General features: G+C 40.2%; 7 protein-coding genes and 1 long non-coding RNA gene across 11 annotated transcripts; 4 read left to right on the top strand and 4 right to left on the bottom strand.

Moving 5' to 3' along the window:
- Positions 1-23,920: 23,920 nt before the first annotated feature.
- Positions 23,921-54,200, bottom strand: itga7 (integrin, alpha 7). 4 transcript variants are annotated; one of them, XM_089010548.1, is made up of 26 exons: positions 53,872-54,200; positions 40,107-40,228; positions 39,822-39,901; positions 39,486-39,741; positions 38,365-38,496; positions 37,759-37,866; positions 35,600-35,807; positions 35,119-35,315; positions 34,797-34,885; positions 34,439-34,566; positions 34,269-34,364; positions 34,119-34,180; positions 33,833-34,002; positions 33,394-33,540; positions 33,137-33,252; positions 32,785-32,971; positions 32,614-32,688; positions 32,149-32,225; positions 31,931-32,008; positions 31,581-31,683; positions 30,676-30,882; positions 29,688-29,804; positions 29,367-29,480; positions 29,177-29,275; positions 28,470-28,595; positions 23,921-25,969 (listed from the first exon to the last, which is right to left on the bottom strand). In XM_089010548.1, the coding sequence occupies exons 1-26, from the start codon at positions 54,063-54,065 to the stop codon at positions 25,811-25,813; spliced, it is 3,447 nt and encodes a 1,148-aa protein (XP_088866674.1). In that variant the 5' UTR covers positions 54,066-54,200; the 3' UTR covers positions 23,921-25,810. The 4 variants fall into 4 exon arrangements, 3 of the variants coding, with proteins under 3 accessions (XP_088866674.1, XP_088866675.1, XP_088866676.1); XR_016116666.1 differs by lacking the exon at positions 37,759-37,866 and adding an exon at positions 28,074-28,241 and having other exon boundaries at positions 25,830-25,969; positions 53,872-54,080; XM_089010549.1 differs by lacking the exon at positions 37,759-37,866.
- Positions 54,201-59,563: 5,363 nt separating this feature from the next.
- Positions 59,564-63,771, bottom strand: LOC148890334 (protein shisa-5-like). Its single transcript, XM_089010511.1, has 5 exons — positions 63,570-63,771; positions 63,311-63,461; positions 61,630-61,793; positions 60,452-60,622; positions 59,564-60,185 (listed from the first exon to the last, which is right to left on the bottom strand). The coding sequence occupies exons 1-5, from the start codon at positions 63,634-63,636 to the stop codon at positions 60,094-60,096; spliced, it is 645 nt and encodes a 214-aa protein (XP_088866637.1). The 5' UTR covers positions 63,637-63,771; the 3' UTR covers positions 59,564-60,093.
- Positions 63,772-64,340: 569 nt separating this feature from the next.
- On the top strand, positions 64,341-68,870 carry LOC148890333 (uncharacterized). Its single transcript, XR_016116661.1, has 2 exons — positions 64,341-65,169; positions 68,451-68,870. It is a non-coding gene; the product is annotated as an uncharacterized LOC148890333 (long non-coding RNA).
- Positions 68,871-69,132: 262 nt separating this feature from the next.
- On the bottom strand, positions 69,133-76,502 carry LOC148890332 (uncharacterized). Its single transcript, XM_089010510.1, has 5 exons — positions 76,343-76,502; positions 73,805-73,958; positions 72,739-72,884; positions 71,572-71,829; positions 69,133-70,447 (listed from the first exon to the last, which is right to left on the bottom strand). The coding sequence occupies exons 1-5, from the start codon at positions 76,410-76,412 to the stop codon at positions 70,260-70,262; spliced, it is 816 nt and encodes a 271-aa protein (XP_088866636.1). The 5' UTR covers positions 76,413-76,502; the 3' UTR covers positions 69,133-70,259.
- A 1,086-nt stretch (positions 76,503-77,588) lies between these two features.
- alas1 (5'-aminolevulinate synthase 1) lies at positions 77,589-82,549 on the top strand. Its single transcript, XM_089010844.1, has 11 exons — positions 77,589-77,746; positions 78,237-78,451; positions 78,535-78,720; positions 78,812-78,937; positions 79,051-79,270; positions 79,987-80,171; positions 80,255-80,434; positions 80,523-80,687; positions 81,628-81,896; positions 81,977-82,139; positions 82,234-82,549. Exons 2-11 carry the CDS (start codon positions 78,247-78,249, stop codon positions 82,392-82,394), a joined length of 1,860 nt encoding a protein of 619 aa, XP_088866970.1. The 5' UTR covers positions 77,589-77,746; positions 78,237-78,246; the 3' UTR covers positions 82,395-82,549.
- Positions 82,550-90,843: 8,294 nt separating this feature from the next.
- Positions 90,844-91,782, bottom strand: b9d2 (B9 domain containing 2). The gene has a single exon (XM_089010666.1). It carries the CDS (start codon positions 91,552-91,554, stop codon positions 91,027-91,029), a length of 528 nt encoding a protein of 175 aa, XP_088866792.1. The 5' UTR covers positions 91,555-91,782; the 3' UTR covers positions 90,844-91,026.
- A 3-nt stretch (positions 91,783-91,785) lies between these two features.
- On the top strand, positions 91,786-129,471 carry poc1a (POC1 centriolar protein A). The gene is made up of 11 exons (XM_089010667.1): positions 91,786-91,908; positions 96,101-96,185; positions 96,281-96,452; positions 97,058-97,237; positions 97,302-97,409; positions 97,485-97,600; positions 102,692-102,825; positions 109,466-109,534; positions 110,094-110,171; positions 120,676-120,903; positions 127,527-129,471. The coding sequence occupies exons 1-11, from the start codon at positions 91,786-91,788 to the stop codon at positions 127,701-127,703; spliced, it is 1,470 nt and encodes a 489-aa protein (XP_088866793.1). The 3' UTR covers positions 127,704-129,471.
- Positions 100,004-101,402, top strand: LOC148890329 (uncharacterized). The gene is made up of 4 exons (XM_089010664.1): positions 100,004-100,027; positions 100,118-100,202; positions 100,298-100,469; positions 101,075-101,402. Exons 1-4 carry the CDS (start codon positions 100,004-100,006, stop codon positions 101,280-101,282), a joined length of 489 nt encoding a protein of 162 aa, XP_088866790.1. The 3' UTR covers positions 101,283-101,402.
- Positions 129,472-133,402: the final 3,931 nt, after the last annotated feature.

Genomic DNA, 133,402 nt, shown 5'->3' with positions numbered 1-133,402 from the left:
GAACTGCAAACCGTCGAAAATAGGATAATTTCTCTTGTTTCTTGATCTTCCGATGTTTGCACGAATATAGAATATAGTGATACCTCGGCTTACGAACGCTTTTGCTAATGAACTTTTTGCCTTACGAACATTACATTCACGAGAATATAATCTTGGCATAAGAACTAGTTTCCGGCGGTCGAACCAAACCACACAGCGTCATGGTGGCTAGTGGACTAGTTTTCCACACCCCATCTGTTTGAGTGCAGATGTGGTTTGTTATTGTGTGGAGTACTTTTGCTGTTATGGGACCGAAAAAGACCCCACCACAGGCTAGTGTTAAGCCAAAGAAAACAAGAAAATTACGATCGAGCAGAAGAAGGAGATTATTGAAAAACACGAACGAGGTGTGCGTGTGTGTGGCTTAGCGTCCCAGTACCAGTATGCTAAGTCGACCTGAGCTACGTGTGGCTAAGGGTGTTTCTGTGTTGTCCAAGCAACGGTCTCAGGCAATAGAAGAGGTTGAAAAACTTCTGTTAATTTGGATTAATGAAAAGCAGCTGGCAGGGGACCGTGAGTGAGGGTATTATCAGCGAGAAAGCACGGCAACTTCACTCGGATATCATCAAGAGGCAACTACATCAACGACCATCACAAAGGTAATTAAAATGACTTTATTATACTGTACAACTACAATACAATAGCACATTTATTATACATAAAATAAGGTATATTTTGTGTCGTTTTAAGTCTTATTTAGTAGAAAATTACAGTATGTTTTATGGGGACCTAGGAAAGGATTATTCTCATTTTTCATGGTTTCTTATGGGAAATAAATGTTTGGTAGACGAACTTATCACCTTACACACACTTTCTGGGTTTGTAAGCCGAGGTATCACTGTATATAATATCGAAATATATAAACGTTTTTCTAATATAAGGCACACCACATTATAAGGCACTACAGTAAAGGCTGGGGTTACGCATGACTTCTATTTCTAGTGAAATGGAGTCGGTGGCTGCTGACAGTAGTTGCGAGACCTGTTGTGGCTCAATGTGACTTTACATATAAGGTCATCCTTTTAAGAAGATCAAGGTTTTTATGTCGGCCTTTTACACTGGAAAATACGGTACTCCAGCTCAAGCATTACCCACAAGTTAAAGTAAACGTCACCATGCAGACGCATGTAACATCACATGGCTTGAAGCAAGTCTGACTTGCTTCCATGCAGAAAGTGAAAACATGTCATAATATGACACTTGGATGTGCTATCCGTTTTACGCCTCCTTCCGCAGACGAGTTTGGTCCAATTATGTCTGCTCTGGCAGTCAAGCATTTCCATCAGGGGTGGGCAAACATTTGTGCTCAAGGATCAAATCTGATGTTGAGGAAAATAGATAGGCTAAGTTATCTGTAGATAAGGTCATAATTAAGAGATGTATGATAAATGCTATTATTACGCATATTTTAACCAGTTTAAAATGTTCATTAATCGATTGAGAACAAATCTATTGATGTGATTGAATGCTCATCTGTGTAAAAAATGCAGTCAAAACCCATCTCCTCTCTCACTGTGTTGGAGCGTTGTATTCCTTCAAGAGTAAAAGTTAGAAACTCGCAAATAGGTTTATATTGTGACTACGCAATTGCTGATGCAGAAAGAACAGATTTTATTTTTTTATTTAGCATATTAAGATAGTGCTTAACATGATTTTTGGGGTGATGTGCTAATGTTTGAGTCATGACATATTATATACGCCAAAGGTGTTTACGGTTTCCTCTCGAGGGCCGTTATGAATTTTGGGAAGCCTTTAGAATGTTTATTCCCCTTTACATATTCCATATAGAGTGCACAACAAATCAAAGAATAACTAGTTTTCAAATTTGAAGTAAAAAAATAATGACTGTTATTGTGGTTTACATGGGATAATTTGAAATGTTGGTACGGACTTTAGCAAGTATGATGGAATTTCACAAGTTTGATTTGATTTTGCGGGCCGAATAAAATGATGTGGTGGGCCAGATTTGGCTCCCGGGCCTTGATTTTTACATGGGTGTATTATATATGGTGTAAAATCAACTGAAACAATGTGGTGCTCGGTAACCTAAGCGGGATGTTTGTGTTTGTTTGTTTGTTTTTTTGTTTGTTTTTCCTTAAAAATGTAATTTTGGAAAATAGACCATAAACACCCTCGCCAACAGCAACAATACATACATATGTTTATTTTTACTATTTCTGGATGTCATTGGTGACAAGAAAATCAATGAATTATTTGGAAAACTTTAATACATTTATATATTATATTTGGAATACTTTTTCATTCATTGAGGTTGCGCCATGTACTCCGGTGCACCTAATACGATATATGTCTAATACGATATAGAAATACGTCATTTAATAAGGTTTAAAAATTCCAAATTGTAATTAATCATTATTTAGGAATAAAAGAACCAATTAGAAAATCACCAAAATAATGATTATCAAAATGTCCAATGACCAAATAGGGCGATTTGTTTTCTGGTTACATGTGAGTAAACAGTTTTGGTGGGATGAGGAAATCTTGTGGCTTTTTCCTTATTTATCTTGCAAATTTAAATTTCATTGTTGTTTCTGCCACTTTGTTTTGTGTTTGCACATTTTCCACCCAAACTGGATCTATTTTTGTTCCCTCCAACGCTCTATTTTTGTTCCGCTCGCTCATATCGGCCGTGCAACCTTTGGCAGGAACCTGAACCCAATCAATGCCACACTATCATCGCTCTGCACTAAGAGTAACGTCAGGTAGTCAATAGCAGAGCAGAACAAGCGAGAAGAAAAAAAATGAAAACCAACAACGACATTCAAACGAGAACGCCGGAGCCCGACGAGCTCCTGGAAACAATTACAAACGTTAGCCACAAGTTCGACTTTTCCCATGACACAGTAAGAACCAGAATATTTATCTTCAAGGAAAGATGAAAATGTGATTGTGAACACGTGACCTGTGTGAAAAAAAAATTCTCAGGATCTGCTCCACCTGAACCAACACTTAAAGAACTTTTTTTCTTTCATCAAAATTTTACTTTCTGATGTAATTTTTTAGTTTTAGATGGCTAAGGTAGAATCTGGGTTGGTTTTGTTGCACACCTTGACATGCTAGTTCACTATTCTGAAGTCTTCATTGAAAAGACTGTCAAAAAAATATTAGAAACCGCTTTGTGTGTAGTGCGGGTTTACACCACTTTTAACTCTAACCATGATAATAAGCACATTGCTCATACGTAATGGCAAACTGTGTGGTCCTCATCAAGGGAAGTCATAATACATGTCATCACATCATACAAACTGCTGCCTAAAAGGCCATCCGTTAAATTCCGTAAAATGGTGGAATGACCTAATCTCAAATCTAATCACAGCTGTAAAACAGCTTCTGTGCTTGGAATGTGCACGAGATTCAATTGGCTAAATGCATTAAGATGTAAATTTGACACAATGTAAAATTTGCAACATTTTGCACTGTAATGAGAATAAAATTAACTATGTCACAGCGTGGCTCGTAATTGAGTAAATTAGCAAAAAAGGAGGTTTAACATTTTGGTGTCAGTTGGATCTAAGTCTCTAAGGGTGACATCCATCGACTGTGCAATTTTGCGGCATATATATATTTTTAACTCTCATCTCTAATCCACACCTCTTCAATTGTGGCCTATCCCATGTGATTTTTTTGTCATTGTAATAAATTACAAAAAACGAATTTGTATAAATATCGCGGCTTGGAATTGAAGCGGATTTACATGGGACAGGAGATCTGAACCAATCTCTTTTTCATCAATGGATGCTACTGCTTCATGTTTGCATTCAAAACGTAGCTCGTAGCAGACATGCACATTTCACCATGACGTCCCTGATCTACTGGTGAAAGTGACGCTCTGATCCTCTCCTCTTTCTTCCAGAACTTCTTCATTCAACAAAAAGGGTGCATAAAGTGTTTATGATTGAATGACTGTCTATGTTTTTTGTGTTGTCATATTATTTGTTATTTTTGTTTTTGACTTCAAGATGGTGCCACAAGAGTGGCTGCCTTTACAGCAACTCCTGTGTTTTGTTTTTGCTGCTGTGGATTATATACATTATATTTTTCCACTGTGAGACAAACAAAGGCTAATCTAATCTAATCTAATCTAATCTAATCTAATCTAATTTTATCCAATCTTATTTTATCTAATCTAATTTGCACGACTCAGACTTCACCTCAGCTAGGAGATGAAAAACAATAAATTAGTTACATCTGCACAAAAGGCTGCTGACTGACGTCCAAAAAATAAAAAAAATAAAAAATCAAAAGAAGTTGAGCCGGCCAAGAGACAAAAATGTAAATGTAAATTATGCATGCACTCACTTGGACTGTGTGAGCTTTTAACCTTGTTCTTCAGGATGATGAAGGATTTTGGAGGCTGGAGGTTAGTCTGGCAAAGAGACTATCCACAAAAAAAGTGCTCTCCTGCCACAGCTTCATTATCTTGGCCAGAAGCCCAACAGTGGAAATATTTTTACAAGCCACGAGGCTGTTGGCCTACTTTTTCAAACGCAATCCTTCTGGTTTGAAGGCCATCAAAGGAACTTTAAAGGACAACCGACATCACTTTTTTGTTTCTTAACTTACACCACAAAAACGTTTTATAGCGTCTAAAATACCCAAACCACGCAGTATGATATTTTTATTCAAATGCAAAACACCAATAAAAATGACTTAAATTGAGCTGCGAATTGGGCATTTTCAGAAAGTCCCGCACCCAGTTTGTGACGTCACGCCAAGACGTCTTGCATTGCTGGAGAATCAAAATAATGGCTTCAGATTCTGAGAATATGCTTTCTTGTTACACATCCAATTATGAATATGATTCAAATAGTTCTGAAGAGGAAAGCATACATAAAGAATTTATTCCATGCCATTGGGGGGAAATGTCTCACCCAAAAATGGCCACCGAGCTGTTGTGAGGAATGAATCAGCCCATTTCCACAGGCTGATAAATTCCTTCGATGGAGCTTGGACGCCCTCTTCTGGTGGCTTTTGGGTGCAACAAGAGGTTTTCAGACCAAACAAGTACAGCAAAATACATTGACGTGATGGAAGGACTGCTACAATGTGTCTTTTTTTTTCGGTCAGGGGTGTTCCTTTAGTGACGTCACGTACGGACTCGTCACCAACTCAAAAACAAGACTTCCTGAATATTCAGCGCGAGTCTTAAAACGTATAATATAGCTGTACGCGGTGGAATCTTATTAAAATACGTTGAGTAGAAGTCATTTGAAGCCATTTTACAAATTATGGACACAACTTGCCCGGAGCATCAGTGTGATCTTTTTGATCATAGTTTCAGGTTTGTTTATTTTGTTTATTTATGTTGTGTGTGTGTGTGTGTGTGTGTGTGTGTGTGTGTGTGTGTGTGTGTGTGTGTGTGTGTGTGTGTGTGTGTGTGTGTGTGTGTGTGTGTGTGTGTGTGTGTTAATTGTCTAAGTTTAATTTATGTGTGCATGATCGGGCCTGTCTTTATTGACCCAAATTCTTGTAGGGAAATCCAAAATGAAAAGGCTTTGCTGTCAAGCATCATTTTCCAGCAAATAGTTGATAATAACTGAAGGCACTTTGGACAAAGCATTGATCAATATGCAGTCCACTACCATTCCAAGCGTTGGGGTCACAAGGTAAAAAAAGTCAAAAGAAATTGCCCAATATACTTTGGATCCAAATGAGTATGTAGTTCTGTTTTTAAAAAATGGTGGCAACTTTCCAACCAAGTTAAATAACAGTGATCATCAGGCAGAGTGAAAGCAGGAAGTGTTGGACGCAACAACAAATGGAAACATAAATGTCAAACAATCGATTTCCTCTTTGTTTTTTTTTCTCTCTTTGATTGACTTTGTGCATCAACACACCCCTGAACAAATATGATAACGTCACTCAACAGAAGCAGCAGCAAAGAGCCACTGACTACCATTGATGCTGCCTGCGACATTAGGACATGCAAGTTTAGGGATCACACTATACATTCCCGCAAAATAGAACATTTAAACGTTCCTTTATACACTCTGATTGTTCTACAAACTACAAATGATAATGCTGTGCCAAAAAGCAGAAACTTGAATTGACTTTTGAAGGAATACAGTAATTTCAAACACATGAGATATTACTGGATAACCTAGTAAAGTCCAGTACAGGAGCTGTAGCAAAAGGAAATTATTGTAAAGCTATTATATCTCTGTTTTATATTATTTTTCACAGTATTGATTGCAGTTCTTGTTCAAAAAAATGTGACGTGCATCTTTTATAAGGACTATTCACCAGCTTCACCATTGTTTCTCAGTCAATCAAATGGTGTTCAGTGGTGAACCAGTTTGCTAATATGCTAACGTGGCTAACAAGTCCGCAGTTGTCCTTTTGCATTATTTTGACTAGTTTTTTTATCAGTTGCTCATTAAAGAGTGCACACAAAATGTAAAACAACCCCTAAAAAGTTTCTGTGTGTGCGTGCGTGCGTGTGTGTGTGTGTGTGTGTGTGTGTGCGTGTGTGTGTGTGTGTGTGTGTGTGTGTGTGTGTGTGTGTGTGTGTGTGTGTGTGTGTGTGTGTGTGTGTGTGTGTGTGTGTGTGTGTGTGTGTGTGTGTGTGTGTGTGTGTGAGACTGTTCACCATGATGCTTTGGCTAGTTAGCACGGCGCACTTATGGCTAACACCCAAAAACGACAACAAAAAATATTTATGACTGTTAAATAGTAAATGGTGCTTGAAGAACTGTTACATAAAAGCTAAACAGATGCTATTCAGCACTAGGACTCAATCACGGCTCCGGTGAGGTACTGTAAAATAGTATAATGCCATCTGATATTACTTAAACATATACTCTTCGTGCTCTTTTTGTTTGACAGTGTGTCGTGAGATTTTACACATTTAAAAAATATGTGCCGTTGCTGTATACAGATTGAAAAACATTGTCTTAAACTGCCACAAAATCCACAAAAATCATCTTGGACAATAGCAGTGTTATGTAAAAGTATAATGTAATTTCTTTGATAGCAAGTGTCATCTGCTATCCGATCATTATTGATCGTTGTTGATGAATAAACAGATGGCCGGGACACCCAACTGTTCCCTGCGACCCACTGCAATTATCCAGCACACAACAGGGAGGCTAGTCAGCGCAGCCCCTTTTCAAAACACAACCAGACAAGTCAATTCGCAGGAGAGTGCGAGCTTTGACACGCTGACCCTCTGTCTTTTCAATGGCTGCCATTGAGGTGTAAAACAGCAAACACCAACTCAATACGATTGTCTTTCAAATGTCAAGATAACAGCGCTTCACCTGACTGAAAATGACCCAAGGACTGGTAGTCTAATGTCAATAAAACACGCCCCAAAAAATAAAGGAGAGTGCTGCGGACACGCCGGAGCCTGTAAGAATGGGAGTGCGGCAAATGGTCGAAGGATTCTAATGCTTAGGGACAACCGGGCCTTTTTTATCATGGCCAATTTTATAGTAGATACAGATTTTTCCAATGTTAGCACTTATTTCCAGCTTGAGCTGTTGTTCAAGCGCTATATAAACCAAAATGTATGTATTGCATTTTTGTATTTTGGACAGCAACCCTCATTTCAAGCTCATATTACTCCAGACCCATATAACTTAGAAATGAACTCTTTTTTTTCTAATGAAAGAAAGTCTAAGGTTTCTTACACTGCATTGAATGTTTATATCATCCTAAAACTCAATATTCTGTAGGTCCTGGAATTTGAGTGAAAATGACAAAAACCCTGGCACTGGAGTGGACACTTATTTGCACATGTCTGGCAGTGAATGAGTTCATCTTAAAAACGGCATATGTCCAAAACAAAAACTCAATCCGATTTGGATGAATCACATAGGGCAATTCAATCAAAATAAAAATATAATATTATATTTAGATTTATTTCCCAACATGCAATCTACAGAAATAAACAAGAATATGAGATATGTGTCGACGTGGGTGCACACATATTTTAGTCCAACAACCCCGCTCCCCTTTCTACCCAGACACATTACTACTGTCAATGTCGAACTGGACGCTCATGCGCTTTGCAGTGGTCCAAATCCAATATGGGGGCATCTCATGGAGCTAAAAATGGCAGATAATCAGTACCACTCCACTCTGAACCCTGAGCCGCTTCGACTGAGTGGTATGGTTCGATTCACCTTTGGTGTTGTATAGAGTACGTCAGGATGGTAGGATGACTGTTTCCCATGACTCCCATGAGTATTCGAGAATCATGTGTGACATTTAAATAACAACCCCCACAAAAAAAGACCAACTCATTAAGTGAAAGTCTTTGGACAAAATAAAATCTGTGGGACATGTAAAACATCTGGAACGGCCGTCATACTAAACTCACTAATGAGAAACCTTCTGCCCTTTTCTCCCGCCAGCATTGCTACGTTAATTAGAATATAATGAAACAGAAGGAGACACTTTTAATCACTTCCACATGGTGGTGGTGGTGGTGGGGGGGGCAGTGAGGGAGGGGGGTCAAAAGAAAAAGTTTACACATGATGGAAAGTTTTATTATGAACAGTCAAGAGAGTATATTCACACCACAATATACAGGGGGCCCTTGGTTTTATGACCTCAAAATATCATGTGCAACAGCACTGTTGTGAACCGAAACCCACAATTCCAATACAATGTGTGAATCTGACCCCACACCAACCCCCCTCATGCCTGCAGTAAGGAGACATCGAGCAATGTTGACGCCAATGCAATGACAGGTCATGATATATCAAAAGTTTAAAAAAACGTCTGTAAAATCCCCACTAATGAACCATCTTGACAAAACAACAGTGAGGCCGTAATTAACAAACAGGGGCTGGAAAACAGCAGGAGGCACAAGCCGTCGATGCCGACGGCTGATTGTTCACCAACCCACGAGCGCTATTCAGGAGTGATGTCTCCATCTTGAATTACAAAGCTAACAATGGAGGTGCACGCTGGATGTCCCCGGTGGAGCACTAAGGGCCTTGGATCAAATTCTAGCCGTCCCTCTGCTGGCACGGCTCAGGCAGACTGCAGATTGAACCAAATATGAGGCAAATCTGTCCCCTTTGTTGAATTCTTCTCTTTTTGCAAAGCCTGTTATTTGTGCGGCAGATGTGTGATCATGTGAACATGGTCTCGTATCACAAAGAAAGTGGGTTTACCTACTACACACATCAAGCCAACAGGTTCTGAAGTATTCCTGTTCGCAAGGGGTGTCGACCACCGTACAGAGAAATCAAATGTCTTCAACTCACTGCAGTCCGACAGAAATCAGGCCTTAGATCAGTGGTTCTTAACCGGGGTTCGATCGAACCCTCGTGGTTCGGTGAGTCGGTCTCAGGGGTTCGGTGGATCCTCCGCCACAGAGGTCCACCCCTCAGTCTAGACCAGGGGTCGGGAACCTATGGCTCGCGAGCCATATATGGCTCTTTTGATGATTGCATATGGCTCGCCGATAAAACTAAAATATGTATTTACTTTTTCGTTTCGTCGTTTTTTTTCGCCGTTCATTTCCCGTTGGGGCTGCAGTTGGCGGAAAGCGCAATTTTGATTGGATGACACTGACCTAGAATGGCCGAAAGCGTCATGTTCACTGGATGATAGTGGCCGTCATGTTGAAACAGGTAAACGCCCCTTTAACTGAGCCCAACGAGTGCACTTCAGCGTGAATACACCGGTGTGTGTGCGGGGAATCGCATCGGGTGGGAGTGAGCTGGGGGGTGACGCAGCCTCCCTGGAAGTGTGACAGCGGGCGTCTGCGGAGGTCTTCAAGCCGGCTTTCGATCACCGAATGCGGGCGTGCACGGGGGAATCTCGGCCTGTTCCTTTTGAAATATTTTCAAAGTGTTTGAGCTCCAGCAAGACGGCGAGGAGAGAAAATGTTCTGATTCTAATTTGCAATGAAACAATACCATCGATGAAACAGTCGAATGTCAGTGACATTTTAACAAGCCCCATGTTAACGTTAGCATCGACATACTTCTGCGAGAAGTATATTGCAGATAGCAAGTGTGGAAGCTTATGAGCCGTGTGCAGGCTAGCTAGCAGTAACTTCGCCTCTGGACCGGCAAATTGAATTTCATTCCGATCGTTTTCCTGGAATTTTACCAAACACGAGGAACGGAAAACCATTCATGTTAACGGTGAGTACTGTCACAGTTATTTTAAATAATGAATTCTGATATTTTGTTGAAAAGTGTCCGCGCGTGCGCGCGCACACGAGCGTTTGTATGTGCGCGTGCGTGTGGCTCTCGCTGAAAAACATTTCTAAATATTTTACTTTTATGGCTCTCTTAGTCAAAAAGGTTCCCGACCCCTGGTCTAGACTGCAGTTAATAGGCACAGTCATTGGAAGAAGGGTTCGGTGAATGTGCATATGAAACTGGTGGGGTTTGGTGCCTCCAACGCGATTAAGAACCACTGCCTTTGATGAATAAGGGAGAGAGTCAAGCCAAACTAAGCACGACTTGACGTTTTATTTTGACCAAATTTGGGCCGTTGTGTCAAGATTCAAAGGGAGTCCTATTTTCTGACATTCTTAATAGAGGAAAACAAAATCCCGACGGGTGCTGTAGAGACTCCAATCGCTGACCTACGACGCACGTCATCCCAGCAAGGCAGGAAATAGCCAGCATTTCTGCAAGTCTTGAACAAAGAAACCAGTGTGAGAGTTGACCTTGGTCCCTCCCTCCAACACGGCTATTTCAAGAAGAGAGTGAAAGGACTAGCTTGGAAAGAGAAACATCAGGATTGCGTGAAATGGCACCCACAAAGTGTTTCAGGTCAGGTTGTAGAGGATGTGTTAAGATGGTTGGTTGTTGTACAATATCGCACACGTTTGAGAACGGTAGAAAATGACTCTGGAGGATGTTATACATGTATGGCGCTATATGTTTATCAACTAGCTAGCAAGCCAAGGCGCACAAATACATACTATTATAGCATCAAATTATATAATTATATCTTCATCTTCATAATAATAATAATAATAATAATAATAATAATAATAATAATAATAATAATAATAATAATCTTTTGTAACATTATCGTCATTGTAATAATACAATAATAATCATAATAATAATTTATTATATTATATTATATTATATTATATTATATTATATTATATTATATTATATTATAATTAAAATACTATATAACAATACTACTACTACTACTACTACTACTACTAATAATAATAATAATAATAATAATAATATAATAATATAATAATAATTATTATTATTATAAGCAGACGTATACTATAATACGACACGATAATATAATCTCTCTCTCTCTCTCTCATTTTCCGTAACGCTTATTCCTCATTAGGGTCGCGGGGGTTGCTGGAGCCTATCTCAGCTGTCTTTGGGCACGAGGCGGGGGACACCCTGAATTGGTTGCCAGCCAATCGCAGGGCACACAAAGACATACAACAGTCATTCTCACACTCACACCTAGGGACAATTTGGAGTGGTCAATCTGCCTGCCATGCATGTTTTTGGAGTGTGGGAGGAAACCGGAGGACCCGGAGAAAACCCACGCGGGTCCGGGGAGAACATGCAAACTCCACACAGGGAGGCCGGACCGGGACGCGAACCGGCGACCTCTGCACTGTGAAGCTAGCTGGTTGGTTACTCTCCACTACCGGGCCGCACGATAATATAATATAAAATATAATTTTGTAGTAGTAGTAGTACTACCATCTACTACTACTAATTATTATTATTATTATTATTATTATTATTATTATTATTATTATTATTATTATTATTAGTAGTAGTAGTACTAGTAGTAGTAGTAGTAGTAGTAGTAGTGGTGGTGGTAGTAGTAGTAGTGGTAGTAGAAGTAGTAGTAGTAGTAGTAGTAGTAGTAGTAGTAGAAGTCATAGTAGTAGTAGTATAACTATTATTATTGTTATTACATTATTAATTAAATACAGTATAATAATATACTATTATACTATACGATAATATAATATAAAATATAATTTTGTATATGGCATCTGACCACTACTTTGATTTTACAGTACCCAAGTACAGACAATACTTTCCTACTGACATATAACCGAGAAATATTACCAATATATCAGCCTACAACTCTTTGTATTTATAATTGATTTTTTTTTATTTGTTTGTTTTTTTTGTTTGTTTTTTACAATTTGGTGTGCCCATAAAGGAATATTATTCCCAACGATTCATCTGGTGAGTCGATACAGCCATGCTCCCTCATTTGTTGACATATTTCTACCAGAATACAAAGATAGAAGCAAAGGAAGAAAGCCAAAGTTAGCAGTGAGGAGAAACAGAAGCCTTTAAGCAACACAAGTGAAAAAAGGTTAAAAAAAACGTTTTGCAAATTGTATCATGGGGGCAGGGCAAGTTTATGATGGTCCGCCATGGCTGACCGACATCTGGCCGCACTGCACCGGTTAACATTGCACCTCAGCTCTGAAGGCTGTTACTTGATAGCAATGAACCGAGACATGTGAGGACAGACGTCTGAGTGGCGGTAAAGTGATCTCTTGATACTGCATGTCCGATCACTGATATTTAACAGCTGCACGCCCGTCGCTGCTTCAAAAGGGTCGGTTGATATCTTCTATAAACGCTGGAGAAATGTAGCATTTTTTTGTTTCATTTGTAGAATAATATTAACGTACATACACATGTTTTGGGATAATAATAAAACTGTAGTTTGACACCCGGTCAGCTGAGGCTGCGTGTTGCCACTTTATCAGGTGAGATCATGTCTAGACCACACGTCAGACGCAAGACCACCAGACCTTGGGAGAAGATATGAACTCCGTGGCAAGTTCTCAAAGGGCGCCATCCATGAAAGTGCAGAGCACTTGTAGACAGACAACAAAAAGCCAAAGTGCACTACAGACATGTCAATAGACCAAGACAGAAAGAAAGAAAAAAAGTGAAATATCTCCGAACCGTTACATCGTTATGTTACTTGTTTTTTTATGTGTATAATTACAGTGATACCTCATCTTACGAACTTAATTAGTTCCCAGAACGTGTGTGTAAAGTGAAAAGTTCGTCTGCCAAACATTTATTTCCCATAAGAAACCATTAAAAATGAGATCCATTCCCATGTCCTCAAAAAATATAAATTTCTACTAAATAAGCCTTAAAACTACACAAAATATACCTTATTTTATGTATACTAAATGTGTTATTGTATTGTAATTAATGAAATAAACTATACTATATAATAAAGTCGTTTTATTTACCTTTGTGATGGTCGCTGATGTAGTCGCCTCTTGATGATATCCGAGTGAAGTTGCCGTGCTTTCTCGGCGATAATACCCTCACTCACACAGTCCCCTGCTAGATGGTTTTCGTTAATCCAAATCAACCAAAGTTTTTCAAACTCTTCTATTGCCTGAGACCGTTGCTTAGACAACACAGAAACACCCTTAGCCACACGTAGCATTGACTTAGCATAATGGTACTGGGACGCTAAGTCACAGAAACGCACACCTCGTTCGTGTTTCTCGATGATCTCCTTCTTCTACTCGACCGTAATTTTCTTTTGTGTCCTCTTCGGCTTAACACTAGCCGGTGGTGGGGTCTTTTTTGGTCCCATAATAGCAAAAGTACTCCACTCGATAGCAAACCACATCTGCACTCAAAGGGGGTGTGGAAAACTAGTCCGCCAGCCACCCTGGTGCTGTTCGACCGTGTTCATCCGCCGAAAACTAGTCCGCCCGCTGTGTGGTTTGGTTGGTCCGCCGAAAAGTATTTCGTATGCCAAGATTAGTTCATGAGCTATAGCGTTCGTAAGCCGAGGTATCACTGTACATGTATTAAAAAAGGTTGACATGGTATTTCTATGTTATGGATCTACACCTGTTTGCGGGTGCATCAGGCTATAAATAGGCATTTGTTGTCTTGCAGTGGCTAAATTCAGCTGACTGGGTGATTTAATGGTTAAATATAGACAGTAGCATCTGTCAGTGATGGATATTTATAATTCATACCCACATCCCATGGAGGCAAATGTTGATGACATAATCACATGATCAAAATAAATAAAATGACAAGCTATTTGTGCAGAGGTCACGCAGGGAGCTTGGACGTCTACAAATTATGCTGTTATCACTGCGGCGATTGTATGCAGCTGCAACATTTGTGCTCAGAACCAGAATTGAAACCAGAGCTCCACTGTCTCTGAGTTGCCTGTCACGGCTGCCTGACGCCCCTCCAGACAGACGACCCCCCCCCCCCATACCCCTCGCCCCTCTTGACCAAAGTCCCCCCCCCCATATTGACCCTTGTTCACCTCTGACTCTCAGCGAATCAATGCCCTGAGTGAAGAAATCAGCTCGAGGCAGCTCCAGTGTCTCATTCCCCGCTGAGGTGAACCGTGGCGGCACAAGCACCGCTTTCAAAAGACACTCTGAACCTATAAAATATTGCTTTGCTTTTCTAATCTCGTTATGTTTGTCTTCTGAATCCGAGGCTATGCGGCATAAGAAGCAAAGTATGGCCACAATCTGGAATGTCATCCATCTAAAGAATAAAGCACTTTCTGCCTTGAACGTTGCCCTTACGCTGACTTCATTTTTACAAACACACTCAAGCCTAAGTGTTTTTCTTAAGCGTTTTACAAAACGCCGGCAGTCTGATGCCGTGAGATGGGCTCGTTCATGCTCCCCAGCCATAGAGGAAGAACGTAAATCTCCAGATTTATCCCCAAAGTGGACAAGCTTAAATAATAAATACTGTCAGGCTAAATATTAAGTGCACCTCTCAGGAGCTGTCATATGCGGATAAAAGCTTTGTGAATCTCTTTTCTAACACCCCCCCCCCCCCCACTACCACCCCCAACAATCACTTAGTGTAACTGAAGATGGCTGCGAACTTAAGAAAAACTGTTACTCCCCCACACCTCCAAAATGAGGAGTGGTTGAAACAGACAGAAACACTGTCTGGACTGAACTGTACCTATAGATCAGGGGTGCTAAAGTCATTTTTGGCCACAGGCCTAATTGTAGTGATAGTTTTCTCTTGGAGGGCCGTTATGAATTTGGGGAAGCCATTTGAATGTTTCATCTCCACCACATATTTCATTCATGTTGAGCGCACAATGAATGAATGAATGAATAACTAGTTTTCCACTTTGAATTCAAAAATAATGACTGTTATTGTGGTTTACAATTTAAAATTTTGTTTGGGACATGCATCATGGAATTTCCCAAGTATGATTTACTTTCGCGGGCCGAGTAGAATGAGGTGGCGGGCCAGATTTGGCCCCCGGGCCTTGACTTTGACACCTGTGATATAGATTTTGTGCAGGTCAAGCTGCACAGAATAGCCACTGGTATTTTTTGGCCTTTTATTTGTTAATTATTTAACTCATTTACTGTGCAAAAATGGGTTTGTTCCATATATAAGGTGCATCGGAATATAAGGCGCACCTTCAATGAATGAAAAAAGTTACCCAAATATAATATATACATAGATAAAAGTTTTCCAAATATAGGGCACTCCACATAATAAGGCACTACAGTAGAGGTTACTTCACATATAAGGCGTACTTGCGTATAAGGCGCAGGGTCATCTTTTGAAGAAAATCAAGACTTTTGAGTGCATCTTATACATGGGAAAATACAGTAGTAAAACCTCCCACATTCATCAGTGATGCCGTGAAAAAGTCACCTCGTATGGTTGTTGTGTTGGTCTTCCCATTAGAAAGCAGTGACAAGTGTTGCGCCGTGATGGGCGTGGACAGTGAGGTCATCCTTCCGCCTGGGGGGCCCTTCAAAGGTGAATCATAGGAATGATGCTGGCCGACGGCCGCGGGCCTTGTTAGCAAACTCCGCGGTGGCAATCCGATTCCTCTGAAAGACTCTCATATGCATTCCAGGCATCCACAACACCACCAGGGAACAAATGAGAAGATGGAGTACGGCGGTTATGATTTAAGATGACATTTGATATGCGCCCAACGTACCTCATACACATTCATATTGCGATCTTGTGGCAGTCATTCAGGCTTGTCAAAAGTTGTGGCTCGGGATCTGTAGGGTGGCCAACTTCAGGCCCTCAAGGGGTCTCATGAATGTTCTTCTTATGAATGCTTTCACTGCAAAGAAGCCTGAAGGTTTTTGTCCTAACACTGGCTTCAACTTGTAATGTCTCTGTTTTCGTATATCATACAAAGTTTTCTCATATGTGATTGGGAGATTATGTTATGGTTCATCATTGTGAAAAGCCTAGAATTTGTTTTTTCTTGCAGGGGGTGCCGATCAAGGGCTGCTCACACCTCTGGCCATGTTTTTTCCCTTCCACGACGGGGCAGCATTTCCCTTTTTTCCATGTTAGCGTTTTGTTTCACCTTCAGCTCTTGTTAAAGCACTACATAAACCATTATGTATGTACGTATTGCATTGTATTTTGCACAGCTGCCCTCATTTCAAGCTCATATAACTCCAGACCTATATAATTTAGGAATTAACTATTTTCTTTCTGATGAAAGAAGAGCATTACGGGTTTTTTATGGTGCATTGAATGTTTATGTTGTCCTAAAGCTCAATATTCTGTGGCTCCTGGAATTAGAGTGACAATGACACAAAACCCTGGCACTGGAGTGGACACAATTTTACACATCTGGCAGTGAATAAGTTAAAAACGGGATTACTTTTGAAGGGTGTATCGGTATCCTCCAAGGAAGACACACCAGGCATATAGAAATGCTTCAATTTATAATTTTCCATGGTCTTCAAAATATCTATAGTCTGACTCAGTTTCTGGGATCCTCACACAACCTGACTGATTTCAACCCAAAGTCCATAACCTCCCGCTGGGAAAGGTTTGCAAACTGATGGAGTTTTAAGCTACAGTAAAGTCTCGTTATATCGATATCGGATATATCGATAGTCCCGGTCATATCGATACTATTTCTATGCACGCACGGAGAAAATTACATGCAAACAGGGTCGGATATATCGATAGTCCCGGTTATATCGATATTTTTTCGGACTCCCTTGAATATCGATATAACGAGACTTTACTGTATTACACTTTATTTTCCCCCTAAGGTTTCCTTGGGATCTCCAGCACACGATGGAGGGTCAATAAGTGTCGAGGGAATTCAAAGTCTCAAGCACCCTCCCAAAAACAGCAACAAAAAAATGTTGGCCATGATATAAAGTCAGCCCTCAAGTGTTACCAGCTAACCATCTCCACATAGGCCTATAAAGTGGGCCCCATGAGTCTCGTTACAATGCTTCAATAAAATTAAAACGGCCAGCATATAACAAGAAGGTAGCTAACTTTGGCACTGGAAGGTGTCGAGGCAAAGTTCGGGTTTGGGTCAGTTGAGGTTCTGAAAGCACTCACGGATTTGAGAGCAGTTCCCCTGCTATGACTCGGCCGCCATTCTGTCTGAGGCTTCTGTAAAGATGTCACCGTAGCTTTTTTATTCTTACGCTCAGCTTCCCAAAAAGCGCTGGGCCGCATCTGCACGGCTGGACTCTCCACAGAGTCCAAAACTGTAACCGAGATTTGTTCTGGATGGTGACATAGTGATGTGGGAGGTCAGGAAATGTAGTGGAAAGTCAACAATACTTGATCTGTGTATGTTTTTTTTATTTTAATTATAGATATGTTTCAGTTTGTGCTATTTTTTTTCTTGATGTAACGTTTTAATTTCCACTTGAATGTGTATCAATCCATTAACTTCCTCCAACTACAACTACTTTTTCTGGGTTTACCTCATTGTCTCATCAATGAGGTCCGTGATGCATTGGTGAAAAGGATGCTTTGGTCTTCTCCTCTTTCATCTAGAACTGCTTCATACAACAAAGAGGGTGCAGAAAGTGCTTAAGAATGAATGACTCTCTGTCTTTGTGTAGTCATATTATTTAGTTATTTTTTCGTTCTTTTGATTAAAAGATGGCGCCGCAAGGGTGGCTGCCTTTCCAGAAGTTCCTGTATTTTTTTCTCCTTCTTTCTTTCCTGTCATCTTCCTCTTATAACTTTGCTGCAGTGAAATGTAAATTTCTCCACTGCCAGACTAATAAAGGTAAATCCAATGTAATCCAATGAGTTTATATTTTATTTTATGCTGTCTTTTAGGGTGGTTTATAGTTTGCATATTCTCCCGGGCCTGCGTGGGTTTCATCGGAGTATTCCGGTTTCTTTCCACCTTTCCAAAATGTTGCATGGCAGGCTGATTGAACATTCTAAACCACAGGTGTCAAAGTCAAGGCCCGCCACATCATTTTTTTCGGCCCGCGAAAGCAAATCTAACTTGTTAAATTCCATGATGATTGCTAAAATCGGAGCCAAAATTTCATATTTTTGGATGTCAACCACAATAAAAGTCATTATTCTTGACTTCAGATTTGAAAACGAGTTATTCATTAATTTGCTGTGTGCTCTATATGTAATATTTGAAGGGATTTCAACATTCTAATGGGTTCCACAAATTCATAACGGCCCTCGAGAGGAAACCATAACTACAATGTGGCCCGCGGCAAAAAATGACTTTGACACCCCTGTTCTAAACTGTCCCAAGCTGTGAGTGGGGATGGTTGGCCCTGCAATGGTCTGGGAGGCGATTTAGGGTGTCCCCATGTCGACAGCTTGGATAGGCTCGAGCAACCCCAACGACCCTTGTGAGGAAAAGCGGAACAGAAAATGGATGGATGGAATGCATGGATGGTTTCTTTTAGTCTGCTGATCAATGTTGCTGTCAGCATGTTTTCCCAGTAGGCCTAAGTGTTGAGGGTTTAGTTTCTCCTTATGTCTTTTAATCATTGTGTGATTGTTATTATTTTTCTTTCTTCTTTTTATGTTTTAAAATTATGCTGGAGTCTTTTGTTTTGCCTTCTTTGACCTCACCATGTTTGGGTTTCCCACATCAAAACCACGAAAATCCAAATCCATGCCATGACTCAACTATTTCCTCCTGTGATAACAAAACTAATTGCAACTATTAAAACAGCAAACTCAGTCATTCCTCATGTAACAGCTCCAAACTCAAAATACAGTATTGGCATTCTAACATTCACTCCCAGATGGCTGCAATTTGCTGTGCAAGGTGATGAGCTGACTACGGGAGGGCCATTAAGGCTGAAAGTGTCTGGCCTTGGGGCACTTCTATAAATGGACATGAGGAATTGTTTATGTCAGTGTTTTATCAACAACGAAAACAAAAACAAGCCCCAGATTTTCCTTTTGAAGTAATTCCTTAAAATCGAACTCACTAGCTTAGCATTCAGCGTCTCATGTGAATGGGCCGGAGCGTGGGGCTCACATAATTCAATTGTGTTATGGTGAGGGGGTGTCCGCCTCGATGTTACTTACCCTAAAAAGTTATGTAAATAAAGTATATTTTATGTTATACCAAGGCCAAAATCAAAATACCAAAATACTGCCAGCACTGTTTTTGATTGGGAGGAATGTTGGTGCCATCTCTGGACAGCTCTGAGGCGATTGTGCTTTTTTTGCGCCTGTAATGGGCAGCATCTTCACAATCCCGAGAAGAAATGAGCATCATCGCAAAGCGGCAATGCATGTGTGGAACTGTCGCGGCTTGGAATTGAAGCGGATTTACGTGGGACAAGAGATGTGAGGTCTCTTTTCGTCAATGGATGCTGCAGCCACGTATTTGCTTTAAACATTTAGCTTGCAGCAGACGTGCACATTTCACAATAACGTCCCCGATCCACTGGTGAAAAGGATGCTTTGATCCTCTCCTATTTTATCTATAACTGCTTCATACAACAAAGAGGGTGCAGAAAGTGCTTTAGATCGAATGACTGTCTGTGTCGTTTTTATTGTGTCACATTATTTGTTATTTTGTTTTGGTCTTTTCACTTGGCGCCGTGAGAGTGTAGCCTTTACAGCAGCTCCTGTATTTTGTTTTTCTACTTCTTCCTTTCCTTTCCTCTTATTTTCATCACTTTGCTGCTGTGAAATGTAAATGTCTCCGCTGTGAGACAAATGAAGGCAAACCAAATTTTTGGAAGTTACATTTTGGTCGTGTTTTTGCAAAGGTGATAGCTGATGAAATAAACCAAAGCTTATAGATGGTGAACCCACACAAAAATGAATTTTAAAAAGTGGAAATTTCTTCTAACCTATACTACATCTGATCCGGTTAAATGGACAAAATTATATATAGAGTCCTAACGAAATAGTTTGAATAATTGTGTAATTGTCAACCAGCCCTCTCCTGAAAACCTCATTATGTGGCCAATAAGTATGGCATCTCTAAATTAGACTAAAGACACCTTACGGCTCCATCCGACAAAGACAGGCGGCAGCCTTCCTGTGACATGGCCTCAGTAATGCTGTTATCAGGTTTCTGTTGACTGCAAAATTTGTCCGCCAGATAAAAGGAACAAAGAACACCGGGAGCTTTGAAGTGGCCAAATGGTGCCAAGTATGGTGAGAAGACTGTCTCCTGGTGACCAGTTGTTGCTGCGAGGCCACCAAAAGGTACAAAAGTCCTCCCTTGTAGAATCACACTACGGTCCTCCTCTGTGATCTTTTGTACTCTATGTAACTTTCCAGGAGCTGCCATTGAGTGAGTTTTGAGGGGATTGTATTCCAGACCCCTAAAACACAAACATTAGCATGCATTTCTTGAAACAAATAGTCGGTTTTAGGTTATGTTGAGTTCCCCTTCAAGGCAGATGAAGGCAAGAAAAATCCAGAAGTTCAATTTGTTTTGTCGCCACATTCAAATCATTTGTATCTCAAGTCATCTTTTCCTATTGAAATGAATGAAAATGCCCTTAATGCGTTCTGAAAGTGATTTGACGCCTTGCTACACGGCAGCAATATATATATTTTTTTATCCCATTACTGGTCCCAACCGTGTGTTCTATGGACTGCTACTGCATAATATTAAAATATCATGTAGCGGTCAAACTTGGGGTATGCTGAAAATTACAATCAATTGATTTTACTCTGTCCATCGATACTTATTCTCTCCTGCATATCTCATTGTGGTAGAAGATAAAACGGAGCCTATACTGACTTAATTTGGGTACAGTAATGACTGTTCGCCGACATATCATAGGGCGCTATTGCACATTCACACCTATGGAGAATTTTGTAATGCTAACATTCATGACTTTGGTAATATGAGAAGTATTCATTGAAAACCCATACAAACCCACACAAGTGGTCAGATTCAAACACAGAGCCCGGCGATTGACAAGTTAGATTTGCTAATCCCTACACTATCCTGTCTGTGACTACCTCATATAAGAGGAGTCCAACGGTGTTTTTTTTTTGGGGTGTGTGTTTTTTTTTTTTTACTAAGTAATAAGACACTAACTTGAATACCAGATGGGCCAATGTGCACTGCATTGTGTGGCCAAATTTTTATTGATTTCATTGTGTTCCTGTTAAAATTTGTCGGCCTACACCAAGACAGGGGTAGCCGTTAAATCCACTTTGTCATAACATTTACCTATCAGCCAGGTTACCACCTCCCACTGACGCTCCACTGTCTGCCCTTATCGCAGTTCCCCAGAAATTATGTGGTCATGAGTGACGCGCTACAACCACAATGACATCAAAACAATGAAAAAAGTAGAGGAAGTGAAAAAAAAGTGAAGTGGAAATTACATCAAACTGCATGAGTTTCCCCATTTTTTTCTTCCGCTAGCCAATCAAGACGTAACTGTTATGACCTAGTCGCCACATTGCGGCTTTAGCAACACATCTGGTTTGAGTGTGAAAATCAGCCATTAATAAAGACTTTTTAGGGAGGTTATCGGGGGCATTTGGCTTGATAATGATCCATGCACCTCCAGGTGGGACTGCAGCATGTGACATCACTCCGTCTGCATGCTTGAGCAGATTACCAATCCTAAGAGGTGCAAAGAGATCTGTATCAGCGGTGGCTTTCAGGGATTCGGGTTTCAGACGTGCCAGAGCGCCGGGAGACACACCGCCACACTGCATTGGATGATATGTCACAAGTGGAAAATGGGTTGCCAGATTGTAAAATTGGGGGGATATATAGAGTAAATTGGGGAATAACTACTTTTCAAATCTGAAGTCAAGAATAATGACTGTTGTGGTTTACATACGAGAATTTGAAATGTTGATTCAGACTTTAGCAAGTATTATGACACTTGACATGCTTGATTTGCTTTTGCGGGCCGAATAAAATGATGTGATGTGCCAGATTTGGCCCCCGGGCCTTGACTTTGACACCTGTGGTTTACGATGATTGGCATCAATCATACATTTGGATGAGAGTTTAGTAAAAATGTTGTTTTTGTTCTTTTGAGTGACGCACTCCCTAGTATTGAGTTTTTGAAGGACTACATTGATCATGGATTGCTGCCCCCTTTGAGGCCTTTCCATTTGAAATGCTTAAATTGTGGATACGTTTTATGACCAACAGGCTGCTTCGCATCCTGAGGTAGATTTGGGGGAACTTCCAGTCTTTCATGAAACATGAATTTAGTTATCTGGTGATGTTTTTTGCAACCTACTATGTCATCTTTTAAGTCTGACTATGTGAGGACTCACAGAGAGAAGAATGAAATGTCATAATCACCCTCGGAAGTTCTCTCCATGCACACGGCACCGTACTGTACCAACTGGAAATCTCCCCACACACATACGAGCCTGGACAGGAACATAAGAGTCATTCATTGGGTAATATGTGAGCAAGAAAAATGAAAGAAAATGTAACCGGCGGCTGTTGGAAACTTGTGTTGTTTAACCTCATGCCAGTCTGGGCCAGAAGGAATAATCTCTCATAATACGTACTTGGACACTGAAGCACGATGTTGATCTCGTTCTAGTATGACAAAAAAAAGACATCTGCTCGCAAATACATACAGTAGATGAGAATGCAAAACATGATAGAAAGAAATTTGACTTAAAAAAAACTGAAAAGCTAACCCCCATCCAGACATTTGGCGCACCAAATTACAAGGCAGTTTATTCAGAAAATGAAAGGAATTTAAGTGTCACTTGTTGTCGGAAATATACAATTAAAAGTACAAGATACATGACCGCTGTATAACGATTGCATCATCCTGTATCCAAGACAATGTCAAGATATAAACCCCATCGAGTTTTCATTTTACCGGCAGTGTTGAAAACATTGAAAAGTACAAAACTCCAAAATGCCAGCATAAGGTAGCCTTTAAATTAATAATAAATGTCTCTTCTAGGGGCCAGATCCACAGGCAAACTCAACCTCAAATTATGTAACACATGTTTAGACGGAATTGTTTATTCAGATATGCACATGAAATTGCCTCAAACTCTCAGAGGGAGTTTGTTGAATGCCTGTCTGATAGCATATGAAAGATGATCAGAATCAGAATCATCTTTATTGCCAAGTATGTAGAACACACAAGGAATGCAACCTACTATGTCATCTTTTAAGTCTGACTATAAATGTTTATCAAGTGATTCATAACAGAGGAATATATTCAACATGGACATGTTGAATTTCCAAAATCATATTTCACAAACAAGCATACAAGAAAGGGAATATTGTTGAGCAAAGCAGGAAATGCCGCCTGAGTTATCACCATTTCCTGCACGTGGCATCAAGATCGACACCTCAAGGGACCCAAAGCAAAACTTTCAGTTTTCTTTGTGTAGCACGCCCTCTGCTGGACAAATGGTACAGTGAGATCCAAAACAAACAATTATGCTTTTGAAATTACTATGAGGATCCAGGTCTGTGGTGCAATGCAGCGAACCCTTTGTCAAATGCAAATATGCCTGCTTCCCCACCGTGCCAACAACTCCAATTTAGCATTCTGTGCATTTGAGAGTTAGTGCAGGTCTGCTTACCTTCTTGAATTGATCTCGTGTTTCTGTCTTCTTGCATCCACAATGAAAATGAATGGCGATTGCGCTAAACCAAAAGTGGAGATAACAGGTAGCAAAATTGACTTTTTTGTTTAATTTCACACTTTATGAATGGACAGAAACCCCCAACTATACATAGTTTGTAAATACAAACAATTAAAGAGCACTCTTTCCATAATATATCCTCGTTAGGTCATATCTGGAGTATTGAAACACATATCGAATAGCAAAATCATTTGTAGCTGTTCCAAAATTCACATGATGAGCCAGAAACAAAACAAATAAAAAAATAGTGTCACACATTACAACCAAAACCACATCTGACATGTTCATTCAAAAGGAGGGGAAACACACCAAAAAAAAAATCCTCACACGTCTCCATGGTAACAAATAACAATGAACTGATTGTCATCAGCGGCAAACAACAGTCTCAGTCAGGTAAAGGTCACAAAATAAAGACACTCAAGTGGCAAAAGGACTCATCAATGAATTTAAGATACAAATAAAATAAATTTGGGAGAATGTTGCTGCTCACCTGCTTGACCATAACTGAGAAGGTAATTTGATTACCTTTGTCAAGGGTGAAAGTGCAAGTTGCATTGCTTTGATGACTGTTCAGTTCTATTCGGGTGTTGGTGAAGGTTCGCGAATCCATGTAAACGTTCGGCAAAAAGTGTTTGTGTGTCTTTTCTTGTCACACGAAAATGTAGAACATGTCTGGCGATAGTTTGGCGAACTTTTGTGAGTTTTTATGAACCCTGAGAAGAACGCTACTATTTAAACACTCTCCAATGTTGGCCGCTCATTGGGACAAGACTTGAGAGCTTTGAAAGGCCCTTAAAATGTAATGTATTATTATTATTAAGGCCCGAGGGCCAAAACTGGCCCAGTGCCATTTGCGGCCAATAGCAAATGTGGCTTCATGTGTCTTACGAAAGAAATCTGTTTGTAAATTTTTGGCTAATCGAAATTACATATTTTTCTTTCACTTTTTACAGATGATTTTTTTTTAAAACAAGGAATCCCTTCTTTGTGAGAATTAAAAAATGGAATTTCTATTTGTTGTCACTATTTTCCATGGTGGTGGGGTAGATCTGTATATGTCATATGATGAGGTGTGTGTGCATGTGTGCGCGCGTGTGTGTGTGCGCGCGTTTGTGTTAATCATGGCCCATCATGAAAATGAGTTAGACACCAACCTAGTGTACATGTTTTGGGGAATATGGGATGCAATTGGAATTTTTCGGTGTATAAGGCACACCCAAAAGCCTTGATTTTCTTCAAGAGATGACCTTGCGCCTTATACGCAGGTGCGTCTTATATGTGAAGTAATATTGAGCAACAACAGGTCTCGCAACAACTGTCAGCAGCCACGACTCCATTTCCCCCGGTAGAAGAAGTACTTTAGCGCCTTATAATGTGGTGTGCCTTATATATGGAAAACTTTTATGTATTTATATATTATATTTGGAATTTTTTTTTCATTCATCGAAGGTGCACCTTATAGTCCGTTGCGCCTTATATAGTATATGGAAAATGTTTGAAAATACACCATTCATTGGGGGGTCCGCCTTATACGCCGGTGCGCCTTATACACCGGAAAATACGGTATGTTAGAGAAGATGAGGTCTTCCCATAAATCTCACTTTTTTTGTTTTTGCCTTACCCACTTTTAGGTCCAGGATTTCTGATAAACTTACAGGAGCACCAGGGTCTCCCCCACCCCTCCAAAAAAAATAAAAACAACAACAAAAATAGCACTTCTTGGGGGAACTGATTTTCGGCCATTTCAAGCAGTCTGCTTTGCAGATACTACAGCTATTATTATCCTATAAAATAGCCCACATGGGTGGGTCATCAATGCTACAGCAGTTTAGGCACAAAAAAAATCAACATAGAGTACTCGTCCTTGTCACAGGTTACCTCACCATTGTCCCATAGGATGTCTGTCTATGTGTGTGTGTTTAAGAAGACCCATCGCTCCAGTGTGTGGTCCATTCCTTTTTATGAACGCCAGATTTCTGGCTTGATGTCTGGAACTGTGGCCGCTCCTGGCGAGGGATCTTCACGGCATGGTACTGAGGCAGTTTTTCTTTGAGATGGGACCGTTGGAAGAAACCACACTGGGGACACATTCAGGTAACGGGAAGAAATACGCACAATTAACAGACTCAAAAAGTTTACCTGTTATTTCAAAGGGCGGCTGTTAGAGGAACTTGGTTTTCCCACGCCATTTAAAAATCTCCATTCCCAAGGAGCAATACTGACCAACAGTCGAGGTGGACTTTGGTTTTTTTTTTCGTTTTTTTTAGCAGACGTGAAGATTGTGGAGTATGATACTGTACGACATTATTATTATTATTATTATTATTATTATTATTATTATTATTATTATTATTAAGGCAACAGTGATAGATGTTTTGTCAATTCATTTTTGTCCTCTGTCTTGTGTTACCATGATGGCAAGAAATCTGACCGCTGCACCAAAGTGGAGAATGCGGACTAAAATAATGCAGTGACGAGAACTAACTGTGTACTGTCATTATTTTGAAAAATTATAAACTCCATATTTTACATATTTTTACTCCATAGAGTAATTTTGGAGGAGTTCATGTTTCACGCCACACTGTACACATCAGTACGAATGACACAACAAAAAAAAAAAAAAAAAAAAAAATGAGACTGTGGGCAGTGAACACAGTTCAAGCAACCATATTAAACACAAATGGCAATGGAAGAGAACATGAGAAGTCCTTTATCCAAGAAGAGACTGGACAGCATTAAAATGGAATACAGTAATTGTTATTCCACACACTAACGCATCAACATGCTCCGAGGGAACACTCCAGGCAACTGTTGATTGTGTTACACACCCACACAAAGACATGTGGAAGTAAGGTAATAATTTGTATGTTTGTTTGTGTGTGTGTGTGTGTGTGGCAAGCCAAGCAGGTGTGTGGGACGAGAGCTCACAGTCCAGTGCGACACACAACATGGCAAGCGTCTCAAAAGCTGAAGCTGGATGTGTGGTGTTCACAGGATGAAAAGGAAAAAAATTAAAATAAAATAAAAAAATACAAGTAAATACATTTAGTCTTTACATATTTTTCAATAGTATTCAAATATGAATTCAAATGCAGATCCATGTATTCAATATTGGATTAACTGATTTAAAATGTATGACCATGTTATTCATTTTATACTTATACTGTACAAAACGATGAATTGGCAAATGTGTAGGGTTGAAATAATAACAGTGATATTATGAAATTTTGGGGTGTCCTTTTTTGAATTTTCATTTTTCCACACCTGAAGAATGATACATATATTTTTCAATATTAAAAATGACTATTCAATTCACATGTGGAGCTTTATATATATACAGTAAAGTCTTGTTATATCGATATTCTCGGGAGTCGGAAAAAATATCGATATATCCGATCCTGCGGCATGTAAATTTTCTCCTTGCGTTCATAGAAATAGTATCGTATTAAGCATAGATATAACCGATATCGATATAACGAGACTTTACTATATATATATATATATATATATATATATATATATATATATATATATATATATATATATATATATATATATATATATATATACAAATTAATTAAATGTAGCAAAGCATTAGCTGAAAAAAAAATTATATAAACTTTGTGATTTTTTATTTTTATTGGAATTTGAGACTGCTCCAAAAGGAGAAAGTTAAACTTTCATTTAATTGCACCTGTGGAAGTGGTAAATTTGCTGTTTAAAAAAAATACCAATACCCTTTCACAGCGATTACTACAATTTACAAGTTTATTTTTATTTATATTATTATTATTTAGATTATTTATTTTATTTATTTACAGTTTATCAAGTTATCAGGTTACAGGGTGCATAAAAGGGTTCATATTTAATGAACAAATGTAATAATTATGAAGTAAATAGGACATTGAAGATCATTGTTTACCGATAGATGTTGCAAAAAATAGGATCATAATTTGAATTTGGCCCCATGTATTCAATTTCCATTCAATCATGATTAAAAAGGAGCATCGAGAGCTGTTTGGAATACTTATCTTACCACAAAGTAAAGAACATATGATTTTAGTGGTGAGAATGTTTGATACATCACTTCTGGTCTTTATTGACGTCATCCTTGTGAACACCACCCCGCCGTAAATGCCAGCCGACGTGAGCTAAAAGCAACTGTGTGGCGGCCATCTTTACCGCTTTAAGGGTGACGGCTGGAGGGGAGAAAACGGGCCCGACTGAAATGTATTCTCATTACAGTTCCGAGGCCTGCTTCTCCACCTCCGAGGGCTGGACGCCCAAATGGGCGCGGTAATACTCTGTGTCATAGTGTGGGCGCCTCTCGCTGCGCTTGAAGAAGCCACACTGAGGTTCGAAAGAAGGAAGGTGAAAGAGAACAAGGAAGAAGTTCAGCAGTGAAAAGAAGACAAACTATTATGTTTCCACCAACCTCTCAACCAAAATGTTTTGTAACTTAATAAAACCATCAAATGATCTTCAGCGCGCCCTTCACCGCTGCTAACTTCATAACGTGGAATAACCGATGGCTTTGAATAGCTACAGTATGTGGGACGTATGTGATGATGTCATTACCCGCCATAGTATGCAGACCAGCAGGGTTAGCAGAAGGATGCCTGCCAGGACGGCAATAAGGATGATCCACCAGGGGATTGAATATTGATCCACTAGACCGGGCTCAGGATAGATCATCACTGGAACCTACACAACATAAAGACCAACTCGGATTGGACATTTCATCAGAAGTGATATCCAGAAAAGGGCCAGCAACATTGAAATGGGACACCTTGTGGGGTGATTTATTCTTTTGTGTGCTTAAATTTACATCACATTATGTCACTGTAATGCAGGACCTGCAAGGCCTACAAATATGGAATCACAGACTAATGTGAATTATATTTTGTCCATGAATTCTTATTAAATAATTTTAAATTGTCTTTCAGCTTTCTTTCATTACTTCTCCCCTTGTTGCGCATCTTCCAGATGTGTGTTTTCGTATTTAAGCATTTAACCAAGGGTCAGAAATCTACCTGGAAGCCTTCACAATCAGTTCAACAGGCCCTGTCGCATCGAATGTGTCGATCAAACTGTTGCTTTAACCAATCAGATTTCGAAATGGCCACCCAAAAGGGGTACCAAGGCCTTCTTGAAGGCGCTGGTCAACGTTTTCATAAACTATGATTAGCTCGTGAAAACTGCTCTGAACACAAACCACTAGTGACAAGAGCAGACTGGCCAGTGCTAGCATGGCCAGTATGCTATGCATGTAGAGTAGACGTTACCTGTGCTGCAGCATCCCTGAGGAGCAGATGTTTACTGGTGGACTTGACCGTGATTTCTGCTCTGACCAGCAGCTCCAGAGCGCTAACGGATGAGAACTCCTGCAAACACATGGCAGAAGGAGGCACTCGTATTTTGAAAGTGCTGATTGATACGAGTTCTCGGCTGCCAAAACATTCCCGTCATTTGTACCTCGATAAAAGTGCTGTTCCACAGCCTGCCATGTATCTTGAATACTCCTTGTCCGGAGAAGCTATGGAGAGGGCACTGCAAGAGCAAGCAACGTGCTGACCCTAGGAGACAATCCTGTCACAGCCCCCCCAAAAAAACAATTAAAAAAAGAATCAATAATCGCATAGAACCCTACAAACACTTAAAAGCCACGCAACAAGGAGTAAAATAATTAAGGTAACCCAATCTGTTCTAAATCCAGCATCCAGTATTTTTGGAAAACAGTCCACCATTTTTGAAATTGTGTGTGCTGTGATGATTTCAAAGTATTGTTCATTTTACCAGTTTGAGTGACTTGCGCCTCTCGGAAGCAGCTACAGCTGGAGTGGTTCGTTTCACGCTGCCGCTGCTCGTTTCTTGGCCTTCGAGATCCAGGTGGGAGCGGCGAACTCGCACAACCTGGTGACGAGCCGAGCATACAGACAATACGAACACAAAAGCTTTCATGACACGACTATACCTTTAAACAGGAGTTTAAATGGCTCGGTGCAGAAGTCAATTTGAATGAAGTTTGCCAAATAATTATATATTAAAATTAAATAAATCAATAAATAAACATGCACCACATGATAATTTTAAGTCTCAAAGAAGCCAATCACACACGCGATGGGAAAAATAAAAATACAATAAAAAAATCACAGAAAAAAAAACAATTTTGTAGCAGTAGTGAATTTCCAATAAAGGTTATCTAATCTCATAATCTCATATCATATTATATCATATCATGTCATATCATATCATATCATATCATATCATATCATGTAGTCTAATCTATTCTACTGGATATCTAATATAATATAATATAATATAATATAATATAATATAATATAATATAATATAATATAATATATCAGTAATCTAATCTACTGTATCAGTAATCTATTCTAATATACCAGTAATCTAATCTAATCTAATATATCAGTAATCTAATCTACTGTATCGGTAATCTATTCTAATATACCGGTAATCTAATCTAATCTATCAGTAATATAATATAATCTACTGACAATTTTTTATCTAATGTTAATCGAATCGAATCTAAACTATTCTAATCTACCCTAATCTAATTTAATCTAATCTAGTCTAATCTAATCTAATATAATACAATATAATATACCGGTAATCTAATCTAATATAATCTAAACTATTCTAATCTACCGGTAATCTAATCTAATTGATCTAATCTAATCTAATCTAGCACGCTCACTTTTGGGGTGCTCCATTTTACATGAAACATGAATTAAAAGAGTTTCTCTCTTATCACACTCACCGTTTGATTGACAGGCTTCACAGGGGAGGGACTATGCAGATTTAAAGGGTTCATCGCTTCCGCCCGAGTGCAATGGGATGTCGAATGGCCACCGAAGTTCATGCTGGCTGGGTACAGGAGCCACTTGCCATTGGCTAGCTCATAAGGCCACATAATGTTGAGGAAAGCAGAACCAATATTTTTCAGAGGTTGTCCGGGATTGGCCACCTGGTGTGTATATGTGGGAGGGGTTTGGGGGTGGAATGGCGACATGTTATCTCAACACCAACACCATAGAACTATTCTGTAAATTTTAACTAACTTTTCAAAATTGATGTTTTTGAAATTGCAATTTTAACCTCCAATCAAACTGCCAATCAAAAATGTGCATGAGGTTTCACCCATAGAAAAAAAAATAAGGGTCGTATGCTGTATGCATGATACATAAACATTTGCTTCTTTTGTGCAACCATTTTCTTTCAATCACACCATGTGGTTCAATAGCAGGAATGCAGCTTTCACATCATATACAGATGATTGAAATTCATTTACAGTGATCTCTCGCTATTTCGCAGTTTCAGTGCATCACATATTTCTGTCAGGGGAAAAAATGTTCAGGATTAAATAAAAATGCGGAATGACTCAGAGGTTTTGTAAACTTGTAGCGTTCTCAGCGCTAACATCATCCAATGACAGCACAATATCCCATGGTTTACAGCCATGTGGATTGGCTGTGAAATTTATCAACCCCGCCCCCTCTGTGTTATTCTTATATAACTCCACTTCGCGGATTTTTGTCTATCGCGGGTGGTCCTCGTCCCCATTTACCGCGATAAACGAGGAATTACGTTACATCGGATTTCAGGCGGAAGTGATCTTAAAATATGAACTTGCTTAAAGTGTGAATAAATACCAATGTTGCTCACCACAAATTCAAAGTCCACCGGGCTGCCGACATCATCCAGAGTGCTCATGGCACTCTCACCCTTAACAGCACCGCTAAAGAACAGCTGGTGAGGACGAGCCAGACTGCAGTAACATAGCAGGAAAAACAGTTGGCACACACACAAACACGCATTAGCGGAACCGAAACATTTTATTGGGTTTACTTCAACAAATAAAAATGCTATATTATTTTTCCATAGTTACCTGTTGCCATTCTACCCACAATATTATCCTTATAAAAACAGTTGATTGTTTGCTCCATATCATCTCGTGAAACTGAAATGGTCTGCCAAAGCATTGTGACCGAAGTGGAAAGAAAAATGTCACCTACCCACTGACAGACAGGGGGAGGTCGATGACAACTTTTACCATTGCCGTGATGGGTGCCAGGTCGGGCTGCTCGCTGATGCTGTGGACGAATCATGAATACATATGAAAGGCGCTTATCAATTAAATGTATTATTATTTATTATTATGAAATAATTATCGGCGACAGCGTCACGTTTCGCCCTTTTGAAAATGTATCAAGAGTATAAAAAAGGTACTTACGTAGTCAACTGGAGTTCGGCAGTCAACTCGGTGGTTTCGATGGTGATATTGTTGCTCAAGTTAATGGTGAATTTTAACTGAAAAACAATTTGAAAGGATGGGTTCTTGTGAGGTAACACATGATTAATACATATTTATTCTATATTAGGAGTTTGTGTGGTTACAATAATATTGTCCTGTTTTAATCTCTATTATTATTATTATTATTATTATTATTATTATTATTATTATTATTAGTAGTAGTAGTAGTAGTAGTAGTAGTAGTAGTAGTAGTAGTAGTAGTACATAGTAGTAGTAGTAGTAGTAGTAGTAGTAACATAATTTTTATAATTGTAGTATAGTATTTGGCATGTTTTCACTTCAGTCATGTTGAGAAATAAAAAAAATGATTATAATGCATATAATAAGTAATAAAAATGTTTTTTTCTTTTCATCCAAGGGAACAGTCATGAAAGACAGGCTCACCTTGGTGTTTCTTTTCACAGGATTCCCCAGGTCACATTCTACCTCTGAGCCATTTTGGTTGGCTTGACACCTCATCTAAAAGCAAGTCAAAAAATCAGCAAAAGTTCGAAAAAAAATAGCTAAACATATCACATCATGTCAAACGTATATTTTTACGGCCGCCCAAAGCACCTGAGCAGGCACCCTGGAGCCAGCGTAGGACAGCGTTTTCGGAAGAGAGATCAGCAGCTGCGCAGCGTGGGCGTCATCGCCGTCCTCCTCGGGGCGTAGCGGGTCAGAAGGCATGTTGGTGACAGTGATCTCCAACACTGTCACACGCTTGTCCGGAAAGGAGAATACTTGCACGCCGTCCTCATCCCTGAGACACGTGATCAAGCTAAAGATTAACGGCAACTTGGACCAAGTAAAGAGGCTGAAGAATGCTGAGGCCCATTCATATTTGGTCTGCCAGTTGCTAGGTAACAGCCAACACCATCCATTTTATCCACTCTCATGCATGCATGTTTCGTAACAACAAACTAACCTTGGCAGGGGGGTGAACAGGTCAGAAGTGAGAGGCCGCGTTCCAAATCGGTAGCTTAGCTTCAGGTTGCTTTGGCATATTTTGTCCTGGCCGCATCCCTCACGCAGGAAATTGACCTTCAAGTAAGGAAGAAGGCATGGCGGTGAGAAGATAGTGAAAGTGCAAATTAAATAAATCACCCCAGACCTGGACTGTTCTAAGTGTGATTTTTAATTGTTAAATTGATTGCTAGGAGTAAATTAGTCAAACTGACAGACCTCCGAGTGCAGCGTGTTGGAAGGTAACACGTTGAGCACAGGTGCCAGTTTCTGCAGACTGTTGGCTGAGCGTCTGTGCAGGAGCACAGGTTTGATGGTGTGCGTGATGGACAATGAGATAGGCCGCAGTTTGTCTCTGATGTTCTCCTGCATTAAGAGAGGCGTTTGTATATGTTTCAAAATCACAATCACATCTCTCGTGGTCACTGCAAATGTCTGCGTCATCAGCTGTGACTGTTTAGCTTCAATCGGTGACTCAATGACTGATTGAATAAAGGTTGAAATGAAAACCATTCACAATCACATTCATACAGTCACTCAATGGGAACAGAACGTGGATAAGAAAACGGATGGATGATTGACTCTTGGGTGTCATACACATAATGCTACGAAATGTTTTGTTGCGCTAACCAGCTCCTCAAGGATAAGTCTTACTGACATGAAGTTGGAAGGTAGCGGTGGTGCACGACGGATGTTTTTGGCGATGGAGGTCCACCTCCTCCGTCTGTATGTACTCCGGCTCCAGGGAACTGCGGCCCAGGAAGTTGACACGATGAGGGAGGCCCAGATTCCTCCGCTCCGAGTCAGCTTCAAAGCGTACAACCAGGGCTTGAAAGTGCAAAGTGCGCAGCAAAGGGAAGGGATTGAAATGTGAAAATGTCAGGAAGCACACAATGATATGAGGAATTAACATTATAAACTGGATACTTAATTTTTTTACTCACTTATATGTGGTGAGTAATGAACTGGGTGGGCTGTGTATACAAAGCAGGCCTTGACTTCTATGCTAAAATGGAAGAGTGGCAGGGGAGACAAAACAAATCAGCAAACGCACAAGGCGGTTAAGTTACAGTATTGCTCAGAAATGCTCTTACCAAACTCCATCTCGGCCTTTACAGTTTTGCTGGGCCAAATCAATGTATTGAGGGTCAATAGATATTTCCCGAACAACATGAATGACTGGGCGAGCCCTTTACGGACAAAAAAAAAAAAGCAAAGATCAGAGAAATGTGAAAAGAAGACTCACCAAATATACAATTTCTACCTGAAAAGCACCACTGAATTATTGAGTGATCCCACGGCGAGGTCAGGATAGTTGTTCTCATCCACATCTAAGCCACCTGAGATGGAGTACCCGAAACGCTTCACTTCAAAGTCTCGGCCATCCAGCACCTAAACAGGGTACAGGGAAGAATGAATGGTGACCTGTTCATTTCCACCCTTTAAAATAATGTTGTACATATAAATAAATAAAACATGGGTGAGTGGGTGGGAAGGTGAGTAAGTAGGTAGGTAGGTAGGTAGGTAGGTAGGTAGGTGGGTCAGTGGGTTGGGTCAGTCGGTCGGTAGGTAGTAGGTAGGTAGGTGGGTAGATAAACAAGCAAACGAACAAACAAACTGACCTGAGCAGGTTTGGTTTCTATTCCTGCATCCGAGCCTCGATAGATAAACACCTTGCCATCCCCATCAAATGGAGCTCCAACAGCGATGTCTGGACCAGGGTTATAACAGTTTTCAGTGTTTCATTCAAGTTAATTTGACTTTTCTTTAATTTAATCATTTGCTTCTTAAATCCAGTTGATTATCTTTAGTTTTGACAACAATTGTTATTTTTGGAAAACAACCCCCAAGATAAATGAGTGCCTGTCTGAAAATACAATCATGTTAATTCAACATAAGACTATGACTGCATTTCTCTGTACCCCGATTATGTTTGACTCCTACCTCCATATCCGTCCTGGTCCAGATCGCCTATGTTGTTGACCGTCATGCCAAACATGGAGTCATACGTCCCATTGAGACGGATGGGCCGGGCTTGATCATCCCAGTGACCAAAGGGGTTCAGATATACGTACACAGCACCACCGATCTCTGCCTTTCGGTCGAAGAAATTGGGCGCTCCCACAATCAGGTCGGTCCAGCTAAGGGGAGGAACAATTATTCAATAACCCTTCAAGACAGAATTATGGAGTAGCATTGATCACCCGACTTGAATGTCACTCTGGGTTTATTTTTCAAGGCTTTTGTGTAGAACCTCATATTGTCATATTGTCATATTGTCATGCTCTCACACAGTGCTTTTTTTATTCTCACAGACAGTCATCGCTGTTTTTTTATCAATCTCAGTCTTTCCTCCCTAATCTGAATCATCGCATTAGATAGATAGATTAGATAGAAAAGACACCTGCGTCCCCTCTCTCCTCACCCGTCATTGTTGAGATCAGTGGTCGCCACAGAGTAGCCGAAGGAAGATGCCAGCTCCTCTCCCCAGAAAATATGCTCGGGCACCAGCCGGTAAACGTTGTCCTTGCGTAGTAGGAGGACGGCCCCAGTGTGATTTGCCCGCGGTGCACCCGCCACAAAGGTCAACTCCCCAAGGCTGATTATTCCCATGGCCGAGTCGACAGAGAAGCCTGGCCAAGGAGGCGAAACAGAGTAGTTTAGACTCAGGCTGAGCATGGGGAAGGGGAGGTGGGGGGTGCTCTACTCTCATCTTATGACTAATGAAATGTGTGCCTAAAGTGACTATTGATTTTATGCCCGACCCCAGATGGGGCTTGCTCGTGCTCGTCGGTCCGCCACTATGTGGGGTGATCTATGGAGCTTCAGCTCATGTCTCACGAGGTCTGCATCGCTTACTTTTAGTCAAGGCATGCAAACAATGTGACGAGACATTAACCAGATTTATAGCATTGAATAGGGATTCCTAAACTGTGGCGGGTACTCTCTGGGGCATTTGTGACATTAATGGTATAATAATGACGCCTATGGATTGCCCTTCCCTCCTCTAACAATAATGGGCTTTGTTTTGACAAAACCTTTGGAAACTGGCGCAACCACATTGTGGATGGGCCACACTGGCTATACAATAAATGTGTGATTTGTGTTTGTGTGCGTGTCTGTGTATTCAACTGTGGCAAGTGGCTAAGAGTAAGTGCTGTGTGTTTGGGTCAAAACAAAACAAAAACAGATCATAACAAACTATCTAAACAGGAGCGGGCACATGCATTTGTGACAACATGCTAGGGGTGTGAGTGACAAAAGTGGGGTTGGTCTGTCTCACACTTAACATGTGGTTTAGAAAAACAAAAAAAGGAGAGGCGACGAGGACAGCAGGTGAAGAATGTCTGCAGTGTAAAACATTAAAGTAGAGTCATAGGGTACACTTTGGCCACACATTGTGGTTACAAGTTCAAACGCAAATTATCGGTAATAGAAACTAGATCCACTTGGGAAGCTGTAAGCAATAACAACCAAATCAGATATACCGTCTAAATAGTTTTTGATATTTCAGTCAAGCATTTTTTGAGCATGTAAAAATTAATTGCACATATATTTGTTATATTAACACATGTATCACTATATTTTTACAAATATGTTATTTCTCATTCCAAATGTGTTCAGTTTAGGTCATTTTGCCAACAAAATTGTCACCAAAAAAAATATATTTCTTTACATTTTTCACAATTGATTGTTCTTAATGAATTCTCCAAAGAACAGTCTTTCTTCCAAAGTTGTGTCATTTCATCTTGTTAGGATCAATGTGAGTTATTAAAAAAAACTCAAGGCTAAAATGTCACATGGGAATTAGTGTTGTCAAGGGAACGGCAAAATAAGAATGGGGCTAAAGGATGAACAGGCCTGGAAGGTATATGAATTAAAAGATTTACGAGAGGTCCACATAGTCAATGAGACGAAAGAATACTGCAATCCAATGTTAACGATGAAACGATTCCGTACAATCCAAAATGGATCATTAAGCTTGAACATGACGTAAGCATGACAAATACTTCAAAAGAAGGTGATGCTCTTAAGAAAACACACCCGATAGATCAATCCTTGTTAGTGAACACACTAAAAAAGCAACAACACAGATTTGGAAATCACAGACTTGAGGTGACAAAGACCTACAGACACAAGAGACAAACTCACTGTTGCTCCAAGAGACAACCACCCAATGACGGTGCAGTGCAACGAATGTTGTTCAATCATGATTAGACTCTGCAGAGCTTACTGGTCAGATGTTGGAGGAAGGAAATATCAAAAAGAGTAAGGATAACCATGCTTGAGTACATAGTGCCCCATAATATAGTGGTTCATGGTTCATTTTCTAAACATCACCTGGATGGATCGAATCAGACATGACGAGTGGAATAGAAATGAATGGATGGATTCTTCCAACTTAGATTTTCGGGAGGGGTGGTTGTCTCTTACCAGTAAAAGGGTCCAGACAAAGTCCAACACAGATCAAAATCCAAACTACAGAGAGTATTAGCACCACAAAGAAGAATATTCATTTAAGGTCTACTTCTATGTCAGAAAAGGCCAATCAGTCCCAAAGAACAATACATCACACCTACAAACCTAAGTAGCTATTACTGGTTACATCCTCAAAGGCTGTGGGCTTCTTGGAGGGCTCCAGAGTTTTGTACAGCAGTGCGTCTTCAACTGGGCTAGCCATGAACAAGAGCCCTATGGCCCAAGAGAGTAAAGGAGGTAGAGGGACCAGTGCAGGTAGGGTGACAGGGTGGTGAAATGTGAGGGGGGTAAGGCGGGTGATGGAGAGGAAGGGTGAAAAAGAAAGGGGGAAGAAGGAGGGTGCAGGTGAGAAAAGCTGTGATCGATTGATGCTGTGTTTTGGTGGGGTGGGTAGGCAGCGGTTTTCTCTTGCGGGAACCTCCCTGGCTCGAGTGACAGCCCTCCGGGTTCAGAGTGTACCCTGACGTCTCAAGGCCGTCATCGTATCATTTGCAACTAAATATAATTTCCGGTCTAGAAAAAACTCTAGACACCAAATCTCGAGTTGAAAATCTCAAGGATTCAGGCCATAAATAACCCTGCAGGAATAGATGTGGTCACTGCTCGAGTTGCATATCTGAGAACTAGGGGGGTACAGTCTGAGCCCTGGTCGCCGTCCTCCAGCAGACCCTCGCTTCCGCTCCAGCAGTGAGCAGGCAGGGCAAATCCTACCCAAATAACTGTGATAGGGCACAGGGATGAGCCGGGCATTAAGCTGTTTCTGATCCGCCACCTCGTAGGGTCCGTCATCATAGAAACCAAGGTCAAGCAGCGTCTGATTAAGCAGCTGCACGCGCATTTCACCTGGAATGGAAACGTGTGAGGCCACAACATTGCCATAAGAAACATTTGTATGCTCCCAACACACTGGTGGGATACCATCTTGATGACCCTGAAGAGAATAAAACAACCTCAGGCAAGCACAAAAATGCAACACATTTTTACTTGTCGTATTCTGCAGTATTCATCTTGTGCACTGTTCTGGGTCCAATTACAATATTGTATCATCAGTCAATTCATTTTTTATTGTATGATTCTATTAAATAGTGGAAAGCTAAGCATATACTACGTGTTATATATTGAATGGGGTGGGCAAAAAATGACGGCCATCTGGCAACTGGCCACATAGCTAGATTGATTTCCAGTCAGAAATTCAGGAGTGATCTTGCTACAGTTCAATCAAAGTTACGACTAGATGAAAGTAGTGTATTCAGCGTTTGTCATCATAAGTGCATTGGAATCAGCTCGTGCTCACCTAGTAACCCTGAATATGATGAGCAGTAAAAAAAAGGATGGCTGCATGGATTTGATTCTAAAGGCCCTCGTCACAATCAAACAATATGCTATTTCTTAGTAGCTGTGAGGAAAATCATTTATACTGTAGCGATGGTGTGACATATACAAATAATCAAGGGACATGGAGGAGACTCCAGAGATGTGTCCTGAGACTTTCCTTACTTGCACAAAGTGAATGTGCATTATCACAAAATTGCAAGAACACACCTATAATGGGGAACTGAGGAGGTACTTTGTGGGTCAAGAAGACTGTGCGATTTTATATTTACCACTTTGGTATGATGGGGACATCAGATATGTTGATTTTGCAATTGACAGATGGTTTGTCAAATGACTGATTTTGCTCAAAATTTATCAGCAGCAAATTTTGGAACACGTTGTCAATTGTTCAATATTTTTCTTGTGTACCTTAACCGACTAAACAAGAAGAAAGGATATAGAAAAGCTCAAGCTCAACTCTTTGATAGTGCAATTTTAATGTCTACAAGCCACCGTACCTTTCCAGTTATATGTGCCAGGGGCCCCGAACAAGATGAAGTTGTTGTCTGGTGTGAAACTGACAGAAAGACCCTGCTGGCAGAAGCCAAACTGCTCGTGACCCTGCGGCCGCCCCTCACAGAATTTCCATTCTCCTCCATCCAGGTCGTCTCGCTCCGTCAGGTCTTCACTCAGGACGTAACAGCGTCCAATGGGATCACGCGTCTCGGAGGGTTGATGCACGCGTTGCCTGAGCTCGTACAGGTGAGCGCAGGTCTGCGGAGAGTTGGTAACCAACCATGGTGATATGATCATGTTTGTTTTTAATCAAGAGATCCTGACACAGCCTTGCTTACCACCACCTTTCCACCAATGCCTTGACTCTTGACGGTAACTCCCAGCCACTGGTTGTCTTTGTTCTCTTTATTTAGACTCACTGAAGAAGAAGAACAGGAAACAAGATGAAAAATAAGTCTAGAATTCGGTCCAAGCGACAAGGTGGGACATACGCCTCACATTTCTTAAACACACGCCTAAGGTCAATGGAAGCAGGAATGTTATTGTTATCTTGATACTGTTTCACTTTGCCAGATGTGACTCAATGGAATTATGTGCACACTTTAAAATGAATACAAACTTACCTTCACTATCAATGTCCACCCTCTCACAGTTTTCGGGCGTGATTGGACACTTGAACAAAGCGCCCGGTCGACTACCGCGCAACATACCCTGGCCTGCAGCCAGTGGTGCCCCCACCAGGATCCTGAAGTGACACAAATTTAAGAGTCACTACAATGGATGATCTCAGGATCCATTGTCCAATTGACAAATGTTCATTTGACAGATTATTTATTAGGAGCAGCACAGATCGTGAACTGTGAGATCTAAGGAGCTTTGCGTTATCAAAGGAAACATCAACACTGGTATTTTGAGCACTGTTTGATTGTGTACATTTTAATATTCCCATGCAGGACAGTAGGAGACAGAAAACATAATTCTGACTGCGGTACACCTCTGACTGGGGTACACTATCTTGTTCGCACCAAATTCTTTTGGCTCTCAACACTTGCCCAACACTACGCGAAGGTGAGCAAAAGTCTTTATTCTCTCTGAGCTGGGTGCTGATATTTTGGGGAGTGCAGATCCGCTGCCCTCTGCCTTATTAGGAGAGCAGATTCTTCGGCTTGTCGGCTATTTTAAAAACTGAATGTTGGGCGACATTCCAGCCTACGCTGTCTGCTATGGTGGATGCATGGAAGCAAGTCGTCAAGACACGGATGGGAAGAGGTGGGGCAGGGAGGTTGAGGAAGGGGGAGAAAGTAGTGAAAGTTAAAATAGGACAAGTAAAAATAGTTAGCCTTCAGGATCAGCTTTTGTGTCCAGCGTAGTCAAGTATGTGTGACTAAATTGCTTTCCTCAGTCAGAGTACGGTTCTGTAGTAAATGACTTAATTTAAAACCTTGCAGTTAATAATTTATGTTAATTCGACAATTAACAAACTACATTCATGTTGAGTTACAAAAGTAATTTATGACTATGATAGCATGAGCAAGTTAGCCTTTCTCAGTAAGCGCTACTTTTTTGGTCAGTAGTAGAGTTTCACTGGGCTCAACAATTAACTCTCTAATGTCCAAATGTCAACAACTGTCTACAACACATAAAGATCACTACATTTGCTGTACTAATATTTTCCGCATCCATTTATGTGTTTAGCACTGATATGAATCCTGATTCCTGACTCCTCATTTCATGTACTGCAACCTTTTGCACAAGTTATTTTTCATTGTTCAGATATGAGTCGAAGTCCCTTTGTTGTTTTCAATGGCCAGCTCATCTTTAAGCTAACCCACATGACATGCGCAACTAAGCTTTGTGGGATTTGTGTGTGTGTGTGTGTGTCTGTTACGGTAGTAGTAACAATAATAAAATACCCCCCCCCACCCCACATACACACCCTGTTGGCATGGCCACACTGTCCTGTACATTGGTGTCACGATACCCGGAGATCACAATAGACAGTTGAGTGTGATCTTGGGTTTTGTTTGGAAAAAGTATATTATGAACTGTTCATATGACATAGTAGAAAACTCAAACTCAATATAAAACCAGGAATCCACAAAGGGATTATATAAATACCATGGTCCTCACCAGCACTACGTAGCCCTACTTTATAGAATTGGACAGATAAGTTGAATGCTCACTGATCTGGTCTGAAAGCGGTTCATGCACAGGTCAAATTAACCAAAAATGGACATATCGTTTGAGCGCACACAGTCAGAGTGTTATGTGCTCTTTTTTTATCCCATATAACCAAAAAAGACATTTCTCATAGTTTTTCATAATACGGCGACTACTGGTATTCGCTACAGAGTGCATTTGTAGTTGTTAGTCGTTATATGAAAAAGATGGTTGGTGATCACGCATTGTTCAGTCCTCTGTCTCATTGGCTGTGGGGTTTTTTCAGCATGTTTAAAGTAATAATAATAATAATAATACATTTAATTTACAAGCGCCTTTCTGAACACTCAAGGACACTAGTAAAATTCACAATTAAAATTATGTTATGTTCAAACAAATTATTTTCCATTTGCAGAATAGCAATCATTTGTTCAACAACAACATTGAAAAATGAGAATGCAAAATGGTCAATATAAAATAGTGTATTAAAACTCACTAGGGTAAAGTGCCATTGCACATGTAAATGGCATAAAACAGAACATTTGTGACATCTGGTGTGGCTCTCACACTTTCGCCCCTTCGACTTTCGTCACCTTATTGTTATGCTTTAGAACAGTACAACTGGTATCAACTGCTGCTTTGTTATCATTTACCAGACTAGAAACACTGTGCACTGATAACAAGATTTGTCACCTAAAATAAATTGGTGTTAAACCGATGAAGACCAGACTATGACCAACCATATGCCACCAACAAGTGAGCAATCACTAATCAATAACTGACACGAACAGCAATTAGCTATATGAAGATGCATGGTTTTATTTTTAGAACATAAACAGCAACAGATTATGCTTATGGCTGAAACAGCAAAACATAAAACAAACTTGCGCTTGTCACATATTTCATTAACCCTGAATCTTTCTCCACACGTGTGCATAGCTGATGGCAAAAGTCTACCTACCCTAACTGCCTAAACGAGGACTTAGTATCCTGAACACCAGTTGTCTTTAAAACAATCGTTTTCGGGGAAATCTCGCCACAGAAAGCAACAGCTGAGAATGAGGTGCTGTGAATCACAATTTGTGCCACCATGAGCCAAAGAAGGAGGGCATAGCTAATGCAAAAAAAAAAAAAAAAAGTAGATAAAGAGAGTGACAGAGACAGCTGGCAAACCATGCGAAAACCCCTTCTGGATGCTGTGGTTCAGCGCCAGTGGAGGTGATTCAGCACAATGATCTGTTTCAAAGGAAGTTTTAGGATGTTGAGATTTGAAGACAAACAGTGCCAGAAACGTTGCATTTATTTTTGAGACTCTGTTACTGGTGAGCACTGGTGTCAGTCCAAGCTGTTGTGACAAAAGTCAAATACCCTGACTTGACGGTCAGTCAATCACATGGCACCTATCAGAGCCAGTTGTGTGCTGAGGCTGTCTCATCAAACAATTGTATGCAGCGTAACCAAGCATTCGCATATTGAACATTAGTGGAAAAACTTCACAACATATGAATTTGTTGGATTTCTTTCTTTATTTTTTTTTCACTAGAAAAAAAATGGCTGTCTCCTAGCTAAACGGTAGCACGTTCATTGCTCAATAGTTAAATGAGTTAATTTTAATTAACTACCATGTGAGTAAAATTTGTACTTGTAAAATTTTGCACTATTTTTTTTTTACAGTGATATGTGCTATTATTATTTTTTTTTGACAAGTACAGTAAAGTCTCGTTATATCAATATAGGATATATTGATAGTCCCGGTTATATCGATATTTTTTCGGACTCCCTTGAATATCGATATAACGAGACTTTACTGTATATGAGACACGTGACCTCTTCACATATATTTTAAAGTAGCCTCTCATTCCTCTCCAGATGGCCCTCTATTGATCAACATGCGAACACCCATTACCAACGCATAAATGAGCTAATAATTGGCCTTTTAGGAAGATATTCACATCTGTTCTAGATGATCCCTTGCCATTCTATTCCTTATCAATCAATAGATTTATCCATTTAGAAGTGCACCATGGATGACAGCTATCCATCATAAACTGTCTATTTTTCATTCCGTTCTTACTGTTGTTGAAGTGCTATACAAATCAATATGAATTGTATTGTATTTCGTCTGTATAAGCTCTCAGTCGTACAGGAGTTGTCCATCGATGAAAAGGTTTCTTCAGCCTGTACTCATCTGTACTTCTTTGAAGGTGTCGGACGTTTCGCTTCTCATCCAAGAGGCTTTGTCAGCCAACTAAAATTTGCTGGAAGCTCTGGCCCTATATATATATCCCTACTGTCCAGGGGTGGCGGTGCCAGACATCTCCCCTGATCGATCCGTGCTCCAAGGTTGGGGGGAGCAGAGGGCCATTTCCTGAGGCTACACTGATTACCACTATTGTCCTGACTGATTATGGTCTAAGACTGGCCTGATTGCCCCATTTTTTCTCTGGTATCACCTTATCAACATAACTAAGCTTGTGTGGTAATGATCTCAGAAGTGTGTTGTAAGCACAATCCAAATTAAACCTCACACCACCATGGCGATTTAGTGAAGGGTTTTGCTGTTTTATTAAAATAACTTCTTTTACTCCCCTTTCAAACCATCTATTTTCTTTCACTAAGATTTTAACCATAGTCGTCAAATGAGTGGTTGCTAGCTTCAAAGAAGTACAGATGGTGGTTGAAGAAACGTTTTCAACGATTTTATTGTATTTTAATGTTTTGTATTGTATTGCATTCATTTAGCTAACAGACATTTCTCTTAATGTTGAATCCACATCACTTTTTGTTTAAAAAAAGGATGTTGCGTTTAACTTTCTTTTCTTTTGTTACGTGATGGATCCACAATAATGGGAACAAATCCAATAGGAATATTTATTATTATTCAGGCTGCAAGACAAACACGTCAAATAAAATAGTTCAATATCCTGGTTGATCCATGACAACTACTGTATCGAGATGCTATCATCCGATTCATTCAACCGCAAGCACGTGCGCATACGTGTGCGCGCACGCATTTAATCAAAAGGTGAAGCCGGTCAATGCTTATTCATCCACACAGCTCCTATTTGTGTTCGACCCTCCCCCCACGTTAGGAGAACGTGACTGCCAGGGTCGACCTCTTGCTTTCTCCTCAAACAACCTTGATGACACTTGAATAATTAAACACGAAAAAACAAACATTCGTTTCACCGATGGTCTCGGCGTGAAAAAGATGCCATGTTTTCCTACTCCAAATACGGCTGAAGTTGTGTTTTTCTTGCTGACGGTGCACATTGTCCCGCTCTCACTCAGCTAATATTCCTGAAAGCTTTCGGGCCTGGCACCAACGCTTCCCGCCGTGCTTTTGTCCGGGTCATGGCAGACTGGCGGATTGCTAAATGGACAGGCAGCGAAGAGCGTTCATGGTGAGAGTCTAATAAATCCTAACTCCTCGTAGGTAAGCAGCCGGGGGGAGGACTTGGATGAGCGGCCAAGTCTTTCACGTGAATGGGCTATAGAAGATTTAATGACAAGAGTTACTGTAGACAGATCCTGAATTGAGTTTGGCCATGGGGGAGAAAGTTGGGGAGGTCATCCTTAACCCATGACGGAGGAAGGCACAGAGGTGGGGTGGGGGGGCTTCTTTTATTGTGCCTTTGTGATGCAAATCAACAAGTCCGTTTTGTGTTTGACAGAATGGTGCAGGGACATTGTGACATACATTTAAAGGTATGTCAAACTCATTCTCATCACAGGCCACATTGTAGTTATGGTTTCCTTCTCATGGCTGTTTAGACTGACCCCATAGAAATGTATAATTGCCCAATTAATTAAATGTACAAGTTAAATTTGTGTTTAATTCCTCCTGTTGTTTACCTCCAATATGGCAACAATTTATAACCCAGTGTAAATTTACATTTCACAGCAGCAAAGTTATAAAAGGAAGAGGAAAGGAAAGAAAGAAGTCGAAAAACAAAATACATGAGCTGCTGGAAAGGCAGCCACTATCACTTTTGTTGTTTTTGTATCTTCTTTTGTCACTTTGAGTTGTTGTGCGTCACATGGAATGTATACGGATTGTTTTTCATCATCATTTTTAGCCGCAGCATTCATCAAGGAGGAGACTGTGCTGAGCGGTTGCAGCTTTTCGGCAGCGCCAATATGCCAGCACTGTTTTTGATTTGGGAGGAATGACAGTGCCATTTGACTGTCATTGCTAGACAGTTCTGGGGCGATTTTGTTTTTTTTGCGCTTGTAATAGGTAACATTTTCACAGATCGCCGATGTGTATGTGGAACTGTCGTGGCTTGGAATTGAAGCGGATTTACGTGGGACAGGATATGCAGACAGTCTTTTTCCGTCAATGGATGCTGCAGCTTCGTATTTGCTTATAAAATTTAGCTTGTAGCAGACGTACACATTTCAACATCACGTCCCTGATCCACGGGTGAAAAGGACGCTTTGATCCTCTCCTCATGTCTGTCTTTTGAGTTGTGTCGCATTATTTGTTATTTACTTTGTTGTTGTTCTGATTTCAAGATGGCGCCGCGAGAGTGGCTGCCTTTGCAGCAGGTCCTGTATTTTGTTTATCTACTTCTTCCTTTCCTTTCCTCTTATTTTCATCACTTTGCAGCTGTGAAATGTAAATATCTCCATTGCGAGACTAATAAAGGCGAATCTATTGTAATCTAATCCGTCAAAATGACGCAGAGAGTTGAAAATGACTGCCTTGAATACAAAAGTTGACCCCAAGAGTTCAGAAGATAAAGAGGAAGCGCAATAGACGTCGAGGCAAAACAGCATGGATGATTTGTGAGTTGCAGAAAGACATTCCATCACCCGTGCTCGACTTTCAACTAAACACCGAGGCAGGGAAAAGGATGTCGCGCTTCCATTGGATCAGTTCCAGCATATAAACTGACGTGGTGGCAGTGGGCCAAACGCATCTATGAAGAAGGCTACATACTTAGGCAACATGGATGGATAACACCAGTAAAACGTGAGTGGTCATATAGACTGTAAGTGCTTAAGTGCATTAAATGAAAGCAGGTCTGCCACTCCACTGCAATTGGAACATTACAATTACAAGACTTTCATCAATTCTGTTAAACACAGGGCAGTTTGGTGGTTTTGTGATTAGCATGTCTGCCTCACAGTTCTGAGATTTGGGCCCTCCGTTGAGAAGTCTACGTGATAATAATAATAATAATAATAATAATAATAATAATAATAATAATAATAACAATAATACATTTTATTTCAAGCGCCTTTCAAAGCTCTCAAGGACCCTTTACAGTCACAGGCAAGCATAGATACAACAATAAATAAAATACAATTATAAATAGAAAGAAGAGATAAAGCTACACAGAAAATGCAATTTTAAATAGGGGGTTTTGAGATGGGATTTGAAAGTGGGAAGAGAGTCAATGTTACACGAATGTTGGGAGGAAATGAGTAGCAGAGTTTGGGGCAGAGTGGCTGAAAGCTCTGTCCCCCATCGTGTTGAGAAGGCCAGGGGGCACACAGAGGTGAAAGGAGTGAATTAAAAATTAAAAAATTGTGAATTAAAATTTTAAATTATATATTTTTTCATTGGAAATATATTTTTTTAATATTTATGAATGTGTGTTTGAAAATATGTATTGCCATTATTCTTTGTTCACAATAATCATATTTTGACTTTAAATTGTTTTTTATTTTTGCCACATTTTACCATATTTTTTAAATATATATTTAATAACTTTAGTTTTATTTACTAATGTTTATTGTCAGGGCTGTGTTTTTTCTCTTCATTTTGTTTCCAAATGTTTCCAATTTGATATCGTTATTTATGATTAAATACTATATTCTACTTTTTCTTTATTTTCATATTGAAGAATTTTAATCCAGTTTCCTGAATCAGCACTTTCTACCCACATCTGTTTTTTTTTTGTATGTGTCTTCCTAACCAATCCACAAACGAAATATTACATTACAATACAAGCATTATGTAGCATACTGTTGTACTCATTGCTCAAGTGCTAAAAAGAGACTCCTGATACTGGTTGCATTGAATGTCGGATAAAACCCGATGTTGAGTTTGCTGTTGTGAGTGACAACTGAGGGTCTTGAACGCAGGGAGTTTCCAGTCTTCTCCATGTGCTCAACTATTAGTGGAAGCACTTGTCATCTCAGTATAAATATCAGATGAACACATAACTCCCACTCAAATGCCCGCGTCGTCTGTCAGACAGTAGTGGTGGCGGCAGCAGTTGACTGAACTGCTTTGAGATGCCAGCAGCCCTCCATATCCAAGTCCAAGTAACAGAAGCAACTGCTTGTGCTCACACTGAGGAGATTGTGTGCGACGCGGCACAAAGACACGACAGTAGCGCATTGCACCAACCGCAAAAAGCTGGACATCAGCGTGGGTTTCAAGATGGCTGTCTTTCACAAAGCTGCTTTGATTTGGACAAACCGTCTTTGTGCTTCTAATTAATGATGCTAACGTCCGCACTGAAACAACCGCTTTATTTACACTTGACCAGTGACGGAGTGATGCTTCGATTTGCAATTGCATAAGCATATTTGCGCGAACGCAGGCTCTCGGAGTTCATTTTTTTTCTAAACTTATTTGTTCATTGGGTTTCAGGATGTATTCTAGATACTGCAACTATTTCAGGAAATAATGTGAGATCAGTGGCGGACTGTCAAGGCCTGCAAAGCCTTCTCTGCTGGCCTAAAAATATCGGAATCACGGACTGATGTTAATTATATTCTGTTCATGAATTCTTATTAAATAATTGTTTTTCAGCTTCCTTTTGTTGCTATTCCTCTGTTGTGCTGCTTCCAGATGTGTGTTTTCATATTTAAGCATTTAACCAATCATATTTCAGCCATCATTTGTTACCAGGGTCAGAAGTCTACCTGGACGCCTTCACAATCAGTTCTGAGGGCCATGAAGCATTAAATGTGTCGATCAAACTGTTGTTTAACCAATCAGATTTTGAGTTGGCAACCCAAAAGGGGTACCAGCGCCTTCGAGAAGGTGCTGGTCAACGTCACAGCTTTCGCAAACTATGATTGGCTACTCACTAGAAAACTGCTCTGATCAAAAGCGGTTTGTGACAATGGCATACTGGCTAGCTAGAGGTAGCACACTATATTGGTGGCAAGCTGCCTAAGCAAATATATTGAGTTAATTTAATAGCAGTTTTGTCAACCTACATTGGCTGAAGGAGAAGAAATCAATTTGTTGGAAATTTACTGTTAAAGCAATTTTAAAAACGGACTTTTCAAGAAAATGTCATTAAGAAAGGTCGGTCAGTTATTTCCTTGCTAATGGTACCCTCTAGTGGATTTTTTTTTGTAAATCACAACCACACTTATTTCAGTCTGGACTGATTCAGACGTGGCACGACGGAAGGCCTAGCGATGAAATCCCCCCCACTTCCTGTGTGAGATAGTAAGTTTTTCTTAACTTTGTGTTACTAACTGCTTACATCTGGGCTAAATAGGTTCTGAGAACTTCAGTAGAAACAAAAATCTTGCTATGTGACACTGACTTTTCAATGGTCATTCGTGCTATCTGAACGTATGGAGTGTAACAGCAATTATATGTCAGGATTTTTCGAGTACCAGACAGGAATGTTCCGGGTTGTATAGGATCGTGTGAACCTAATGAAGTGTCTGGAACTTCAAAGGAGTTATCATCATATCACAATCAGCAAGTGCAGCACAGTGCTGTGTAACCTCAGGCATGATTCTCACACAAAAAGCTCTGTCACATTCAAAGAACAGATGAGTCACTGTGGCATCTGATTACAACACTTTGGGGCAAGATGTCTCATCATGGCACTTTTTGGAACGCGTCATCTGAAGCGCTTAATGGAAATGTATTATTCATACAGGAGAGTCAGTTTCCCCACATTTGTTTGGTGAATAATAAAGCAGGCTTTTAGGATAAAATCTATTAAGCTGATGCTGGAGTTGTCATACTGATATCTTGATTTCTGGGAATTGGATCCTTTTAGGCCATTTTGTTTTGAGTACTGTATTTTCTGGTGTATAAGGCGCACCAGAATACAAGGCGCACCTCCAATGAATGTATTTTCAAACTTTTTTTCCATATACAGTATAAAGCGCACCTTCAATGAATGAAAATTGTTTTCCAAATATAAATATATCAAAGTTTTTCAAATATAAGCTGCTGCTGACAGTAGTTGTGAGACCTTTTGCAGCTCAATATTACTTCACATATAAAACGCACCCGTGTATAAGGCGCCGGGTCATCTTTGGAAGAAAATCAAGGCTTTTGAGTGCGCCTTAAACACTGGAAAATACGGTATATTTATCCCAACATTCGAATGATGCACCCTTACCAACACCGTACTTCATTTTAATTATGCAAAACATTTTTAATGTCGGGGGCACACATCCAGCACTACAATCTGCTGGCCATAAGCTAATATTGTTTGCTTGTGTGCCGTTTTTTTCCTGTATTTTCACGTTCACAGTAAATGATCACACCAGAATTGGCCAAGGCTGTTGTCCAGCAATTCGATTAAAAAAAAGATATATACAGTGCTCAAATGGTAAATGGCCATCTCGATACCATTTTAGATCCATTCAAATGTGTACTAAATATTGTGGCCATTGAGCACAAAGACGTAGCAATTGCCATTCAACTATAATTAGCTAAAAATATAGTCAGTCGTCAATACATAGTAATGCAGCGATGTTATGAGCACCCACGTTTCCACACCATCCATGCAATCACTTTGTTGACAAGCTTCAGGTCTATCCTCAGCAAAGCAATATGACACTTATGGCTCAAGTCACTTTTTAAATAAAACAGAACCATGCTGCTGCACGGTGTGTACAGATTTACTTTTTACGCAGTGGCTTTGCAGTCGATGTCACAGCCTTGGCGACAGCGTGACTGCGGTGTGGCTAAAGTGGGAAGTTGACTGTTAAAAATGGAGGAATACTTTTATTAGCATGACAATATCTACTGTGAGAGGCCTTCATTTGTTCAGATAAATTCTCTGGACCACATTGGCCCCACATTGATGGCTCTGTATGTCAATCAAAAGTGTCAAATTTTACATTGCTTTATAGGCTGGAGTAAAATATGTTTTAATACCAGGAGAACGACTATGATTACTCTCTTCATGATGCTTTAAAAAGAGAAGAATTTCTGACTGATGCCTTTTTTGTTTTGTTTTTGCATGGCAGTGCATGATGGTTGTGTGCGTAACTCCCTACTCTCAAATCAAAAAGAAGGAAGAGCACGTTAATGGGTGCAGTAAGGATCTGCATACTTCAAATCAATACAACACTTAATAATGGCATAATCGTATTTCAAGTCCCTCTCAGTTGTTGCTTGCTAAAGTAAATTAAAAAAAAAACAACAACAAAAAAACACAAGATGAGACTGTACAAACAGCTGAAGTGGAGTGAGGGCTTGATTTCAGAGAAACTATACGTCAATTCTTGGATGTAGGAATACTGATGACAATCAATAAACATGAAAGACGTGTTTAATGAAATGATCTCTAACGTCTGCTGATTCATCACATGCTCCCACCCGCCCTTGACTTCCCGTTCACTCCATTAGTCTGAATGCAAAGTGCGCAGTCAAGTCATGCACCCGTTTGAATTACGGGTGTCCCGACCATCGTTTGCAATACCGTTGCAGAGGCAGATTATTATTATTTTTTATCCACTTGGTGTCGCAGCGACAAAATATGGAACAGGATGCACGAATCTCCCGAGAAACACAATGTTCGGGAATATTTAAGCTTGTGGGGCCAAGTGGCGAGAGTTCTACATTCCGTGGAGAGTCATCAAACTTGACCGCCAAGACCCGCCCAAACTCAGAACTTTGATTCTTAAAACATCATTCCGTCTTTCGAGTAGAGTGGACCCCCTTTGAAAATTCTTCATGATGATTTATCAGATTCACATCAATGTTCTGAAAATTATTGATTAACTCTAAGTAATGCATCTATGTTCACTCATCTATGCCAGAGACACATAGTGACACAAACTGTGCAGCGACCTGTTACCAGGCATACATCAGAATAATGGCTTTGTGTTTTTCTTAAATGAATGTGTGAGTAACATTATCTTCAGTGATACCTCAGTTTACAGACCCCTTGGCTTATGAACTTTTCGGTTTACGAACGTTACATTTATTAACATTTTACCTTGGCTTACGAACTTTACCTTGGCATACAAACTTTTTTCTATACAGAGCTGCCTCAATGAGTGATGTGTCATTCGCGAACAAACCCGTTCTTCTAACAACAAAATGGCAGCCGACTATTTTTGTCCTCTATTCCTCGCCCCCAGTCTTTGGTTAAAGCCACGTGATTGGTCAAGAACACATTACATTAAACATTAAAGAGACAGGCAGACGACAGTGAGAGAGTTTCAACTTTGATCGGCAGAGTGTGGACTGCAAGGTTAAAATATCCCAATCAATCAGGCTCCACAAACAACCCGCACAAGCCATCTGTACACTTGATGCAAAAAGCTACCGACCCAGCTAAACAGAACACAATTGATGAGTAATTACCACAGAGAAAGTACCTACAAGGGATCATTCCTCAAGATGGTGAAATAAGAAGGTTACGTTCCTCATCAAGTGTTTAATGCTGATGAAACCAACCACTCCATTCCATCAAGCCATCAACGACCATCACAAAGGTAAATGAAATGACTTTATTATACATATATTATGTAGTTAGTTTATATATTATATAGTTTATTTATTTAATTATAATAGCATAGCACATTTATAATATGTAAAATGAGGTATATTTTGTGTAGTTTTAAGGCTTAGAAAATTAGAAAGTAGAAAATTATGTTTTACGGGGACCTGGGAACGGATTATCCTGATTTTAATTGTTTCCTATGGGAAATCAATTTTTGGGATACACACTTTTCGCCTTACACACTCTGTCGGGGAGACAATTTAGTTCGTAAGACAAGGTATCACTGTATATGCACTGGTCTACTTTTTGTTTACACACAATGAAAAAAATAATCGCATATAAACAGAATATTCCAGCCGCATACCCAAAAGAAATCTGAAATGTCTTTACTCTGATGTTTCTCTTGGCTCTAAAGTTAAACAACTGCTAAACAACAACGTATTCGCACATTTCCCCATTGTTGGACGAATAAAGGTTTTCTGATTCTGATTGTAAAACACTCAAATGTTCTTCCTGCTATTCATATCGTTATTGCTGGGACCAAAAATAACTTATTTTATTCATCATACTTAAACAGATTATTTTTTTTAGCATATCATTACTCAGTTATTTGCATTTTATTCTTCCAAATATCGCAATTAGCATCAGCTCAAAAAAAACTATTAGCATGTACCATATTTTCTGATGTATAAGGCGCACCCAAAAGCCTTGATTTTCTTCCAAAGATGTCCCTGCGCCTTATACTTATATATTTATTTTTTTTGTTCTTTTGACTTCAAGACGGCGCCGCGAGAGTGGCTGTCTTTCCAGCAGCTCATGTATTTTGTTTTTCTACTTTCATTCCTTTCATCACTTTGCTGCTGTGAAATGTAAATTTCTCCACTGTGAGACTAATAAAGGCATATCCAATCCAATACAATCCAATCCAATCCAATACGCCGGTGGGCTTTATATGTGAAGTCATATTGAGCCACTGTGGAAGAAGTTGTGCGTAACCCCAGCCTCAACTGTAGCGCCTTATAATGTGGGGTGCCTTGTGTTTGGAAAACTTTTATATATTATAATTGTAAAACGTTTTTCATTCATGGAAGCTGCGCCTTATATATGGAAAAGTTTGAAAATACACCATTCATTGGGGGTGTGCCTTATACTCCGGTGCGTCTTATACATTGGAAATGCCTGGAGACGTCGGTTGTCCTTTAATGTTTGTGACTGGGGCTACCCGGTTAGCACTTTAAAGCAATGGAACACTCCACAATGTCCCTAGATGCCATTGTGAGCGTTGGTAGTTGTTGTTCTGGGTGTGCCTTGCAATTGGTTGGCAACCAGTTCAGAGTGTGCCCCATCTATTGCCCGAAGACAGCTGGCATTAGGCTGCAACATGCACGTGACCCTTGTGAGGATCCATGGATTAGAAAATAGATGGATGGATGTTTGTGACAGTATTTTAACCATGTAAAACACTTTTTGTGGTAACTATTGAAAAGGAAGAGTCAAAATGTTTGCTTACAGGGTTCAGAACAGGTGCACACAGAATTGGCAAACTCACCAGCTTTGAGGTTCTGGGCTGAGCTGCTTGTGTAGAGCGAGAGAGAAACCAAAAAAGGTCCCGCGCTCCCCCAGCTTGTACAGCGTGTGAGTACTGTCCAAATTGAAAGCTCCCACGTGGTTGAGGAGAGTCGGTAGAAGCCACAGGAGACCCATCCTGGTCCTCAGGTGTCCACCCAGGGCCGCTACTACCATGCTGAAGCTTCAAAAGAAGAATTAGAAGATCCCCAAGTGATTCCGAGCAGGAAATCCTGCTCTTGCGGCGGGAAATCCTCTTGTTGTGGATTTTCGGTGCAAAGGGGTGGGGGGGGGGGGAGCAGGCTGGGCTCTATGTGCTCCCGTTGGCTACCAGAGTGCAAGTGTGCAGTCCGCGCCTCCTCCCCTCTCCCGGTCCTCTGTGCACCCGGGGGAGACGAGGGAGGACAAGTGCCTTGAATAGCCCCACTCACTCCTCCCCCCTCCATCCTTATACACACACACACACACACACACACACACACACACACACACACACACACACGCACACACACACACACACACACACACACATATGCGTTCTCAGCTGACAGCAACACTCAAAGGACCGCTGCCAAAATACCAGGCAAGGTTGTCAAGGTACTTGGGAGCTATTGAATAGAGACAGAGTGGATGAACAAAAAATAAATATATAAAAATACACCAGACAGTTTTATTTATGTGCTGGGTTCGCACAGTCCGAAACACTTTTTTTTAGATGAATACTCATTCAAATGCATGGAAGGATGCATTTGGAATGTTGAGAAACGTATGTTTATAGAATCATTTTGATTTTTTGTTTGTTTGTTTGTTTGTTTGTTTTTAATTGAAATGTCAAATACCTGTATTTCTTTATCGTATTTTTTAGTAATAGGTCAGCAGTGAGTTTTATTCCACACATATCTACATGAGTGAAACATTTGACAAGGAAAATCACACACTTGTGAGAAAAACAGACTACAGAGTATATATTTAAGGCGTACAAGGCGCAGCGGAATATAAGGTGCACCCCCAATGACTGGCGTATTTGTAAACTTTTTCCATATATAAGGCACACGGGACTATAAGGCGGACCTTCAACGAACGACATGTTTAAAAAAGTTTTCCATAAGAAGCCACACCACATCAACTGGAAAAAAAAAAAACATTCTAGGTATCACCCTAATGAAAAATGTTGACACTTCAAATGTATCCATATCTGTCCACCAGAAACGACTGCCTGATACAAAAACATAAGAAAAAAAATGAAATATGACCAGTCCCTGTGTCCATCCATTTGATTAGATTTACTCAATCATATAATTAATATAATGTTTACATTTACAGTATTTTTGTAAAGGCAAGAGATGTACCGCATTTTCCGGTGTATAAGGCGCACCGGTATTTTTAAAGGACAACCGACGTCACTTTTTTGTTTCTTAACTGACATCAGAAAAACCTTTAATAGCATCTAAAATACCTACGATATTTTTATTCAAATGCAAAACACCAATAAAAATGACTTAAAGTGTCCAAAATCTGCAATAAATTGAGCTGCACATTTTCAGAAAGTCCTGCCCCCAGTTCGTGACGTCACGCCAAGACGTCTTGCATTACTGGAGAATCAAAACAATGGCTTCAGATTCGGAGAATATGCTTTATTGTTACACCTCCAGTTATGAATATGATTCAAATAGTTCTGAAAAGGAAAGCATACATGTTTGCAATCGATTAAATAATTTATTCCGTACCATTATGAGGCAACATCAAGGGGAAATGTCTCATCGAAAAAGAGGCACAAAATGGCGACCTCCTGTGACCACCTCCGTTTCCACAGGCTGATGAATTCCTTATATGGAGCTTGGACGCCCTCATCTGGCAGCTTTTGGGTGCAAGACGAGGTGCCCAGACCAAACAAGTACAGCAAAATACATTGACGTGATGGAAGGACCGCTACAATGCGTCTTTTTTTTTTCGGTCAGGGGCGTTCCTTTGGTGACGTCACGTACGGACTCCTCACCAACTCAAAAACAAGACTTCCTGAATATTCAGCGCAAGGCTTAAAACGTAAAATATAGCTATATGCGGTGGAATCTCATTAAAATACGCTCAGGAGAAGTCATTTGAAGCCATTTTACAAATTATGGATACAACTTGTCCGGAGACGTCGGTTGTCCTTTAAACTTTTTATATACACTGTATAAGGCACACCGGAGTATAAGGCGCACCTTCAATGAATGAAAAAAGTTTTCCAAATATAATATATAAACAGATAAAAGTTTTCCAAATATAAAGCACACCACATTATAGGGCGCTACGGTACAGTATTGGGTTTCGCATTACTTCTTCTGCATTGATGGAGTCGGTTGCTGCTGAGAGTAGTTGTGAGACCTGTTGCGGCTCAGTATTACTTCACATATGGTGCACCTTGGTATAAGGCGCAGGTCAATCTTTTCAAGAAAATCAAGGCTTTTACACTGGAAAATACAGTATTTATGTATTTCAATTACATGTGATTTTCCCCCCTCGTATGCCCTTTTATTTGTCTCCACCTGTTATTGCCATCTGAATCCCTTGTGTTTAACTATTCAGGACCCTCAAGCATTTGTGTTTGGTTCACTAATTTCTGTCAGTTTTGGTTGGGAGATTTTGAGTATGTGAGTGTGAGAATACACCACTCTTTGTATCCTGTCAGGTTTTGTTTTCTGTCACAGGTTTTTGTTACTTTGGTTCCTGTGTTTTGTTAAATACATTTTGGTCAGTCCTTTGCTTTTTGGGGTTGTCCAACTACCATCATACAAAATGTGACACCACAACCATATACATAAATAAATATGCCAATAAATCTAAATCAGCTGAAAGCTCATCTAAAATAATACTCTAATCTAATGCACGATTAAACAAAATGGAGAATTTGTTTTAATTAAGATAATTCCTTAACTTTAGTGGATTCTATCCAAAATTAACTGGAATGTCCCACACATCAGCCAAGAAAAATATGTTTATACGGTACAGTAACTAGGAAATAGCGAACAGGAAGTCGCGCACATACATCCTCATATACACACACACACGCGCACGCGCACACGCAAAATAGGGACGATCTGGACGAGAGTATCGGGACCGCGTTGAGCCAGAAAACGTTGGACATTTTGGAATTCCTGTGAGGAGACAAAATGGTGGGAAAGGTCTGTCCAAAAGTTGTTGACTTTTGAAACGAGTTGACATGCAAGTCGTGTGTTGTCAGCTGCGGTTGGGCCACCTGTGTGCAGCTGTTCCCTCAACTGTTGCATGCAATAAACTGTCACATTTGTGACATATTATATGAGGATTAACATGCTCGTTGCAAGTTTCCTTCACCCTTTGTGCAAACAGTAATAGCCAGCAGGACTGTATCGAACTGTATTGTTGTATTTTTTTAGAAATCAATCTAGTATTTGTATTTTGAAATGACTCTATTTGTATTTTGGCCTTGTTACAATGTCATCAATTTTAATGATGATTTTATTTTAAACCGGTGTGGTGGGTGGACAGTAAATCTTATCTAAAACGGAGGAAAAACTATTAATTTATTTAAAAGAACAAAAATCCAATTTAAGACTGTGGGAAAGTTCCATGCAAGACAACTTGGAGAGAGAACCAATGAATCCACTTGGGAGTTTGCTCCCACGCAAAACCCACAATTGTGAAACACTATGTGGCCTGTGTAAAACATTTTTTTTTTAATCCGGAGGGAAGTAAAACCACATATAATTTAATTCATATGTATTTAACCCCTTCACTGCCAGACGTGCAAAAATGTGTCCATTCTGTGCCAGGGTTTTTGTCATTTTCACTCATATTCATGGATCCACAGACTATTGAGTTTTAGGACTACATAAACATTCAATGCAGCATAAGAAACCTTACTCTCTCTTTCATCAGAAAAAAAGAGTTAATTCCTAAATTAGATGGATATGGTGTTATCTGAGCTTGAAATGGGGGCATAAAAAGCAAATGTTGCCCCTCGTGGAAGGGGAAAAAAAAAATCCTTGTCAGAGGTCTGACCAGCGCTTTATCTGCACCCCCGCAAGAAAAACCAAAACCTGAATAAATTTGGGAATGGCGCTCTATGTCATATTTTCAATTCCTGAATAAATTCGGGAATGGCAGTAAATGAGTTAATCAAACAATTATAATGTCATGTTCTTCTTTATTTCAATGTCACACTATTGGTTGTGGATTATTCTTTGAAATGTAGGTTGAATTGCAACTTGGATGAAAAACCACCTTTTTTGATGAAAAAGGCCATAGAAGGCCCAAGGACAGAAGAGAGCAATCTTTTGGGCATGGATGTGAGGAAACACCCGCTCCACATAGTGCATGATATCCTGATTCGAAGCCTCATTAGCAGTCAGAGCATCATCTCAAGGAGAGAGCTTCTTTTAGACCTCAAACAGGCAGCACATATGGACAGGGTCATTTTTCCTGTATTAGCCGGCCTCATCCCAGTCCCATCCATAGTCAGCACTATTACGATATGGATTTATTGACTCGAAGGGGTCTCTAATAGGGTGTGGTGCTTTGTACTACGGGATTAAATCCAAGTACATCCTTTAACGACATTTCCCTGAAGGAGGCTGAACTGAATGCAGCTGTTTTCCCACATTGAATGTGCATTTTGGGATATCAAAAAGGGACCATGCTAATCATAAAATGTAACCTTGTCAAAATGTGACAACAAAAGGGGATCAAGTCCAAATACACATCCGCTGTTGACTTGAGGACGTGATGATTTATACTTTGGGAAACAAAAGGGAGTGTTACATCATTAAATTAAACGACTCTCTTTCCTGTTTCGCTTGCAGTTAGAGGCCTATGTGCTCTAATATTAAGAACAGTGACCTCTAGTGGTCAATTGAGTTTGTTGCAGGCATTACGAGTTGGAAAGTGGTGTGGAACATGAAACCGGCCATACCCGTCAACCGGCCGTATTTTGCCATATTCGGTACGATTTTTGCACATTTGTAGATGTGTACACATGCAAGAATGTTTGTACGGGAAACGCAAACATTGTTCAATATAATTTTGAGATTTTTTCGATTAAATATTAGTAGTAATGGCGGCCCGGTAGCCGAGTGGTTAGCACACCGGCTTCACAGTGCAGAGGTCGCCGGTTCGCGTCCCGGTCCGGCCTCCCTGTGTGGAGTTTGCATGTTCTCCCCGGACCCGCGTGGGTTTTCTCCGGGTCCTCCGGTTTCCTCCCACACTCCAAAAACATGCATGGCAGGCAGATTGACCATCCAAATTGTCCCTAGGTGTGAGTGTGAGAGTGACTGTTGTATGTCTTTGTGTGCCCTGCGATTGGCTGGCAACCAATTCAGGGTGTCCCCCGCCTCGTGCCCGAAGACAGCTGAGATAGGCTCCAGCAACCCCCGCGACCCTAATGAGGAATAAGCGGTATGGAAGATGAGATGAGATTAGTAGTAATGTTAATTATAACAAATATCGCTCCTCGTAAAAAGCGATGTCTACCACCGAGAAAACAAGTCCGTGCGAAAAGTCTCGAGAAGAAATTGAAGTTTCCGGTCAAGTGGAACTTGAAAACACAAATTCTAATTATTTTTTGCTGTGGACAAATTCAAGTTGGCCACAGCACAAAAAAGCCACTATGCTCTACAACAAAGAACATACTTGATTATTGTGTCAAAGGTGTTGTAACTTGTGAAAAGTATTAATGTTTACATGTGAAATTTTGTTAATAAAATGCCGCAATGAAATATTACACATGCGTATGTTTTTTTTTTCTCAGTAAGGTCGTTAGTAAGGTCACAGGTATGAAACCTCCTTTCCCATCTTTGCAAAGATAACATTTTGAGCAGCATTTTGTTTTTCTTTAATTGAAGCTTAGCTGCATAGTTGCAGAATAAATATTTACACTTGTGTGATTTAAATGGACTTAATCAAGCTTAACATGTCCACTTTGTCGTGGCAAAAATATAAATTATGTAAACTTTCATGAATTCCAAATATATTGAGTAAAAATTAGACAAGCTGGATTTCCCAACGAGAGTCTCTTTGCTTTGCGATGGATGAAACATGTTTTAAAGATAGCCTAATTTAACAGTGTATGTATTCAGAATTGCTTTTGACCATTTGCTGTGCATGCTTAGCTGTCCCTGGAAATGTATTGCAACGCCAAATGATTCCACGTGCAATAGACAAGTGCACTCCTTCCCGGGTGTGTGATTTAGGGGTTGAAACCATACGCAGGGTTGTAGGGAGGTTGCGAATGTCCATCTAGATGTGGCGGTGGACCACGCGGGGGGTATGCAGGAGGAGCTAAAACAAATAGATCACATTATATAACAATGATGAAAATGTGGGTTTAGAGGTGAGGAAAAGGAGCAAATATTGCAATTGTTTATATCATTGCAATAAACTGTGGGAGAAAGTATGCTTACAATATAAATTCACACATTCTAAACACAAACCAAGCCCCTCTGATTCATTTTCTATAATTCCAAATAGTACAACAATATATTTTGTGAAATAAGGCAGAAATGATTAAAATTACAAATCAGTTACAAATCAAATCAAGAACTCACTTGCTCCCATGTGTGGTAGCGGGCCCACCGGCGCTGTTGGCATGGGGGGCCCATTGGGTGGGCCTCCGTAATGAGGCGGCACAGGGACGGGCTGGTAGCTGGGATGGAACGGCGGATGTTGAGGTGGGGAGACTGGCTGATTGGGTGCGATGACGTAGGTAGTTGTCACATCTATTCAAAGTGAGAGGAGTTTCAGTGTTGTTTTTTTTTGTTAGTGGGCATCAGTGAATTCATTTTATTTTATATTATCTTATGTTATTTTATTTTCATTTATTTTCATTTCATTTAATTAAATTTTGATTTTCATTTTATTTTATTTTATTTTATTTTTTATGAGTGGGTTTCTGGGAACAACATGAGGTACGTGCTGCGATGTGGCCATATAACACATATAAACATGCATGTAAGTGTTCTGCGAAAGCTTGAATCCCATTTAATTTTGCAACACAATGTATCTTTTTCAGCAGCATGTAACAAGAGGCAGAATAAAGAAAATGCTCTCCCACAACACACATAAAATGTCAAAAACGTATTTAACTCATTCACTGCCAGAAATGTGCAAAAATGTGTCCACTCCAGTGCCAGGGTTTTCGTCATTGTCACTCAAATTCCAGGATCGAAAGAATATTGAGTTTTAGGACTACATAAACATTCACTTCAGCATATGAAACCTTAAACTCTCTTCTTTCATCAGGAAAAAAAGAGATAATTCCTAAATTATATGGGTATGGAGTTATGTGAGCTTGAAATGAGGACGGCTGTCCAAATACAATGCAATACATAAATACTGGTTTATATAGTGCTTTAACAACAGCTAAAGTTGGAATAAAGCACTAATATGGAAAAAAGGGAAATGTTGCCCCTTGTGGAAAGGATAACACATTGCTAGAGGCCTTGGCCAGTGCTTTATCAGCACCCAAGCATGAAAAAAAAAAAAACACAACAAAACCAGAACAAATTCAGGAATGGCACTCTACGTGATATTTTCAATTCCCGAATAAATTCATGAATGGTAGTGAATAAGTAAATAGGGGTGTGCAGACTTTTTATGCCCCATATTCATACTTTTTAATATAGATTTTTTTGTGGTGTCCTGTGAGAATTTCTTTTTTCATATCAAATATTGTGCATTTTCTCAATAAAGATAGGGAGACATGAAATTTTAAAAAGTGACTTACTTTGATTTCGCCGTGAGGCACGTGGTTTCCTGCACTTTTTGTACAGAAAGCAGCACGGAGCCACAAAGCAGGTGATGAGCCCCACGCAGAAGATAATGGGAATGACCGCTCCGAGAATGCTGACCAAAAGTATGCCGGACCTGGAGTGTTTCTCAAAGCGAGGGCTGCGTAGATGAACCAGTTGTAGTCATCAAAAGAAGCATTGTCACAAAAACGGTGATTTATAGATTGACTCTCTGATATTGAGGGTTTGCCAGAATGACGTGGTTTTTTTTTTTCCCTGCTCAAAGCATGTCACCGGGTCAAAAATGTACAGTAGTGGACGTGAACTATTCTGCCTTTTGATCAAAGACAGATGCGATAAAATTCTGCTGACTCTGAAAAGGACATGTTGAAAATGGTCGGAGTGATGGATAAATTTGAGACACAGGAGAGCCTCCATCAGGATTAATTTAATAATGGTGAACAAAATAATCCTCAAGTACCCTCATGTTTTTTTTGTCTAGACATTCATTCAGATTTTTTTAATGGAATATTATCAACAGATGGGAAGGGCTATTGGATGCATGGCTTGAAGAGTCCGCGCTGAGAAGAAAGCAGCGTCAATGCGTATGTGGAACTGTCACAGCTTGGAATTGAAGTGGATTTACGTGGGACAAGAGATGTGAGATAGACTCTTTTCATCAATGGATGCTACAGTTTTGGGTTTGCTTTTAACATGTAGCTTGTAGCAGACGTGCACATTGCACCATGATGTCCATGAGCCACTGGTGAAAAGGACGCTTTGATTCTCTCTTCTTTCATTTAGAACTCATTCATACAACAAAGAGGGTGCAGAAAGTGCTTAAGATTGCATGACTGTGTCTTTTGTGTTGTCACATTATTTGTTATTGAGTTTTTTTTTGGCTTGGCGCCACGAGAGTGGCTGCCTTTAAGAGCTTCTGTATTTTGTTTGTCTACTTCTTCCTTTCCTTTCCTCTTACTTTCATCACTTTGCTGCTGTGGAATGTAAATTTCTCCGTTGGGAGACGGATAAAGGACTAATACAATCCAATCCATTGCTGCAGTGGGCGAAGTTGACGCCTTGCAGTGGTGCCATATAAAGACCCTCAAAAGACGTTGCATCCTCACAGTTGACAAATATGAGCATCATTCCCAGCTCTAAAATCGACAGGAAGAAGTACAAAAAAACTAGGCAGCAGCTCATCCAAGAGATGTGGATAAGCAGCGTAGAAAACGGATGTGTGTATGCCAGTTTGAAGTAATATTATGGTATCTATTTGGAAAATATTTTCTTGGAGGATTTCTGGAGACACTGCATACAGGTGTACACATAAGTTTGTATTTGTTCATCCATTTTCTATCGCGTATCCTGTTCAAGGGTCCCAAGTGAGTTTGAATGTGTCGAGTTGACTTTGGGCAAGAATTGGGCACACCCCAGATTAGTCATTGGGCAAAAATTCACCCCTATGAGCAATTCAGTCTTCATTGAACATAAAGTAACAAATAAACAACAAAGGAAAAGCAATGCATGCACAGACTTAATCCTTGACCTCTGATCTGCAACTGATAAGATTTGTTACAGCCAATTTTGTCTTGTTTCCTAAGACATTTCACTACTGCCCAACTTTAGAGGTTTAAATACCCTGGGAATATTTATTTTGCCGCAAATGTTTGCTACCTGTCATCGCAAAGGTCCTCTTGGGTTAGCTGCCTTGTCTCTTCAGTGCAGCAGTATTTATTACTGCAAGTTCCACAGCAGTACATGTCATCACACTGGAGACCATCTCGCCAAACGCCACTGTCATCCCAATAGCTGGAACACCTGTCCGCTGTAAGATAAACCGAGCACAAAATAGCAGACTTTTGCTTTCACCTTCATAATGAGACACATGCTGAAAGGCTTAAATAAATATATACCTAAAGACACTGTAACTTACCAAAGGTAGACGGTAGAAAGATTACACAGGACCCGAAAATCACAATGGACAACACGGCCGACACCATAACTGCGAAAACACCTAAACTGACTTTTAGCACATGCTGAGTGTGTCTGTGTGTGTTTGTGTGCGTCCCACCCAGCAGCTAAGTCACCCAACAGCATTCCTGCTAAGAACCTGCTCAGTGCAATTAATACACTTGTTACATTTATATTGTATCAAAATAAAGAGATAGTTTCTTGTGCAGTTTTATGAATCTTATGTCAGGTCTCGCAACAGGAGAGACTCCTCGGCTAATTGTGGAGTTTAAAGGGGACCATTATCCCTCATCAAAATGACAAAACAGTGGCACTACAATGTGTGACAATGAAGGGAGGTACTGTATCTGACAAATTAAAAAAGGGGTCAAATTGGCCTCCTTGTGTCTGAAAAATGGGCTAAATTCTAAAATTGATGGGGCCCGATTAAACTAGATTGCTGAAGTGTACTAAACTGATTAAAATAAACCAACATACATTCATTGGGGTATATTTCTAAATTGCAAATTAAAAAAACATTATGTGAGTAAAATCTATTCTAAATCATGACTTATTCGATTGTTTATTAAAAAACGAGAATATATTTGTTTGCTGCCTGTTAAGAATCTGTTCTCACGTTCCGTATTGCCACCATCGGCCATGTTGGATGGAAATACTGCAATGCACCATGGGTAAATGAATACTGGATACGATTAACTCTTTCGGCAGTTTCCGGCAGTTCACAGAAAACCCCGAAATATTATCGACAACGACTGGAACGCGCTGCAAAACAAATGCTAGGTGATTATGGCTCGATATCGGAAAGGCAAGATGGCAGGCGACAAAAGTTAAAACCTCTGATGGAAAACGAACAGTTTTCAATTGGTTTTTAACCTAAATATGTTTCTTTCGCTATTTTAACAGAAATATGTCATATGTGGCGCGTATCGTGTAGCAATATGCGCTAACCGTAATAGACATGCGCCGGTGCGAGCGCTGTGGAGTGACAAAGTTGCGCCAGTGGCTGTCAAAATGCGTAAATGGCTCAAGGGCGCGGCCCAGATGCATCCCGGCAATGTGCCTGATTTTTTTTCTAGATTCACTTGCCGTTGCTTGTTGCTAGCTAATTTTCCCGACAGCTAAATGGTACCCATAGGCAATGGTCTGGTGGTTTAATCTGAATGATAAAAAAATAAAAATAAAAATATATAAATATATAGAATATAAATATATAATTTTAAATATGTAAATCAAAGGTTTGGGGATGCTCATGATATCGTTAAAGTCTTTAAACAAATGAAACTGTCAAATTACACATCTTCATTCACAACGGTGCCATTCAAATAATGCACGTACATGCATACAAGGCGAAGTTTTAATTTATTGAGCTGGCATGTGGTCACATTTGACAGGACAAAACTTGGGGCAATCCGTACACCCGGCACACAAATCACGGATGAATGAGGAACACCGACTAAAATCTAAATTAAAAGGAGGAAGTTGCAAAGCTCCGAGGCGCTTATGTTACATTGGCTTCTGACAAAGGCCCAGTTGGGTTTGCAAAAAGGTCACTTAAGCACAACGTCTGTGTAAGCTCTCAGTCGTACAGGAGTGGTCCATCGATGAGAAGGTTTCTTCAGCCGTCATCTGTACAAAAGTGAAGGTTTCGGACGTTTCGCCTCCTATCCAAGAGGCTTCGTCAGCGAACTAAAGTCTGACTGGTCGTATCGGCCCCATTTATATATCCCTAATGTCCAGACCTGGTGGCGCCGGACACAGCTATGATAGGTCCCTACTCTCAGGTTGGGGGGGGGGGGGCGCGGGACCCCCCCCCCCTGTGGCCCCACTGATTGTTCCTACATTCCTGACTAACGATTGGCCTATTACACCCACTCCCCCCGGTATCACCTCATCAGCATAACGACCCTCATCAGCATTGCGAAAGTTGCCTAACCTGTTTTGCCTGAGCAGGCTATTGTATGAACGATCCAAATTGAACCTCACACCACCAGACCGGTTTAATGAAGGATTTTGTTGTTTTATAAGAATCGCCTCTTTCACCCCCCTTTCAAACCATCTATGTTCTTTCGCTAAGATTTTAACCTCATTGTCGTCAAATGAGTGGTTGCTAGCTTTTAGGTGCAAATGTACTGCCGATTGAGGCCCACTAGTATTATCCCTGCGATGTTGATAAAGTCTTTTTTTGAGAATTTGTTGAGTCTCCCCAATGTACTGCTCTTTACAATTTTCATTCTTACAATGTATGGAATAAACTACATTACTTTGTTTTTCATTTGGTAGCCTATCTTTTGGATGCACTAATTTTTGCCTTAACGTGTTTATCGGTTTGAAATAAGTAGGAATTTTATGTTGCCAAAGGACTCTTTGTAATTTTTCAGAAACTCCTGTAATGTACGGTACTGCTACTCCTCTCCTTTTAGAATCTTGAGAATTATTGGTTTCGTTCGCTATTCTTTCTTTCTGACATTTGTTGAATGACCACTGAGGGTACCCACAGTTAGTGAGTGCTCTCCTGATATGTTTTGACTCCTTTTCTCTACCTTCAGTGCTAGTTGGTATTAGTTTAGCCCTATGCTGGAGGGTTCTGATAACTCCTAGTTTATGTTGTAAAGGGTGGTTAGAGTCAAAAAGTAAGTATTGGTCAGTGTGCGTAGCCTTCCTAAAGACTTCTGTTTTTAGCGCTCTGTCCTCTTTTATAATTACTTTACAATCCAAGAAGGCTAGTTGGTTCTCTTGAATGTCCTCACGAGTAAATTTAATGTTGAAGTCTACAGAGTTGAGATGATCTGTGAAGGATTGAATTTCTTGTTTCTTAATTATGACAAAAGTATCGTCCACATATCTAAACCAGTGTCTAGGTTTTGTCCCTGGGAAGGATGTGAGGGCCTGTTTCTCCATCTCTTCCATGTAAAGATTAGCCACTATGGGTGAAACTGGTGAGCCCATAGCACAACCATGGATTTGTTTATAAAATTTTTCCCGAAATTGAAAATACGTAGTATTAAGGCAGATTTCTAATAATTGGCAGATGTGATCCGGTTTCAGTTTGGTTCTTTCATGCAGAGAAACATCCGCCAGCAGCCTCGTCCTCACCACTGAGACTGCTGCTGGGGTTGGGACAGATGTAAAGAGAGAAGTCACATCGTATGATGCCAAAGTTTCCTCAGGTTCCAATATGAGGTCTTTGAGGGTTTGTAGAGAGGATCAAAGAGGTCTTTGAGGGTTTGTAGAGAGGATCAAAGACCTCATATTGGAACCTGAGGAAACTTTGGCATCATACGATGTGACTTCTCTCTTTACATCTGTCCCAACCCCAGCAGCAGTCTCAGTGGTGAGGACGAGGCTGCTGGCGGATGTTTCTCTGCATGAAAGAACCAAACTGAAACCGGATCACATCTGCCAATTATTAGAAATCTGCCTTAATACTACGTATTTTCAATTTCGGGAAAAATTTTATAAACAAATCCATGGTTGTGCTATGGGCTCACCAGTTTCACCCATAGTGGCTAATCTTTACATGGAAGAGATGGAGAAACAGGCCCTCACATCCTTCCCAGGGACAAAACCTAGACACTGGTTTAGATATGTGGACGATACTTTTGTCATAATTAAGAAACAAGAAATTCAATCCTTCACAGATCATCTCAACTCTGTAGACTTCAACATTAAATTTACTCGTGAGGACATTCAAGAGAACCAACTAGCCTTCTTGGATTGTAAAGTAATTATAAAAGAGGACAGAGCGCTAAAAACAGAAGTCTTTAGGAAGGCTACGCACACTGACCAATACTTACTTTTTGACTCTAACCACCCTTTACAACATAAACTAGGAGTTATCAGAACCCTCCAGCATAGGGCTAAACTAATACCAACTAGCACTGAAGGTAGAGAAAAGGAGTCAAAACATATCAGGAGAGCACTCACTAACTGTGGGTACCCTCAGTGGTCATTCAACAAATGTCAGAAAGAAAGAATAGCGAACGAAACCAATAATTCTCAAGATTCTAAAAGGAGAGGAGTAGCAGTACCGTACATTACAGGAGTTTCTGAAAAATTACAAAGAGTCCTTTGGCAACATAAAATTCCTACTTATTTCAAACCGATAAACACGTTAAGGCAAAAATTAGTGCATCCAAAAGATAGGCTACCAAATGAAAAACAAAGTAATGTAGTTTATTCCATACATTGTAAGAATGAAAATTGTAAAGAGCAGTACATTGGGGAGACTCAACAAATTCTCAAAAAAAGACTTTATCAACATCGCAGGGATAATACTAGTGGGCCTCAATCGGCAGTACATTTGCACCTAAAAGCTAGCAACCACTCATTTGACGACAATGAGGTTAAAATCTTAGCGAAAGAACATAGATGGTTTGAAAGGGGGGTGAAAGAGGCGATTCTTATAAAACAACAAAATCCTTCATTAAACCGGTCTGGTGGTGTGAGGTTCAATTTGGATCGTTCATACAATAGCCTGCTCAGGCAAAACAGGTTAGGCAACTTTCGCAATGCTGATGAGGGTCGTTATGCTGATGAGGTGATACCGGGGGGAGTGGGTGTAATAGGCCAATCGTTAGTCAGGAATGTAGGAACAATCAGTGGGGCCACAGGGGGGGGGGGTCCCGCGCCCCCCCCCCCAACCTGAGAGTAGGGACCTATCATAGCTGTGTCCGGCGCCACCAGGTCTGGACATTAGGGATATATAAATGGGGCCGATACGACCAGTCAGACTTTAGTTCGCTGACGAAGCCTCTTGGATAGGAGGCGAAACGTCCGAAACCTTCACTTTTGTACAGATGACGGCTGAAGAAACCTTCTCATCGACGAACCACTTAAGCACAAGTATTTCAATCCAAGAGGAAACGAATGAGGCAATTCAATGCAGAGCACAACAAAGATGTACTAAATCCAGATGGCTGGTTTCATAGCGTCAGCCTAAAAAAAATCTCTTTTTTTTTTCGGGAAACTCAAAAACATGAGGTGTTGAGTCAGTCGCAAGCAAGCTGTGACGGTCTTGTTTCACCTCACAGCTGAAATGTTTTTATCTTGACCAATTAATGAAACTAAAAATTCTAAATGTTGTGTTAGACATCCGGTGAATAAGAAGGCACAGCAGTTGCTGGTCAGTAAATCAAGAGGAGAAAAAAAACTTTGGTTACTTTGCTACTAATGCATTGGTACATTTGCATCCATATTTTTAACAATTAAAACATCCTACAGTGGTACAAATAAAAGCTGATTGAGGACATCAATAGAAATCCAAGTTATCGAGTCGACACACAATGGCCAGCTAGTTCAGAACAAACATTCCCTTTTAGGCTGGGAGCTGTCACTCCGTAAAAAATATTTCCCACCACTGTCCAAATAATAACAAAAAAATGCACTTTGAACTTTTATCCCCACCCACACAATCAACCGAGCACCACTTTTCCAAGACACTTCTTTTGTCGGGTGTGGCAGATTTCAAAGTGTGAGGCGTTTACTTTCAGGGATACACAGCAGCTTGAGAAAAATGATGTACTATGTTAAACGTAGAAAGATATTTATTTTTTTCAACATTGCGAGGGGGGAATTAATGACACAGGCAAAATATTTCAATTACAATGCTTACCTAAACTGCTTGTAATTATGCAGAGGCATTGACAACTCGTGAGCCATAGAAAGTAACACGAGGATAATTGCTGTGTAAATTTGCGGCTGGCGGAATTAGATGTGAAAAGTGTGCCCTCAAAATCCCTTGTTTGTGCAAAAATGCAACACTGGAAATTTCAACCACACCTTGCGATACGTTTCAAAATTGTGACTAAAAGTTATGTTGAAGGTGGAAAATATCCCATAATACTGTTTCTTGCTTTGCTATCACATAGCATTTTTTAACACTCAGGTTTTTACCTTTTTGTTATGTACAGAAGAGGATTACGGCCAATGAAGAAAAAAAATAAGGTTGGCAAGATTCCGACTTTATTCTCAGAATTCTGAGATTAAAGTCAGAATTCTGAGATTAAAGTCAGAATTCTGAGATTAAAGTGAGAATCTTGCCAACCTTGTTTTTTTTCTTCAGTGGCCCTAATCTGCTTCCGTAGTTATGCCTTAATGTACGCAACATGATAGTTTTATGTCCTGTAAAGTAAGTTTCACCATCCCACACTTTGAAAACCCCGCAGAGTGCTAAGGCCATGTATGACAACTGCCACAAAATTGCATTACAACAATTAAACACACACACACACACACACATACATACACACACAAAAAAAGAACTATCTGTGGTAAAACATTGCAATGGTACTGGCAAACGATACAAGCAGCTAATGATGAGTACGAGAAACTATGGTAAACGGCAGTAACAACGTCAGCACGAGAGAACACTACAAAAACATGTCCAATTTTCACACTGAAATAATCAAACGTGGCAGAAGATGTTCAAAATAGTTCAAGCTGCAATAGCTCACTAAGGATTTGTGGCAGGTTCAATGAACAAAGAGAAGGGAAGGAAACATGGATTTGCTTCCTGAGAACTGCAAGGCAAGTTTCGCTTCACAAAAAAAGCATGCACGGACCTTCTGTGCATTAAGTGTGTATAGTGTGCATGATAAAAAAAGCAAGAAAAGGAAAATTATTTGAAAATGATGTAGCAAACTGGACGTGCCAGTTATCCCATCTTGGGTGGTGGAGAGACAAACTCTGGGTTGTACGCCGGCTGAGCCAGGTAGTCCATCTGGGGTGCTGCCGCATTGGCGGCCTGCGGCTGCACGGGGGGTTGCAAAGGGTAGGTGGGCTGGCCAGGGGTGAAGGCGGCCTGGCTGTAAGGCATCGGGTTGGGAGGGTAGGCCGGGCCGGCTGCAGGATGGGAAAGACAAAAACATGGATTTGTGGCAAATGATAGAGCCTGTCGGGTGACTGTTGAGTTATGCAAAACGTATACAAATTAATGAATAATTAGTTTTGAAATCCGAAGTCAAGAAGACTATTATTATTATTGTTATTATTATTATTATTATTATTAAGACAGACACTGCCCACCTGACAAACGAGATACGTTCTGAGTGGCCGTCTGTTTAAAATTGCTTTCAATGTCTAGTTCAATCTGTTTTATTATTTATCATTTTATCTATGGTTTTATTGTTGTGTGCTTTGTTTTTATTGTAAAGTGTCCTTGGGTGTTTTGAAAGGTGCTTGAAATTAAATGTATTATTATAATAATAATAATACATTTCATTTATGAGTGCCTTTCAAAACTCTCAAAAAACACAGATGCTCTAACAGTCGTCAAATAAATTCACACTTACTGTAGTATGACGACATATATCCTTGGATCTTCAATTACTGCATAAAATTACATTTTGTTATGCATCGCGCACTCCTGGAGCGTCAACTGGGAAGAGGGATTTCCTCCCCGCCCACATACTCTATGCAGCCAATCATAAGCGAGCTCGGCGGATCGGGGCCTGAACTCGTTGGCAAGACTTCATCAGTGGGCTGATAGGTCAGCCTTCATGTCCGTCGCGTAAACGTCCAGCTGTTGAAACCTCCAATGTGTCTGTGTGCGTGAAGCACAGTACGCAGCCAATCGCAAGAGAGCTCGGCCGGAGAAAGGCGGGCAATACAAAATCGAATTTAGAGCATCTCTGTCCATACATTTTTTGACATACCCGCAAAAATGTTTGTATGTAGCGTCGTTAATAACGCGAATGATCGTAAGTTGTGGAGCGTCTGTAATGACTGTTATTGTGGTTTATATACGAACATTTGAAATTTTGCTTCAGACTTTAGCAGGCATCATGTCACTTGACATTCTTGATTTGCTTTCACGGGCCGAATAAAATGGTGTGGCCGGCCAAATTTGGCCCCCAGGCCTTGACTTTTACACCTGTGCCTGACAGGAATTACCACAGGCGATATCCACATCTATCTTCAAGTGATTAAAATAACTTAATGGCATGAATGCACAAATTTCCACTCACTAGCTTCCTGATATGTTGGCGGTGGTCCCGGCGTGTAAGGCTGCCCTGGATGGGGCATAGCGGGAATTGGCTGCGGTGGGTATCCCTGAGGTGGCATGGGCTGGCCTCCGTACCCCGTCTGCATTGGTACGGGCTGGTAGGCTGGATAAGGGGCCGCCTGGTAGGGATGTGATTGCCCGGGTGACGTCGTTGGTTGCTGAGGGTAATGCTGAGGGGTGTTGGTCACAACAGTGGTATGAGTGGTGGTTGCAATTACCGCTGTGGGGAAAGGACAAAAAGAAATCAGAAAGAAGCAGAATCAGAAAGCCTTTAATCGTCCCACCTTAAGGAAATTTGCAACAGAAACGACTCATTTCCAACACAATGGCAAAAAAAATGAAGATAAAGCATTGTTAATATAGAACAATCTCGCCTTTTACTTAAACCTGAAGCTATTTTGAGTTTAAAAAAAAACTCCCAGAATAATGGATGAAAATCTACCTCTGCATAAAAATAGGTGGAAAATGAGTGCGTAAATGACCCCCACACCCCTGCAAGCACAACATTCTTTTTGCTTCCCAAGGCCACCATGACCATTTCCCGTAAATGATGTGGGATGGTTGTAAATTCCACTGATGTGGTTGGCATGGAGACTATGAGTCATATTCACATATGCACAGAAAACAGTCGGTGGAGCTTCGACATTCCCGTTGCACTTCGGCAACCGCTTGCTTGCTCAGCAATAAACTATGTGCAGCTGACAGGAAATAAACACACACACACACGCATTAACACCTAATCTTTTTCCCTTTTCCCTACACTAATATACGTGCTTTCTGAAAGTGTCGCTATATGAATAAAGATGTATTGTACAAATGCTTAAGGGAATTTTCATGATGTTGCCATCAATTAAACCACATTATTACCCAAGTTTCTGTAAAACCAAGTGAAACAGAAAGTGTAAATTCCCCTTTTTGGAAACACAAATATGAGTGTCATGTGTATGGTGATCCTGACTCTCATGATTGATTGCACATCTCTAAAAATTTGACAGACTAAGTATGACTATGAGTCATTGGGGGGCTTGCCGAAGGAATGATAGGGACATTGTGTTGCAAAATCATTGTCAGTGAGTGACCGAGGGAATCGAAAAATTGGCAGTGACGACTAGTAACCGATCTGACTTACGTCGCGGCTTGCGGCACACTTTGTACAGGCAACAGCAGGGGCAAACACAGCAGGTGATGAGCACCACCACGAAAATGATGACACCGCCGATCACGGAACCCAACACTGAGGAGGATTCCATGAATTCTGATACTGAACGAAATTCACTAATACAAGACAAACAAAAAAACAAATATGATGATGAATAATATCACCAAAAGAAAAATGTCAAAGGCAAAGGGGGCATAATTTTGAACTTTTAATGGCATCGTAGGTCAAAACTTTTCATATCTCATAACTGCAGGTTAAATGAGCATCGGACTCACGCTATCACCATAGAACACTATTTCAATTAAGTGTCTTGTTTCTGGTATATGTAATTGGGTGATTTATTTTTTACTTAGACACTACATTCCAATAAGTCACACAAAGAGAATGTCCTAACGAAAATAACATTATTTTCAGATTGATTTAGGCTACAACGGCAATCATTTATGATCATATTATTCACGATATAGAGATAGAACATCTACCGATAGATGCAACATTTTTCTGCGTTACATCGCAGAGGGGATCTAACAAATTTTCAGTTGACAATAATGAGTCATGCATGTTGCCAATGATGCTTAGAACAGAAATCCACATGTGCTCCCAACAAAACGTGTGCGGGAGCTAACTTGTTCATAAAACTCGACATTTGTAACTCAACTTGTAACCGGAAATACCCACGACAAAGCATTGTGACGACCGTGGTACATCAGTTTAAGAAGGTGCCAGTAAGAATCAGCAATGCACTATTTCAATACCCATGATTTTCTTCCCCACAATGAAGTGGTCATCTTGGATGTTTCCTTGACCAATGTGTTGTTGAGACATTGAGGACTTCAAGCGCATTGCAGTTACATTGCACAATAACACTCAAACCAGGTGGTCATGTACACAAAAAATATCCGACTTCCTGTTATATGTCCACAAGACATGCAGGAACTGACAAAAAAGGAAACCGTTAAAGGTTTTTTAGTTATATAATATCATGAGTTTGAATTTAGGGTAGGAGTGAAGGAGGGGGAGTGGGAAAATGTATTACCATTCTTCTTGGCTATCTTCCGTAAAGCGCAGAAAACTATCCTTACAGCACCGTTTGGATAGGCAGGTACCACAGCAGAATCCTTGGAGGCATCGCTCGTATGGGTGGTACTGGTGGTAAGAGTCGGTGTAGGCCAGACAGTGTTTGTCATCCGCTGTAACGCATCACAAATACACAAAGCAACAGGTTTTGGTGGATGAGGAGCCTGTACTTCACTTACTAGTACTTTATTTAGTGCGTGTGTGTGTGTGTGTGTGTGTATATATATATATATACATATATATATATATATATATATATATATATATATATATATATATATATATATATATATATATATATATATATATATATATATATATATATATATATATGTGTGTGTGTGTGTGTGTGTGTGTGTGTGGGGGGGGCACAAAACCTAAAATGATTTAGCAATCATAAATTTAAATAAATAAATCTGCAGATTGTTACTGAACACCGTTCCTTCCAGCGTTGCCGCTTATTCATGAAACTGTTAGAAAATGCGGGTAAAGACAATAAAAATCTCCTAGCCTCGCTTTTCAGTATAATTAGCCACAACAACAGGTTTATGTTTTGCAGCTGTCTTACGTGTGCCACAGAGACATTGTAGGTTAAACAACACAAAACACAAACATTTCATGGAAGGTGTTTTTTTTTAGATTGTAGGTATATAATTTTTTTTCGGTTTTCTTCGGTTTCTTCGGTGCGGATCCGCACCGAAGAAAATAAACATCGGCGCTGGATCAGGGAGGCCATTGAAATCCGGAAGCGAGGAACAAGGACCATCAACAGATGAGGGAGCTTACATGCTCTCTACAACCTGGAGCAGCATACTGGAGGGACGAACGGACAGCGGGGGGCGTGACTTGCCTGTCAGATCTGGCAGGTAGGTCACGCCCTCATAGCAACACCAGCTGAAAATGGCGCGTCACAACAACATCCGTGACACTCTGACGAAGGCGGAAGTAGTCGCCGAAACATGTCAGCTATTTGAAACACCTACACTGTCTGTAAGTAAAGAATCTGCTTAAAATTAGATATCAAGTCGACAGGATGAACTTAGTACAACGATTGTAGGTATATCTTGATGGCTAACTACATGATGCACATGCTGTAGTGGTAGAAAGAGGGCCTGTTATTATCAGTTCAGAAGCTACTCCTTGGTTGTCATCTTGCCTGCGTTTCAGCCCCACCCCAAAAAATAGATAACTGGCAGGGTGAGTTTTACGCTCGATCTTGGAAATTCTGTGCTAAATCGTTCCCAGTCTTTCCATCTTTTAAATAAGGGTTCTAAAATAATGCATTTCAGAAAAATATATATATTTATATTTAGAGGGTTTTTAACATTGTATTTTTTTAATTAAAACTTTTTATGAGTTTGATTTTATTCAACATTTTGTAAAATGTAAACATAATCATAACTATTTTTTTCTTCTAATGCACTCAAGCCTGGTTTTAATGATTGAACTACTGATAATGTTGCAAGGGCATGCAATAAAAAAACAAAGGTACATTTTAGTTAAAAAAAACTCATCTTAGTTTTTAAGAACATTTAATCATACTATGTAAGAATATTTTGATGATGGTCACTATGGGGTTGTAAATTGTTCAGGTGGTATTTCTGGGAAAAGGTTCTGATCCATTGTCTTCAATGTGTTTTTTGTTATTCATATTCTACCTTTATTACAGACATAATTTGGGATGGGGGAGGCATGGTGGCCAACTGGTTAGCACGCCCACCTCACAGCAAAGAGGTCATGGAATCGATTCAAGGCCTTTCCTACGGAGTTTGCATGCTCTACGTGTACCTCCAACTGGTTTCTCCCAGTACTCTGGTTTCTTTCCACATTCCAAAAACATGCAAGCGCAATTAATTCAATACTCTACATTGTCCCTCGATAAGATTGTGAGTGTGTCCTGCGATTTCCTGGCAACCACTTCAGAGTGTACAACGCCCAGTGCCCGAGGACTGCTGGGATAGGCTTGAGCATGCCCGCGACCCTCGTTAAAAAAGGTGCTCGGATAAGGAATGGATGGTATGAACTACGATCGTGCAATATGTCACGGTAATTCGAAACATGTAGTTTCCACGTGTCGTTTTATTATGAGACAGGACAAAACAGGGAAATTTTAACCTGGTAGAAAACACAAGTGACAACATTTGTTTATCCTTCTTTGTCACTCAAACATTGTTGTCAAAGTGTCAACGCTAGGAGCGTTTTATGTCAGACTTGGTATGACGACTCGCCTCCCCATTAAATAGATGTTTCTATTTTTTTTTTCCGACAATGTCTACGGGGATTCACAAATGTTTTGCGCAATTTGGGTAAATGACGTTGTTTTTTTCTAAACCGAAACCAACAAAATACACTTGTACGTTTTACTTTTGTTTAGGCTGTGAGCAAGCGGGCTAGCTAGCTAACTCATCCTACGAGTAAACACAGACAGGTCTGTAACTGCAACGACAATGGCAACCACGGAGGATTGTCGATTAGTTTACTTTAATTCCCAACTTACATGACATGCAGACGGGCAGAGCGGCACACAGTAGAACCAAGAAGACAACACCGGGTAGGCCTGACGCCATGGTTGCTTCTCGGAAAGGATGGAGTCACACACGCGCACACACAACAGGAAGCTAAACGCCTCAGAGCCAAGATCGTCTATGCACAAACTAAAGGGTGTCTTACTCCACTGCACTTACACGTTTCATAACTGCAGTATACTGTAATGTTTTGCAACCCGGTTTTACAGTGGAAAGACCTCACAGCAGACCACCCAAAACACGATAAAACGTGTCACCCACCGAATTAAGGATGACCTCTTAATTAATTTACAATTAATAATGTCCATCGTAACATATCTCACTAGAGAATTCGTGCTGTCTGTAAATATTCGGCGGTGCCATCAAAGAAAAACATCCATGCGCAAGAACATGACAACAGATCATACAAACTCAAAAGAAAGTGAGCAGAGCACATATTCAAACCACAAACATCAGCACTTGTGAGGCATGTGTGTTAACAAATTCAGGATCATTTACAGGGTGTAAAATGCAGTCATTAAGTGTCATTCTTAAAAATATCTGCAGAGAGCAGCAAAACCGCACTGAGAGAAAATGCAAGACCTTGAGACAACTGAGACTAAATTACCAAAACAAATTGCAGGGAAATAAATGTGTGTAAAAAGGGCTGGGGAACATTTGAAAGAATAAAATTAATTCCCATATGGTGAGCCACAAGTATTGGTTTTAATGCGATTGTGACTTAAATTGATAGTCCCTGTTTGAAGCGTAGCAACATACATGTCATCATTAGGTTTCAAAAGGTTAACACAGCTCTATGTCCCAAAGACGAAACAAACAAACAAGCTCAGAAAAAATCAACTGGGCATGATCATTTAAACGCTTGGATAACCTCAGATTTGGTCATTTGGTTAACCGGCCAAGATATTGCATAGTCAGATGGATGCGAACTATCGTAAATTTTAGGTGCAAACTCAAATTTCATTAAAAACAGACTTATTATTATATGTTCTTTTTTAATGAGGAGGAAGAAGCATATACATTTATCTTTGTCAAACATTTAAGCGGATAATAAATTAACTTTACAGGAAACACGGGTCTTATCTACGTACTGTACTCGAAATCATCGTCCTGGAAATTCTTGACTGAGGAATAAGGAATTAAGGAATTAGTGACACCCACGTGTTGAGATCTCGCGAGATTTTCCACGTTAGCCTTGCCCTTAAAGCGCTCTGATAAGCGCCTGGACATCCGCGTCCTTCTCGTTCGTCCTCAGTGTAGGATAACGAAGCTGTCACCTTCTGGCTGTCTTCTTTCTCGAGAACTTCACGCTTTTATCATTTCGAGTCGACTTAAAAGACGAACGCTGTCGTTTTTTTCCTTCGACTTTTATCTTGGTGAGATCTGTAAATTATTTTTTTCCACATTTACCGAATACCGCCGCCGCCGCCATCATTCCCAGCCGCTTCTTGTAGCCTTGAGATTAATGTAATGGTTGCTTAAGACGCATTCAGATCAAACTAAAAAGAGCCCGGGCGCTCTTTAACTCTTGTTTTTCTGAAGTTGTAGTTAAAATGAACATCATTTGTCAACGAGTACACCAACCAACGGGGCGAAAGTATTTTTTCCACCGTGCGTTATAATCATGTAGTAACAGGAAGTATTTTGAAGGCGACAAAAATCGAGCTGGCCGTTTTGCTTCCGATTCTCCATTTCTCTTGACTGTCAAAGTATGTTGGGGATTCGATCGGCAACACTGTTTTCATTGAGACAGCTGCTGATGTTCACGGCGGATAAGAAATCGCCTGTTTAACATCACAGCTTGTCCTTCTGGCATGACAGCCTGACAGCCTGACAACAAATTCTTATTTGTTTTTTCTACTTCAGAACAATCATCATGGATGTCATAGTACGCCGCTGTCCATTCCTGGCCCGTGTGCCCCAGGCCTTCATGCAACAGCCCAGAAATTCGCTGGTGGTTTATGCTCAGAAATGCCCCATCATGATGGAACTGGCCTCCAAGCCCATGGCGCCGTCTCTGGCTCGGGCTCTCTGCTCATCCTCTTCCCATCACCAGAGGACGGGGAATAACATCACTGAAGGTATGATAATAATCTAACAAGTGACATATTTGCTCTTTGGTGCAATAGCATATTTGAAGTCGTGCTCTATTTTGAACTTTCAGGTACCAAATTGGAGGTGGAGGCCAAGCTGCCCGCTGGCCATTCGACTGTACCATCTTCTGGCCAGGCTGTGGCCTCCAAATGCCCCTTCTTGGCTGCAGAGATGGGCCAAAAGAATAGCAGTGTGGTTCGCCAGGTCGGTATGGAGTTCCAAGAGGATGTTCAGGAAGTCCGCACTGTCCAGAAAGGTGAAATTCAATTCCAAAATTGCCTAGGAAAAAAGCTGTCGAAGAAACATGCTGATCATCCTCCTCTGTTTTGTTCCCTTTTTTTTACCAGAAATGTCTCCTAATCAGCTGGAGAAGCCTTCTTTGGCCAGCACCAGTGAAAGTCTCATGAAGACTCTACTTAAGCAGCGCCCGAAGATGGTCTCCCATTTGCTGCAGGACAACTTGCCAACAAGCCGTAAGTTTATGCTCTGTGGTTGTGTGAGGAAATGGGCTAATCGTTTTCGTCGCAACTTGTTACCAAACGGTGTGGCATTGCAGCATTCAAACGAGCTTTTCTTTTCCCAACAGTTTCCCGCTTCCACTACGATGGCTTTTTCGAAAAGAAAATCGAAGAAAAAAAGAGCGACCACACGTATCGCGTGTTCAAGACGGTGAACCGCCTGGCCAATGAATTCCCCATGGCCGACGACTTTACGGGCTCCCTCGAGGAGAAGAGGGATGTGTCGGTGTGGTGCAGCAACGACTACCTTGGCATGAGTCGACATCCTCGGGTCATTCAATCAATCATGTGAGTTTAGTCATGTTAATATGTGTAGTCTCATGTTTCTGACAAGGATGCAAAGAAAAATGTAATTTGAAAGTTACTTGACACTCAAGTGCAATTCATTCATTGTTTAGGTGGCCATTGTGGTAGCTGGTGTTGGTTTACACATACCCAATATTGTACGATGCTGGGTGAACGGTTGCTGTAAAAATCCATTGAACTGTACTGGTAATTTTCAAAGTAATATTCCAATTTAAGAGATATTACTATGTTGCAAAACAAACTCTTGACATGAATACAGCAGGGCAGCAAAAATGTCTTAAATGTTACTTCTGTATTTGGCTTTCACAAACTTACACAAGTTATTAAATGAAATCCACCATTAGCATAATGAAAATGTTGAAACCCTTTATTGACCCAAAGCACACCTCAAACAAAAATGACACAAATAGTCTCAAATCTCAAAATAAATTTCTCTTCTCTTCTCTTCTTTGAATTGGAATTAAAAAGTATTGAGTTGAACTTGCCTTAAGCTTGAGGGACCCCGATTGACACTTAACATATTGATCACAAAATGGGATTATTCGGTGTGAGATCTGCGCCTGTTTTAAATTAACACAAAGCTGATATGAACAGTCTTTTCCTACAATCTGCAACTCTTCACCCCACGGATCATTCATATACAGTATTTATGATCTAAGTTTTTTTTTCTAAATTGGGATTTGAATTGTCGCCTCCAGGGAAACACTACGAAAGCACGGCTCGGGGGCAGGAGGCACGCGAAACATCTCGGGGACCAGCAAGTTCCACGTGGAACTGGAACAGGAGCTGGCTGACCTCCACAAAAAGGATGCAGCGCTGCTCTTCACTTCCTGCTTTGTGGCCAATGACTCCACTCTGTTTACATTGGCCAAGATGATGCCAGGTATTTTAGATTCCCCGTTTTTTTGTGCTGAAAATTCTTTGGAGTTGATAATGACTGTGTCTCCAAAACCTGGGTTGTCTCAGGTTGTGAAATCTACTCTGACGCGGGCAACCACGCATCGATGATTCAGGGAATCCGGAACAGCGGTGCCAAGAAGTTCATTTTCCGCCACAATGATGTTGCCCACCTCCGAGAGGTGCTGCTGAAGGGAGATCCCAGCAAGCCAAAGATTGTTGCATTTGAAACTGTTCATTCTATGGATGGTCAGTTGCACACCGGCCATTGGTTTTAAGCAATGAAACATTTATAAGAACAATTGCGTAACATTTACCGCTTTTCCCTCCCTGGCAGGTGCTGTGTGTCCGCTGGAGGAGATGTGCGATGTGGCCCATGAATTTGGCGCAATCACATTTGTCGACGAGGTTCACGCCGTGGGTCTGTATGGCGCCAGGGGAGGCGGCATTGGAGATCGCGATGGCATCATGCACAAGATGGATATCATCTCTGGGACACTAGGTTAGCGCAACATTTTTTTTACTTAGCACTGATTTTCTTCCCCTGAATGCAGGACAAGAACAAGTATCTTTAAAAAGGTTGGAATATCCTTTTGTTGTTCTATTTGAGAGCAGGTCTCAGCCGTGTCATCCAATATGCTTGCGGCCTTAAAGTAGGTCTTCACTGCCCTGCTGTTGCTAAGAGACCGGAGAGTTGAATTGCTCTCTTGTCATTGTCATTTCCATCTGTGTGCTACTCTCGATAAACAAACGCCTTTTCTGGCTGAGAGTCCTATTGAGAGACTGGGAACAAAAACATGAAGTAGAAACCTACGAAAGTAAAACCTGGACTACCCAACTTGATAAAATAACTTGAGTTATACTGCTTTAAAATGAGTCTGTTTATATTATATATAAATTACAGTAAAGTCTCGTTATATCGATATTCTCGGGAGTCGGAAAAAATATCGATATAACCGATCCTGTGGCATGTAAATTTTCTCCTTGCGTTCATAGAAATAGTATCGTAATAAGCAGTACTATCGATATAACCGATATCGATATAATGAGACTTTACTGTATATATAATTTTACATATATATTTTTTTATGAGCACAACACACTTCATTCCTAAATAACCTTAATCCCATTGAGAGCCAAATTTGCCGATGCATTTGACAGCCTTCTGTTCAACATAAGAAGAGTAGAATATAAATACAATGAGCACCCTTGTGCAAAAGCCGCTGTCAAACCTCAGCTCACGTACAGACCCTGACGCGCAGATTCAGCCTCGCCTGAGGCAACTCGCTAACCGACATCACTCGATGTTGATGTCGGCCAGGCACATATGTAATCCACAATATATATATTTATTTTGTATAGTCTGTCTTCTTTCACATATTGCGGGTCGATTTGGAACGTATCCCTAGCAGTATTCGCTGTATTTCCTTGTCCTTTTCCAGGCAAGGCTTTTGGCTGCGTCGGCGGCTACATCGCCAGCACCGCCAGCCTGGTGGACACTGTCCGTTCGTATGCTGCCGGCTTCATCTTCACTACCTCTCTGCCGCCGATGTTACTGTCCGGCGCCCGACAGTCCATCCAGTTGCTCAAGGGCGAGGAAGGTCAGGCACTGAGACGTAAGCACCAACGCAACGTCAAGCTACTGCGGCAGATGTTGATGGACGTCGGGCTGCCTGTGGTGCACTGCCCGAGCCACATCATCCCAATCAGGGTAAATCTACATGACGTGCCTTACAATGGCCGAAATGATACATTTCAACTGAAACTAAAGGCTCTTTCCCCACATTGTAGGTGTCTGACGCTGAGAAAAACACTCAGGTGTGTGACCTCATGATGAGTCGCCACAATATCTACGTGCAGGCTATCAACTATCCCACTGTGGCCAGAGGAGATGAGCTCCTGCGCATTGCTCCAACACCACACCATACTCCTGAAATGATGAAATATTTTGTCGGTGAGGTGTAGCTTTAATGTAATTGGAATCCAACATGTGTTGAAATACAAAGTTTGGTAACCGTTACTGACCTATTTCATTTTTCTCTACTCAGAGAGGTTGGTGCATACATGGAAGGAGACTGGCCTTGAGCTGAAGCCTCACTCGTCAGCCGAGTGCACCTTCTGCCAGCAGCCTCTCCACTTTGAGCTGATGAGTGAGAGAGAGAAGTCTTACTTCAACGGCCTCAGTCACCCAATCTCGGCCCGCGCATAACCAATCACACCCAAGGCTGGCTCAAGACAACTCATATGTCGACACCCTTTCTGTGTCGCGTAATTATCTTTGATATGTCCTCTATGACACATTATTTAAAATACTCTATGGTCAAATATTATATAAACATAAAAAAATAAATATGATATACAAGATGTATGTGGTCTGTTGATTCCTAAGTGTCCCGAAGCGAAGAACAATGTCTGTTTTTTTTTTCCAGATTCATCCGATTACGAAAATGCTTCGCGCATCATGCTTTTATATGCATACAAGCAAAAGATCACATCACCACCAGTTCCACAAAAAGGAAATTCCCATTTGTGTTATGATGACCTTGCAATTTTACAAGAACACAAGGCCAATATCACATGCGGTTTGACGAGTCACTTATGAAATGAAAAACGTGATTTATGTCTTCCCACATTAAATTGACAATACAATACACATTGATTTATGTAGCGCTTTAACAACAGATGAAGCTGTAGCAAAGTGCTTAACAAGGACAACTATCATTTGACAGGCAAAAATACTCCTCAATGAATACACTCTTCTGTTAAGATGCATCCAGCTTGTTTGCTCTTTCTTTACAAAACAAAGGGCGAATTTTACCTGGGGAAAAAGCAAGTTGCAACTAGCCTCCAAATGCAAACTGGAAAGTGTGCCGCAGCACCACATGATATAACATGCATAGATCATGAAAACATAACCAGCATGCGTGTTTAAACGTCATGGAAATCTATCGAATATGACCCTGCATTGTGAACAATTTCACACCTTTCAAGAAGGGCATTTTATATCCTGCTTTTCACGATGATGTACTGTCATGTCATGAAACATTTACTACAAAGGCTTCTTAATTTCTGGTTGTACATCAATGAATAACACTTTGTACCAGTACACTTGACAGAACCTACTAACCCACGGTTCTGTATGTCAGGTGACATAATCCGTGCTATGTAACATGACACAACCCAGATCCAGAAAAGAAAACACCGAAAGAGGTTAAATAAAAACAGACGCAAGATGCACACACATACACACGTCTATTTATCAGGCTCACATTCACACTCCCCTCCAAAGGTGGCCTACTTATTGAGGGGTCTGTCCATACAGTATGTATGTGTGCATTACAAATAGTCACTGTTACTGCATTGTCACATTAGTATTCTTTCTTTTAGTACAGATGACATTTCACATACATTACATTACATTTAAATTAATTGCATCAAAATGAAACAAGTAAATATTGTATTGAAAAAAAAAAACACAGGGCATTAAGAATGTAAATTGACATGTATTCATTGCAGCAGATAATAAGGAGTGCCAGTAAAGCCGGTTTGTGCTCTGTTTAGGAAGTTTAAAGTTTCTTCTGACAAATGATTTGCCTTTTCAAGGGCCTCACCAAGTTTGATGTCTCACAGAGCTTCCAAACCTTATAGCCTGGTGAAAATGTATGCTTTTTAGGCTCCTGACTAGGGCCAAACCAATTATTCGGCCAGATAATGTTATCTGCTGTGTTAAAAATCGACAAAGGTTAGCTGTTTCCCCCCCAAAAAATTTTTGCAGTTTGTTTTCGCACATAAGACACATGTCATTCAACCTTTCCAAAAGACTGAAAAAAACAGTGAAAATTGAATGGGTTTTTTTCGAAGTTAAATTAAAAAATGCATTAAAAAAGTATATCTTTGATGTTGTAGGCATTACAACCCCCCCTCCAAAAAAAAGACATTGTTTTCTTTAATTCTGTCACAAACATTTTTCCTTTCGCCAAATACAGGAATCATCATCAACCCAAAAATAAAAACCCATATTATTCATTCTCTAGATCCGAACACAATTTGCTATTTTGGAAAAAATCCACAATTTGTACTTTTGTATAATAAAATTCACAATGAATTTTGTTGACCCAAAACGGCTGATGCTAAATTTCTATACTTCTGTTCCTCTTCACCATCTTATGTGGTCAGAGCCTGGCATCAAAGTTTAACAATCATTTTGAACATTCACCTTTAAGTCGGGGTTGCCCGACTCATTCATTCATCGCTACCCACACCTTTAATATCCAGTTCAATCACAATATTTTTGAACACACATTTTGCAGCTGGATTGGAAAAACAATGTGTCCTCTATTGAGACTTGGATTGAATTCCCTTTGAAATGACACTTGAACATTTTATCTGATGCACTGACTTCGAACCCAGTTGAACTCTTGTGGTGTGGTGTATCAGAAGCTTTATTGTTTGGTATTCGACTCACCATAGATGACATTAAAGAGTGGTATAAAATAAATCTACTCTTACAATAAAAGGAGTTTGGATTGAAATTGTCAATTAACTAATTATACTGTATGACAATAATAATAATAATAATACATTTTATTTTAATCGCCTTTTTCATATTGGGAATTGAGCGTCTATCTAAAAAAAGTGAAAATACAATGTGCATCTTTGTGGGTGCTCACATGTACTTCAAAATTGGCAAGCCTTTTTTTTCCTTTTTACTCAGGGTCGACAAGTCTTGGCTCCACTCCTCGTCATTGTAACAAAAGCCATACAGAAGGCGGTAGAGTGTGAAGGCAGTGTGATTCCTGCATATGAGAAAGAACTGCCACTTCAAACCAAGCTGATTTCAACATGGGGGATAATTGTGCTGTGACTCATGACACCATAGGTATTTTGATGTATTTTGAGACTTGAGAAGTTTTGATAGTTGTGAAAAATGCTAAATATATATCCTTTACTGTAATTCTATCCACTCAAACACAGCTTGACAGTAAACTCGCATTGCGTGCAACCCTACTTCCTGGTTGTCTGTCAGAGGCCTCCAGGAATGTGACCATGTGACTTTCACTTTGATATGTGCATTGAATTGCACATGATCATCTTTCACCTTTTTTTCCCAAACCCGATACCACTCGTGTCATAAAGTCAATCACGGTTTATGACGCCATTTACAAATTACGCACTCGAGTAACAAGTCAACTTTGGCGAGAAAATCGCACGGTTTGGTGAGACAGTGATCGTGGCGTGAAAGAAAAGCAAGGTTGTATAACTGGCTGTGTCGCAATGGGAAGATGGAAAAAACACTCACGACGCGCCTGTTCTTGCTGTAAACACGCAGAAGAAAATGGGAAAATAAAAAAAGTCCCTACGAGGAGGCAATAATTCTAACTTCCTGTTAAAGTTGAAGATAATTCCATTGTCTAACAGGTCAGGCAAGCAGCCTCCTCATACCATCCTATTATGTTTTTTTTTAACTACGGAAAGTATGCGCTGACGTATATATGCCCAAATCAGTCACCTCAACAGATTACAGGATAGAGCATATAGTCATATTTTTCGCTTCAAGAAGATAACATTAGAGGTGGTAGGCGACAGAGACAATTAGCAAGTTTAGACAAATGAAAATATTAATCACTGGCCAAATCAATGGCCTGATCACAACCTCATAGAGTACACATTTCATCAATTTAAGACCCACACGAGGGACACGAGATGTGAGACAATCTCTTTTCATCAATATATGCTACATATTTGTGTTTGCTTTCAACATTTAGCTTGTAGCAGACATGCACATTACACCATGACGTCTCCGATCCACTGGTGAAAAAGACACTTTGATCCTTTTTTTCATTTATCTCGAACTCCTTCATAGAACAAAGAGGGTGCGGAAAGTGGTTCAGATTGAATGACCGTCTGTCTTTTGTGTTGTGTCACATTATTTGTTTTTTTTGTTTGTTTTACTTCAAGATGGCGCCACGAGAATACCTGCCTTTACTGCAGGTCCTGTATTTTGTTGTTCTACTTCTTCCTTTTGTTTCCTCTTACTTTCATCACTTTGCTGCTATGAAACATAAATTTATCCACTGTAATATTAATAAAGGCTAATCCAATCAAATCCAATAATTACCCTCTAACATTGCATATTGAATGAATTTGTGTATGTGCAAGGTCCTTGAAATTTAGTCTCACTGGCCACTCAGCAACCTTCACCCTACTCCTACTGTTAGTCCTCCGGCACTTATAACACGTCCTTGCTGGAAACTCACTGACATAAACTGGCCGGTTTCCAGACCTTCCAGCTGGGCATTCCTCCACATCTCAGGCCCTTTATGTCCTCGATTCAAAATACTCCCGCCAACATGCCATGTTAACATTTTATTTCATGGTCCATCACATTTTTTAAGTTTGAGATTGTATACACAGGAGAAGAGTGGACAGGAAATACAGTATATTACACGCTGGTGTTGTTATGTGACCTTTGTTATTTATTTTGTGTTGTCGCGCGTAACCTTCACTCCAGTATCAAGGCTGTCAGACTTTGTCCATGCCTGCTCAAATTCTTATCAGGAACAAGGATGTAGAAGAGGAAACATACCATTGGTAAATTGTCTTATTGAGTCTTAAAGGACAACCGACGCCTCAGACAAGTTGTGTCCAGAATTTGTAAAATGGCTTCAAATGACTTGTACTGAGCGTATTTTACAAAGATTCCACCGCATATAGATATACGTTTTAAGACTCGTGCTGAATATTCCGGAAGTCTTGTTTTTGAGTTGGTGACGAGTTCGTACGTGACGTCACTGAAGGAACACCCCTGACCGTAAAAAAGGACACATTGTAGCAGTCCTTCCATCACGTCAATGCTTGTTTGGTCTGACAACCTTGTGTTGCGCCAGAAGAGGGCGTCCAAGCTCCATATAAGGAATTTATCAGCCTGTGGAAACGCAATACACTGTCATGTCTAGAAGAGGTCGTCATTTTCTGCCTCTTTTCTGGGACGCTACATTGCAGTCCAGATGCCTCAAAGTGACACGGACTTTCTGAAAATGCCCAATTCGCAGCTCTATTTTTTTGCAGATTTTGGACACTAAGTCATTTTTATTGGTGTTTTGCATTTGAATAAACATATCATACTGCGTTTTTTTGGGTATTTTAGATGCTATAAATCGTTTTTCTGCTGTCAGTCAGGAAACAAAAAAGTGACGTCGGTTGTCCTTTAAGAGAAAATTAAATACTGTGAATTTGTTTCAAATGAAAATTGTGAACACACACACCAAAAATAAGTGAATCACTTAAACGGTTTATATAGAACAAAACGCGTTTGCATGACTGTGGTCAAGAAACATTATGTTTCTTTTCTATTGTAATGGTGTATTTTTCCAATCTATCATTAAAAAATAGATCACATTTTGCATTCTTTCTATATATCATTAAAATCCAAGAGGAACATGAAGTTATGTTTGCTATAAAAGTTTTTCTTCCCTTCAATTTCCACATGACTTTAGTTATAGTTTGTTCATGACAAAATCCCGCCCCAAAAAACGGGAGTGCCATTCAGGTTGATGTTTTGACAATTAAGTTGACTCATGTTCAGTTTTGTAACAGAAGTATTATATACAGTAAAGTCTCGTTATATCGATATTCAAGGGAGTCCGAAAAAATATCGATATAACCGGGACTATCGATATATCCGACCCTGCATGTAATTTTCTCCGTGCATGCATAGAAATAGTATCGATATAACCGAGACTATCGATATATCCGATATCGATATAACGAGACTTTACTGTATTTGCTTTATGTCGCAAATTGTTTTTACATCTTCAAAATATCAGGACATTTCCTAATGACACAATCTCGCTTACAATTAGGCTCACAGTTCCTCATGAACAGTATATTACAGTTGGATTGTTGTGTTGCTAAATATAAACAAGTATGTAACAAAAGGAGCTCTTCATTCATTTTGTGGAATGACAAAGATGTTTCCTCTTGGCTTTGACAGTCAGCCAGACTGAAGGTGTGTCTAGAAATTACACACCACAATAGAGTTCCGTAAAAAAAAAATACAGATTGCTGAGAACTAAAGTTCCCTCATATATCGTATATTCCGTATATATTCGTTAAGCAGAAAAGGGTTCACATGATCACCCACTCAATATAAAAGCCGTAGGCAAAGGAATAAAACAAAAACATCTGAATAATGCTTTTAGATGGATGGATGGATTGATTTGCCTCTATTAGTCTCGCAGTGGAGAAATTTACATTTCACATCAGCAAAGTTATGAAAGGAATGAAAGTAGAAAAACAAAATACATGAGATAACATCTTAAGTAACCAATTTTCTCTCCTTTTGACAAATGGCAAAAACTTTTAACTTCTTCACACACACCCAAGCACATTTTTCACACGAGAGAAGGGTTCATTCTATTCCTCCAGTGCATTATTAATTGATCTAAATAATTATTTCCGTGAAGCCTCTTGCTCTTGTTCGTTATGTCCTACTGGAAACCGGTATTGCTGAAGTGTTAATTGCATGTAAATATTTAACTTCAGAACATTATTAAACCATAGCATTTCTACAGAACAAACTCAAATATATGTGCTCTAGAATGGATTCGGGTGTGGGGTAAAAATAAAGTCAAAAAAGTCAAAGTCAAAGTCAGCTTTATTGTCAAATATGCTAATATGCATGACATACAGCACAGATGAAATTACTGTCCTCTCGGACCCAGCATGCAAGGCACTTATAATAATTGAATAAAACATATTTTTCTTCATCTAAGCACTTTGCATACATACTCCATATTGGAGAAAACCATTCAAATGTGTCATCTCGGGATTATTTTTGTATTGCAATGTATGTACATACTGTACTACAGTGAGGGTTTACCATCTAAAACACGTTGAGCTCAACACTGGCAACATCTGGCGGTAACAAGCCAGAACTGCATTTTGAAAAAGCATCAAAACAACGTTTAAACCGCTTACCAATTATTATTTGACTGAGATAATTAAAACCAACTCGACACACCTTAAATTATGTTCGCTTGTATTCGTTTTTTTTTTCTTTAAAGACATTGATGCAGCGTCCCCTTTAACAAACTGGGCCGGTTTCCGGGCGCCCAATCGCGGCGCGTAAACTGAAACTTGTTGTCATAGGTTAGCAGCTAAAGGCAAACAGCTAGCCTTGTTTTCTTTCTCTCTCCCCCCTAAGAGCAAACACTGGCTTCCCTAGCAGCACCGCGTCAATCGTGACAAACAATTTAGAAGTTGTCGGTTATCCCTGTACCACGAAAGATGACTTCTGCACTGGTAAGGGGATCTACAAAGACATGTTATGCGCAAAAGAAATGTTGTCTGCCATAAATTGGAATTGACGTACAACAGACGCTAAGAAATGTGCAAGCTTTAAATGTGATGTTCTTCTACTTCTATTTCCAAGTTTTGATTTGAGGGATTAATGTTTGTGATCAGTTATTTTGAGTTGTGAGACAAGACACACACCAATATACGCGTGGCGGAAATACGTCACTAATCAGCTGCTATCATCTTGTACATGAGATATTTATTGCATTGCCTGAGAAGAATTTTTAATTAGAGTAACAATCATGTATATGATAGGATTTGAATATTCAATGCTACAATGTTCAACACACAAAACTAAGGACGTTGCATTGAAGATTTTTTTAGGGATGTTAGTATATTGTAAATACCCTAATACATATCGAATTATGCTCCAATACAATTTGTAGTATGTGGGATTATTCAAAGTGTGATGATTAGATTTCAAATTCATGAATCGTGTTTTTGGTCTAAAATGAAGGTTTGTCTTAACCATTTACATTTCTTCTACACGTGAGCTTTTGGTGTAACCTTTGGTTGAATTCAGTGTGAATTTAATTTACGGCAGCAACGTTATGAAAGGAAGAATGAGTTAATCTTGTTAAATATTTAATCACAAGGGATGTAATGATGCACCAAAAATCCTGGTCCGATAAATACCTTGGTTTTAAGTTCACATTGGGTATAGTAAAGAAACACAATGGTAAACCAAATGTTTATCATTTGAGAAATGGCTAAATTAAGTACCAACACATTTTAAATCATGCCATAGTAAAGTACAATATCAATCAATCATGCGTGTTTTAGGATTTCAAAGATTGTGAGAATTACACTTTCTTTCTCAATCATGTTTGCAAACCAGAAGCAGATATGCACTGTGTTTATGGATTTGGCGCATGGCTAGAAAGTGAGGTACTGCTTTTTGTCTTTTGACTCGGTTAATCTGTGTGGAAACTCACAAATAGCACTTGATTGGAGTACATTATTCGCTCTGCATTTGGGTGTTTGTATGGCCGAAATCCAGGACACATGTCAAGTTGCTAGGGTTCATATAAAATTGACAGAGGCCCAGACCTGCTCCAAATGCCTTGAGTTCAACACTGGTTGAAAAATGGTGTAAAATGTCTGTAAAGATTCCACCAACCTTTGGTTTAAAATGTAATACATATATGGGTTTTGGAACTACGTATTTATGAGAGTCTGGTGGAAATCTGTCATCCCCAAGCCTCAATATTGACATTGTTTTGCCAAAAAATAAACAGCCGCACAAAACACTGGCGATAAAAACCCGGCAGTACAACAGACATCTAAGTTGTACACACATTTGAATTTTTTTATTGATCTTTTTTCCCACTGAAGACCAAAACCATGACCGTTGAGCTGAATATCACGCATCCAAAAGACATAACAACTTTGTTCAACTCTACATTTGGTAGTTCATCGATTACAAATTGAAAAAAAAATATTGTTAAAATTTGAGAAATAAAAACATGCAGCTCATAAACGTGTTAACTCTCGACGCCGTATTTGTCAAAGTGTCTCATGATGATGCCAAGCTCCAGCTCCACGGTGCCCATAGACGCGGTGTGCAGCCTGTGTCTGTCCGCCCCGCTGTAGATGAGATCGGGACTCCTGAGCTGCGGTCCCCCGCCGACAAACATTCGCGATATCTCTTCCTGCCAAGAACCGAGCGGCCTCCACGTACAGCAGCTGACTTGATGATGTCCCGGATTTGAGGGAACGTGGCAATAACCGTATCCGAACAACTCGCAGCGACCGAACGAATCTTGGTGCCACACCTGGAGATGTATCTTGGGCCAACCTTGCAGTCCTTTGGTAGCGTAGTGCAGGTCAATGGGATGGCACCAGTACGCCATGTCGCCAGTCTGTGGGCTGTCCACTTGAGTCTGACCCTGTTTCGAGCCGGAGAGGAGACGCCAACCCCCGCCAGTGTGAACCCCCCATTTGCAAAATAGACTGTTCCGAGGGAAGCCCGTGGCCCCAACCAGCTGACCTATGATGTGCAGCTCGGCCATGGCACGAAAAATACACTCACGCGTGGCAAAAACAAGTCTTTATAGCTCCTTCGCACGCGAGTTGCGTGGCTGAAAGCGTCACCGCCTTACGTCTCCTAGACAACGCTGTTCGTTTTGTGGATATTCGTTATCCCGCGTTTTGCGTCTCGGGTGGTCTAAAGAACTCCTCTTGCATTTCGATGCATGTCTAAGTCGTCAGCGTTCCCTTAAGAATCCACACAACTATAAGCAATGCCGCAATGGATGCTTAAAGCTGGGCGGAAAAGACCAATGCCAGGGACATATAAATGTGAAGGAAGTACTACTTCTTCGATGGTTACCAGCAAATGCAATGGAAACAGCGCCACCATGCGGGTATGACGCTTCTAACTGCGACGTCACCACATTTTTTTGAACTGTCACACTCGGTTGACATTTTTTGTGACTGTGGACATGTTTACTTTGTAGCTACAGTACATTGTTCTCATGGTATATCAGAGGTGCATATTTTTACGTGAATACAAATTATGGAATGTATTTATTGATTTGCGTTCACGTAAAAATATTTTGTAGCACTGTTGATTGTACTAATTTGAATCTCTCACAGGGAAAATAGTTCCGAGAAATGTTTTGTGTCATCTAGTGTAGATAAATAAACGGCTCAGAATGTGAATGTGCAACATACAAATTGGTCTTCAAGTACATTTAATGTTTTTTCCCTCATTCCTCAAGTCATTGTAACCTCACAAAAACTCTCTGACATAAATATGAAGATAAAATGGATAATAATTATTTTATACTCAATGTCAAGTGCAGCTTATTATAATTTAACCTGCCAGAAAAAATATTTTCATTGATAAAAATACGTCTGTGTAAGCTCTCAGTCGTACAGGAGTGGTCCATCGATGAGAAGGTTTCTTCAGCCGTCATCTGTACAAAAGTGAAGGTTTCGGACGTTTCGCCTCCTATCCAAGAGGCTTCGTCAGCGAACTAAAGTCTGACTGGTCGTATCGGCCCCATTTATATATCCCTAATGTCCAGACCTGGTGGCGCCGGACACAGCTATGATAGGTCCCTACTCTCAGGTTGGGGGGGGGCGCGGGACCCCCCCCTGTGGCCCCACTGATTGTTCCTACATTCCTGACTAACGATTGGCCTATTACACCCACACCCCCCGGTATCACCTCATCAGCATAACGACCCTCATCAGCATTGCGAAAGTTGCCTAACCTGTTTTGCCTGAGCAGGCTATTGTATGAACGATCCAAATTGAACCTCACACCACCAGACCGGTTTAATGAAGGATTTTGTTGTTTTATAAGAATCGCCTCTTTTACCCCCCTTTCAAACCATCTATGTTCTTTCGCTAAGATTTTAACCTCATTGTCGTCAAATGAGTGGTTGCTAGCTTTTAGGTGCAAATGTACTGCCGATTGAGGCCCACTAGTATTATCCCTGCGATGTTGATAAAGTCTTTTTTTGAGAATTTGTTGAGTCTCCCCAATGTACTGCTCTTTACAATTTTCATTCTTACAATGTATGGAATAAACTACATTACTTTGTTTTTCATTTGGTAGCCTATCTTTTGGATGCACTAATTTTTGCCTTAACGTGTTTATCGGTTTGAAATAAGTAGGAATTTTATGTTGCCAAAGGACTCTTTGTAATTTTTCAGAAACTCCTGCAATGTACGGTACTGCTACTCCTCTCCTTTTAGAATCTTGAGAATTATTGGTTTCGTTCGCTATTCTTTCTTTCTGACATTTGTTGAATGACCACTGAGGGTACCCACAGTTAGTGAGTGCTCTCCTGATATGTTTTGACTCCTGTTCTCTACCTTCAGTGCTAGTTGGTATTAGTTTAGCCCTATGCTGGAGGGTTCTGATAACTCCTAGTTTATGTTGTAAAGGGTGGTTAGAGTCAAAAAGTAAGTATTGGTCAGTGTGCGTAGCCTTCCTAAAGACTTCTGTTTTTAGCGCTCTGTCCTCTTTTATAATTACTTTACAATCCAAGAAGGCTAGTTGGTTCTCTTGAATGTCCTCACGAGTAAATTTAATGTTGAAGTCTACAGAGTTGAGATGATCTGTGAAGGATTGAATTTCTTGTTTCTTAATTATGACAAAAGTATCGTCCACATATCTAAACCAGTGTCTAGGTTTTGTCCCTGGGAAGGATGTGAGGGCCTGTTTCTCCATCTCTTCCATGTAAAGATTAGCCACTATGGGTGAAACTGGTGAGCCCATAGCACAACCATGGATTTGTTTATAAAATTTTTCCCGAAATTGAAAATACGTAGTATTAAGGCAGATTTCTAATAATTGGCAGATGTGATCCGGTTTCAGTTTGGTTCTTTCATGCAGAGAAACATCCGCCAGCAGCCTCGTCCTCACCACTGAGACTGCTGCTGGGGTTGGGACAGATGTAAAGAGAGAAGTCACATCGTATGATGCCAAAGTTTCCTCAGGTTCCAATATGAGGTCTTTGATCCTCTCTACAAACCCTGTGGTGTTCTCTACGTGGTATTCTGTGTTACCAACCAACGGAGCTAAAATAGTTTTTAAATATTTGGCTACATTGTATGTAGAGGAGTCAATGCTACAAACAATGGGTCGGAGGGGGAACCCTTCTTTATGTATTTTTGGCAGGCCATAGATACATGGCGTGGCCTCTCCCGGGTATAATCTAAAATACATCTGTTTGTCTATATGTTTTCCTTTCTCTAGCTTTTGGAGACAGTCAATCATTTCTTTCTTGTATCTATTGGAAGGGTCCCTTTTTAGTTGCTCATACGTGTTAGAATCACTGATTAACCTATTTATTTTGTCTTCATAATCCAATGTGTTGAGCAGCACTGTGCATCTGCCCTTGTCTGCTGGCAAAATAGTAATATTTTTGTCTTTTTGTAGAGTAGTTAACGCCTTTCTCTCTTCTAATGTTATGTTGGACGGAGGAAGTTTGGCACTACTGAGAAGAGCTGATATTTTAATGCGTAGATATAAAGTAATTATAAAAGAGGACAGAGCGCTAAAAACAGAAGTCTTTAGGAAGGCTACGCACACTGACCAATACTTACTTTTTGACTCTAACCACCCTTTACAACATAAACTAGGAGTTATCAGAACCCTCCAGCATAGGGCTAAACTAATTCCAACTAGCACTGAAGGTAGAGAAAAGGAGTCAAAACATATCAGGAGAGCACTCACTAACTGTGGGTACCCTCAGTGGTCATTCAACAAATGTCAGAAAGAAAGAATAGCGAACGAAACCAATAATTCTCAAGATTCTAAAAGGAGAGGAGTAGCAGTACCGTACATTGCAGGAGTTTCTGAAAAATTACAAAGAGTCCTTTGGCAACATAAAATTCCTACTTATTTCAAACCAATAAACACGTTAAGGCAAAAATTAGTGCATCCAAAAGATAGGCTACCAAATGAAAAACAAAGTAATGTAGTTTATTCCATACATTGTAAGAATGAAAATTGTAAAGAGCAGTACATTGGGGAGACTCAACAAATTCTCAAAAAAAGACTTTATCAACATCGCAGGGATAATACTAGTGGGCCTCAATCGGCAGTACATTTGCACCTAAAAGCTAGCAACCACTCATTTGACGACAATGAGGTTAAAATCTTAGCGAAAGAACATAGATGGTTTGAAAGGGGGTAAAAGAGGCGATTCTTATAAAACAACAAAATCCTTCATTAAACCGGTCTGGTGGTGTGAGGTTCAATTTGGATCGTTCATACAATAGCCTGCTCAGGCAAAACAGGTTAGGCAACTTTCGCAATGCTGATGAGGGTCGTTATGCTGATGAGGTGATACCGGGGGGTGTGGGTGTAATAGGCCAATCGTTAGTCAGGAATGTAGGAACAATCAGTGGGGCCACAGGGGGGGGTCCCGCGCCCCCCCCAACCTGAGAGTAGGGACCTATCATAGCTGTGTCCGGCGCCACCAGGTCTGGACATTAGGGATATATAAATGGGGCCGATACGACCAGTCAGACTTTAGTTCGCTGACGAAGCCTCTTGGATAGGAGGCGAAACGTCCGAAACCTTCACTTTTGTACAGATGACGGCTGAAGAAACCTTCTCATCCATTGATAAAAATGTGTTTTCTTTCTCTAGAAGAGAATTGGAATTAATTTAGCTCTTTTGAATACCCCCAAAGGGAAATGGACCAAATTCAAAATGTATTTTACGCATGCTTTTAAACATCTGAAGTAATTTATTGTTTCATATAATAATAGAATATGTTCATTCAACCATTTTATATTTAAGTTAGTGGTGTGTGTGTGTCACTTCCAGGTTAAATGAAAGCTGGCGTGTCTGGCTGCCGGTGCTCACCCAAGTTTTGAAAGGCATTTATAAATTGAAATTATTATTATTATTATTATTATTATTATTATTATTATTATTATTATTATTATTATTATTATTATTATTATTATCAAACCATGTTTCCCAATCCTGAGGCATTAGTGATGATCTAGTTTCAAAATTGGATAAAAAATGCAATTGCACTGCACAGACATATGATATTTTAAACTTATGTCTCCCTATCCATATAGCCTGATCCAACCCTTGAGCATAATTTTAAGGGTCACAAGGATGCTGTGACAAGTGTGGACTTCAGCAGCAACTTGAAACAAATCGGTAACTGCTCTATACATTTAAAAATCTGTGTTTTAATTTGACTGGGGTTTTCTGGCAACTGGTTGCCTAACTTCATTCGTATCGTTATTCTCCAGCCACAAGCTCCGCGGACTGCAGCGTGATGATCTGGAATCTGAAACCTCAGAGACGCGCGTATCGTTTTGATGGACATGAAGACGCAGTCACTTCCATCCAGTTTTCGCCCTCAGGACATCTGGTGGCCTCTTGCTCGAAAGACAAGACTGTGCGCCTCTGGGTTCCGAACATGTAGGTTATTTTATTTTATTTATTTATTTTTCCTGCCAGGACGTTAAGATTGGCACAGTGCAAAGAAGAAAACAAATACCATCATACGTCATGAAATAAAATTAACCTTCCCATATTTTGTCATCATAATGGTTATTAAAATGTGAATTCGTCTGTGTAAGCTCTCAGTCGTACAGGAGTGGTCCATCGATGAAAAGGTTTCTTCAGCCGTCATCTGTACTTATTGTACAGATGTACAGAAGGGCCCATACTACCAGTAAGACTTTAGTTCGCTGAAGAAGCATCTTGGATAAGAAGCGAAATGTCCGACAACTTCAAAGATGTACAGATGACGGCTGAAGAAACCTTTTCATCGATAAAGTGAATTGTTTTTAAAGTGTAAATGTGCTAAATAATGAAACAAAGTAAATTAAAGCTGTTTATCCTTAGAAGACAAGTTTCGAAATGGAAACAGAAATGTTTACAGGCAATACCCATGACCCAGTAGCGGTTTATGAATATTACTGAAACCAATAAAGCCATTTGATGATACCAAGTTGTATTATTCATATTGTACTGAGCAGCCAGATCCTTGTGTGTGATACATACATTTGTGGGTTTTACAGGAAGGCTCAGTCAACCGTTTTCAAGGCTCACACGGCCACCGTGCGTAGTGTGAATTTTTCTGGGGATGGTCAGACTCTGGTCACGGCGTCCGATGACAAGACGGTCAAGGTGTGGGCCGTCCACCGACAAAAATTCCTCTTCTCCCTCAACCAGCATATCAACTGGGTCCGCTGTGCAAGGTACAAGACGTTTGGCAATCCCAAATAAGCCTGTAACTTCATTAAATATTTGCATGTCTTGCAGGTTTTCTCCAGATAGCCGCTTGGTCATTTCTTCAAGTGATGACAAAACAATTAAGCTGTGGGACAAGAACAACAGGGAATGCATTCATTCTTTCTGCGAACATGCTGGGTGATTACTTTATTTATAATTTTTTAGCAATAATTTGATCAGTGTAAATATATCTTTCTTCCTTCCATCCTGAAGTTATGCAACCCACGTGGATTTCCACCCCAGTGGAACGTGCATCGCTGCAGCTAGTACTGACAATTCAGTAAAGATTTGGGACATTCGATCCCTGAAGATGCTGCAGCATTATCAAGGTAAAGATTAAAGACATCTCACCGTTATTTTACAGAATTTTATGCAAATGTTTAGCTTCTACAAGGTTAGGTCCACATTCAATTAGATTCAATGCAAATGCTTGCTTGCTTAAAAATTATTATTTTTTTAGCTTTCTAAAGATTTTTAGTGTCCTTGTAATTTGCATTACACGGACAAGTGAGGACATTTTGATGCTGCTCTTGAAGACAGCAATGTCCTCTTTCAGCCAAAAGAGGGCGCCGATGGTTTATGGAAAACATGCTCTGCTCATTTTATCTCTGTCATGTTCAGTTTGGTTCTTTCATGCAGAGAAACATCCGCCAGCAGCCTCGTCCTCACCACTGAGACTGCTGCTGGGGTTGGGACAGATGTAAAGAGAGAAGTCACATCGTATGATGCCAAAGTTTCCTCAGGTTCCAATATGAGGTCTTTGATCCTCTCTACAAACCCTGTGGTGTTCTCTACGTGGTATTCTGTGTTACCAACCAACGGAGCTAAAATAGTTTTTAAATATTTGGCTACATTGTATGTAGAGGAGTCAATGCTACAAACAATGGGTCGGAGGGGGAACCCTTCTTTATGTATTTTTGGCAGGCCATAGATACATGGCGTGGCCTCTCCCGGGTATAATCTAAAATACATCTGTTTGTCTATATGTTTTCCTTTCTCTAGCTTTTGGAGACAGTCAATCATTTCTTTCTTGTATCTATTGGAAGGGTCCCTTTTTAGTTGCTCATACGTGTTAGAATCACTGATTAACCTATTTATTTTGTCTTCATAATCCAATGTGTTGAGCAGCACTGTGCATCTGCCCTTGTCTGCTGGCAAAATAGTAATATTTTTGTCTTTTTGTAGAGTAGTTAACGCCTTTCTCTCTTCTAATGTTATGTTGGACGGAGGAAGTTTGGCACTACTGAGAAGAGCTGATATTTTAATGCGTAGATATAAAGTAATTATAAAAGAGGACAGAGCGCTAAAAACAGAAGTCTTTAGGAAGGCTACGCACACTGACCAATACTTACTTTTTGACTCTAACCACCCTTTACAACATAAACTAGGAGTTATCAGAACCCTCCAGCATAGGGCTAAACTAATTCCAACTAGCACTGAAGGTAGAGAAAAGGAGTCAAAACATATCAGGAGAGCACTCACTAACTGTGGGTACCCTCAGTGGTCATTCAACAAATGTCAGAAAGAAAGAATAGCGAACGAAACCAATAATTCTCAAGATTCTAAAAGGAGAGGAGTAGCAGTACCGTACATTGCAGGAGTTTCTGAAAAATTACAAAGAGTCCTTTGGCAACATAAAATTCCTACTTATTTCAAACCAATAAACACGTTAAGGCAAAAATTAGTGCATCCAAAAGATAGGCTACCAAATGAAAAACAAAGTAATGTAGTTTATTCCATACATTGTAAGAATGAAAATTGTAAAGAGCAGTACATTGGGGAGACTCAACAAATTCTCAAAAAAAGACTTTATCAACATCGCAGGGATAATACTAGTGGGCCTCAATCGGCAGTACATTTGCACCTAAAAGCTAGCAACCACTCATTTGACGACAATGAGGTTAAAATCTTAGCGAAAGAACATAGATGGTTTGAAAGGGGGTAAAAGAGGCGATTCTTATAAAACAACAAAATCCTTCATTAAACCGGTCTGGTGGTGTGAGGTTCAATTTGGATCGTTCATACAATAGCCTGCTCAGGCAAAACAGGTTAGGCAACTTTCGCAATGCTGATGAGGGTCGTTATGCTGATGAGGTGATACCGGGGGGTGTGGGTGTAATAGGCCAATCGTTAGTCAGGAATGTAGGAACAATCAGTGGGGCCACAGGGGGGGGTCCCGCGCCCCCCCCAACCTGAGAGTAGGGACCTATCATAGCTGTGTCCGGCGCCACCAGGTCTGGACATTAGGGATATATAAATGGGGCCGATACGACCAGTCAGACTTTAGTTCGCTGACGAAGCCTCTTGGATAGGAGGCGAAACGTCCGAAACCTTCACTTTTGTACAGATGACGGCTGAAGAAACCTTCTCATCCATTGATAAAAATGTGTTTTCTTTCTCTAGAAGAGAATTGGAATTAATTTAGCTCTTTTGAATACCCCCAAAGGGAAATGGACCAAATTCAAAATGTATTTTACGCATGCTTTTAAACATCTGAAGTAATTTATTGTTTCATATAATAATAGAATATGTTCATTCAACCATTTTATATTTAAGTTAGTGGTGTGTGTGTGTCACTTCCAGGTTAAATGAAAGCTGGCGTGTCTGGCTGCCGGTGCTCACCCAAGTTTTGAAAGGCATTTATAAATTGAAATTATTATTATTATTATTATTATTATTATTATTATTATTATTATTATTATTATTATTATTATTATTATTATTATCAAACCATGTTTCCCAATCCTGAGGCATTAGTGATGATCTAGTTTCAAAATTGGATAAAAAATGCAATTGCACTGCACAGACATATGATATTTTAAACTTATGTCTCCCTATCCATATAGCCTGATCCAACCCTTGAGCATAATTTTAAGGGTCACAAGGATGCTGTGACAAGTGTGGACTTCAGCAGCAACTTGAAACAAATCGGTAACTGCTCTATACATTTAAAAATCTGTGTTTTAATTTGACTGGGGTTTTCTGGCAACTGGTTGCCTAACTTCATTCGTATCGTTATTCTCCAGCCACAAGCTCCGCGGACTGCAGCGTGATGATCTGGAATCTGAAACCTCAGAGACGCGCGTATCGTTTTGATGGACATGAAGACGCAGTCACTTCCATCCAGTTTTCGCCCTCAGGACATCTGGTGGCCTCTTGCTCGAAAGACAAGACTGTGCGCCTCTGGGTTCCGAACATGTAGGTTATTTTATTTTATTTATTTATTTTTCCTGCCAGGACGTTAAGATTGGCACAGTGCAAAGAAGAAAACAAATACCATCATACGTCATGAAATAAAATTAACCTTCCCATATTTTGTCATCATAATGGTTATTAAAATGTGAATTCGTCTGTGTAAGCTCTCAGTCGTACAGGAGTGGTCCATCGATGAAAAGGTTTCTTCAGCCGTCATCTGTACTTATTGTACAGATGTACAGAAGGGCCCATACTACCAGTAAGACTTTAGTTCGCTGAAGAAGCATCTTGGATAAGAAGCGAAATGTCCGACAACTTCAAAGATGTACAGATGACGGCTGAAGAAACCTTTTCATCGATAAAGTGAATTGTTTTTAAAGTGTAAATGTGCTAAATAATGAAACAAAGTAAATTAAAGCTGTTTATCCTTAGAAGACAAGTTTCGAAATGGAAACAGAAATGTTTACAGGCAATACCCATGACCCAGTAGCGGTTTATGAATATTACTGAAACCAATAAAGCCATTTGATGATACCAAGTTGTATTATTCATATTGTACTGAGCAGCCAGATCCTTGTGTGTGATACATACATTTGTGGGTTTTACAGGAAGGCTCAGTCAACCGTTTTCAAGGCTCACACGGCCACCGTGCGTAGTGTGAATTTTTCTGGGGATGGTCAGACTCTGGTCACGGCGTCCGATGACAAGACGGTCAAGGTGTGGGCCGTCCACCGACAAAAATTCCTCTTCTCCCTCAACCAGCATATCAACTGGGTCCGCTGTGCAAGGTACAAGACGTTTGGCAATCCCAAATAAGCCTGTAACTTCATTAAATATTTGCATGTCTTGCAGGTTTTCTCCAGATAGCCGCTTGGTCATTTCTTCAAGTGATGACAAAACAATTAAGCTGTGGGACAAGAACAACAGGGAATGCATTCATTCTTTCTGCGAACATGCTGGGTGATTACTTTATTTATAATTTTTTAGCAATAATTTGATCAGTGTAAATATATCTTTCTTCCTTCCATCCTGAAGTTATGCAACCCACGTGGATTTCCACCCCAGTGGAACGTGCATCGCTGCAGCTAGTACTGACAATTCAGTAAAGATTTGGGACATTCGATCCCTGAAGATGCTGCAGCATTATCAAGGTAAAGATTAAAGACATCTCACCGTTATTTTACAGAATTTTATGCAAATGTTTAGCTTCTACAAGGTTAGGTCCACATTCAATTAGATTCAATGCAAATGCTTGCTTGCTTAAAAATTATTATTTTTTTAGCTTTCTAAAGATTTTTAGTGTCCTTGTAATTTGCATTACACGGACAAGTGAGGACATTTTGATGCTGCTCTTGAAGACAGCAATGTCCTCTTTCAGCCAAAAGAGGGCGCCGATGGTTTATGGAAAACATGCTCTGCTCATTTTATCTCTGTCATGGATCGAGTTACAGTACATTCCGACATGAATCGAATGTGATGACCAGCTTGCCACCAACTAGAGCAATTGACTTCATTTGTGTGAAAGTAAACATGAAGTGCAGCCACCATTAAGACACAGTTAGCGGAGAAACATAAAATACAGGAGGTGGTAAAATGGTGGAGATGGAGAAAACACGGGCAATTATGCTGCAATAGATATTGTACCAAATTGCTTTGAATTATGCAGGTAGTTTGATTATGTGCAACAGGCCGCTGCGGCACACTTAGTACCTGGCTGCACGGGCATTAAAACTACTGTATTTTCCGGCTTATAAGGCGCACCAAAAAGTCTTAATTTTCTTCAAAAGATGATATTTTGAAGACAATTATTATTATACAGTAAAGTCTCGTTATATCGATATTCAAGGGAGTCCGAAAAAATATCGATATAACCGGGACTATCGATATATCCGACCCTGTTTGCATGTAATTTTCTCCGTGCGTGCATAGAAATAGTATCGATATAACCGGGACTATCGATATATCCGATATCGATATAATGAGACTTTACTGTACTCAGGTTTTTTTATACATGTAATTGATTGAAGGTGTGCTTTATAGTCCGGTGTGCCTTGTATCTGGAAAAAGTTTGAAAATACACTTTTCATTAAGGGTGGGCCGTATACACCGGAAAATACGGTTTATTTAAGGCTAAGAAAAGTTTCACAACACGTTGCATGCAAAATTGGATAAATATTTTATGTGCAACTTTTGCATTAATGTATGTTATTGTGTGTTCTCTCTAGTTCACAATGGGGTGGTGAACAGTTTGGCTTTCCATCCATCTGGTAATTTTCTCCTCACTGCATCCAACGATTCCACAACCAAGATACTGGATCTCGTGGAGGGAAAATTGTTGTTCACACTTCACGGGCACCAGGTTAGAACACGCGCATATACAAATTCTTTATAGCCTGGCCAAATTTAAGGGTAAGAGACAACCTGTTAGTTTAGGTCATGTGTCACTGACGTTTTTTGAAAGTTGCCTGTTGCTCTGATATTAGTATCATCAATTAGTTAGTTGATAGTCATCTGCAGTATGTGATGAATCACTGATCATGTCAATGCTTCCTGACAATATTCAATGATTTAAGGCAAGAAACATAGAGAAAAAACATAGATAGCAACACTTTCAATGAATCTCTGGAGCGGTTTACATTTTCAAACAATCACCTCAACAACGTTTCGAGGAAATCACAATTTCCCATCATGAGTGAGCTCTATAGTATTAAACCTGGCCTACGGGACACTACTCGGATACTACTTGGTCCCCTCCGAAACAGGTTGTCATTAGCATGGCTCTCTGCACTGCATGTCAACTTTTTTGTTTTCCTCCTTGAAGTGTGTATACAGTATGTTCACTTACTTTTTTCCTCGCATTTGTAGATTACAGTTTATTTTAGTACTAGCCAGGCAGGCAGCCCACTCATAATGACTCATCTCCAAAACAGGACCGTGTTTCTTCCTCTGTTTATGTGGATCATCTCGTCCTCCTTACCTCCTCCTCCATTACCACCACCTCCTTTTGTTCTCCTCTTTTATTCACATCTTTTTTATTCAATGTCAACTCTAGTCTCTCTGTTCTCAACAGTTAGCATTCTCTCTTTAAGCCCTACTGGACGTGCAGGCTCAATATCGAAAGGAAGCCTATTCACCTCACATATTTTTTTGTATCCTGTGTATGATGTCTTTATACTTGACCTACCACTAGTCCACTCTTATTACAGATTAAAAACATAACAACAACAACAAAGCAATACATCATAGCCACCTTCTCACAACTCTCAAGTTGTCATCTCTTGCACATACTCCTCATTTGTCCCATTGTTCTGTGTGGCACAGCACTGATTCCAGCTTGGAACTCTCTCATTACAAATAACCTCTAAATTTGAATGGTACTGATGTCTGAGTAAGAAAAATAGGAAACAAAAAAAAATCATGGGTTTAACTTATGGCAGTTGAAAACAGACCCTCACCATCCTACAACAAAAACCAGTTGTCCTCGCAATTAACAAACTGCCACAAGTTGGCTCGGTCTCATGCAGATTAGCCATGTGGTCCTCCTTTTCATTGCATCAATCGTCTGTCCAGGCTGCTCACTACATTATGACTAAATAAACAATAATAAAAATAAAATTGGCAGAACAGAATGTACCGCGGCTTGCATTCTCCCTCCTCATAGACTTGCCATCAGAATCATGACGGATTAGACTGACTGTTAAAAACATTGTCTTTAGACTCAACAAATGTGTTATGCTGGAGACAGACTGACCCTGGAATGGATTTGTTCCATTTTTGTGATGCATTTTGGGAAAATTGTTTCAAATCAGGGGTTGGCCAACCTCCTGAAAAAGGTTGCGGTGCAGCTGCATGGAGGGTTCACTGTATTATTCACCTTTCCTATCAGTATTTGTGCTAAGGTTAATGAATGTGACTGCTTCCCCTGCACCCCCATTTTCATGGTGCTTCTCCAGATTGAGCATGAAGCGCTACATTGTGCAAAACTCTCTTCAGTTGTGTGCTCCACTCATGCCAGAGCACACATATTAGGTCATGCATTGTCCTGCCAGTGGTTTCATCACCACATAAAGCAAAGGAAAAAGGTGGAGGGCGCAAACCTCACGAATAATGTCAAGTTGCTCCTGAAATTAATTACAGTGATTATGAACTTAATTGGTTCCCAGAAAGCGTGCGTAAGGCAAAAAGGGTGTCTTCCAAACATTAATTTCCCATAGGAAACCATTAGAAATGAGAATAATCCGTTTCAGGATCCCCATAAAATGTAATTTTCAGGATCCCCATAAAATGTAATTTTCTACTAAATGAGCCTTAAAACTACACAAAATATACCCTATTTTATGTATAACAAATGTGCTATTGTATTGTACTTAAAGAAATAAACTGTACTGTATAAGAAAGTCGTTTTATTTACCTTTGGGATGGATTACTTTATTTATAATTTTTTAGCAATAATTTGATCAGTGTAAATATATCTTTCTTCCTTCCATCCTGAAGTTATGCAACCCACGTGGATTTCCACCCCAGTGGAACGTGCATCGCTGCAGCTAGTACTGACAATTCAGTAAAGATTTGGGACATTCGATCCCTGAAGATGCTGCAGCATTATCAAGGTAAAGATTAAAGACATCTCACCGTTATTTTACAGAATTTTATGCAAATGTTTAGCTTCTACAAGGTTAGGTCCACATTCAATTAGATTCAATGCAAATGCTTGCTTGCTTAAAAATTATTATTTTTTTAGCTTTCTAAAGATTTTTAGTGTCCTTGTAATTTGCATTACACGGACAAGTGAGGACATTTTGATGCTGCTCTTGAAGACAGCAATGTCCTCTTTCAGCCAAAAGAGGGCGCCGATGGTTTATGGAAAACATGCTCTGCTCATTTTATCTCTGTCATGGATCGAGTTACAGTACATTCCGACATGAATCGAATGTGATGACCAGCTTGCCACCAACTAGAGCAATTGACTTCATTTGTGTGAAAGTAAACATGAAGTGCAGCCACCATTAAGACACAGTTAGCGGAGAAACATAAAATACAGGAGGTGATAAAATGGTGGAGATGGAGAAAACACGGGCAATTATGCTGCAATAGATATTGTACCAAATGTCTTTGAATTATGCAGGTAGTTTGATTATGTGCAACAGGCCGCTGCGGCACACTTAGTACCTGGCTGCACGGGCATTAAAACTACTGTATTTTCCGGCTTATAAGGCGCACCAAAAAGTCTTAATTTTCTTCAAAAGATGATATTTTGAAGACAATTATTATTATACAGTAAAGTCTCGTTATATCGATATTCAAGGGAGTCCGAAAAAATATCGATATAACCGGGACTATCGATATATCCGACCCTGTTTGCATGTAATTTTCTCCGTGCGTGCATAGAAATAGTATCGATATAACCGGGACTATCGATATATCCGATATCGATATAATGAGACTTTACTGTACTCAGGTTTTTTTATACATGTAATTGATTGAAGGTGTGCTTTATAGTCCGGTGTGCCTTGTATCTGGAAAAAGTTTGAAAATACACTTTTCATTAAGGGTGGGCCGTATACACCGGAAAATACGGTTTATTTAAGGCTAAGAAAAGTTTCACAACACGTTGCATGCAAAATTGGATAAATATTTTATGTGCAACTTTTGCATTAATGTATGTTATTGTGTGTTCTCTCTAGTTCACAATGGGGTGGTGAACAGTTTGGCTTTCCATCCATCTGGTAATTTTCTCCTCACTGCATCCAACGATTCCACAACCAAGATACTGGATCTCGTGGAGGGAAAATTGTTGTTCACACTTCACGGGCACCAGGTTAGAACACGCGCATATACAAATTCTTTATAGCCTGGCCAAATTTAAGGGTAAGAGACAACCTGTTAGTTTAGGTCATGTGTCACTGACGTTTTTTGAAAGTTGCCTGTTGCTCTGATATTAGTATCATCAATTAGTTAGTTGATAGTCATCTGCAGTATGTGATGAATCACTGATCATGTCAATGCTTCCTGACAATATTCAATGATTTAAGGCAAGAAACATAGAGAAAAAACATAGATAGCAACACTTTCAATGAATCTCTGGAGCGGTTTACATTTTCAAACAATCACCTCAACAACGTTTCGAGGAAATCACAATTTCCCATCATGAGTGAGCTCTATAGTATTAAACCTGGCCTACGGGACACTACTCGGATACTACTTGGTCCCCTCCGAAACAGGTTGTCATTAGCATGGCTCTCTGCACTGCATGTCAACTTTTTTGTTTTCCTCCTTGAAGTGTGTATACAGTATGTTCACTTACTTTTTTCCTCGCATTTGTAGATTACAGTTTATTTTAGTACTAGCCAGGCAGGCAGCCCACTCATAATGACTCATCTCCAAAACAGGACCGTGTTTCTTCCTCTGTTTATGTGGATCATCTCGTCCTCCTTACCTCCTCCTCCATTACCACCACCTCCTTTTGTTCTCCTCTTTTATTCACATCTTTTTTATTCAATGTCAACTCTAGTCTCTCTGTTCTCAACAGTTAGCATTCTCTCTTTAAGCCCTACTGGACGTGCAGGCTCAATATCGAAAGGAAGCCTATTCACCTCACATATTTTTTTGTATCCTGTGTATGATGTCTTTATACTTGACCTACCACTAGTCCACTCTTATTACAGATTAAAAACATAACAACAACAACAAAGCAATACATCATAGCCACCTTCTCACAACTCTCAAGTTGTCATCTCTTGCACATACTCCTCATTTGTCCCATTGTTCTGTGTGGCACAGCACTGATTCCAGCTTGGAACTCTCTCATTACAAATAACCTCTAAATTTGAATGGTACTGATGTCTGAGTAAGAAAAATAGGAAACAAAAAAAAATCATGGGTTTAACTTATGGCAGTTGAAAACAGACCCTCACCATCCTACAACAAAAACCAGTTGTCCTCGCAATTAACAAACTGCCACAAGTTGGCTCGGTCTCATGCAGATTAGCCATGTGGTCCTCCTTTTCATTGCATCAATCGTCTGTCCAGGCTGCTCACTACATTATGACTAAATAAACAATAATAAAAATAAAATTGGCAGAACAGAATGTACCGCGGCTTGCATTCTCCCTCCTCATAGACTTGCCATCAGAATCATGACGGATTAGACTGACTGTTAAAAACATTGTCTTTAGACTCAACAAATGTGTTATGCTGGAGACAGACTGACCCTGGAATGGATTTGTTCCATTTTTGTGATGCATTTTGGGAAAATTGTTTCAAATCAGGGGTTGGCCAACCTCCTGAAAAAGGTTGCGGTGCAGCTGCATGGAGGGTTCACTGTGTTATTCACCTTTCCTATCAGTATTTGTGCTAAGGTTAATGAATGTGACTGCTTCCCCTGCACCCCCATTTTCATGGTGCTTCTCCAGATTGAGCATGAAGCGCTACATTGTGCAAAACTCTCTTCAGTTGTGTGCTCCACTCATGCCAGAGCACACATATTAGGTCATGCATTGTCCTGCCAGTGGTTTCATCACCACATAAAGCTAAGGAAAAAGGTGGAGGGCGCAAACCTCACGAATAATGTCAAGTTGCTCCTGAAATTAATTACAGTGATTATGAACTTAATTGGTTCCCAGAAAGCGTGCGTATGGCAAAAGGGTGTCTTCCAAACATTAATTTCCCATAGGAAACCATTAGAAATGAGAATAATCCGTTTCAGGATCCCCATAAAATGTAATTTTCTACTAAATGAGCCTTAAAACTACACAAAATATACCCTATTTTATGTATAACAAATGTGCTATTGTATTGTACTTAAAGAAATAAACTGTACTGTATAAGAAAGTCGTTTTATTTACCTTTGGGATGGTTGTTGATGTAGTTGCCTCTTGATAATATCAGAGTGAAGTTGCCGTGCTTTCTGTGCGATAATACCCTCACACACTGTCCCCCACTAGCTGCTTTTCGTTAATCCAAATCAACAGAAGTTTTTCAACCTCTTCTATTTCCTGAGACTGTTGCTTAGACAACACAGAAACACCCATAGCCACACGTAGCAATGATCGACTTAGCATACTGGTACTGGGACGCTAAGTCACACAAACGCGCGGCTCGTTCGTTTTTTTTTTTTCAATGATCTCCTTCTTCTGCTCGACCGTAATTTTCTTTTGTGTCCTCTTTGGCTTGGCTGTGGTGGGTCTTTTTCGGTCCCAAAAAAAGCACAAGTATCCACTCCATAACAAACCACGTCTGCACTGAGTGCAAAAAGAAAGTGGGTGTGGAAAAGTAGTCCGGTGTTGGTGTTCTTCCGCCGATAACTAGTCCGCCAGCCATTGTGGCATTGTTCCCGAAAATTAAATTGTATGCCAAGATTATATTCTCGCAAATTTAATGTTCGTAAGGCAAAAAGTTCATTAGCTAAAGCGTTCGTAAGCCGAAGTATCACTGTATTATGTAAAATTTGGGAGTCAAAGGCAGAGTTGTGTTCGGGCACTTTTTAAAGCACGGGCGGGATAGAGGCAGGGACCGTATGACTGCTGGTTTGGTGTAAAGAGCGTAAGAAGGCATAGCATTGAACGTCTAGCACCCAAAAAAGTACAGTAATGCGTGTTTGTCTAGCCGTGGCAAGTGCCAGCATGGCAGCAGGCATTAGTCAGAGCAAAAACAGAACATACTGTCTGTCATGTCGTCGAGTTGCCATAGTGACACTGTCTGCTTCGCTCAGGTGCTTCTGGGAAATCATTCCTCACACAAACCGGCCTGTCTGGGTTCCAGCCGCGCATAGGACACAGCTCCCTTTTTTTATAATTACCTTGAATGTGTCTTTTGTTTCCGTTCCTTTGTCCTGGCACCCTGAGGTGATCATTGCTGCACCTGACCAGAGTTTGACCCCTGCCTACCTACAGCTCTGTTTTCTTTATTGGTTCCCTCTGCCCCCCCTACATCAGTAGTTAGCAGAGGAGTCATCAGGTGAGATAAAGATACAATGTAATCTCGGCTCTATATCTCCACAGGGGCCAGTAAATTGCGTGGCCTTTTCCAGAACAGGAGAGTACTTCTCTTCTGGAGGTTCCGATGATCAGGTGATAAATTAAACTCATTTCTAGCCTTTTTAACTCATTCACTGCCAGGCGTACAAAAATGTGTACTCCAGTGCCAGGGTTTTTGTCATTTTCAATCAAATTCCAGGCCCCTCAGAATATTGAATTTTAGGACTACATCAACATTCAATGCAGCGTAAAAAAACCTTAGACTCTCTTCTTTCATCAGAAAAAAATAGTTAATTCAGAAATTATATGGGTCTGAAGTTATATGAGCTTGAAATGAGGGTGTCTGTCCAAAATACAATTCAATACATACATATTGGTTGATATAACGCTGAACGCGGAACAAAGCACTAAGATGGAAAAAAGGGAAATGCTGGCCCCTCGTGGAAGGGAAAAAGCAGTGCCACAGGTCTGGCCAGCGCTTTATCGGGACCCCCAGCAAGAAAAACCAAAACCCGAACACATTTGGAAATGGCGGTCTACGTCATATTTTCAATTCCCGAATAAATTCGGGAATGGCGAAATAATATTCTTTAAACCATTCATGAGCTTGCTGTTTTTACAAAAGCTATGACACTTTTCCACTGACCCGCAGGTGATGGTGTGGAAGAGCAATTTTGATGAGGCCAATGACACAACCAGGGTACAGCGGACCATCTGCCCCACCTACCAGGTGCCATATTCAATATTGTAAATTTGATGTCTTATTTGTTGCCCCTTAAACTTCGACGTGTGTAAAAAGGCATTCACTGATATATCTATAATCTTCTGTCTGGAAAATTTCCACGTTTGGGAGAAGGCCTATCACAAAACAGGACTTTTTCTGCTTGCAAGCAAACATTGAAATGCACATTGAGGCTTCCTGTTTTTCATTTGGGATACAGTATTTAGGTGGTGGATTTTTGTTTGGGGTTTTGTTTTTCCGCTTCTTGATTTATGACTGTCCATTCAGAATGAACTTCAATCAATATACATATCAGTCACAAAACAATTACAGTGCTATTGTGAACTTGCTCTTATTTGTTCACTGCCTTGTTCAGTGTAAGCGCTTTATGTCCGAGATTACTTGCTTTGAACGATTGAATCAATTTTTGTTCTTTTTCTCCCGTCTATTCCCACTCTACTGCAGACGTATATTGTATTCGCTATCAATCAAAAACAAAATTGCCAAATTTGATTACATTGATTAGTCTGCGTGTGAGTATAAGTCGTCTAAGTAGTAGGTCATGCCTGCAAAGTAGTTCGTTGTGAGTATGTCATTGTGACAACAGGTGCACAAATATACATATTTTATTTTAGAACACGGGGTAGGACTCTTATTTCTACTGCTTAATCCCTTTGAACATATAAATGATATTGAACTAAAATATGTGTTTTATTTAGATTTTTGGCTCATGTCATTGTTATGACAGATGTTTATATGTTCAATTAATCAATCAATCAGAATGCAGCACAATCTCAACGGAAATATAAATAGTATGCTTGCATATTAACATATTATCACAGGTTCAACTACAGGTTTATGCAAATATTGACAGCTAATATAAAAATAAACACACAGCACCCACATGGTACAGGTGCCCTAGTGTTTAGTGTTTTCATGCTGCCTTACGCCTCCAAGCACATTGCAGCCTTTGAAGTCTGGTGTATTTCAGGTCTCCGTACCTCTTATGTAAGACGGCCAATATCTATCCGGTCCTGAACCTTCACTTTGATGTGAAATACTTTCATACCAATTTCTTGACTTCTTGAAGTAGTTTGCATATTAGTACAGTATAAGCTATGTGTTGTATTGTAACATCATTCTTTTATGTGATATGTACTTAGACAGTCAAGTTATGACAATGAGGCTCCTGAAACCCCGGTTTTAGACCCTGGCCCAAGCCAGTTTATTAAAAAAAAAATACAGCCACTGTTTGCCTAATCTGAAATTTATGTTTAAGTTGATTTGCTTTCATCCACTCAAGATTGATGAAATACTTTCCTTTTAGTGTTTGCTTAATGTTGCACTTGTAATAATGTCAAAAGAAAATAACCTTCCAAAATCTTGTCCAATTGCGTAATTCGACATGTCTGCTGTGTAGATACCACCCAATATAGCAATAAATGCCATAGTCAATTATGCTTAAAATAACCAGATGCAAAAAGACTTAAGCTAATTGTGTGTGTGTGTGTGTGTGCGTGTGTGTGTGTGTGTGTGTGTGTGTGTGTGTGCGCGCGCGTGTGTGCGTGTGCGTGTGTACGTGTGTGTGTGTGGTTTATGTCAGCAAAGCAGTACAACATTCATTCTGTTTTAAAGAAATGAATAATTTTGTAATTGCACAAACGTGTCTTTTTGCCTGCAGCATTGATTTCAAACATTTCTTTGCCAGATGTGTGTAATTATTGCAGGAAAGTAACTGGCTGTGCAAAGACTGCCGGGTAAATTAGCCCAAGAGCACTCGAAACCTTTATGTAGAATATTTATCCATCCAGTCGTAATTCACGCTTGCCTTCGTTATCGTCAGGGTTGAGCTGGAACCTATCCTAGCCGACTTTGGGCAAAACTAACGGTAGTCCGAGCCAAGATTCACACCTAGAATCCCCCTAATGTGAGGGCACCTACCTCCTGTCTTGAGAGTCAGGTATTTTTTTTCCAAGTTGAAAATGGTTTCACCTTTCTTCACAGTCCTTTTTTTAGTGTTGCAGAAATATGCAGGAAAGGGGTGGTCCTGTTTCATGCAAATGAGCTGCTCCTGACCCTCCATATGACATTCATTACCATGACAACCAGAGGCGGAGCTAAGGGTGTGGCTTCTTTAACAATGTAAACTCCAAAGCAAATGCAAGCCTCATAACAAAAATCACCAAAATGTGAATGATTAAAAAAAAAATGTGACAAAATTCTGAACAGCTAGTTCACACACACATTTTTTTTGGGGGGGAATAGGCAGTTTGCAAAATTGTACCTGGTTCTGCAATTTTACACATGGGTGAGCAGACACCTCAAGAGATTTTTTTAGACAAGCAATTAAAAAGCTAATTTTCCATAATATGTCCCTGAACAATTGCAGATTCATAATCCCCTTTTACTTTTCCACCACCTTTCATATTGTTGTTCTGTATAAACCACGACACCAAATAAAAATGAGACATTTCCAACTTGGAGGGGTAATCGATTAATTACAACAAAATGAATGATGTTTAACTATAATTCTCATGGGGATCGTGTAAATCTGAACCTCCCTTTTCAACATGGCTGTTGTATTGACAAGTTACTTGTTGCATTGACATGTGGCTCAACCACTCACAGCAGATGTCACGTTGCTCTTAGTCAGCAAACTAGTCTTGTGATAGCAGCCAAGTACTGCACCCCAGCTTCACTCAATGAATTAATCATCTCTGGACATTTTACTGAATTCTTAGGAAACAAATTAATTGATTACTATGGTCATTTACAATCAGAAATAACTACTACCGACTACAGCATTTAGTCGTTGCATTTAGATGCACAATAGTTATGGGAATGAAGATGTTTATGATATCTAATCACAGTACTTTAGCATTTCTCCCGATTTCCCCTCCAAGTTGACATTCCCTTGATGGGAAGATGTGTTTTTAACCGACTTTGAACACTCTCAGAACAAATAATGGACATATTATTTTCTGAAAAGGGTAAACAAGGTCTGAGGGCTTAGCAGCTATTAGTTCTATTTAAATATTAAAATGCTTTGTCAAATATCACTTTCAAACTAAAAAGGGGACAGTGGCTGTAGGGAGGGGAGGAAACCGCAAAGAAGGGTTCAGATTTCAATCATTTCAACCTGCCGCAGTGTTACTTACATCACCGAGGGCAAAGTCAAGGTCCTTGCATGCACTATACTCAGCATCTTCCTTTCTTCTTGCTCATATTGATTACTGCCCAGCCGAGGACGAGAGTCACACAGAGTGATCAGTCTTTGTACTTTCTCATAGCCGATTGATTACAGTTGGGTGATATGGCTGAAAAGTCTATTACGATAAATATATTTCCTATTTGTCCGTATCAATAAGCTTTGATTTAGTTTTGGAATAACTATGAATAGGAACTCAGATCGAAAGGGGGAATTGATGTCATTTCATTTTAACACGTTATAATTTTACCTTGAAGAACAAGGGTGCCAGTGGAAAATGGACTACTGTTGGTCGAAGAAGGAGAGGAGGGAGGCGTGCCCGGAGGAAAAAAGATAAATGGAACGCCAAGAGTATAGAACTAAGAGTAGGGACTTTGAATGTAGGAACAATGACAGGTAAAGGTCGAGAGCTGGTTGACATGATGCAGAGAAGTAAGGTAGACATACTGTGTGTCCAGGAGACCAGGTGGAAAGGAAGCAAGGCTAGAAGCTTAGGGTCAGGGTTTAAGTTGTTCTATCATGGTGAAGACAGAAAGAGAAATGGAGTTGGGGTTATCTTAAAAGAGGAGTTTGTTAGGAATGTCTTAGAAGTAAAAAGAGTATCAGATAGAATGATGCGTCTGAAGCTAGAAATTGAAGGCGTGATGTTCAATGTTGTTTGTGGGCATGCCCCACAAGTAGGATGTGAGCTGGCGGAGAAGGAGAAATTTTGGTTGGACTTTGATGATGTCATACAGAACATCCCGAGAAGTGAGAAGATAATTTTACCTTGACGAGATTTAGCAGAGAAGCTTAGTTCTCCCTCTCCCCAGCCACTTGTGCCAGCTCTTCCCGGAGAATCTTGAGGCATTTCCAGCCCAGTTGGGAGACATACTGTAGTCTCTCTAGTATGTCCTGGGTCACCAGGCAAGCATCTGTGAGGCATCCTAATCAGATGCCTGAGCCACCTCATCTGGCTCCTCTCAATGTGGATGAGAAGCAGTTCCACTCTGAGCCCTTCCCGGATAACCGAGCTTCTTGCCTTATCTCCATGGGGGAGGTTGGTCACCCTGCGGAGAAAACAATGTTGGGCGTAACAACAGTAGCTAAAGGGGAGTGGGGAGAGTCTCACTTGAAGGTCAATTGTTATTCAGAACTGGCAACGGGCACAGCAATACAAATACAAATATGACTTTAGTGCTAAAGGTAAGCCGATCTATTGAAAGAACTCAATAGAATCACCCCGATATTGCATTCATAAATATAAACTCATTGACTGCCAGACGATGTGCAAAAAATGCATCCAATCCAGTACCAGGGTTTTGGTCATTTTCACTCAGATTACAGGACCCAAAGAATATTGAGTTTTAGGGCTACATATACATTCAATTCAGCGTGAACAATCTTAGACTCTCTTGTTTCATCAGGAAAAAAAGAGGTAATTCCTAAATTATATGGGTCTGGAGTTATCTGAGCTCAAAGTGGGGGCAGCTGGGCAAAATAAGATACATACAAACCTTTTCCATTAATTGAAGGCACGCCTAATAGTCTGGCGCGCCTTACACAACGGAAGATACGGTAATCGTTTTTTGCCTCAAATGTATGTTTCAGGATCATCCCATGTGATGTTTTGGTGAATGTCTGAGCATGCGTAGTTGTCTCGTGACAGTTAAATCATTGGATGCATACACGTTGCTTCGAAAAATAGGATCTTATTTTGATGAGATAGCTGTGTTCATTCTGGTTATAGAATACTTTCACGGAGTCTATTCAACGCATTATCCCACTTGACTTCAAAGCACAGCTAAGCGAGGAATAGTTACCTCCCGTTATTAGAACAACTCTGCTTGTTGGTTGTTTATGCCCAAATCCATAATGCATTTGAAATCTATTTCTAACAGAGGACTGTTTAAGCAAGAGGGTGATATTTTTTCCGCTTCTTCCCTTCCCTCTCAGGCGACACACACACGTGGCAGATGAAAGAGGCGCTATAAATAATGAATTGTGAATGGATAAATAAAACATGAAAAGCAAAACCTAAGAAAGTGGCACTTTCCTGTTGCGTCACCAGGCATTGATGCTAACGCTGCAACTCGCAGATGACAATTCAGAAAAACAGAAATGAATGCAAGTTCAGATATGAACTCTCATTAAAATGTGTGCGGGAAAAATAACTATGTTGTCTGTATGTATATACAGTAAAGTCTCGTTATATCGATATCGGATATATCGATAGTCCCGGTTATATCGATACTATTTCTATCGCACGACATCAAACAGGGTCGGATATATCGATAGTCCCGGTTATATCGATATTTTTTCGGACTCCCTTGAATATCGATATAACGAGACTTTACTGTATTTCTCTCAATGAAACACTTGGTTTTAAAGTCCTAATTTGAAGCTTGCCAAACGGTTTCAATTAGTTTGTTCATTTTGATTAGTCTCATCTGATGGCATTCCTGATCCTCAATATTATTGAACTCATTCGCTGCCATTCCCGAATTTATTCGGGAATTGAAAAGTGTGATGTTGAGTGCCTTTCCCGAATTTGTTCGTGTTTTGTTTTTTCTTGTGGGTGTGCCTGTAAAGTGCTGGTCAGACCTCTGGCAATGTTTTTCTTTTCCAGCATTTGCTTTTTGTCCATGTTAGCACTTTGTTTCAGCTTTAGCTGTAACAAAGCGATATAAACCAATATGTATATATTGCAATGTATTTTGGACACTCGCCCTAATTTCAAGCTCATATAACTCCAGACAGTTATAATTTAGGAATTAGCTTTTTTTCTGATGAAAGATGAGAGTTTAAGGTTTATTAATCTGCATTAAATGTTTATGTCGTCCTAAAACACAATATTCTCTGGATCCTGCAATATGAGTGAAAATGACCAAAAACCATGGCACTGCAGTGGACACATTTTTGCACAGTGTGGTAATGAATGGGTTAAGATGCTTAATTCTGATTCCACAAAAGCAGTATTGTTCAGAATACCTGATTTTGACTGGCATGGAAATATTTAACATATTCTTTCAAAGAACATTTTTACATTTAGCTCCCCTGTAAGACCTCCCATCTGCGTTTTTAAACTTAACCAAATTTTGGATTATCCTTCCCCACTATGCGTAGCATACAGTCACAGCCCACTACAGCCTTAGGTTACAATTAATTTAATCAGGAAGAGATTGACTAATGAGAGCAATGCATGAAGGGAACGGCCGCTCACTGTTGCAGCTATACCCCTTGGACTCAAATCCACAGGGAATTCCAATGTAGCTCATTTGATATGCTGATCTGTTTATGTGGTTGCATGCGAGTCTGCACGATGCTTTCCCAGTCATGGACACGCCACCAGCACCAAGCAGACCTGTTTGTTCAACACAGGAAGTCACCTTTCAAACGAGCTCTTGCCTAGCCAACATCTGAGAATTTGTGTTTTCAGCATTTCTGGTTTCCTCAGTTCTCAACACAGATGATCAAGTCTTTGCTGTTTTGAGAAAGTAGGTGTGTGTGTGTGGATGTGTGTTTGCGTGTATGTGTGTGTGCGCGCGCGCCATCCATAGCTGACAGGCAGATCAGCACTCTCTTATCACATCGGCTCTAATCTCCCCCACCTCCCCTCCTCGTCTCTCGCTTCACATCTGGGTCTTTCTCCCGCTCACGTGTACAGGCAGACGAGCTGCACGCTCGCAACAGGCTTCCCTTCACAGCTCAACACACACACACACACACCCTCCACTCCACTGCACTGCACGGTTTGAATGTGAAGGCACACAGAAGACTTCCAAAGCATCACAAACTTCTGTTCTCCTTTTGTCTTTGTTTTCATTGTACTGCTGCACAGTACATGCATATGGCAAGGATTTTCAATTACTGAAACCAAGTCCTTAAGTTGCTGTTTATGATAAGAGATCATTCAAATTTGATTTAAATGTAAAGTAGACTGAAGCAATGGTGATATAAAATCCTACATATGCGAGACCTTAGTAAAAATCTTACTGTGAAAGGCGGTATGCAACAGTAATTGTATGTATAAACCACAACCTTGATTTTTTTTATTAGACATCACTGAATGATGAAGCTAACAAGCAAAACTAATGTCACTTTCAAATAAAGGAAAATGTGCCCCTAGCTTGGTAGTGTGGGTGAATCCAAGACTCAATCAGAAATTGCATTTTGAGAAGAGAAAAGAGATGCCAAAAACTAGAGAAAAGCAATTTCACATTGCACCAAGAATACACAAAAAAAACGACAAAGAAATGCATCATCTCACTCGACTAAGAAACTTCTTTCAAAGGATCTTTCATCAATCCAAATGCTGCATCACTCGTGTTATCAGTCAGTCATAAGTAATTTCATTTCATAAATGAAATCTGCCAGTGCTAGAACTGACCAGATTTTGTGGTAAATATATAATGGACTGGAAAAAAAAAAACACCCAGTCTGTCTGTGACAAAAAGGCAACAGCAGCGGTGTCAAAGTCATTTCTGTCGCGGGCCACTTTGGAGTTACGACTTCGCTTGGCGGGGCGTTATGCCAGTGAAAGTAGAAAAATGTTAAATCGTCTCATTGCATTATTGCTTGTACAGAAGAAATTAATGGATGACTAATTTTGAACTCAATAATAATTCAATTATTATTCAAGTGAGTATAAACACAGTCGCAAAATAATTGTAAAATCTCCATTGAAGTCGGATTTTGTCCCTTTTTGTGGCGTCCCTGAAACAAACCGTGATGGAAGACTTCTGTGTAGAAATGTCATAGTACCTTCTGTGGCAGGCCATGCTTCTTCACCAGCCACAGGAAAGGCCCAACACTCAACTACTTTGGTATTAAATGTTACTGAATGGAAGTATGGATGTGTGATCATCTTTCTTAACATTGCACTGACTTGATGCTTTGTTTAATTGTCTTGCATGTCTATGGGTTCTGAGCAAGGGTTTCTCATGGAAAAAAAATAATGCCCTGTCTTCAGATAGCGATGCCCTTTCTGGTATTCCACTTCCATTAAATTATTAGAAAAAGAATGTAGCTCATTAGGCTTTGGTTTAGCGGCATGCATGCTAGCCTTTCTGATGTTACACATGTCTTGGAACATGTGTAACTTATAATGCTAGTGCTAGTTGGGAGAAAGCATGGCAGTGAGGCCTGCTGCATGACTTCAGAGCTTTGGCACCTCAATAAAATGCCCCTGTGAATGTTATGAGTAACACCTGGGTTGGAAAGGGTCTCATAGCATTGGAGAATTTTTCACGTTTCAGCATCCTTTTGTGTCAAGTTGTAAAACGCAGCCATGCGCTTGTGTCCCAGCTTGTGTCCGTCTCCTCTCATTAAAAAAAACACTCTCCGCTTGTGTGTCAGTATTTGCCCGTGCTTGTGTAGTTTGTAGTGCAGCATGCAAGGTCCATTGATGGATGGCTGCTTTCAAACCAAAGTTTCATTTGGGCCTCAGGAAATTTTCCACTGTTGGTTTTCCACTCCAGGTGATTCATTAGTAGGGGTGGTTACTATGTGTGCTGAGTTTGTGTGTGCATACAGTTTGTGTTTACATTTGAGCACATCAGGGTTTTGCTTGACTGCCTGTGTAAGGCGACTGTAGTACAAAACATCGACAACTTTCAGGATTGACTGCGTACAAATGTTTGGAAGTACCCTCCCGTTAAAAAAAGTATTCAGTATCTGGATTGCCAAATATAAACTATGAAACAACATTATTATTTTGTTTTGGTCAATGTTTGAGTTCAAAATGAAAGAGCAGTTGATTGTTTAAAGTCCTGCATAAGGGAATGATTGCTGAAAAATGTAGCAGAAAATGTCCGTTTCTAATTTCAGAGGAAGGCGCGATAAATTGAATACAGATGTGAAATATTGAGGAAGGGGAATGGAAAACGCCTGAATGGTTATAAATCAGAATGTCGCATGCTCTACCGTTAACACATTTGATAATGTGAATCAAATGACAAGGCCTTTTTGTTCACCAGATAATAACATATGGTATTCAAGTGAGGCATAATAGCCCAAGATGTTCAGCTTCACTTCTCACGATCGGCAAGTAAGCACCACAGAGGGAACCTGAGGATGTATTTATCCCTTAGGTGGCATTCGAAGGAAATGTAGATTTCATCCTGATTTGTTTTACATAAGCTGTTTTGGTTGGCCTGCGGTGACCCCTTGTAAGCACTCAAGCAGCTGTTGAGATTCAGTAGCAACTTGGGATGCGGCGACATCACTTTTTGTTCTGATTTTTCCAAGCAGGAGTACTTAAACTTGAGTACTTGATGGACAGTACTGTTGCTGGATACACAACAATGTGCCTTGTCATTGAGATAAAAAAAATGATTGTCACAAAATACGAAATTGAACATACCTTTGACTACAATCTATTTTTTTAATAACTCCTCATAACTGAACTTTTCATATCAAATGTGCATGTTTATGTTATCCCTTTTGTCATGTTTGTAACCAATGTAGCCTTTTAAACAATCAAAAAAAAAAAAACAACAACATTTGTTCTTTTATGTGAAAGCAACATATATTGCTGATGATCTCGATAAAGTGAAAAGCAAAAACCAACCTCAATGTTTCCAGACTGGGACTTTGTCTACTCTTTCCATACTTGGATCATTTTGTCCCGGGACAGATTTCTACTCCTTTTGCATCACACCCAATTTGAGGGAAAATAAACCTGTCACGACCAATGTATGGGTTGAAAGTGCATGTTCAAGCATGTGCTCTGTGTTCAAGATAATTATTTTGTTTGCTGTGCAAAGTAGTCATTTGCCACCCACTCAGGGCAGCATACCTCTGCTCTTAGTTTTAGACATTTTGAAATAGATTCCATCCATGAGTTATCACTGTGCATTTCCTTTATTTTCCACATTGTGTAAGGCATACCTAAAAGCATTCAATATTCTCAAAAGCTGACAGTGTGCCATATTGTCCAATGTGCCTTATTTATGGATCAATATTTAGGTTTTAAGGACACCATATTGTAAATGTAGCTGTATTTTATTGTATCCCCTTAATCCAGTGGATGCATAATGCGACTGCAGCCATTATTGTAGCTTCGTATGTGTCTTATAATGCATGTACAGTATATGAAAATAGGCCTTTCATTAAAGGTGCACCATATAGTTTGGAAAATGTTTGGCCTCAGTTTAAGAATTTGGAATCAGTGTTAAACATCTGTGTTGTGGTTTCTATTATGGTTGAAGCGCTTCATTTAAATGGGAATTTGACTGAGGTTGAAGCTAAACTTTGAATGGGAATTTCAATTTGTGACAAAGGTTTTAAGAGAGAATGACCGTGTTTCTGTTGCCATGATTTTAGGCCCCGGAACCAACCCAAACAGCTGCCAAAATAGGCCGTCGTCCCGCTCCAGCCATGCCTCTCAACAACCACAGGAGTTTGAGCACCAGTTCCACCTCCACCCAGTCAAAGGCCCACAGTCCAGCTCAACCAATGCATCAAGTGTCCCATAACTTGGAAGAAAGCCTTACCCCTGCCCTAACCAGCACGCTTGAACACATTATGGGTCAACTGGATATTCTCACGCAGGTAAGTGGACGTCGGGCTCATCTTTCGTGGCATGCGCTGTGCCACCCACTCATGCAGTCGAGAACAAAAGCTTCCTTTTATTTTTCAACTTGTAGGTCAAAAATTGTTTCAGCAGCATGGACACGAAAATGATTACATAACTCCTATGGGTCTTGACACTGTGTCCAACTGTTTGAGGAATCACATTTCGTTCAATTCAAGCACACATTCGCGCCCATAATGTTTATTCACTATGGATTTGGTTGTACGTTTTAGTTTTTTTCATCAGCATTGCCTCTCTGTTGTTTTATCCATGTTTGATTCATCAATTATGGATCCTCAGATGATGTGAAGAGTTATTCATAGAACCCTATATTAGATACCTCAGTACTTTAGAGAGCGTTCTTCTTCTCAATGGCGCATTCCAATGATGTTCTCCATGGGTGAAAATGTTACCACGTTGCTCTGTCAAAATATCGCAAGGCACACTTCTAAAGAAACGGAATTCGGTAAAATCCAGTGTGAAAGTAAAGGTAAAACAAATAGGTTGTAATCATGCTTGTATTGCTAGTCAGATATGGATGTGGAGCTTGGGTTAAAAGGGGAAGGAAGCACCGCAAATAGATATAGACCGTCTACAAATTCCAAGTTGGGTATTGTTGAATTAGGATATGTCGCGGAGTAATATTTGCGGTCAAACACGTGGATAGTTCTGTGTTGAAACGTGCATGGGATTGTGCCCCCTCCCCAAAGAAATGCAGCAACGAGCTCACCGAGGCAGGCTGCAGCATGCTTTGTCACCACTTTCACATTTCACCACGAATATGTGATGTTTCCTTCAAGTCTGACAACCAAACATGTAGAATGACAATGGGAATATACAACACGATGACAGGTCACGGAATGCACTCCGATCTTTGATGTCAACATGTCAAGTCAAGAGGAGGGGTTTGGGCCTCTATCACAACAATTTTTCTTTACCATTTTGCAATACAACGACTAAGCCAGCCAATAAGGCAAACGTGAGCATTTTTTTAAACCCATGCTGTTAGGTAAGCACAAATAACTGACAATATATACTTTCCTGCTTTGCCATTCAGCTCTTTGTAACTCTCGCAGTCGAGGAATCTGAGGGATGCAAATGAATTATTCAGCATATGACAGAAGCTTCCAAAGACGCACGCACTTTGCTGCCATTGCTGTTTTTCACTTGTCCACCCATCACTGCACCCAATTGTGAGTCCCCCCCAACTACTCTCAGTAGTGTATGTACAGCACTTTACACATAGAATGCAATGCTTTGTATCACCCTATACATAGACAATAGCATAGACATAGCCATATGTATGTATTGCATTGTATTTTCGACAGCCGCCCTCATTTCAAGATCATATTACTCCAGACCCATATAATTTAGAAATTAACTATTTTCTTTCTGAAGAAAGAAGCGAGTCTAAGGTTTCTTCCACTGAATTGAATGTTTACGTAGTCCCGAAACGCAATATTCTCTGGGTCCTGCAATTTAAGTGAAAAATGACAAAAACTCTGGCACTGGAGTGGACACATTTTGGCACATCGTCTGGCAGGGAATTAGTTAAAAAGGCTAGAAATGAGTTTAACTTATCACCTGATCATCGGAACCTCCCGAAGAAAAGTACTCTCCTGTTCTGGTAAAGGCCACGTAATTTACTGGACCCTATGGAGACATAGCGCCGAGATTACATTGTTTCTTTATCTCACCTGATGACTACTGTGCTAACTACTGATGTATGAGAGGCATAGGGAACCAAAAAAAAACAGAGCTGCAGGTGGGTTGGGGTCAAACTCCATGAGGCTTTATAGCTTAATGTCCTTGAGCTATGCTAACACAAAATGTCAGCAGCGGTGTCCAACTCTGTTCTTCAAACATCTCTCTCCAACATGTTTTAGATATATCCCTCCTCCAATGTTGTTTTGGATCTTTGATTTTTTTTTTACCAACTCAAGCAGTTCGGCATCAACATCAGTCTTGTCTTTTGGGTCAGACATAGCGTGGGCCGTACCAAAGCGATGAGACGGTAACACAGGCCAGTAACGCTGAAGGCGATGGGACCTATAATGCATTCTAGAATGAAAAGAGAAACTGTGCTCGCTCTATTTTAGGTGCATAAAGATTTGGTTCCTACACTAAATGAAAACCATGGAGTGGTATCATGTTGCTGCTGCCTGGGGGACGTGCGCGCAATCGCACGCACGCTCACACAACCAATGCCAGTAAGGCTGAGGACTGAAGGGCCATATCAGGTTGGTAAGATAAACAGGGTATTATTGATCTAGAGAACCGACACGAAGAGAAAGATGTCCACGCATTTCACTTGCTTGGATGGGTTAAATAACAGAAAATGACTGGTCTGATGACTCAGAAAGAAAACAACCCCCTCGGCGCATACCCCACTTCTGAAGACCACGACTGCCGACAGCAGTTTACTCATCATCACAATTGGAGCTTTTGTTGTTTTTAAGCATGATACCCAGTGACTTTTTACAGACCTGCTATCCGACACATTTTCTAATGGAGTTCAAGGCAGTGCGATTTTATTGATAATCAGAAGACAGACTGGATGGCAAGGTTTTTTTTTCAGCTATTCACCTGTATTGTTGCATAGATTGAATTAAATTCTCCTAAAGATGTAATGGATCACATACTGTATAGCCATACCTTAAAATTTGACCCCAATCCATTCTGCTTCATGACGATCATTTATACAGTTGTTCACAGAATTATGACAATGTTCAAAGTTTGATTTGGTGGTCTTTCAAAACAACATTTCATGTTCAGGACAATCATAACTAACAATTGGTTCCATGATTTGTCACTGATGGTGTACTGGAGACCATTTCAGGGCCGTTACCTTACGTACATTCTACAACAAAACAATTTTCAACACTGTCTCAACCGTAATGTTTTATGAGGAGGACAAATCAACATTATTAATCTATGATAGAATATTACCGAAGCATAAAATTAACTAGGATCGGAATGCCAAAGTCAAAACATAGCACAACTTTTCAGCCATCTTGTCTTTGGAATGTATTTCTACTTTGATCGGCGTTGTGTGCTTATCTGTTTGAAAGCACAGCAGTCCAGTGCCCTTTGGACTTGTCAGGCAATCTGATGTTCTGCCAACTGTCTCAACATCTTTGATTTGTACTGTTGGATCGAAGAACAAATAGGGTTAGTCCATGAAGTGTCCAAGCTCCTGTTTCTAGTTAAATCTGACACTCTCCGAACCTCAAATTAGCCTTGCTTTTAGATTGTATTTTTATTCTATAATATCATTGGAGCAGCACTCAGATCTAATTGCAAATACAGTCTGCGTTTTCATTTTATTCCACAGAATGAGCACTAAGATAGATCTGAGGCCCCCACAAGTCTGACAATAGCGTTGTAGAAAAGCTCTACTGAATATCACCCCCCCCCCCCCCCCTCAAAAAAATCACTGAACAAGAAACTGATTATTATCAGGGCCCACGATATTCATTCAGTGTAGGACAGTTTCATAACACGTCATTCCTTTTGCTCACATGTTCCCTTTGCTTCATGTGGCGTGATAAAAAATACTAATAATAATGACAAAAAATCTTGAGGGCCCCCTTGACTTAATTTGTTCAGTAATGAAAGCATCATCGGAACATGTTACCTTAAATAATTCTTTTGATAACAGATTTCTAAGCAATAAATCAACAAAGGAATTTTAATGCTCATATGTTAATACTTGACCAAGAACATAATTGCCAATAACACCAATGAACTGTTTTTAACAGTTTCACCGCCATCTTGTCCACCATTTTACACCCTTTTAATTGATCACTCATCCCCCACAGAATATTGTGTTGTGTGACAATGTGAAAACTATAAAGGTAGACTTTGCTCTTTTAACAACAAAGTTGTTTGGCGCTTTTTCCTGTCTCTCCCGATTCTTTAGTAGAACGTAGGCTGGTTTCACCTAAAACAAGTGATTAGCAAAGTGGTGACTTTGATGTAAACATTTATCGATCTATCTAGCTAGCTAGCTATGTAAATGTCGTGTCTACCTAGTTAGCTAGCTAGCTATGTATCTATCATATCTACCTACCCATCTACATTCCTACCTAGTATCTACCTATCTACCTATCCATCTATCAACATAGCCATCCATCTATGCATCCATTTATGCTTTTGTGACACCTTAAACCATGAAGCAACAAAAACAAAAGTAGGAAATCTTTTGATGGCAAAATTGATTGGCAAAAATTTACTTCATAAACTGAATTTTTTTAATCCATTCCGAAGTATGACAGGATAGGATTTTTTTTCCTTTGGGAGTGGGATCGGACAGGAGAGAAACTACACTCTTATATCATGCCTTTCCAGCAGCTCATGTATTTTGTTTTTCCACTTTCATTCCTTTAATCACTTTGCTGCTGTGAAATGTAAATTTCTCCACTGTGAGACTAATAAAGGCAAATCCAATCTAATCCTCTCCTCCAAAAAGAAAATGTCCACAAAAACCAGAGGGGTTTCCATTTTTTTAAAGATCTCATTAAATAATTCTTCACAGCTAAACCAACAAACAAGGTCTTTTGTTTGATGCATTAAACAAGAAAGTTTTGTTGACATGTTCATCGCTCACTGTAAGTCATGAGCTTCCTTGCCGCTTTGTTTGTCAGCAGGCAACACAAGGGAGACATTCACAATCATGTTACTGTTTTTAGTCTTCTTGAGGTGATCTTTTTTGTTTTTGTTTTGTTTTGTCGTGTTTTTTTCTCAATTGTTGTCGTAAAAGTCCTGCCTGAATGATTTGTGATCATTATTACATCCCCTTGCTTTGCAGTGGGACATCATTGTTTCTTTGTCTTGAATATCTTCAGGCACTATTCCGAATTCAAATAACAAATCAATCAGTGAGGAGCAAAAACAAAGAAAATCAAATGAAGCCAAAGCAAAATTGACAGACATGCACCCTTTTTTGTTGCAGCCACAAATAATTTAATCACGCACCGGCCAAGCTATTGAACTTGCCAGGCCACTGGTAGCAGCACCATGTGCTTGGTTGATTAGACAACGCTTGGGCGCTTTCTTGTCTGTGTACTGTAGACCGTTAATCGTCGCGTGAAAGCATTTGACAGGTGTAACAAAGATGTGCATAAGCCTTCTAGGTAAACGTGATGGAACTCATCTTGTCTTGACGCGCAGGCATTCAGACAATTCTCGAAATACAGTTTAACCAGAAATGCATCCCTGCCTTTTTGTGGTTCTGTGCACCCTTTCACCAATTCAAGACCTATTTTAAGCTATTTGATGAAAAAGCCACAAAATTGTAGTTTTAGATTAGATGAGCCTTTATTTGTCTCCAACTGGAGATATGTGCATTTCACAACAACAAAAGCAAAATAGAAGAGCTGCTGTAAAGGCAGCCACTCTCGCGCCGCCATCTTGAAGTCAAAAACAAACAAAAAATAAATAAATAACAAATAATGTGACACAATACAAAATACACAGTCTTCAATCTTGAGCACTTTCTACACCCTCTTTGTTGCATGAAGCAGTTCTAGATGAAAGAAGAGGATCTAAGCCTCCTTTCACCAGTGGATCAGGGATGTCATGGTGGAATGTGCAGATCTACTACAAGCTAAGTTTTGAATTGACGAAAAGAGAATGTCTCACATCTTCTGCCCCACGTAAATCCACTTCAATTCCAAGCAGTGACAGTTCCACATACGCATCGGCGCTCTGCGCTGACGCTCCTTTCTTCACAAAGACTACACAAAAAAAAAAAAAAGCTTGTGAGACCACTTGCTGAAGGCTGCCTACTTGGGCGCCATCTTGGACTTTTTTGTGCTCTTTCTAATACCATTCACAAGATGGCATCGATAGGAATCGGAAAGTAGTACTTGTCAAGAATTAAAGTTATGTAGCTCACCTGAGAGACATACATCTTTGTATGTTCTTATAACCGTAGTTATGGGGAGTCTTTGGCTTGTATGTGTAAATGACTGGTATTTTTTTATTAAATAAGGCCATTAACTATCCAACAAATCTTTGAGAGATATGTTTGAAAATTATATTTCTTATTATTTTATTTATTTGTTGTAAACAAGTCTCAGTCAATCGATGTTTACATCATCTTATTTTCGCTTTGTTTCGTGTCATTTTCTAGTTGTTAGCATCTGTTTGACCATTATTAATGTCTAAATGTCAAAAGAACAACTAAGAATAAGTACATGTCGATCGTTCATCAAGTATTATGCGATTCAATGGCAACTGACATTCTTTCCGATGGGAAGAATTATATTGAAATGAGAGCAAGTGTAATTCTGTTTGTCTTTGGGTGTATCCAATGCTTATGTTGCTGACGACACAGATCCATATTGCATCGATTCTCGAGTGTCTTGAAGCAGACCTTTTCCAAGCAATATTGTCTTGTGCTCACGATGCCTCAAAAGTACACAAACTGCCTCATTCACACTCAGACAATTGCAGCCATTATTTGTCCATCACTGTCACGCCGGCGCTGCGCGTCTTAACATGCTGCGCCTCCTCTGTCCTCTGTCTCTCCATCTCCTTCCTTCCCTCTTTGTCTCGCTTCCAATCATCATTACCCTCCTCCCTTTTGTCCTTCCAGACGGTGTCCATCTTGGAACAACGTCTGACGCTGACTGAAGACAAGCTGAAGGAGTGTTTACAGAACCAGGTGGCGTCTCACGCACAAACCTTCCCAGATGAGGCGAGGTGGACGGCGGCCCCACCGTATCGTGCCTCGCCGTTTGCCGCTCCTACTCGTCCTCGCGTTGACGCTTGAGACGTGGCTGAAACAAATGTTGCAGAGGTGATTGCATGCAACAGTGCTGAAGGAGTGTCTCTTCTGCTGGTAAAGGCTGTGCAGTAGGCGACATTTTCCCACTTGACTGTTTTTTTAGCTGTGTTTTTAGGCAAACTTAAACGGAATGCCAAGTACGACTGCAGTTAATCATCGAAACGCAAACTTCAAAGTAGCTGCTTCATTCACTTAAAACAAAATAGTGGTGGTGTCAACTCATCTTTCAAAAGTAACTTAAGATAGGAAGATCGATTCTGTGTCACTCTATCTTGTGGAGTGCTTACGTCCCGGGGCGTTACACCATTTATTCGTCCCGTATGGCATTTGGCCACGAATCATAGTTGCCTTAGTTTCAGGATTTGAACATTTTCTTTTTTTTTATCTAATATGTGTGTGACATGCTTTTGTCAACCCTACCCCAAAAGATCGAGACTTGTCAAAACGGCCTGGCTCTGTCTGACTTCAGGCCAACAACCTGTGTCATCTACTGAAGGCTCATGGTGAGTCCAGATTTTGTTTCTGTGACAACATGCGAAAGCAGCCGCCTCATAAGGACAAGTCATTTTTATTCCGAGAGGTACACTAAAGATACTGTATATGAGACATTAATACGCAACAAAAATATATTATTGGCTCATATGTAATGGTTTTGTATGTCCTCTTTAAGGTAAATTAATCTTGAGGAGCTTTTTATAAATGTATTTCCTTTTTACAATGTGGATTTTACTGTCATAGCCCAAACATACTCTCCTGAGTTGAAATTAAAGAGACTCAAGATGAGCTTTTATAAGTCCTTGAAGTTCATGTGTTGTCATTGTTTTGGCCATAGCGATCATGTTATCTGCAGTTACGCTTTTAAGGGGGGACCGTTTCCTCCTGCGACTGCTCCCCCAGGGCCGAAGCGGTTATCCGACACTTTGTGACTTTCCTTTGTTTTGTTGTCTTTAGCAGAGATGTGGACAGCATGAGTCGTGAGTTTTGCCATCTCAAAAGCCTGGTGAGTCACTTTCACCTCCTCTTTTGCCAGATTTTTGGAGCTGCCGTGCTTCCGCCAAGTGGTACGCTACAGCCCGCCATATTCCTTTGGCTTGCAGCGCGTAGGCAGTCTAATACATCATTCAGGGACACTGCGTGCATCACTTGTTATTACAATTAACGGCAAAGTCAACCTAAACATTTGCGATAACGTTCTATCTGTCCGCACTCATCTCGAGTATTCTGATTAATATTTTGTTTGTGGAACATAAATGATTGTGAAGGAGTCCCGGTAGATGTCTGCCCCTGGTAACAAATGATGGCTGAAATGTGATTGGTTAAATGCTTGAATACGAAAACACACATCTGGAAGGAGCACAACAGGGGAAAAGCAATGAAAGGAAGCTAGAAGACAATTTACAATTATTTAATCAGAATTCATGGACAAAATATAATTCACATTAGTCTGTGATTGTGTGAGGTATATTTAGGCCAGCAGAGAAGGCTTTGCAGGACCTGACGGCCAACCACTGAAATAATCTTGTTGAAAAGTAATTATTAAAACGCTAATGTAAACACCACACATTTTGTCACAGGGGAAAGAAAAAAAAAGTCTTTGATTCATTCCACAATTATAAGCACAAACCTGATGGCTTTTGTGTAAGTCAGCACTTTTATTTTTAGTAGCCTCACTGGAAATGATCTTGAGGTTACATGAGCAGTCATTTTTTTTCTTTATTTAAACTCATGGAACAAATGACTTTAAGCATAACATGGTGGTCTAAGTCCCAGGTCACGAGAGGAAGCGGGGGAACATATTAATGACTGACTTCTTTTAAAAGACGCCAGGTCGGACTCTCTCGCACCCGTGGAAAAAGAAGTAAAACACAAACCGAGTTCCCTAGTTGTGCTGCAGGGCCCACTCTCTTCCTTCCTGTCTGGGGCATTCTCAGACACACGCAGAAAAACACGTCTGCCTTCAGTAACTATGGGCCTCAAGCAGATGGCCTGCCAGGAGTTCTTGTAGAGGAAGGGGTTCCGACGTTTCTAGGTGTATGGCCTTTATTCACGGACTGCGAGAGGAACAATTCTCGCCAAATTTACCTTATATGTCCTGCTAATCCGGTAGTTTCATAACAAACAAAGAAAAATGATATATTAAACCCTATGATCCATTGTAACATCATTTTATGAATGACATTAAGAGTTGGAAATGCTACTGTTTCTTTTGAATCGTGATTTCCGTATCAGTTTGGTCATTGACAGTGGGAAAGGATTCCATGCTACCATATTGTCGCCACAACGACCGATTCAGACACAGTTAATCTCTACGCAAGTACAGACGAGCTACATAACATGATGTATTTGTCACGTTTCGGTTTGCGACCAACAGGTGGCACTGTGGGGCCCCGCCTGCAGCTGCACAGGTGTTGGATGTTTTAATCAGTGGCAATTAAAAGGACTCCCGGCACGACCATTCAGTGTCGGGTCATCGTTTGTTTCACTCTGTCAGATTTGTTTCATTTTGTCATTTTTACTTGTTTGCTACTTTGGACCTTTTTTTCCTGATTACTTTATTTAATACAATTTGTCAAATACGCCCAAGTTCACTCAACCACTAATATCAATATATTGAATTATCCATTGCTCAGAAATGTATAAAACATTAGATATATTGCTACAATTTCCCAGTAATGAAAACTTAGCGCTTCCTGATGTGTTAGGGGCATGACCTTGCCCTATTTTAATGATGATAATGATGACGATGGGCATATCGGTGATTTCCTGAGATGTATAGGTGGACCAAACGTCTGCAAAAGTAAAACGAGTCTTGAGAGTGGGCCTCTGGAATATGTGTGTGTGTGTGTGTGTGTGTGTGTGTGTGTGTGTGCGTGCGTGCGTGTGTGTGTGTGTGTGTAGGCGGGTTTAGTGTTTCTATGAGCAGAACATCTGGATATGTTTTTTCTTGTAAGCTGTAGTTGCCGCCACTGCTTGTGTGTGTGTGTGTTTCTGTGAGAGAGAAAAAAAGTGAGAGAGTGAGAGACCATGAGAATGTTAGTGTTTGTCATGGTTCAGTTTGTCATTGCGTTGTCCTCTATATCTTATTGTCTAATGTGGTTGAGGACATTAGGGACTATTCACCAGTCCCTCTCAATTCCATCTGTGCTGCAGGTACAATTTGAAATAATGCAAAGGGAAAATAAAATGAGGTTTTTCCCAAGCACATCAATCGTTGAAATGTATTCTTAGACATAGAAGTTGTAGTTGACACTTATAATTTATCTCTTTGGCTGAAACACAGAATTTGCAGCTGTATTTTCTTTCTTTTTTGTGTGTGTGTGTGTGTGTGTTTTGTTTTGGTTGGTTTGATGGGAAAAGTAGAGTGAAGCAAGTTCATGATGACACAGGATTGTGCTGCAAGTTAATTGCAGTCAATGATTGAGTGTCACTGTCAGTTTTTCAAAACATTTGCCTGTATACAGGTAGAGAAAAAAAGTGAATCGAAGCACCATCGGTATTGGTCCACATCAAAAACTGAAAATCAAAATCACATCCATATCCAACCGCTATTTTACAAAATAGCGTTTTGTCTACGTGTCCTAAAATATTGACCTTCCTTCTGTTTTATAATATAAATCAAACCTGGTGGAAAATATGACAGTGAATTTTTCAAGCAAATGGGAACTTAATGCAAGCTCATTCTCACCAGTAATAATAGTTATATAATACAGTAATAGTGTGTAGTGTATGTCACTTAATATTCAAATTATAACACTGTCAGGGGTTTTCTACAGATTGATGTGACATGTCTTGACAAAGTGCTCTGTATCTTTTCCCTCCTGTGTGTGCTCGCTCGAAGCAATGAGGAGAAAAATCCCACATGGGATGAAAGAAGTGTGCGCTGGTGGCCACATCAAAATATCTTTCAAAGTGGTTGCATGTGCTCGGAAATATGCAGAGAGGAAACACACACACAGACAGAGCGACAGACCTAATGCAGCAACCACGCTCAGAATAATTTAAAACAGGAAGCTTTTTTTTTTCTTTACTTGATGATAGGCTTGGGTGATGGGGCATTGCAATCATACCTCCACCCCTACCCCCCACAAGTCAACAGCAGGCCTTTAAATCCACTCATAGAGTACCACCGAGTGAGTGTGCAGCGTTTTTCCCATTTCGAATTGACCACATGCTGGGTCTGAAGGTGAAAAAAATAGTGCATGTGTTAAATCTTGAATTTGAATGATGCAGAGAACGACACGTCACAGCCGTTTTTTGTGTGTCTCAGTGAGCAGGGAACCAGATTTGGTTCTCACCTATTGGTAAAGAAGTGTGACTCAAGTCGTGAACATTTTATACAATACAATACATATTGATTTATATAGCGCTTTAACAACAGCTGAAACTGTAACAAACCGCTTAACATGGACATCTATCATATACAGGAAATAAAACAGTCACAAAGATAGCAGAAAGCACCAGGCAGTGAAACCAAGATCAAGTCAGAATCATGCTGAGTCGAAAAAAAGAACTAGAAAATGTATAAAGAGCTAGTGAAGGCAAGAGTATGAATGCTCCCTCTTACGAGTACCAGTCAAGAGGCGAGCAGCAGCATTCTAGACCAGCTGGAGACGAGCGACTCTGTGATCTGGGCCGTGGACCAAATTAAATGCAAACAAGTAGCCAAAATATACTGAAAAAAAACTTGAATGACTGTGAATATCTAAAACAGCGAAGGTTGGCTGATTGCACTGACACAGAAAAGATGCCAGTGGTCGCAAAGAGCAAGTGTGGTGTTAAACACAGACCAACAAGTGCCGATGAGTCAGCGCTTTAGATGTTGTAAGCCAATTTCATGTTGAATTTTGATCAATTCTATTTGCTATTTCGAAGTCATACACAAATCCGACTGTTATTTAAATGGCGGCCGGCATTTTGTGACATCACTGTCTGTTTTTATAGTAAGAGAAGCCTCATTTTTCTCGTCATCTCCTGAGCACAGCTGGATTTGGCCAAATTCCCTCGTGCCTCATTTCCTGAAATTTCCCCCAATCCCAACGCCCTCCCCCAACGCTTCACTCCACCACTTCAGTGCACTCACCGCACCCTCCTCCACTCTGGAGACTGAGCCACGCTTGTCGACTGTTGCTGAGGTTTTTGGCGCTGTGCTGCTCTCAGCCCACGCTTGGGTTTGTGCTCCAAAACCATCTTTTCCATTCGCTCTCTTTGGAGTGAATGGGTGGAAGCAGTACAAATACAAAGCCATTCACGCGGACCTCGTTCCCTGAACTTCGAAGAACAAAAGAATATTTTTCATCCAAATTTGGATTCCGCAACATATGTGTGACCCTTGATTGGCTGGTAACCCGTTCAGGGTATACCTTGCCTACTGCAAATGAAAAATAATGCTATCAAGCAGAATAATCAGTTCTTTACATTTTGGACATAAAAACAATAAATAGATGTTCCTCTCAAGTTAATTGCTAGCCGGTGTTGTGGTGATTACTTTGGGTATTTAATTGTTCCAAGTTACACTGTTGAAAATGTAATAATAGTGTAATAATTTCAGTTTCTCAAAGTAATATAACCATTTCCATTTAAATATTGTATTTTTAGATACTTTTCAAAGTTTGGATGATCCTGCAACTAAGTTGTGACACGTATTGATGTATATCAGACATGCACCAAAAATCCTTGAGGTAGGA

Source organism: Hippocampus bargibanti, linkage group LG12, assembly GCF_051943395.1.
Source record: "Hippocampus bargibanti isolate YZ-2025 linkage group LG12, ASM5194339v1, whole genome shotgun sequence".
NCBI classification, from domain to species: domain Eukaryota; kingdom Metazoa; phylum Chordata; class Actinopteri; order Syngnathiformes; family Syngnathidae; genus Hippocampus; species Hippocampus bargibanti.
The sequence above is the reverse complement of the archived record's forward strand: the minus strand, read 5'-3'. Positions and strand labels throughout refer to the sequence as shown.

What these genes read in the sequence shown, in the direction of transcription:
- itga7 (XM_089010548.1), bottom strand. Translation starts at nt 54,065, where the DNA reads ATGGTAGTAGCGGCCCTGGGTGGACACCTGAGGACCAGGATGGGTCTC. An exon ending in CCAACACGCTGCACTCGGAG is followed by an intron (nt 33,253 to 33,393) that starts GTCTGTCAGTTT and finishes CCTTACTTGAAG; the next exon opens with GTCAATTTCCTGCGTGAGGG. An exon ending in CTGTTCACCCCCCTGCCAAG is followed by an intron (nt 32,972 to 33,136) that starts GTTAGTTTGTTG and finishes CACGTGTCTCAG; the next exon opens with GGATGAGGACGGCGTGCAAG.
- LOC148890334 (XM_089010511.1), bottom strand. Translation starts at nt 63,636, where the DNA reads ATGGTGTCGGCCGTGTTGTCCATTGTGATTTTCGGGTCCTGTGTAATC. An exon ending in GAGGACCTTTGCGATGACAG is followed by an intron (nt 61,794 to 63,310) that starts GTAGCAAACATT and finishes TCATCTACGCAG; the next exon opens with CCCTCGCTTTGAGAAACACT. An exon ending in TGCCTCACGGCGAAATCAAA is followed by an intron (nt 60,623 to 61,629) that starts GTAAGTCACTTT and finishes CACTTTGAATAG; the next exon opens with ATGTGACAACTACCTACGTC.
- LOC148890332 (XM_089010510.1), bottom strand. Translation starts at nt 76,412, where the DNA reads ATGGCGTCAGGCCTACCCGGTGTTGTCTTCTTGGTTCTACTGTGTGCC. An exon ending in AGTGTGCCGCAAGCCGCGAC is followed by an intron (nt 71,830 to 72,738) that starts GTAAGTCAGATC and finishes CTTTCCCCACAG; the next exon opens with CGGTAATTGCAACCACCACT. An exon ending in GCCAACATATCAGGAAGCTA is followed by an intron (nt 70,448 to 71,571) that starts GTGAGTGGAAAT and finishes CCCATCCTGCAG; the next exon opens with CCGGCCCGGCCTACCCTCCC.
- alas1 (XM_089010844.1), top strand. Translation starts at nt 78,247, where the DNA reads ATGGATGTCATAGTACGCCGCTGTCCATTCCTGGCCCGTGTGCCCCAG. An exon ending in CGGGTCATTCAATCAATCAT is followed by an intron (nt 79,271 to 79,986) that starts GTGAGTTTAGTC and finishes TGTCGCCTCCAG; the next exon opens with GGAAACACTACGAAAGCACG. An exon ending in TATCATCTCTGGGACACTAG is followed by an intron (nt 80,688 to 81,627) that starts GTTAGCGCAACA and finishes GTCCTTTTCCAG; the next exon opens with GCAAGGCTTTTGGCTGCGTC.
- b9d2 (XM_089010666.1), bottom strand. Translation starts at nt 91,554, where the DNA reads ATGGCCGAGCTGCACATCATAGGTCAGCTGGTTGGGGCCACGGGCTTC.
- poc1a (XM_089010667.1), top strand. Translation starts at nt 91,786, where the DNA reads ATGCCGCAATGGATGCTTAAAGCTGGGCGGAAAAGACCAATGCCAGGG. An exon ending in CAGCAACTTGAAACAAATCG is followed by an intron (nt 96,186 to 96,280) that starts GTAACTGCTCTA and finishes GTTATTCTCCAG; the next exon opens with CCACAAGCTCCGCGGACTGC. An exon ending in AACTGGGTCCGCTGTGCAAG is followed by an intron (nt 97,238 to 97,301) that starts GTACAAGACGTT and finishes CATGTCTTGCAG; the next exon opens with GTTTTCTCCAGATAGCCGCT.
- LOC148890329 (XM_089010664.1), top strand. Translation starts at nt 100,004, where the DNA reads ATGTTTCCCAATCCTGAGGCATTA. An exon ending in TTCCCAATCCTGAGGCATTA is followed by an intron (nt 100,028 to 100,117) that starts GTGATGATCTAG and finishes CTATCCATATAG; the next exon opens with CCTGATCCAACCCTTGAGCA. An exon ending in CGCCTCTGGGTTCCGAACAT is followed by an intron (nt 100,470 to 101,074) that starts GTAGGTTATTTT and finishes TGGGTTTTACAG; the next exon opens with GAAGGCTCAGTCAACCGTTT.